General features: G+C 42.4%; 6 protein-coding genes across 10 annotated transcripts; 3 read left to right on the top strand and 3 right to left on the bottom strand.

The window, feature by feature from the left end:
• Positions 1 to 14,071: 14,071 nt before the first annotated feature.
• On the bottom strand, positions 14,072 to 20,497 carry LOC134191045 (ammonium transporter 2-like). Its single transcript, XM_062659602.1, has 15 exons — positions 20,259 to 20,497; positions 16,952 to 17,047; positions 16,801 to 16,872; positions 16,502 to 16,621; positions 16,331 to 16,435; positions 15,993 to 16,268; positions 15,874 to 15,938; positions 15,726 to 15,809; positions 15,624 to 15,661; positions 15,423 to 15,550; positions 15,247 to 15,367; positions 15,091 to 15,184; positions 14,921 to 15,029; positions 14,735 to 14,856; positions 14,072 to 14,664 (listed from the first exon to the last, which is right to left on the bottom strand). The coding sequence occupies exons 1-15, from the start codon at positions 20,310 to 20,312 to the stop codon at positions 14,565 to 14,567; spliced, it is 1,584 nt and encodes a 527-aa protein (XP_062515586.1). The 5' UTR covers positions 20,313 to 20,497; the 3' UTR covers positions 14,072 to 14,564.
• Positions 20,498 to 20,781: 284 nt separating this feature from the next.
• LOC134191100 (zinc finger MYM-type protein 1-like) lies at positions 20,782 to 23,370 on the top strand. Its single transcript, XM_062659666.1, has one exon. It carries the CDS (start codon positions 20,874 to 20,876, stop codon positions 23,256 to 23,258), a length of 2,385 nt encoding a protein of 794 aa, XP_062515650.1. The 5' UTR covers positions 20,782 to 20,873; the 3' UTR covers positions 23,259 to 23,370.
• Positions 23,371 to 23,831: 461 nt separating this feature from the next.
• Positions 23,832 to 38,453, top strand: LOC134190808 (splicing regulator SDE2-like). The gene is made up of 6 exons (XM_062659324.1): positions 23,832 to 23,952; positions 24,027 to 24,144; positions 24,317 to 24,428; positions 33,295 to 33,558; positions 37,239 to 37,548; positions 37,937 to 38,453. The coding sequence occupies exons 1-6, from the start codon at positions 23,842 to 23,844 to the stop codon at positions 38,153 to 38,155; spliced, it is 1,134 nt and encodes a 377-aa protein (XP_062515308.1). The 5' UTR covers positions 23,832 to 23,841; the 3' UTR covers positions 38,156 to 38,453.
• Positions 38,454 to 44,667: 6,214 nt separating this feature from the next.
• Positions 44,668 to 59,844, bottom strand: LOC134190751 (aspartate--tRNA ligase, mitochondrial-like). 4 transcript variants are annotated; one of them, XM_062659257.1, is made up of 13 exons: positions 59,483 to 59,844; positions 59,364 to 59,419; positions 50,811 to 50,957; positions 50,718 to 50,756; positions 50,582 to 50,662; positions 50,418 to 50,510; positions 45,759 to 45,923; positions 45,653 to 45,707; positions 45,493 to 45,570; positions 45,262 to 45,338; positions 45,090 to 45,200; positions 44,955 to 45,030; positions 44,668 to 44,894 (listed from the first exon to the last, which is right to left on the bottom strand). In XM_062659257.1, exons 3-13 carry the CDS (start codon positions 50,943 to 50,945, stop codon positions 44,779 to 44,781), a joined length of 1,026 nt encoding a protein of 341 aa, XP_062515241.1. In that variant the 5' UTR covers positions 50,946 to 50,957; positions 59,364 to 59,419; positions 59,483 to 59,844; the 3' UTR covers positions 44,668 to 44,778. The 4 variants fall into 4 exon arrangements, with proteins under 4 accessions (XP_062515241.1, XP_062515240.1, XP_062515239.1 ...); XM_062659256.1 differs by having other exon boundaries at positions 59,364 to 59,451; positions 59,508 to 59,844; XM_062659255.1 differs by having other exon boundaries at positions 59,364 to 59,844.
• Positions 59,845 to 72,975: 13,131 nt separating this feature from the next.
• On the bottom strand, positions 72,976 to 81,579 carry LOC134191294 (aspartate--tRNA ligase, mitochondrial-like). Of its 2 annotated transcripts, none has more exons than XM_062659895.1 (9): positions 81,477 to 81,579; positions 81,215 to 81,411; positions 75,835 to 75,927; positions 75,674 to 75,772; positions 75,501 to 75,624; positions 75,390 to 75,436; positions 73,500 to 73,576; positions 73,412 to 73,446; positions 72,976 to 73,348 (listed from the first exon to the last, which is right to left on the bottom strand). In XM_062659895.1, exons 1-8 carry the CDS (start codon positions 81,562 to 81,564, stop codon positions 73,431 to 73,433), a joined length of 741 nt encoding a protein of 246 aa, XP_062515879.1. In that variant the 5' UTR covers positions 81,565 to 81,579; the 3' UTR covers positions 72,976 to 73,348; positions 73,412 to 73,430. The 2 variants fall into 2 exon arrangements, with proteins under 2 accessions (XP_062515879.1, XP_062515878.1); XM_062659894.1 differs by having other exon boundaries at positions 73,505 to 73,576.
• Positions 81,580 to 81,590: 11 nt separating this feature from the next.
• On the top strand, positions 81,591 to 83,997 carry LOC134191295 (glutamate--cysteine ligase regulatory subunit-like). Its single transcript, XM_062659896.1, has 9 exons — positions 81,591 to 81,761; positions 81,827 to 81,892; positions 82,010 to 82,085; positions 82,169 to 82,225; positions 82,313 to 82,416; positions 82,502 to 82,597; positions 83,376 to 83,429; positions 83,499 to 83,559; positions 83,629 to 83,997. The coding sequence occupies exons 1-9, from the start codon at positions 81,651 to 81,653 to the stop codon at positions 83,787 to 83,789; spliced, it is 786 nt and encodes a 261-aa protein (XP_062515880.1). The 5' UTR covers positions 81,591 to 81,650; the 3' UTR covers positions 83,790 to 83,997.
• The last annotated feature ends 28,512 nt before the right edge of the window (positions 83,998 to 112,509 follow it).

Below are 112,509 nucleotides of genomic sequence, written 5' to 3'. Positions count from 1 at the left end.
AATACGTATCTTCCTTTCACAATGACTTCGCTGCAACCAGTGTCTCGTAATACTCTCACGGTCTCGCCACCAACCTTGCCTTCTCACGGGCATGCTTCGAGGACTATCGGCACGTTGGTCTCTCCGAAGGTCCATAACTAATGTCGTCTCCACGTTGCTATCTGGAACTGCGTGACCGCTCTCAACTGATGGTTCGAAGCGTTCCCATGCTAGCACACACGCATTCGGCTGCGATGAAGTTGTCTCTCCTGCATCTACTTTTCTTGCAGAACCGTCTTTCTCGTCGGTCACTGCTGGGTCTTCCGATGTCTGGATCGTGGCACTGGACTTTATCACAGTATTACTGGGGCGCACCACACTCCGACACATTCCCTAGCTTCATGACCGATTTTGTCACTTTTGAAGCATCGTCGTTTTGCTCTCTCTTTGCATTCGATGTCTCTATGACCGTACTTCTTGCATACGAAGCATTGTACACCTCCACTTCTGACAGCCTTCGATCTGTCTTCTCTAGTGATGTCTTAACTGGTATCACTATCGACCGGAGCCTTTGCTGCTAGGGGTGGGGTGGTACCACATACAGTGTTGGTTTCTAGTCGTTAAGAACTTCTCTGCTAGTTTGACTACCTCGCCATGGCGTACAGAGCCTTTTCGTGTAGGTGCGCGGCTAGGTCGCGTTAGCAATAGTTAAGAAACTGTTCCTTCACGACGGACTCCCGTAGTGCTTCTGGAGAAGATTTGTTAATGCCTGACAAGGTAATCCACATATCAAAGTAGTTTTGCAATATCACTATAAATTGAAGCGCTGATTCATCCTGTTCTGGCTTAACCCTACGGAACTTATTTTGGTAGCTTTCCTCCGTGAGATTTTATCAGCGCCTCCTTCAGCTGCAAGTAGTCTGCGCAGCCACGCGTCCGAAAGTCTCGAGTAGGTATCCAACGCTCTACCGGTCAACAGTGTGCTCAAGTACGTGGTCAACTCCTCTTCCCAGTTGTTGCTCTTCGCAAAATGTTTGAATCGCTGAAGGCAACTATCTAACTTGTCTGGCCGTCACCAAACGATGGCATGCAGCTTCGGCGCTTTGGGCCTCAAGGACTCCCTCGACGCATCGCGTCTTATCAACAACGCACGGCTAGCTTCAATTTCTAATATTTTTAGCTCCAATTTGTGTCTCATTCTCAATTCCTCACGTTCAGACTCGCACTGTTCTTCTGCAGTGGCTTCTCGCTTTTGCAGCGCCTGCTTTTCGTCTGCCTCACGCTTTCGCATTTCTTCTGCCTCTAACTGGGCCCTCTTCAACTTTCTCTCGTTGCCTCTCTTACCTCTCAACCAGCTGCTGTTCCATTACGAAGTTTTGAGGTCGTCACTCTCCAGACCTAACTTCCGTCTTACTTTTTTTCGATTAAGTGATCCATGTCGGAATTAAGGCTTTCCGGTTACTTAGCAGCGTACTTAACCGTATACGTCGGAACTCATACTCAGAAATAAGTGAACAATGCTGGTGCTCGCTTCTAAGTCTCCTCTAAACTGTTTCCTCACCTCAACACTTTTTTGGTAGACTGCGCTCTACATCAGGCGTGACTCAATTCTTCCAGACAGGCGCCCAGAATGTCACCAACTCGACTAGTAGGAGTTACTTCAGCAGGATATGCGGTGGGCTGACACAGTTTCTTGCGGAATTAAACGACAAGTTTTACCAGATACTCAACTCGATGTACACGCACGCTTCTCTAACCGGCACTCTCTGACGTACGTATTCAGTCAAAGGAAATTATGTCAGTCAAAACTAAACCGCTCCCCACCGTTACTATTAGCTTATGCATGCATTATCTATCACGTGTATTATATATATACGACAAAAGACGTGACAGTCACGTACATGCCTTGTACATTGGATGAACGTTCTTAAACGTAATACAAACTAAGGCTTCTTTGCTTCGTGAAGTCTCTTTAGTGTAAGTCTGTTTCAGTGTGAACACGGTTAATGATTCTGCCAATGTTCATACTTTGATACGTATACAATACAGTTACTTGAGTAGCATCAACTTAAGTACTTGACTCTATTGAGCCTATTTAACATTTCTTAATACCTATCACTCTGCTGTTTAAAAAACAAAGCTTGCATTGCAAGTGTTACATGTATCCATTTAACCAATCAGCAATTATTTATTTAGTAGAGAATTGACTCTGATTGGCTGACAAAGCAATGACAAGTGGCTGAGGTTATGAGAATCCATCCAATAATAAACCCGATTCCAACAAAAAAAGCAAAGTCTGTACAGAGATCGTCAAAGTGTTCTCAGCAGAAAATTACTTTAACGTGGCATTTTACAAGTCAACATGTGACATATTTAGTGACAAGAACAGACATTTTCCCACGTACGGTGAACCTATTTGTTAGTGTATGCACCTGCCAGTGAGCCAAGCATTCTACGAGGCATAAAGGAATTGAGTACACTCGAACCTCACTAGTCCAATCCTCGAATTACCTTTGACGCCCTACCTTGCATACCCAGATGCTTTTAATTATTGGGCAGCTTGAAGCGGGTTGCGGTTATGTAGTTTCCGGCAAATGCGCGTATCCAACTATTTAAAATCCTGACTGTCACATTATTTAGAAGTACAGTAGATGTAGTCGTTGCAGCGCTGTGTTTACCACAAACATTAGATCTCAAGACATACCTGTATGGTGCATAAATGCGATAGTGGTCTGAGTATCCAAGGCAAGGTATGGACCTCTAACTACACTGTATAAGGCTACTCGTTTGGCAATCCAAACAGAGCTTGGCACGGGGCTCTTCAGATTAGCGAGGTTCTACTGTACAAGTGGGGACCCAGCAATATTGTATACAACCTAAGCTCTATTGACCTCTATACGTGCACCAGAACTACCCTGACCGTGTGAAGATGGATTCAATGTAGCATCCCGGAGGTAGAATGAAACAGCTACTAACTGTGCTTTATCACTGACATTAGGTAAAGAAATGAGATGATGTCAATCAAGATCCAGTGGTATTTCCAATTACCAGTGATGTCCACATTCAAGCAAATGCAAATGTACAGGAACCAGTAATTGCAACCACACAAGAGGTGTTGATGGTGATACTGTCACTTATTGTTATGTTGCCAATAATTGCAGCAAGTCCATCAACTATATACTCCAACGTTGTGGTTCTTCAATAGAATAACTACAAACCTGAACTATTCCAGCCAAATTCGTTCACAGGCAATGGATACATGACTCCGAACTTGCCGAGCGACATATGTGTGGCTAACAACAGCGAGATGGCCAGCGTTCCATGATTGGAGGCACAAACAATGCCTATGTTGGCCCATAAGTAATTTTGTTACTGACTCGTAATTCATCATCATAAATAAACACGCATGTGCACTCAAGTGCACATGTGCACACACACACACACCTTGAACCTTGAATCCGCGCATCATTAAAGTGATGAAAACGTTGCCTTGAGCATAGACACCTGGACAATGACTAGAGCGTTTCATTAACTTGTGTCGTTATATGCCCCTTCATGATGGGCAAGTGGGGTCTTTACCCCTATCTGGGCGTCCACCAACCTGGCAGGTGAGCCCAGCAGGGTACAATGTACATGTTTCTGTGTAGTCCACACGGCGATCAATGACTAGCCAATTCGATATTGCAGGCATTACGCTAACCGCAAACTCGAAGAGCATTCCTAGTGGATATCAATTACCACCAGGAAAGTGCTGAACGACTGAAACGAGTCATAAAGGTGTGTTTACACTATGGTTTGCAAACCATGGTGTGTTACGTTTTGATTTGAGGAAATAAATTGGCATAGAGTACAAACCTGTGTTCAGACTGGACTGGGTTTGATTACCTGGTTTGTCAACCTAGCACGCTATTGTTTGAGCAGGAATATCTACATGGCGTCTGACAACAGAGCTAGAATACTCCTCATAAAAACGAGACACAGCAGTTCGGTACTCTGTGATAGCACTGTGATAGCAACGAAAATGACGTCTGTTGCACGAGATTCTTGCTGTTGACGCCCTGTTTCTTGCAGCATCCACCACAGCAGGACGATGATTTCCTTGATAGCTGCTGCTCTCGTAGCTATGCACTAGGCAGTCTCTACTTTCGTTACTAGGTGCTATACAGCTAGGAATGTTTTGATGGCTCCAAACCAGACTCAAGTAACCGCAAACCTACTTTCGCAAGTACGGTTTGCAAACCCAGCGCAAACCAGCATTCCATGGGGCAGGTGCAATGTTGAACACTAACTCAATTATTATAACAAGCTCAAACTAGGCTCGCAAACCATAGTGTGAACACACCTATAGTCTCATGGCCAAAGCTAGAGACACGAGAAAGAAAGACAGACGAGTTTTATAATTACTGTCATTACTAGGACCCCCAAACCATGGAGTGGTAGCCATTGTCGTTAACAACTAAGCCACGGCGGTGACTCATTATTATGTGTCGTCCTCGAACAGATCAGTCTGGCTCGTAAGGTCTCTTGTAAGCACTGGAGGCAAACCTTGCGTAAGAGGTGCTTAGACCATTGCGGTTATCTAGACAGAAGTCATGACTTTACGTAGGATCCGACTGGATCTAAGAAGCACTGCTCTCTGTAAGTGCTGCAGGTTGTGATGACCTGGAATAATGTCCAGCCACCGTGCAATACCTGCGTGCACTGTGCCTAATGCTCCTGATACCACTGGAACAACCAGTGGCCGAGACTGCCATATACGGCTTACCGCCACCCGCAAGTCACTGTGGTTTCGTCAACTCAGCCTGTTTATACTGGCGATGTTGCCATCAGTAGGACAGCTGATATCCATAAAAACACAGGTGCTTGTCTTCTTATTTCTGAAACAGATGTCAGGAAGATTAGCACCGCTCTCCCCGGCAGTAGGGATAGCTGTATCCCACATCACAGTGATGTCATCCATCGCCACAAGCCTATCAGGATAATGCCGGTACCATATGCTCTGGAACCTCAAAATGTCCCTGTGGATTATGGAGGCCACCTGGTTGTGTCGATCAATGTAGTTCATCGGTGACAAGGCACTATAGCCTGTCACGATGTGGTCAACTGTCTCCAGGCCTACACTGCACAAGAGGCAAGTGGGACTGACATCTTGATGCAGAATGTTGTGCTCATAATAGCAAGTTCGAAGAGCTTGGTCTTGAGCAGCAACAACCAGTCCCTCGGTTGCAGCAGGAAGGTTCGATGACTTCAGCCATCTGTAGGTCTCTTTCATGTCCACGTGTGGTTTCAGTGAGACGGCGATACTGACCATGCATAGGTTTTCTGTCTCAGGACTGTACACGAAGAGAACCGCTGCACGTGCGGAATAGTTTTGCATCTGTCTAAGGCGCTTGCTTAAAGACACAATCACACAGGATGGTCCCACTTCCGTTTCAGCTCTGCGACTTGTGGTCCTTAGAGAAGAGAGACTCCCCTGCATCTGTGCAGTAAACTGACGGGCATGCGTCGGATTGAATGAGAGGACCTCCTAGCATCACACTCCTGTACCATTTGCATGGAGAGATCAGAGCTGTTACGAAGGTAACAGTCCGGCCCCACAATACAAGACTGATACGTCGCTCGGTCTGTCGTAACCCTCGACCGCCCTTGATGCACGGAGTGTACAGCCGGTCAACGTCTGCCGCAGGATAGTGGACACCGTGCATAGAGAGAAGTTTCCTGGTCCGTCAATCAAGCTGCTGCAGGTCCGTGGTCGTCCAATGAATGACACCAAAACCGTAAGTGAGAACCAGCACTGCAAACCCGTTGATAGCCAGAACCTTGTTCTGATCGTACAACTCGGTCCGGAGAACCATCTTCACACTACGAAAGTACTCACGACAGATCTCCGGCATAGTGCTGTGCTGGATACTGTTACTCTCGTTCACACCCAAATACTTGTAGACTTCACCTGGTTCCAGACAGTCCATGGTGTCCATTCATCCTGCCGTCAACACAGAATTGTGTCCAGAGACCTTGCTGTTAACAAAATGTGCTACAGCGCACTTGTCTAGACCAACCTTCATTTAGATGTCGTCAGAGAAGGTACGAACCGTGTGCAACAACCCTTTCAGCTGGTCAGTATATCTGCCATACAGCTTCAGATTATTCATGTAAAGTAGGTGACTGACAAGCTGACGTTAAGCAGTCTCACTACGCCCACTGCTCATCCAATAGCCTTAATTAACCAGCTCTGTGTAACTCCGTGCTGAGAGGATTAAGAGCCAGAAGAGAAGAGGAAATAGTGAATCACCGTGGAAAATACCTCGCCCATCCAATGAGCTTCGTCTTGATGGTACCATTCCTGTAGAAAAGCACTATTGATGTCTTCCAACTCTTCATCACACGTGACAGGAACCCGCACAAGACTGGATTAATCTTATGCAGCTGAAGACATCGGAGTAATTAGCTGTGTGCCACGCTGTCCTAGGCTTTCTGGTAGTCCACCCAAGCCATGCTCAAGCTCCTGTGCCTGGTCTTACAGTCCTCGGTAAGCAGTTTGTTAATCAACAGCTGATCCTTTGCACCAAAGGAACCCTGCTCACAACTTTTCTGCTCCGATGCCATGAGGTTTCCTTGAACCAAATGCCCTGCAATCCTCTGTTGAGGTGAGGGTCTTGTAGAAGACAGAGACACGTGATAGGCCGGTAATTTTTGGCTTGGTCAATCTTTCTCAGTTATCAGAGTGGTTGTTCCCTGAGATAACCAATCGGGCACAGAGTCCGGGTCTTGAAACAACAGGTGTAGTTAAGTCATCATGAAGACACGTGATGCGCTTGATCCAGAAACCGTAAACCTGATCTTGTCCGAGAGACTTCGTGTTCCCTAGCCTCTTGAGACACAATGTGACCTCATCTATTATGTGTCCTTATGCCCCTCCATAATGGGCAAGTGAGGTCTTTACCCCCATCTGGGTGCCCACCAACCCAGCAGGTGAGCCCAGCAGGGTACATGTTTCTGTGTAGTCCACACGACGATCAATGACTAGCCAATTCGATATAGATTGCAGGCATTATGTTGACCGCGAACTCGTACAGCACGCCTAGTGGATATCAATGACCACCAGGAAAGCAGTGAATGTCATCGTCAACGGACCGTTCGTCAAACCACAAACTCCCCAACGACTGAAACGAGTCATAGTCTCATGGATAAAGCTAGATAAACATGAGAAAGAAAGACAGACAAGTTTCATAATTGACTGTCGTCACTGGGGTTTGAACCCCCAAATCATGGAGTGCTAGCCATTGTCGCTAACCACTAAGCCACGGCGGTAACTATATTATTGTCGTGCTCAACCAGATCAGTCTGGTTTGTATAGTCTGTTACAAGTACCGGAAGCAAACCCTGTTCAGAGGTACTTCGACCATCACAGCTGTCTAGAAAGAAGACATGACTTTACGATGAATCCGAGTAGATCCCAGAAGCACTGTTTTCTGTAAGTCCTGCAGGTTGTGATGACCTGGAATAATGTCCAGCCACTGTGCAATACCTGCGTGCAATGTGCCCAAAGCTCCCAAGATCACCGGAACCACCAGTGTTCAACAATGCCACTTACGGCTTATCTCCACTCGCAAGTCGCTGTACTTCGCCAACTTCTCAGCATGTTTCTTGCCAATGTTGCCATCAGCAGGACAGCTGATATCAATAAAAAGACAAGTGTTGGTCTTCTTTTTTCTGAGACAGATGTCTGGACGATTGGCTTTGATCTTCCTGGCAGTGGGGATGGTGGTATCCCACATCATAGTAATGTCATCTGTCTCCACAAGCCTATCAGGATGATGCCGGTACCATCTGCCCTCCGCTGGAACCCCAAAATGGCGACAAACATCCCAGTGAATGATGGAGGCCACCTGATTGTGTCGATCAGTGTAGTCCAACGGTGCCAAAGCACTACAGCCTGCCACAATGTGGTCGACTGTTTTCAGGCCTACACTGCACATGCGGCAAGTAGGACTGACTTCTCGATGTAGAATCTTGCACTCATAGTACCGAGTTCGAAGAGCTTGGTCTTGATCAGCAACAACCAGTCCTTCAGTTGCAGCAGGAAGATTCGCTGCCTTTAGCCATCCGTAGGTCCCTTTGATGTCCACCGGCGGTTGCTCAGTGAGACGGCGATACTGCTCTTGCATAGGCTTCCTGCTTCAGGACCCCACACGAAGAGAACTACAACACGTACAGTAATGTCTCGCATCTTTTTCAGGCGCTTGCTCGAAGCCACCTTCAACCGAGATGGATGCATTCCTGTGTAAGCTCTGCGACTTGTCGTCCGAAGCAAGACTCCTCCGCAACTGTGCAGTAAAGCGACAAGCCATGCGCTTGATCGAGTGTGAAGATTTTCCGGAGTCACACTCCCATATCATCTGTATAAAAGGATCAGAACTGTCAGCAAGGTAACAGTTCAGCCTCACAATACAAGATTGATATGTCGACTCAATCTGTTGTGACCCCCTACCCTCATCGCTGCAAGGAGCGTACAGTCGGTCAACGTCTGCAGCAGGATGGTGGACACCGTGCATAGAGAGGAGCTTTCTGGTCCGTCGATTGAGCTGCTGCAGGTCCGGGCACCCCTAAACCGTAAGTGAGAACCGGTAGTGCAAACCCATTGATGGCTAGAATCTTGATCCGACCGTACAACTCAGTCCAGAGAACCACGTTCACTCTGCGGAAGTACTCACGACGGAGTCTCTCCCGCATCATGCTGTGCTGAATACCGTTACTCTCATCTACACCCAAGTACTTGTAGACTTGACCCGGTTCCAGACAGTTGATGGTGTCCGTTTTTCCTGCCATCTCTCCAGAGTTGTGTCCAGATAGTCTGCCGTTGACAAAGTGTGCAACAGCACACTTGTCCAGACCAAACTTCATCTGGCTGTCATCAGTGAAGGTACGAACCGTGTGCAACAACCCATCCAACTGATCAGAGTTTCTGCCATACAGCTTCAGATCATCCATGTAAAGTAGATGACTAATGAGCTGACGTTTGGCAGTCTCACCATGCCCGGTGGTCATCCGGTTAGCCGTAACCGGTTCTGTTCAACTCCTTACTCAGAGGATTGAGAGCCATACAGAAGAGAAGTGGAGAAAGTGAGTCACCTTGGAAAATACCCCTCCTGATCTGCATAAGCCTTGTCTTGATCGTACTGTTCCCGCAAGAAAGCACCATCGATGTTCTCCAACTCTTCATCACACATGACAGGAACCTGCACAAGACTGGACTGATCTTATGCAGCTGAAGGCATTGGAGCAACCAACTGTGTCGCACGCTGTCATAGGCTTTCTGGTGGTCCACCCAAGCCATGCTCAAGCTCTTGTGCCTGGTCTTACAGTCTTTGGTAAGCAGCTTGTTGATCAACAGCTGATCGTTTGCACCGAAAGATCCCTGTCGACAACCCTTCTGCTCCGGAGCCATGAGGTTTCTCTGAACCAAATGCCCTGCAATCCTCTGCCTGATGACTGAGGTGAGGGTCTTGTAGAAGACAGACAGACACGTGATAGGCCGGTAATTTTTGGCCTAGTCAGTCTTGTCATTGTTAAGAATCAGAGTGGTTGTTCCTTGAGACAACCAGTCGGGTACAGAGTCTGGATTCTGAACCAGAGGTTGTAGTTACGAGTCAGATCAGTGTGAAGACGCGTGATATGCTTGACTCAGAAACCATAAACCTTGTCTGGACCAGGAGACTTCCAGTTCCCCATCCGTTTGAGACACGATGTGACCTCATTGTCTGAGATAGGTAACCACTGCTGCTCATCTTTCCAGTGCGTCTCGCCATTGGTTTGACGTCTCAGCCAGAAGGCAGACTCATTGTGATGTACCTCAGTTTCTAGGATACCAACCCAATACTGCTCGATCTCAGACTCGGATGGCGGGGAAGTGACCTAGATAGTCTGCTTACCCAACTGTCTGTAAAACCGTCCAGCGTCTCGTTGAAATAGACCATTCTGGTGAAGTCTCTCACGATTCTTCTCCAGCGTCCTGGTCTGCTCGACCTTGGACTTAAGTTCCATTTTCAATCGATTGATGGAGACCTCACAACTCTCCGAACAGGAAATGCCCAACCAATGCCGGAGAAGTCGGAGTTCATGTAACATACGAATGCCCGATGAACCCTTTGTAACCTCCAGCAACAGTGAGATCGCACGTCGAAGTGTGAGAATCTCCATATCCAGCCTTCGTCTCCATGTCTGTGTTTGAGAATTGGTTGACTTCGTCGTCTTTAAGCCCCGCCTTTTGGACACTAGTGAAGCAGCAGAGTATACCAGATAACTGATTTCACTCATATCTGGTTCATCCTTCAACGAACTGATGATCGTGTTAAGATCACCAATAAGTTTCAGGGTTCCACTGTTCACAAAGATCCTTGGAAGGCGTTGTCTCTCACAGATAGGAATTTACCTGACTTTCTGCAAGTCCTCAAGAAATTCTCGACGAAGTACAGGGTCCACAGCAGCATCACTATCAAGCGAAAGACCATCCTCCGTCTGGCAGCAGTCTGGACGAGTTGAGATGTAGGAGTTTCCATCTTTTCTATCTGAGAAGCTATACTAGGATGTGTAGTCATCAGATCAGAGCTCACAGAGTCACAAGGGATGGTGATTCCCTGATAGCACTGCACTGAACCGAATCCAAAGTGTCATCTACGGATAGGATATCACCACTATCTCTTGCAGATGAGCAGTCATTAGAGAGAACAGTGACTGACTGAACAAGGGAGCCATCTTCCAAGTGATTAGCAGACTCATGATCCTCTTGCATCATTGACACGACAGGTTTCCCACCATGTGCAGCAGGCGCCATCCTGACTGAAGCCATGCAAGGTGACACAGTGTCAAGCAAAGGCGTGACAACTGAACTATCAGCTGATAGAGCAGAAACCACATCCAACGCCGACATCTGTACACCAGGACAAACATCAGTCGTAACAGATAACAAACCTGAGACGGGCTTTCCATCCTGTGCGGCCTCACGTCTAATCTCCTCCAACTCTGATTCAGTCAGACTTCCAGAAGTTAGGAGATATCGCTTCTGGTCTGCCAAACGCTGCTCAGAGACGTCAGTCAGAGAAGGATTTCGCTCACACCACAGCTGATGCATGGGTTTTCTGAAAGCAGATAACTTGCATGACAACAGCACGTGGTATAACAAAACATCACATTCCATTTCATTTGTCGCGTCCATTTCCGTCGTTTTGTTGCATTGCCGTTCCTGTTAGCTGAAACACAAGATTCGCTAGGAACGGTGGGCATCACAGTAGTCTCGTCAGCGGGACTTGAAGCCAAATTCAAATCAGACGCCACACGAGAGATGGTTCCGCCAGTCGCCCTACGCCCAGAACTATTTCTGGTCTTCTGAACAGCTCCAGTGATTCCAGACGCCGCCTTTTCGAGCTCTGTCCTGGTTTCCCGACAAGGAACGCGCTCCTCAGCTAGCTCTGAGACGAGCGATACAGCTAGACGTCCGTCCATCTTCATCAATATCCAGGACATATTATTATTATTAGTGTCGTGCTCAACCAGATCAGTCTGGTTTGTAAAGTCTATTACAAGTACCGGAAGCAAACCCTGCTTCAGGAGTACTTAGACCATCACGGCTGTCTAGAAAGAAGACATGACTTTACGAAGGATCCGAGTAGATCCCAGAAGCACTGTTTTCTGTAAGTGCTGCAGGTTGTGATGACCTGGGATAATGTCCAGCCGCCGTGCACTACCTGCGTGCACTGTGCCCAAAGCTCCCAAGACCACCGGAACCACCAGTGTTCAACAATGCCACATGCGGCTTATCTTCACTCGCAAGTCGCTGTACTTCGCCAACTTCTCAGCATGTTTCTTGCCAATGTTGCCATCAGCAGGACAGCTGATATCAATAAGAAGACAATTGTTTGTCTTCTTATTTCTGAGACAGATGTCTGGACAATTGGCTTTGATCCTCTTGGCAGTGGGGATGGTGGTATCCCACATCATAGTAATGTCATCCGTCTCCACAAGCCTATTAGGATGATGCCGGTACCATCTGCTCTCCATTGGAACCCCAAAATGGTGACAAACATCCCAGTAAATGATGGAGGCCACCTGATTGTGTCGATCAGTGTAGTCCAACGGTGCCAAAGCACTACAGCTTGCCACAATGTGGTCGACTGTTTCCAGGCCTACACTGCACATGCATATTATTATTATTACTAGTACTACCCACTCTATGGGCGGTGGCAATCTATCGTTGTACGCCACTTCTGCAAAGAAGACGCACCTTCCGTGACACACAGACGCATGCAAAAGCGGCCCAGTGAGCCGGCGCATCTTGCACTCTGGGAATTAGAGGATGGCGTACAGTGGCTGGCTTAGTGGAAGAATCTTCGCCTTACAGTGGCAACTTCGTTTCCAGTCATGTGAACCCTACGCATAATCGCGCATGTTAATCCACCACGTAAGGCGAAGATGGCCTAGCGTCAAGGCTAACGATGCAGATGATGGCGCATCCAGACAATCAATGCAGATGAAACGCAGACCAGTTTACGTCACATCCGCATACTCGGTCAATTGAATAAACGAACTCCCGCACATCTCATTTCAGGCCGCCAAAGTCTCATTTCGGGCTGTTGGAGGCAGTCAAGATGAAACCCAACGCTTCCGTTCGTCTCTCAGACTCGGATCTCAACCGGCCCACCACGTTTCGCGACAATCCGAGACCGGCGTCATGTCCATCAGCACATTACAGACATGTGGACAGGTGGACAGACGGAAGTGGGCGTTCCCGAGCGTTCGCGTATTATATATAAGATTTATGTCGTGCTCAACCAGATCAGTCTGGTTTGTAAAGTCTATTACAAATACCAGAAGCAAACCCTGCTTCAGAAGTACTACATCACGGCTGTCTAGAAAGAAGACATGACTTTACGAAGGATCCGAGTAGATCCCTGAGGACATAATTAAGAACCAAAACTACAAGTTTATACAACACTTTTACAATCATCAAATTGTGTTGGTATTTATATATCCTTATGGACCATTCAGTCGACTCTTCCTTCGAGGAATTACAAATATTCACTAGAGAGATATCAAGACAATCTATAGCCACAGCAGTTCAAAATCATTTTGAGGACGTTGCAAACTAATGCAGCTAAAAAAAGCAGTTGACTGGTTGAAGAAACCTTTACGTTGTAGTAAAATAGCTCTTAGAGAAGTGTTTTCTGTTGTCTGAGCCTAATAGTGCATGTTAGTTATGTGTTGCTGATTTTTGTTATTTCTCATATTTCTGTAAGTTATCTGTTGGTTTTTTGTTGTGCGTGTGTGTTGTACATGTAGTAGTTGTTATATGTCATTTGCACCAGATTCCTGTGTGCGATGCAAATGTGCTATTATTATTATGTCATGCTCAATCACATCAGTCTGGTTTGTAAGGTCTCTTGTATCTTGTAAGCACCAGAAGCAAACCCTGCCTCAGGGGTACTTAGACCATCATGGCCAGACAGAAGACATGACTTTACAAAGGATCCAACTGGATCCAAGAAGCACTAATTTTTGTAAGTGCTACGAGTTGTGATGGCCTGGAATAATGTCCAGTCACCGTGAATATACCTGCATGCACTGTGCCCAACGCTCCCAACACCACTGGAACAACCATTGTCCGACATTCCCACATGCGGCTTATCTCCACCACCAAGTTGTACTTTGCCAACTTCTCAGCAAGTTTCATGGCTATGTTGTCATCTGCAGGACAGCTGATATCAATAAGAAGACAACTCTTTGACATTAAGTTAAACAGTACATGTAGACTTTTGAGTCAAATTATGTGTTAGTGCCTATGGAGTTTGGAAACCCTTTGGAGTCCAAGCTAGCTAGCCAGCCACCTAGACACTTTACCATGTTTCAGTTTCTAATAGTAATAATAGTAACAATAATAATAATATGGCAATATTGGCATGAAACATGCTGAGAAGTTGGCAAAGTACAGCGACTTGCGAGTGGAGATAAGCCACATGTGGCATTGTCAAACACTGGTGGTTCCGGTGCTCTTGGGAGATTTGGGCACAGTGCACGCAGGTATTGCACGGTGGCTGGACATTATTCCAGGTCATCACAACCTGCAGCACTCCAAGGGAAGAAAGACTTTTATGTCCCTTATGTGATAACACTATACTTTGATGACCACAGACTATTTACAGACTTTGTGGTCACATGAAACAAAGTCACTTTGTACGATGTTTAAATAGATTTTACACATAGTGTACTTAAAGGAAAATAGAGTAAATTCGTAATTCTAATGACAATACTATCATGGTTTTCAAAAGACTCATAGCTGTGGAAGATGGTGTAACCACAGCTTCAATTATTAGTAGTAGAACCTACAAAGTTCAAAGCCAGCATAGTTATCACTACACTGTTCACCAAAGTTTAATACTCAATTTCACAAATCTACAGATAGACTATACAAACAGTTAAGTCACAGTTAATTCGATTGCAAAATTCAAAACAACCTGTTATCATATACTTACATGGAATTAACTCACTTCACTACAATGTCTCCCACTCATTGTGTACAATTTTCTTGTCCTCTAACCCCCTCTACTAGTAGAAGCAACAGCTAGAAGAGCACCTCCACCTAATAACTTGTACAGCCAGTGATCTTCAGAAAATCTATCCCTGCACAATAACCTGTGGGCAATTTACAAACGAACAGTCTCAAAGTAATGCATCTAGTATGACAACAATTCTATCAACAAACTTGGCCAAAATGCTGCTCCTGGTTAACGATAACAACACAAACAGTGGTCCAATGGTAGCAATACTCCACGCAACAATGAAAAGAGCACCAGTTAGCTGATGGGCTAATTGAAGTCCAGTATTCTATTGCATAAAATGACAATTCTAAAATGCTACATTAGTCAATCCTGAGTGAATCCCAACTTACAATGCCTTCATGTGGCAAAGACAGTTCCTGACATGAACAAACATTCTCATAAAATTCTCGAAGAAACGCGTCTTCAGCAAAAGCACTTGCCAGTAAGCCCAACATGCCACTATGAATTCCAATTAACTCAACAAAGCACAAAGCTGGACCAACTATATAAAGTAGACTACCTCCCCACATGAACTGGAACTACTCTTGCTGTATCCTTCAAGTTCAATTTGTATTCAATAAAGCATCCCAAGTGGTAAAACAAAACAGCAATCACTACACAAGAGAATAAACCACAAATAACTCAAAGATTTAATTATAATAATTATTGCACTCACATCCAATTCCACACGAAACCCATGCAGTTACAAAAGCACAACAACCAGTGACAGCTACCAAGCAAGACAGTATGCCATTTGCTATTTCATTGGTGTTGATGCTTTCAGTCCCCGTTTTCAACTGAACAAACATAATGGTCACCAATATCTCACTACTTCTGTACGCACCAAATCACCTGCACTAAGCTTGCTATAACAATGGCCATTAAACCACCTGAGCCAGCACATACAACCATATTGAGTGCAATTCGACCAGTGATAGCATGATATATCTTAAACGATCCAGGCTTGTCTCCTGGTCCTCCTGCAACATGAACACAATATCACATGTAAATACATTTATTCAGATCCAATACAACATATAATTATATATAGACCTGATATGCTTTCGGTTGATCCACAGTTAAATGCAAACCTACAATTTATGACCACCAAATTAAACTAACTTCAACCCAGACTAGTAAGCATTATACTAATACCAAGTTGTCCACAAAATAAGTACTCCCAATGCCGCATACTCAATATGTTCCGTGCCCAAATTATACATCCAGTTCCAAAAATTCCTACAAACAATATTACAGTCCAATACAATAGTAACCTATGACAGCTGAATAAAAGTATATTCACTCGGGTTCCTGTGGCTGCTCCCCTAAATCTATTTCCAGGTTTTGATCGCCAGCTGTAGACATGGTCTAATAGGCAAAACACTTTGCAATGCTAGCATAAAATTCAAATGCAACAATTACTTTGTTTATCCGTTCATCACTTTTGTAACAATTCTCAAACCACTGCTCTACTTTAAAGAAAATAGTAAGAAGGAGACCACCCATGCCACCCAGGAGGTGTACTGCGCCTGAGCCAGCAAAGTCCAGAACAAACATAGATGATGGACTCTGTTCCAGTTTGTGTTTAATAGCTAATGTTCCATTCACAATTTCAACGGTACCATTACAAAATTTAAGTGGTGAGAACAATCCACTATCACTCCACAACTGATGGGCGACAAACGGATGAACAACACTCTAGATAATTCAAATCAAAATAAATTTGATAAATATTCTCAAGATATTCTCTGTAACCATACACTGATCATAAAAGCATAAATGAAAACAGCTAACAGTTTCATTTTCCTTCTCTCTCCTATCAAAGTTCCTCCTATGATAGTTGCTGTGTTGCTTGAAAACGTAAACTAGAGACAGACTGAGACAGTTGTCCCATATCGTACAAGAAAAACTGAAACACACAACACACTGACCCTAAAAAACCAAAATATATAGTCACGATCTTCTCCAAGAACTGCAGGGCTCAATCCAATTGATATAGCAAAGCCAAAGAGCCAAAATGCTATCGCACTAGAGCAAGTGTCCAAGTATTTCTAGAATGTTTCACATAACAGCAAATCAATGTGTTGCAATTGCTTTACACATGCACACAAGCAAGCACACAAACAAGCAAACAAACAAACAATAGCACAAACTACAGACTTTCAGCGTGTTTACGTCGTAATGCAATTTAGCTATCACACCTCATTTATTAGCAGTCATACACACTTACAGTAATGATGACCATCCGTCTCTGAGATGGTTCAGATACAAATGCATCTTCCACAAACAAAAACCCCGCTTTCTGAATGTGAGATAAGTAAAATTAAAAAGCGTATATTAGTTGCAAATTAAATTCAAATAAAACTACAGCTAATTCTAACCATAAAAAATATGAGAATGGAAGAAGTCATGACCCATCCTGCACTTGCATCTGTATACTTATCACTGTAGAAATGATTGCCAACTTTGCCATTTGGCTATAACACAGAGTCCTTTCATCAACATGAGCAACAGTAATTAAATACTCATTAATTAAGTCAATTAATTAAATGCATTGAGTTAGGAATAGTCCTATTAGGGCTTGTGCTTTGCATGATGGTATCATGTCTATACTCGACAAAGGTAAAATGGGAGAACAAATTTGCATACTTAGAATGTATAGTCGTGATCAGATGGCTTGGTGGTGCCTCTTGAATACTTCCAAGAAAGTGTATGGGTCTTTAAATTTCTAGTCACTAGGGAGTGACTAACGTGAAGAGGAAGTTCTTAGAAGCCTGCTTGCAGTGATTTTTAGTTCAAGCTAAAGTAGTTACCCAGGTTCCAACATATTCTTGTAAGTGTTTACATTGTTTCACCGTTTCAGTTGCCTTGCTATTGTATTTGACCATGGAATTTTCAGATAAAATATATTACCGTTTGTTTGTTGGTATCAATCAAACTTACTGTTTGTTTGTATCAATCAAATTTACCTACATGCACATCTTGTCCAATAGATTTCATGTTAATTAATGTCTGTGATATTAATTATTCTATGTTCATGTGAAAATCTGCATAACGGCATTTATTACCATTCAGTGCTCTCTCTTCCTCCCTCCCTTCTCCCCTCCTAGCCTCTCTTCTCCCCTCCTAGCCTCTCTTCTCCCTCCCTCACTCCTCACCTCCCTCCCTCACTCCTCACCTCCCTCCCTCACTCCTCACCTCCCTCCCTCACTCCTCACCTCCCTCCCTCCACGGATCCCTTCATTGCATTTCTCCTTCCCTCCCTCCATTCCCTCTTCTCCCTCCTCCTCACGCATCCCTCCTCAATCCTCACTCGTCCCTCCCTCCTTGCCTCCCTTCCTCCCTCCCTGTCTCCCTTGCCCTTTGCTGCTCTCACTTCCCTCCCTACAGTACCCTGTCCCCTTTTCATTCTGTACTTCACAACCAACCCCAGGTGACACTGCCATTTGCTGCTTTAATTAACTTAATTAACTTTATGGTCAGGTGTACCATAAGACTGAGGTAAAAAATTTTCAAGTTCTCAGGTGGACTTTTTAGAAAATCGTGTGGGTGGGCAGTATTTATTTCTATTTTTCTGTTTGATATCTGTTGGGGTATTGCATAGCCACGGTCTCAAAGTGTACTAACATGGCCATGAACATACTACAACCTATCCATCATTGTTGATATAAGCTTAATTGCATCCTGCTGTGTCAACCAATGCTTTCTTCCCAACTCCTAGTTGCTTGGATGAAAGCCAGTCTAGTATGTTGTTGTACATTTTGTCCTTCGTAGTTCTCTTCTCCAAACAATATGGAAGTGTAACTTCTTTGACAATTGCAGTTGGACGTCAAATGCTGATCTTCCTGCAACATGCAATGGCAACTTCCTGTAGAACAAAGACAAATAGCAACCAAACGAATATGCCTCCCTGATTGAGGCAGACAGAATAGCAGTCTACAAGCAACTCTTCTGGCTTGGAACCCACATATGCAATGACTGGCATTTCTTCTGAGTAGAACCAAAGAAGTCAGCTGACAGATCCTCATTGGAGCTAGCCATCAAAATAACTGTGGAGGAAGTCTCCTATCAGACAGTTTTCACTGCAAGGGTAAAGCCCAAGTCTTTAAGACTCAAGCACAATTGATTCTCAAGAATACAAGCATGTTGGCCAGTGACATCAACCATGCATTAATATTAAAATATTTAAAAAATTGCCCAACACCCTTGAGCACGTGAGCAAGCCTAAGAACCTGGGATATGTTATCTCAGCCAAATACTCTACCTACTGCGGTATTTACTTATCAGTTTCATAGCTCTAACAAAAATACACCTAAATTTAGTAGAAGCCCAAATGTCTGTGCTTACTTCATTATCTAATACGCTTTATAAAAATGTCACGCATTGTCTCTACAAATTAAGTCACACCAGTCTAATATAATATGGCCATTTGGCTTTGCAAATGATAGAAATACTTGTGACTTTTGTTCAAATGCAACTGGCCATCCTTCTGGATCCAATGGCAGTATATGTATGAATCCTGGTTATGGTGCAGCTTCAACAATTTTTCATGTTCAAATAGAGAGTGGGTACTTGATTTTAGTACATCATCTTATCACAGCAGCTGCATGAATCATGCATTACGCGCGTATTTTAATTGTATTGCATTGTATTGCATTGCATTGTATTGTAAAGAATTGAACACATAACAGCCTATTTAGCTAATAGCTTTCTTTACTTTAGTACAAAAGTACTAAAGGCACTCCTGTACATGCAAGTTTGAAGCAGCAATTTATGTGCAGCTAGAATTACATATGTAATTTCAATAGCTGCACATAAATTATTTTTGAGACAAAACGAAAGAACCAACTCAAAAGAGTTGGTAGGGACAACATGCAAAGTAAAGATTCAGGGAGAGATTGCATTTAAAGTAAACAGGAGAATTACCTCGTATAATTTCATCCTAGCCCTAGATAGATCAATCTAAGATAACTGTCTTAGTTCTTACTAAATGTAGCTAGTTGTGTACACGGCCGGCCGGGGGTTTCTTCTTTTCCAGCAACTGTTAGGTAGATGATTGTTACACTGTATTTTTTACGTTCACTTGCAAGTTTGTTCCCACATTTGTCAAGTCTATATAAACTGCTTGCCAATTAATTGAGTCTAACGTACACTCAGAAGTATAGTACACCCTACAGCTAAGTAGAGAGTCACGACAGAGATCAGAAAGAAATTTTTCACGGTTGCAACACGTTATAAAACGTACACACGAAAGCTCGCGGTGGTCCTAATGAAACTTTACCAAAATAGATTCAATGCATTGCTACACCCGGCCATACGGACAAGTTCGAAAAGAAAAATTGTGACTTTCCGTTTGGCGACAGCTTTTCGCCGTTTTCTAACAATACGCCAATGCATAATTATCTAAAGTGCCGCGTGGAAAGTAATGACGTCATCATGAAGTGAACGGAGTTTGTAAATTCCTTTCATTATTTATTAACTGAACACAACGGCTCTTCATTTAGCGGAAACCGCGAATTTCTTCTGCAGATAGACATGCACTAATATCCCTCATCCATTTCGACTGACCAGATCTGTTCACCTGCAGCTGGTGACGCAGACTGCCAGTGCAACTATTGTGCAACAGCCACTTGTCGATACGCCAGCCTACTACACTAACGGCCATGCAGAGGGTATCCTACACCTCACCGTGAACTGATGTCCGTCAGCACTGCAGAGTGGCAAAAGACCATTTCCGGTCATCTTGAGCACTCTAGGAATTTCTCTTGACTAGCTGATAAATTTGCTAGTATACACGACGGTAAAAGGAAAAGCAACACCGGTCCACCTGATGATAGCGAAGATACCTCGTTTGCCAGACCACTAATTACTAACACTACACTGTACAAAGAAAACGCACCTAGCTCAATCATTGAAACACGGAAACTAGACAGGGAAAAAATTACATTCAAACGCAAACCATAGTGCTCTAAAACGCGATTCGAATAAACTATTAGAATTATTAATCAGAATCATACCTATCGTACCTGTTTTGCAGCAAGGCTATAGCTAGACGCGCGTGGATGTGGCGTGACTTTTCGCGGTCGTCTCTAGCTAGCTACGCAACCCAAATACTCAGTACTTTGGCTCAGACGCTGTGTACTCAAACAGCCTCGGTTCCAATTCGCCAAGAAAACAAGCAACCATGCATAAACCAGGGGCGTGACACAATTCTAAAACTGGGGGGGCTTAACCAAGAGGCCTAATTGTGCTTTTGCGCATGCGCCCAGTGCACGTTCATCACCCGACTGCATCCGTATCACAATGTCTCTGATAGCGTGGCTGCGGAAAGCGCAACAACCGGATGGAAGTGTAACTAACTATCCCACTGGCATTGACCATGAAAGCAATGTCTCAGGTGAAGAAGACGCCCAAGAGCACGCCCAAACTAGCAACGTGGCTGGACCAGCCTCTACAAGTTCTGAAAGCGGCCACCACTCTCACCAGCCCGACGCAACTGATGCCTCCGAGACAAGACCGGTTGCTGGCGCCCAGCCTCAGCCCACCTTGATGCCTTGGAGTCCTCACCAACCCTTGCTGTCCTTCCCATATCGCACATTTGCTAAGCAGCAGCGAGCATTCTGTTCTTCTTGGTATAGAAGATACCCGTGGTTGCATTATCAAGAAGCAGATGACAAAGTCTTCTGCTTCTACTGCCAGGTGGCGGAGAAGAAGGACTTAGGCTCAGTTGCTCTGCGCGCTGGGAACTTGGACGATAAATTCGTGAGAACTGGCTTTACAGACTGGAAGAAAGCACTCACTAAATTTGAAAAACATCAGAAATCAGTCTTTCATCGTGATGCTATGGATATGGTGGTTGGCAAGGAACAGAATGTTGGGCAAATGCTAGGGAAAGGTTATGCAGAAGAAATGGTTGAGAATAGGAATATGTTACAGATAATTATTAGTTGCATTCGATACCTTGCTCGGCAAGGTCTCGCCATGCGTGGTCGGTCTAAACCTGAAGGTAGTGTCGCTCTTGAAAGGGATTCCAACTTAATGCAACTCCTCATTATGCGTGCTGAAGACAATCCGAGGCTCTGGAAATGGTTAGACAAATGCCAGGCCAAGTTCACAAGCCCCTGTATACAAAATGAAATTCTCAGTATCATGGCATTAATGATTCTGAGAGATGTTGTTAGGAAGGTATCGGGAAAGTGGTACACTATCATGGTAGATGAAACTACAGATTTGTCCAATACTGAACAAATGGTCTTCTGTCTTCGATACGTAGATGATGATCTGGAAGTCCATGAGGAAGTAATAGGGCTGTATAGCTTAGACTCAACTTCTGCTGACTCTATACTAGCAACAGTTCAAGATATCCTGTTACGCATGAATCTAAGGATTGACCATTGCCGAGGCCAGTGCTACGACGGCGCTAGTAACATGGCAGGAGCGAAGTCAGGCGTTGCAAAAAGACTAAATGATCTAGAGCCCCGTGCGTTGTACACACACTGCTATGGTCATGCATTAAACCTAGCGACTCAGGATGTGTTGAAAGGTATCAAGGTCATGCGAAGTGCTCTGGAGACCGTACATGAAATTACTAAGTTGATAAAAAAATCACCCAAACGTGAAAGCATCTTCAAGAAGTTTAAAGATGTTGTCACTGCTGGCTCTCCAGGACTACGGATTCTTTGTCCTACACGATGGACGGTCAGGGCTGAGGCATTAACGTCAATATCTGAAAACTACACTACACTTCAGATGACTTGGGATGTGGCAAAAGAAGCCACAAAGGATACTGAGATGAGAGCTAGAATTGGAGGAATCGCTTTGCAGATGGACACATTTGACTTCGTTTATGGTGTTGAACTTGGAAGAAAGCTGCTGAACATAGTGGACAACCTGTCCCGATCCTTACAGAGTTCTACTATTTCAGCATGCGAAGGCCAAAAGCTAGTCAGTACTACAACAACAACTATCCAGTCAATGAGATCTGATGAGTGCTTTGATATATTTTGGAAGTACGTTGAACGCAAAAGATTGTCACTTCAAGTGCCATCCCCTACCCTTCCACGACGTAGGAAAGTTCCAAGACAATTCGAGGTAGGAGAAGGTGCAACAGTACATCCAGTAGAAGTGAAGGAGATCTATCGAAGGGCTTACTTTGAGGCCATTGACTTGATTTTAGCAGCAGTCAAAGATAGATTTCATCAGAAAGGATTCAACATGTTACAGAAATTAGAGACAGTTGTAACTTCTCTTCAGCAACCCCAGCAATCGGAAGCACTGAAAGAGATTGTCAATTTTTATGGTGATGATTTCAGTCACCCAGACCGACTTCAAACACAGCTCACTCTTCTTCATGCAGGTACTGAACAGCCACTGACGGATGTACGGTCTCTGGTCGTATACCTCAAATCCTTAAGCAGTGCAGAAAGACAGTTTTTTTCTGAAGTCATCAAAGTAGTCAAGCTCATTCTGGTAATGCCGGCAACAAACGCCACAAGTGAAAGAAGTTTTAGTGCTCTCCGTAGACTCAAGACATGGCTACGTTCTACAATAAGTGAATGTCGTCTCAACTGGTCTATGATACTCCATATCCATAAGGACAAAACTGATGCATTACCAATAAAAGGTGTTGCGAATGAGTTTGTTACACGTAATGAAAGCAGAAGACGACTATTCGGACACTTTGATTAAACTCTTTTGAATTAGTAAATGTAGTGTTGTGTTGTACGCGTACTGCCTATCCCTTAATGTATCAAAGATTTGAAATACAAGTCTCAAATTCTGGGGGGGCTTGAGCCCCCAAAGCCCCCCCGGTGTCTACGCCCTTGTAAACACAGCTAGCAACTAAAATACGTACTTTAATTAATTAACTTCGTTTCAGAAAGTCTTTCTAGCGCTACACAGCCATCCTACCAAAATAGTGTAACCTACATTCTCGAGCTGAAGTCTCCAACTGTGAAATCTCTATATCTAAATAAATATTCATTTTTGAATCTCAGCACTCCGAGATCATGGCCCGCATCCACACTTGTCAGTTGAGCTCTCTGTATTCCTAGATCTAACTACTTGTTGTATTCTAGATAGCCGATATATAACGCAATTATTTAATTTGTTGCTGTTGTACATGTAAATCTACTTTTCACCGTGTTGTGTTTCTCCGAAATGAGTGTCGTCTACCGTTTCATTTTCACGTTTCAACGGTTTGAGCACACTCTCTTTCCCTAGTAGCAGTCATTAATATTCACGAGATTGGGTTAATTTTAATGTTCCTGACATGGCCGTGACAGTGTTTGTTCGAACGTTTGATGGACGTCGGCTACTACTAACGTTTGATTGTGGTCTTGCGCGTTTTGAAGATATACGAAATGAAGTCTGTAGAAACTCGGTTAGACTCCCGTGTTTCCGTAGAAGAGCAATGTCTAGGGTATATCTTGTCTATCTATTGTTTGTATGTTTCAGGGTATACCTTGTGAAGAGATAATACTTTGTCGCAGAGGAAAGTTATTGCGAGCAAACAGTGTTGTTGATGACATGAGTAGTATTGATGCTTGTCTTAGTCTTCCTGGTGGTAAAGGAGGTGACTCGTATTTGAATTCGACACACGCACGCACGCACGCACACACACACACACACACACACACACACACACACACACCACACACACAAAACAAACACATTACGCCACTCCATGACACAGGTGCTATGACCACAGAACGCAGCATAGAGATTAAGTCGTTAATTTTTGTTAGGATTTGGATCAATGTTAAGAGCACTTGGAGCCCAGATTGAGCGTACAACTAACAGAGAAGCTTGCAGAGATCTAAGCGGTCGAAGAATGAGAGATGTGAATGCACAGAAGCAGTTGAGTTGTTACATAATGTGTTGTTTCGGTATAATGAGCTATCAGAAACAGGACTTTGTAAAGGCATTAAATCACTTTGTGTGGAAGTGTGTGTCTTTAATTAAGACTGCGTCTTTGGGGGAGAGGGGTGGCTGGCTATTTCTTCTTATAATTGAACTTAAAAGAGGCACGGTCATGGTTGCACATGCACACTTGAGCCCTTCTCAAGTGGAGTACCTCTTGCGTTGTAGCTATGGCAAGTGACATGGCAAGAAAATCAATTCTGATTGCCAGTAAGCCCTGCCTCTGTCAGTTGAGCATGCACAAAGGTTCATGAACGAAACTACTGCAAGGCTGTCTATTCAGGTATCGATTGATGGGGACAGCAACAGTGTAAATTGTAAACAATCATTGCTCACCGTGAACTGAGTACGCATTTGATTACATACGGGAACGAAGTGTGTGCTTTCTGGGTCGCGTGCAAGGAACCCAATCTCAAAGTGCCAAAGTGCTTGTCGAATTTTACCAAAACTGTAGTGTAGCCACTTTAATTTTGCAGAATTGAGATTTTAGAGGGGAAATTCCGAGAACTATATAAAAAGGTGTATCTACTAGACTCAGTCTAATGCAAACTCTTACTGCAACATCTTGATCCTTTCAATTCAGGCTATACAACTTTGGTCAGCTTTGCTGTTAGTGCAAATTAGTACACCCTGAGAGAGGAAAATTGTGTGGAAATAAGATTGGGTGAATGAAAGTTTTTTCTTAAAAAAGAACAGTTTCTATTCAAAGTCAGCTTTAAAGGCCATTGACATGCAAAAATTGAAAACAAGTTTAAATTTCTATGATAGTTCTAAAGGTGTACATACCAGGGAAAATAATTTAGATTTTAAAAAGCAAGGTTTCTATAAGAATATTGTACCGTAACGTACTTCTTGTTTATCGCATCCGGCTTTGAGCAGTAGATTCAGGGCGTGTATATATGACATAAACGTGAGAATGGATGTTGTGTTAGTACAAGTAAAATAGGTAACGCACAAGACTCGAGCGTGTGCGGTTAGAATGGTTAGATGATGTGTGGCAGCTGGATGCTATAGTACAGTGAAAGGTGTGAGGCTCTTTCAGTTTCTGAATATCCCCCCCCCCCACAAAAGACGAAAGTGGGCAGAACAAGTCAGACAAACAAGAGATTGCTGGGAAGCCCCAAGTGATTCTTCCGTCTTGTGTAGTCATTATTTTGGAGCAGACTGCTTTGAAGATGAGCCAGGATTGTACAAGCAGTTTTAGTTTAGGCTACTGGGCACCGAAATTGAGACGAATACCGTGCGTACTGATTGAGACAGTGTGAGGGCTGAGCAGTCGAGAAAGATGAGATTGGCATACGAAAAACGTGAAAGAAAGAGAGAGTAGGTTGTATTTAGACTTTACATATAGTAATGAATCAATTAAATTGATTAGAATTATGAGCCACTGATCATGAACAATTTTCTTCGTTGGTACAGCTGCTGACAAGAGTCATGACAGCCAGTTTACAACATCTTGCTAATTGATGGTAAGAAGTATATCTGTATATCTCTTGTGCAGCACAGAAATTCATTGTTGAAGTCAGAATTGTTGGTAGAATTGTTTTTCATGAATTGGAGGAGGATCAGTTTCATGCAATGCCATAGTCCTTCTTTATGCAGTCTGCAGAGTCCACACATCTAGGCAGACGCCAGAGCATCCTGGGTGTTCAGCGATGCAAATTTTTGTCAACTACTATCAAGTATGTCCTAGCAACGCCCACGATGATGACCAGAGGTCAGCAACCACAACCCACAACTACATGACTCAGAGGGGAATATAAGGCCCCACACACACCCCACAATGTCCCGTCAAAACAAGTCCATGTCTGGCATGTATTGTGTTGTCCGGACATTGGCTACTGGAACAGTCACATCCAAATGGCATGATTCTGACACTCATAAGTCAGACTATGTGCACTATCAGAGAGTATGTTTTCTTGGGGTACATCTACTATCCCGGTAAGCCTGAACTGAGAAGTGAGTAATGAGGTAGAGGTCACACCAGGTGTGCTTATTAGAGCATGTTACACCAATTATCTTAAGTGGTTCCAGTTGATGATCCCTTGATCTCACTAGATAATTGGATAATAACCATTTCTACTTGGCTAATATGTCCTTGATATGCAAAAAGTGTTATCTTTTGGTTTCCTTTGTAGGAAGGGCTTAAATAATTTAGTAAACAGATGCCAGACCTTGTGGTTTCTAACCATTCCAGATCATCACAAAGGTTCAAAAACAGCTGATATATTACAGATTTTCAAAGTTCACACTCATGGGGTTATAGACAGTATATAAGCTTTTGTGTGAAGTGGTGAGACGGGTTACTGAGACACCAGTTGCCGTAAAATACAAAGTTTCACCTAGAATGCGTGTAGCACAGCACCAAATATGAGGACATGAATTGGTAGAAACATCGTCCCCAAGACGGTAATCAAACATCCTGATTTGTGAATGTTTTCTTTCTTGTCATTGTCAAATAGCAGTGACTGCTGTTTCTTTGAAAGTTCCAGTCCTTCTGGAAAGATCCTAAACGGTTTCTTTCAAAGAGCCTTTTGGCAGACTATTCTGTCAGCACACTAAGTAACTGCAGAAAAGGTGAGTACCGATTTAGTATGCCTTGATAATAAAATGAAGGAGCGACTAGGTTGGTGAGACACCAAAACTTCTTTGTCATATAATTGCCTTTCTTGACACCCAAACATGGCAAAGAAAACCTAACGTTCAAACTTCTGAGCAAGATAGTGAAGACAAAAACGTTGATGATAATGCAGAGGTTAGAGAAGCTGTAGAAACTCTTGCTGTTCGTTTTGCCAAACCATTAGAAAGCAAAGGGGTTAATATTCTTGCTCTTCATGTTGAGGAGGTAGTCCGTTATGCTAGAAAGTATCTGCACATCAGCAAGGTGTGCTATGAGTGTGTGTGGTACATAGTTCACACCTGACCAGACGTAGTATTAGTCTCCCCTTAACTACCACACATGTTGAAAGGATGTTTTCATCGCTGAAACTGATCAAGAAGGACCGGCACACCAGCATGAGCAACACCACCTTGTCTGACCTTATGGAAGTATACCATGAAGGACCATCACTTCAAGACTTTCACGCTGACGCCGCTATTCAGCTGTGGTGGGAGCGATGCAAGACCAACTGCTGTCCTAATCAAGGTTTCAGAAAGCAATACAGAGCAAGGAAAACTGGAGAGTTGACCCAAGACGATAGCACTAGCAGCTTTAGTTTAGATGACTGGGATGTGTGGCATAATCCTCTAAGACCGCGTCTACAAATAGTTTTCCAGAAGGTCTGACTGAATACAATTTTGCACATTGTTGTGCTAGGTTTCCCTGTTAATGTTCTGCTATTGTCTCACATAATTATAGTGCACTTTCAAGTTTGCCTTTTGAGGTTCCATAATTTTTTCACTTTCTTGTAATGCAATAAAAGATTGCTTTGCAGGTATGTTGTCTCAAAGTTGTTCTGGTTATTGTCATGCTTTGTATATATGTCAAATAATGGAAGTAAAGTGTTGTTTGCGGGGTCAAAATTTGTTAGAATGGACGCGGTCTAAATGGGCATGGCTTTGACAAACCTGTTTGTCCCGACAAAGAAATTTCCTTATATTCCGTTCTGCATGTAGTTGTACACCTAACGAAATTCCACTACATGACTTGTAGATCATAAACTGTTTAATACTACAATAAATCAAGTAGTCGTTTGTTTTGCTTGTCTTTGGGTGCTACCAGTGATGGCGTCTCACTGGTGACAGGTTCAAAGTTAGACAGCTCCACCTATTCTACCGCTTTACTTTCATCGTCTTCCAAGTCATTCTCCACATCACCAGCATTTACTCCATACAATACTGATGGTTCTATGCACAGACCATTTCAAACCGTCATGCAACGACGAATCTCGAGGCTGACATAACCGCAAACAATGGTGTTTTGCCCACTAACGATCCTACTTCATGGTACCAGAATTAGGAGGCATGCACTTAAGTTAATTGACGTTGGCGAAGCCAACTCAGTCATAGCATTTGTGCCATTGCGACACAAGCTCAAATTTGTTGTCTTCCCTCCCTTCCCCGTGTCCTCTACTTTTTCCGTTAGCTCCCCATTTTAGGGGGCTGACGTGACAAGGTGCAGGGTCAGAGTCCGGGTCCAAAGACCCTCCTGCATAGAACCAAATGGCAATTTGGTTATACGCAGTGACTCGGACCCTGCCCCTCATCCATCGGACAGATCCTCATAATAGCAGGTCTGAGCAGTTCTCAAAAGCGGCTGAAAAGTTAGGCATGGTCTTGCTAAATCGAGTTTCGCCGAAGATAAGGAGTTAACTAAAAATTTAAAATAATTCTAGATTTTTGCATGTCAGTGGCCCTTTAATACACAACATTGTGGTATGTCTGCACTTAGCAACAAAAAGGATTTTTAGACAGATAGGATATATACCGTATTTTGCCTAAGAAATTCTTAAAGAATTATGGTTTTTGGGTGTCCACCATTAGAGGAAATTAACCAAGAGCTGAAGTTAACTGAGTTTATATTTCAAGAAATACCAGTAAGAGATTTGTTCATACAGTACCCTAACAGTGTTCGAAACTCCCATTCGCCTATTCACCAATGGCGAGTCCAAATCAAAGTTGGCAAGTAGAAAGTAGCTGTCCACTCGCCAGAGAAGCCCCTAGGCGTGTTTGAAATTGTAGTCAGGAGGTGTTGAGTTAAGTATCCTGTAGGGCTAACTGTGTACCTAGGTATTGAAAGCGCATGTTGGCTGTCAGAATTGTAATTATATCTATCTAACTTATCCGATTATGTTGTGATGGGCGAAAGGATAGTTACATAAAACAGCTGCTGAAACCGCAATCTCATCTACACTTCTCTTGTGTACAACTAAAATTCCACCCCAAATACTAGGGCTGAAGGAATTCATTCCTACTATTATAGGGGTAGGGTATTGGCAATTTGCTGTAATGGAAGAGTAGACAAAGAATGTGACTGCAAACCTGCAAACCTTCCTTGTGAAACCAGACATGCATAGTGATGTTTTCTGACTCCATAATTACAGTACACCACACTCTTGTCATCTAGGCCTAAATGCTATTACCTAACTGTCTGTGTAATGATAAGTTCAAATTCACCTGTTGGTTTCTTCCAAGTCAATAAATATCATGCATGATCATGGGATATAGCCATCTTTCAAAAACCATCTAGTTGCCTACAATATGCAGTGAGTTGTAATCAAATGTTGGTAACAAATTCAATCTAGTCTGAATCTACTCCTAAGGTCAACAGCACACCAGGGCTTGCACACAGCTACATACATGTATATTGCAGGTCCACATGCACATGGATTTTACAGTATTGCTCAAGAATTAAGATGAACATTCACATTGTAGGTGTACATGAATCTATATAAAAAAACAGTAGTATAGAGCTTTTATGCTTGGTTAGGTTAGGGTTAGTCTAATATAATAGATCATGATGGAAATGTGAATACCATGGTCAGTTCTAAATATAGAGAGAGACCTTTGATCCTACATAGGCTATTAAATTTCTATATGGTCAAAATTGGGGAAAGTTAAGAGGTGTCTTTATATTGCACCTTATGGCAAGAAAACTCGTCTGCAGCAAAAGAATCAAATATGGTGACGAGCATGAGGATAAAATGTAATGCACTTGTTTTTTGTTGTAAAACAGAGTCAATCAGTAATACACATAAGTATAGTCAGCAGATTTATACAACCACTACTAGCTTGTAGACATACGTAGCTTGTTAATTAATAAATATAAATAATAATGGGTGCTCATTGCATTTCCACCTGTGCGAGCGAGCATGTAATATACAGCTGCAGGGTGAAATTTCAAAACAATGTCTAGAATACGTTTTAGATGTGTAAACTACTGTTTCTTCAATTCGCTTGTGGGGTGGATAATTAGGAGTTGTGAGCAATGCACAGTAAAACACGCATGCTTAACAGTCAGTGAGCAATGTTACCATGGCGATGTTAGCAGTTGTTAACTTTCATTACATTAGCTAATTATTATTATTAGCTAAGAACAGCATTAACTGTCACAAAAACAGTTATTACAACAATTAACTCAGATGCTACATAAGCTAAAACGTTGCTTACGCCTAATTCAATCTTGTTGCCATAGCAATAATCACAGAGTGACGTCACATAATGTGAAGTGTCAATTGTTTACACCCATCGAGGAAAACAAACAATTATTCAAAATGATCAATTTGTAACAGCTGTCACCTGGGTGTAGGGGTGGTGAAACGCAGTCACATAAGTGAGCAGTTTCCATAGAAACATCTCTAGTGATGACGTCACATGACTTAAACTATTGTGTGTTTACTTTCTTCAAAACTAGAAAGAACGATTCGAATTTATCAATTCCTAAACGATTTCCGGGGAGGGGGGTACGCATGGACGGACGGACACTCAGAGTACACCTTTGACGCATTAGAGAAAACTCGCTCCCTTGCAAATTAATGAAAAGGGGAAGTGCGTAGCTATCATAGTTTTGATGATATTTAAAGTTTCAACACAAATTTACTTACGTATATTGTAATTGTACACACACACACACTTACTAAAATTATTGATATAATATTAATTTATGCACACATTGGGACTCCAAGGCTTTTGCTTTGGCGAGTAGAAAATTTTGCAAATTTCGAACACTGCCTAAGGTAACAAGATGCTCATTATCTTATTGTCATGCGAGCTGGGGCTTCACGTACTTGATCTTCATCCACTTTTGTTGAAGTACATTATTTCTAAAGCTTCCTGACAAGCTCTTCCATTCTGAAGACCATACAGTAGCATCATCTTCTGATCCATCTCTTGCGTTTGTGATGAGCACTTGAACTCAGAAGGACTCTTGTGTAGCCTTGTGGTAGAGCATCTTATTCTGCGGAAATAGTAGGACGAGGACTTATTTGAGGCAAGGAATTGAATCATTAGGTTGCTTCAAATCCTAGGGCATTATAAGTGTGGGGAATATTAATCATGTATAGGGAATTGTTTGGAATGATATGGTAGCTATATGATCAAGGACAAAGCTTTGCAACAAAACGTCATGATGCTCTATGCGAAGTGGTGTATAACGCACTACTTACAGATGATTCTCGTTGTCGTAGGGAGGCAAGATGTAGCAGTAGCAACGAAACAAGACCAGGAGATGTTTACCATCCCAATTTCGAGCGCGGTTTGCCTGCCTACTTTGGCTTATCGGTACGAAGCTCTTTACAACCGTCTTTTCTCATTCAAGCGGCAAGTCATCCAGATGCAGCATCTGAAGCTGGAGAGATGGAGAAGGACGAACGACATCACCTAAATGTGTCCAGCACAGGCAGCATTTTTCATCCGCTCGTGGTTGAGACTCTGGGTCTTTGGACAGCTTCTAGCCTTCAAGTGCTCAAGATCATAGCACGTAGAGCTTCATTTAAACATAATGTTTCAATTAGCCAATCTGTTTGTCATTTCCATCAGCAACTCTCTACTAGACTGTGGTGTAGCAATGCTAAAATGATATTAGCTAGATGTAGTTTAGATGGTACGGCTAGTCCCTTGTAGGACCTATAAAAATATAAAAATATATACTCTAATATATATATGTATATATATATATAAAGCCGTTGTTAAAGCAGGTGCTGCAGCAGAACATGCTGAAGCCAGAAAAGATGATTGTCATGAGGCCAGAGTAATGGCAGTGGGAGGAGAGTTTTACCCGGTTGTTGTTGAGACTAGCAGCATTTGTCCTGATCTTCAACAAAGATGGGCCAATGTAAGTCTGATGTCTGACGTCCTTCGTTGTCGCTGCCTTCAGTGGTTAGGACATGTTGCTTGAATGCCTGCAATCAGATTACCAAAGAAGCTATTATTTGGGTGGCTGTCACATTCTAGACCAGCTCAGATGGAAAGACAGGATCCAGGCTGACTTGAAGTTGTTAAAACTAAAGTGGTAAGACTCCTGCAAGTTGGCAAACGTTAAAGTTAATCTGCTCAAGAGTCCGCTGTAACAAGGTACTCATTTTCACAGAAGAACCTGATACAACAACTCTCAATAAAACGGTGGATGTTTAATGGTAGAATGATTTATCAAAGGTTACTAGTAGATACTGTTGACTTATTTGTGGGATATACCTTCAGATAGCAATAATATGGTTAAGTAATTAGAGGGTTCAGGGTTTCCCCAGGATCTTTGAGCAGGGCGGGTTGCCCCATTTGGGTTTTGAGGGTGTGGTCCTAAAGTATTTACCAACAACATGAGAAAAATTTTGAATCTAAGGACTCTACGCGAGTATGAACATTCTATCTATTTGTATGCATACAGAAGGCACATGAAGAGGTGGAGAGAATGTCAAATAGAAATAGGGTAGGTGGACGTGTGCAGCTGTCGCAATGTGATGTATGAAGTTCCACCTTCAGACTCGCCTTGTTTTGACATCAACAGGCGAACCCGCAATTAATTGCATTATTGGTGAACTGATCTAAATTAGTTGTCATTGTTGTCCTTCCAATTTGTGGTGAAGATCTTTTCACTGTCCCTGCTAGACGTATCGTTTGATCTAACTTTATTACCAATTGTTCTACTGATTGTTCAACTATACTGTCAGTGGCTCTGTCAGTAGTATTAACCACATTACATTAATATTATTAACAACGTATTAATATTAATAATCCCCCTATTTGATTTTAAATTCTGGGGGAAACCCTGGGGTTAGAAGGGGCAAAAATATATCTTATATATATATATATATACTCATGCTTGTAGATATGTTCTCTTATTCATTGTTTTGGGCATGCTTTTACATAGGGTTGCTGAATGGATTTCTCATGAAGCAGAGCGTGAGAAGCAGAAGGCTGATGTCAAACAAAAGAAGTTGGAACGGCTTCTGGCTGAGCCAAGTCATAAATGTGATGATCGTAATTATACAAAGCAGTTGAAAGAGACAGCAGAGAGATTAGAGGCTTCTGTGAAGAAAGGCTTGACTTCTGTTACTGAAGCAGGTCCTAGTGGTGTTAAAAGGAGAATGGCCGAAGGTAAATCTGCATCTATGAACAAGAGAATGAAAGACTGGTAAGTGCTACTCTAGTACAGGCAGTTGCTTTTATTTTTGCTATTTAGGCGCTGGCTTGTTTGCTACCAGTAACCATGAAATTGGTACAACCTGTGGCATATGTTTGGTCGTCGGCAACTAAACCGACAACCCCACCAGATTCTTCTAGTGTGGAGGGTGAGTCTGGGCATCTTTGCAGAACGAAATAAAATATCTGTTGCAAGGTCTGTGAGGGACCGTTCCCAGATAGTGACCTGTGGCATCACCCAAGAGCTGGGATTAATAAACCTATCGTCCAACCAGCCGCTGCAGTATGACACTGATGCCAGCATGTTGTGGCCTGTCCTTGATCGCTGGACAGCATGAGTGTTATACCAAGAGTGAGACTAGCCAATTGCAAAAGCTACTTTTACTTCATGCTTTTGCAAGCAGTTCTGTGGTGAATGACAGCAGCAAGAGTTTCCCATACAGGCTTAGACGTCGCCCAGGTTAACAAGGTCTACTTAAGCGAAAAACTGACTAGTGGAGAAATATTATCAAGCCATGCCAAAGCCATGAACAGTCATAGTCACGTCGACTGACTGCATGGTGATGATGATATATAATAGGCATTTTAAGTACTCAAAAAGTCTCAGAGTGTTTTGTCAGTTATTTTTGCAATACTGATTTTGTGTTTGGAATTAGACATATCTTTATTAAAGGAGCACTTCACCGGTCTGTGCAACTGTGTGACTCCGCGTCACTGCTAATCGTTTCTGGTCACACATCAAGTTGAGAAGTTTGGCGCTATCTCAGAGCAAACTTGATTGCTGAGCATTATGGTTCAAGGTTAGAAACAGGAACATCCAAGATGATTTCCTATCGTCCAGTAAGTGTTAGTTTCATTTCACCGCTTCATGTAGACTTTGATATTTGCTTAGGCCAAAGTAAAACGTGCTTTTGCATCATTGACTCACCTTCAATCCACGGCAAAAAGCACACATACAGCGATGGTTCGGCTGTATAACGAAGGCACTTGGTGTCACGTGATTATGTGCATCGCCGCACATTGACGTGTTTCTCTCATCATGCTGGCAATTTTGTACTGTAGTATGGCCTCCTTTGGTAGAAAGAACGCAGAGGAAAGCACGAAGGACTGAATGATTACAAGTCGGTCAAGACGATCCATGTGGAGTCTACAGCGTATGAACGACTGAGTCGCTTATGAACTGTTACTTTGTTCTCTTTCACCGTCAGGTTGCCTGGAGTGTCTAGATACTTATCTTGTGTACTCTAGTATGTGGCCTTGGAAAGCAAGACCAAAACAATGTGCTCCGCAACACAGCAAGCGTTCTGTGCGTGCGTCAATCAGTGAAGTGCTCCTTTAAGTGCCCTGCCATCTCTATATTTAATTAATTAAGGAGCTTTGTGCAAGCTTCTGGAAAAGTGCAGAACAGTTTGTCTCAAACAGGCAGTGTAATCTGAAAAGTCAGTTTAGAATCATGTAGTTCTGTGCTACATTCTTTCTTCACTGATCTTTTTCGTTTCTAAATTATTTTGTTCCATTTATACTGTATTTAGGAAAAGTTGCTGGAGATAAAGGTGCGTTCTAACTATGAGAAACATATGCTAAGAAGCACGAGCTACATTGTCTTACTATCTACAACAAAACATAGAGGCTTTCCTGCTTGTGTGTAACAAGTGCCACTAATATTTAGCTGTAACCATATTTTGTAGTGAAATGTACATGTAGGTCTGTGGTAAGAATTTCCAACTGCTGTAGGGTATGCTATGAGAACTTGCTCTTGTCATGTCCATGTAATTGTCATTAAGGCTTGTCTGGTCATTTGCAGTCTTTTCTCAAATAATGGTCAGGCTATTTCTGTATTAAGTTATAGGATTTCATGCATGTTGTTCATTGTTAATTGCCTGCTCTGGAAACACTTCTAACTGTGCCTTGAGGGAAAGAGGGGTGTAGAGATTGCAGTTCATGTTTTGTGTTTTATTCGAAATCAGCAAGCAAATAAGAGCTCAGTTGCTGTTTTTGGGTTATGTGTACATTGTCTTTATTTGTCTTGTCTGGCTACATGTAGTTTACCATGTACAGTAATAACAGCAAATTGTTGTGAATGCGTAGTGGAAACACTGATATGAGAAACCTGATATTGACTAGTAGGTGCAGGATGTGGATGTTGTTGAAAGCTCACAGGTGTTGTCTTTGGGTGCGTTCCAATACTAGTTCTAAAACTGGAATTGGGGGGGGGAGCAAAGTTCTACAGCGTTTGATTGGTAGTTCTAGCAGTTCTGCCTAGCGAGCTGGAATTGTTGGAACTGTCACGGCCTAAATGCATAATTCCCGGAGGTTGTCAAAGTGAAATGGCGGGTACAGATGCTGAGGCTGTTGTGGACCTTCTTGTTGGTTATAATGAACACTTGGGGTGACCATCGGCTTGGCAAACACCAGAAGGAACAACATTTGGAACTGATTACAGTGACCTTCTTGGCACAAGCAGCTCCAAAAAACCAAAAGCGAAAGCACTGGAATAGAAACTCCACGCTACTTCGTATTGACGCTTACCGGAAGTATGAGGCTTTGCGCATGCTCAACTTGCTGACAGTTCTAAGCGTTCATTTGCTAGCAAGAGTTCCAACAGTTCTGGCAGTTCCAGTTCTAGAACTGGAACTAGTATTCAAACGCACCCTTTGTCATTGTTTACTTTAACACGTTGCAGGGTATTTCCTACCATAGTGCATTTCTACCAGTTTGTACTTTCCAAGCTTTAGAGTTCACTGGAATTTTGTACGTTTACGTTTAGAGAGCTTTTTGATAAGATTGAACTGTTTGAAGCATCTACATTTTACTGGGTCTACTACCTTTTTAGTACCCAATTATTTATTGCAACTAAACAAAGATTGAGAACTGTCAATCGAACAATATTTGTAATTGTAGGTAGTTAGTTATAAGGATTTCTTTAGTTATCATTTGTCATATGGATGTATGGTGTCCCTGCAAAACAACGAAATTTTACTTTTATTGTCCACATGAAAGACTTTGTACTCTCATTTGTATTGTGCTTATCAAAAGACTATGACTCAAGTATATTGTAGGACTGGGAAAGTGCATTGCACCTACACTGCTCAGAGTCTGTATTGTACTGGTAGTTTTCTGCTTAGATATCGGTAGTACACTGTACACATGCTTGTGCTTACTGCAATGCTTGTCAAAACCTGAATGCATAATTTTTAGAAAGTATCCAGTTTTTCATGAAAAAATCTAAATATACATACTATTTTGGTACAAGGACATGATAACGTTAGAGAAGAAAATGGTTACCTGTATAGTTGTGCTAGAAATGTTAAGTGATTTGAGTCTAAGCAACAGTTGCTGCTTCATGTAGCCCAAGTGCGAAATGGTCTTGCCTGTTCCTCCTTAATTAAACAACTATTCTCTATTTTGTGTCTACATATAATGGACCTGTCTTCTTCTAGACTGAGCTTTGTGTTGCTATCATTTTATTGGAAATTGAGCCATACTGTAGTGAGCAGCCAGCTGATTGTTATGACAATTGTTATTCATGTATTCCATGTATTCCAAATCATATATTCCAAACTGGCACATCTTTGTCCAACGTACCCATCTTTATTAGTTCACCTGAAACGATAGCAAGGTAGGGTACACACAGCATACCCCAGTGTGACTGTATTAAGATCATTTCTGTAGGTTGGGAGTCGATGACTTAGAAGACAGTGATGAAGAGAGCCGTGGTGAGGATAGTGTCACTGCACCAACACTGACTGGACAGGAACTTGCAGCTACCGGTGCCAGTGATATCAGTAGCATCAGTCGTGCATTTGATTGTGAAGTGCTGAATGAGGACTCTTCTGACGAAGATCCTCACAGTCAGCCATGTCCCAACATCTCCAGTAAAGGCAATGAGGAAAATGCTGACCACAACAATGAAAAGTCAGCAGATCTGATCCAGGAGGATGCATCAGATCAAGTCCAAAATGTTGGATCACCTTCAGAAGATGTAAGTTATGGAGAGACTTAATAGTACTGTAACGTATTGGTAAAACGTTCCAGCTGGAACAATAACATGGACGAGGGGGATAAATGGTTTAACTTAGCATTTGAACCATGTAAGTGCTCTCATGCATATCCTGAACACGAGGTTAGGTTTCACTGCAATAATTGACAACAAACATGATGACTGTGCTGTGTTGTGTGGAAAATCAGATTGGAGCTTGTAACTTGGTGTTTGGACATTACACGATGTGCATTTGGGGCACTTACATGCGACTGAATCTGCAGGTCAGTAAAAACAAGGAATGGGTGGATTCCAGGGTAGAGGTGCTTTGGTAGTACTTTAAGTTTGTGGTACTGTTATTCTGTTTTTGATAACTGTTGTCTGTTGACAGGATCTCCCTATTGATCTGATTGAATTCTCCTCTGCTAAAGAATTGGAGAAGGTGGGCCGTCATCGAATGAAGGAAGCTCTGAAGTCTTTAGGACTCAAATGTGGAGGCACTCTGCAGCAACTTGCAGAACGACTATTTCAAACAAAGGGAGTACCCTTGCAATCTCTAGATTCAAGTCTATATGTAAAGCCCAAGAAAAGCAATACTGATTTGATATGATAGTGTTGTGTATGGGAGCTACGGTATGTAATACATCTCTACTGCTATAGTTGGGTAGCATGCTGTCTTCTGTTTGCTTTGATTTGGTGTACAGTATGTGCAAGACAGTAACTATGACAATGTGTAAGCCGTGTACAGAACCTTGAAGCTGGAGTATGCACTATGCATATAATTGCAATCGACTGACTTGCATGTAGAAGTTCTACTGAGATTTTGAAAGCTGTCAATGCTTGGCATGTAGTGAAACCATCTGGATTGTATTACATTCTCTTGTGTGAACTTGTTTCTGATCTGTTGTGTAAGGTGTTAACTAAACAATTGTGTGACAAGAACAAACTGCTCGCCAGTGGTACACTGTACAGTGTAGTAGTTAGGTGGCTTCTTTAGCCATCTAAGTGAACATTTCTAGATGGTTTTTGAGACTCTGAATTTGCTATTTTCATGTGATAGGAAGTCGTGAGATGTTTGTGTCACCTTTTGATCAGCATCTTCAAGTGTATGTTGTTTGTGTAGAGACATTAAAGTAGAAGCTAAAATGACCACACTTCAACATTGAATGACATTTCCGTTTTTAATTAACCTTTGAAAATGTAAGCATAAAGGGGACAATACGTTACGTTAGTCATTGTCAATGACAAGCAAAACTAAATATGGGCAATAGTTGATTATCTTTTTAATAAAGTTGTGTATACGTAGCTAATAATTAAAAATTGTTAATAGGATCAGGCTCTTTGACAGACTTTAAGTTTGTCAAATATGACCTTGGAGGGCTGAACAAGCAGCAAATTGAGTGCTCCAGTAATGAATAGGGAAGAACGTTACAGTGCTAACTCTGGGCTGTAATCACATATCTCGTCACGTGATAATGTTTTGCATACTTAGGGTCGGCGGAGCCTGTAAGGTTGGCCGGACCAATATTTGAAAGTAGGAGTTTCACCAGGAGACAAAAGCAAAGAACTTCCGGTAAACGGTATAGGTAATTAAATATATTTGTATTTAATCGCCCTGCTGGTGGAGGAAAGGAAAGAATTCTATCAGCAGTTAATTACTGGCAGGGCCAAATCGAAGTAACTCACCAAGTCCATGTTAGACTGTCATCGTGCCTGAAGTAGGCGGAAACGTTCCGGAAGTCGCTAGAAAGACGGCTTAACGGAAGTAGTAGGTGTGCCCCAGTCAGGTAAGAGCTCAGCACATGCGTGATCACTGGACAGTATGTCGTCTTCTACAGGATCTGCTCAGTCCAGTCTACCTGTCTACCTGAAGTTCCAAGTCAGCCGTATCAGCCAATGTCCGGTTTCGTCTTTCCAAAGCGTACCTTCGGTAAGAACGTAGTCGCGATCGTCAGACGATCGTGTCAGTCGCATTGGTTTGAGAAGTGGAAATGGCTGCACTATTCCACTAAGGATGATGTCGTCTTCTGCCACGTGTGTGTGGTAGCGTTGCAGTCGAAGAAGATCAAGTGGCAGAAAGGGGACCCTTCCTTTGTATCAAATGGGTTTTCCACCTGGAAGGAAGCCACAGTGGCATTCAAATCTCATGAATCGTCGTCTTGCCACAGGGAGGCAACGCAAATGATCGTTGAATTGCCCAAAACTTGCCCAGATGTAGGTGAGATACTGTCTAGAGAGCACGCAACTGAGAAGGGACAGAACAAGGAGTGATTACTCAAGATCATCTCCAATTTGAAGTTTTTAGCCAGACAGGGATTACTGGTTCGAGGAGATGGGGATGAGACTGACTCTAACTTTATTCAGTTACTGAAGTTACGTGGTCAAGATGATCCTCTACTAAAATGCTGGCTGACTAGAAAGTCAAGCGAATATGTATCTCATGACATGCAAAATGAGTTCATAAAAATCATGGCATTGTCTATTCTTTGAGTAATAGCTGAATGTATCCAGAAGTCTACATTTTTCTCCATCGTGTGTGACGAATGCACAGACTCATCCAACAGAGAGCAGCTGGTATTATGTATTCGCTGGATTGATCATGGCAATTTATAGCCACAAGAAGATGTCATTGGTATGTACCAGATTGATGACATCTCAGCACATACCATTGTCAGTGTCATCAGAGATATGTTGGTGCACATGAACTTCTCACTGTCAAGATGCCGAGGGCAATGCTATGATGGTGCTGCCAACATGAAGGGTGGGAATACCGGTGTTGCAAAGCAGCTATTGGATGAAGAACCCTGAGCTTTATACACCTATTGCTATGGGCACGCTTTGAACTTGGCTGTTGGGGATGCTATAAAACATTGCGAAGTGATGAAGGATGCACTGGACACCACTTAAGAAGTCTCAAAGCTTGTGAAGTACTCTCCAAAAAGGGATACTGCTTTGCAAAAGTTGAAGGAAAGTCTTGCACCAGACACCCCTGGTTTCCGCACATTGTGTCCAACAAGGTGGACGGTCAGGGCAGACTCTTTGAAGTCAGTAATTGATAACTACTGTGTTCTGCAGGAGCTTTGGGAGATGTCCAAAGACTATGTATCTGATCCTGCTATCAAGGTCCGCATCATTGGCGTTCAATTCCAGTTTAAAACATTTCGATATTTGTTTGGGGTTGCTTTGGGACAACTAATTCTGAGGCATAGTGATAACTTGAGCAAGACCCTACAATCACCCAAGTTGTCTGCTGCTTAGGGTCAACGGATAGCTTTGATGACTGTTGCAACTCTGCACGTGCTCAGAGACGACACATAGTTCGATCTTTTCTGGAAGAGTCTTCAAGAGACAAGGACTAAATTAGATGTTGATGACCCTGTCCTGCCCAGAAAGAGGAAAGTTCCAAGGCAATATGAGGAGGGCAGTGCTGAACCTGAGTTTTTCAATGTTTGCAAGCAATTTTATTGCCAGCAATATTACGAAGCAGTCGATTTAATTGTGAATGCTATTCAAGCCAGGTTTGATCAACCCGGATTCAAAATGTATCGTAACTTGCAGGACCTTTGCTAAAGGCTGTCAAGGGTGACGATTATAGGGAATGCCTCAACCATGTCACTTCATTGTATCATGACAATTTAGATGCCCAACAACTGCAGCTTCATGTTGAAATTTTGCAAGCCAACTTTGGTCTCGTAGACAAGACTTCTGTGACAGTGTGTGACATTAGGGACTACATCTTGAGTTTATCTCCTTACAAAAGGGATTTGATGTTGGAAGTAGTCACCATCCTTAAACTCATTATGGTCCTGCCACCTACCAACGCCGTCAGTGAGAGGTAATTTAGTGCCCTCAAGAGATTGAAAACTTACCTTAGGAGTACAATGAAGCAGGATAGATTAAATCACCTACTCTTGCTGCATGTGCACAAGGATCGTACTGATTCGCTGTCGCTGACACATGTAGCTGAACAGTTTGTCAGTAGTTCTGAACATCGATTATCAGTATTTGGACGATTCTCGTAGCTGTATAGTGTTGTTAGCCTTGAGTTAAGAGGATTTTGCATTAGGCTTGTATTGTGTCACGTGACTTGCCCTGCCCTTTAGCGTGCGTTAGGCCTGACCAATCTAAATTTGCTTCCGCCGGCCCTTATACTGAGGCACCACTCGTCTCAGCTAAGGTTTCCTAGCCTCGAATTTCCAGACCAGAGAGCGCGCGAACTCTAGTCTGGACCAAGTCGATACTAAAATGATTTCGGAAGTAGTTATCAATAGCGATGGTAGATGGTGTCTAACAGCGTAGGATCGTTTTACCTAGATCAACATATCGTTTGTAAATGCCATGAGATCTCACGAACAAAGAAGAGACGTCTGCCGGCCGGTTTTGTCAAATAAACTTGCAATTTGTATAAGTTTTGCTTGTGTATTCCAATTTGGTTGTTTAACTAAAGCTTTTGCAGGGTCTAGGACAACCAAGCTCCATTGCACTGGTTGTGACTTTGCTATTTTTAGACGTTACATGGATCATCTTACATGTTCACATGTATACATTGACTCTGTAGCCTCTATGCTAAATTTACTTTGTTGTGTTAGTAGTTGTTGACTATGTTCTGACTACTTAGTAACTATTATTTGGACAAACACGGACAAAAGAAGGGCTCTGTCTCATCCGGCATTTGTCGGAGGTTCGAACACCAATAATGATACCATTTGCAGCATCCAGGAGTGTCACATCCTACCTAGAAGTCACTTGTATTGTCATCTTCATCATAATGGTCTTTGCATTCTTGGTAGGTGTTTTTGTCTACTTGTTCAACCTGTTTGGTATGATCTCTTTGTTTTCGTTTTATTTTCTTTTGTTCTCTCTCTTCTTGCTCTTGCTTAATTCTTTCAAATATATCATCTTCTGTGAGACCTTCTCCATAATGCTTTGGTCTGATTCTTGTTTTTGCCTTCGCTTTTTTCTCTTCTGCTTTCTGCTCAAAATATTTGGTGAAATATGATTCAACCCTCTGTCTGGTTGTGGTAACAGTTGGAGCCATTGGAGTTGCTGGAATAGTACTTACCGACCTAATTGATGTACAAAGGGAACTGCTGTTTTTTGCCTTTCAATCTTTATTGCTAAAGATAATAGTAGATGAATTCCAGCTCCTCGAAAACCACTCACGAGGTGTTCAGGCAAGAATGATCCAGCAAAGAGTTGATGAGAGAGCACAGACGGAAATACATTTCTAGAAATTTGTTTCGTACTGGTGGCTAGTTTGTGCTCTCTCACTACTTTCCTCCACACAGACTTCAATGGGCCAAAAACAGCTACATCGTGTGCTTGCAGTTGGTCAGGCCTGAATTCACAGCTCTATTCAACTTGCATTAGCAATCTTCACTGCAAGTTAGTAGTCCTACTAGGCTGCTGTAGCCAAGAGCAATAAACTACTGATGTTTCGTACGTAATATTAGGTATTAGCATTATTTATTCCAATATCAATCAGAACAGCTAGCTTTCATTACCAGCAAACACTACAGTTTAAAATAACTACATTTTCTATTTTTTACATGTTAACATTTAAAGGTAGAAAGGTAGTAGGTAGAGTATCACTGATACCGATTAGGTAATTCTTCTCTGTAGAAACTTTGCGATTGTCCTCGATTGCCTTTGTGCATTTACATAATAATCAGAACCCTTCTGCTTTGAAATTCACTAGACATGACTGACATTGAAAAGCACTCTAGACGTAGGTCTGCCATCGCAGACACTTTGAGAAACGAACTGGTTGTACTGACAGTTAACAAGGACCGACTGCTGTACTTGTGCAAAAAGTATGAACAAAGAACAACTTTCCAGAAAAGAAAATCGACTGTCTCACATCAGGTGCATCCGGGCTTTGGAAGGCGTTTCCGTTTCCGTGTTCTTGATGAAGAATGTCCGGTTTCTCGCCAGCGACAGCAGGTGATGAGGAGATAAACTATGTACCACAGCACTGGTCATAGAGGTGCTACCTAACGTACAGCCTAGTACCGCTAGACTCTTTTTACTGACAGAGATTGCAAAGAATTCCTACGCCTCCGCAACTGTCTCACATTAGGGACATCTCCCCTACTGCATGGCGCCTGAATCCATGCAGCATCTTGATTCTTCGCTCTCTAGATGCCTGGTTGTTGTTGGGAAAACATGCACGTGCAAATGTAGACTGGACGTCGTTTCTATGTGCTAAACCCTTATGTAAAGCAAAGGACTAAACACCATGTAGGGACGCCCGATGAAGCAAAGAGAGGTGGAGCCTTATGATGACATCACGTTCGTTTTGGTTGGTGATGACACCACTTCTCGTTTATTGGTAGGAATAGCTTCATTTGCATCTGCGCTAATCGACCATAAATAGGTCGTACGTACGGTCGCACGTCGGACGACTGTAATACCCTTAGCCCAGATTTCCGGGCCTTGGGTAATGAATGGATTAAATTTGTGTTCCTCATGGCCGCTGGTGTAGTCAATTGAAGTACCCACGTGTACACTAAGTTGGAAGATCACTAAGAAAATATCATGAATTGAAGTCCCAAGCAAGCAAAGATAATTTTAATTAGGATGCTAAAGTGTTCTACTACTGCACAGGAGTCTTGTTTCTGCAAATCCTATGACAACTACTGCAACTCTACAAGAGATAACAGTAAAACCAATCTTGTTCATATGCATAATAAATGAATGGTTAGGGTAACCAGCATTACGATAAAAGTTGCAAGACTGCCCCAGAAAAATAATAACCGTCCAACGTACTACATGTGGAATTCGCAGACAACTATACTTACAGACCTACAGGTTTGCTTTCCGTCTTACAAAAAGTTAATGCTACATTGAAATATGATAGGGAATTGTTCAACTGAAACAGTGAAAAGGTCAAGGTGATCTGACACAACCTATAATTGTCTATTCATTGCTCATCAGACCATACTGCGCAACACATTCATTACAATGACAAATGTCTCCATCATCTATTCTACCATCATCTATTCATAAGGGTGCAAATAGTCTTTAGTGTACATGCCTTTCTTATCGAAAGTTTGGAAAACTAACAAGCATACAGTAACTAGTGGCCATCGTACATATAACAACGTTTCTGACTCTCACCCGCATATGCATTTAATCTATGTAAATATTTAGCAGCTAAGAACTGTCTGCAGTGAAATCAAACAAGTTCAATTGGCAGTATATATCATTACATCACAATGACATCAAGAGGTATCACAGTTCTGAAGGTGCCCTGGTCAGTAAATCTCTCCCCAATGACACCTTAGGGAATGCAATAACATCGCGAATGCTTGATGCCTTGGTCATGAGAGCAATCAAACGATCTAAACCTACACACAAAATCTGTAAACAAAGTATCTGTTACTCAAATACGGTCAAGAAAATCCAACCAAGTGCTATTCCACCATGTGGAGGACATCCACAATGCAGCGCTCGTAGCAAATGGTCAAATGGATGAATATCAACCTAGTAATCAATTAGTCTTATATGTCAATTCATTAATTTGGTTTCACTGCAGTCTTTACCTTGAGAACTTTATGGAGAATATACTCTTGCAATGAAGAATCGTGTACTCTCATTGACCCTCCCCCAATCTCTACACCATTTAATACTAAATCAAAATGCTGACCATGAGCCTACATAATCATAATAAACAAATTACAACAATATACTCTTAATTCACAACAGCTTTTGTACCTTGAGAGGATCAGAATATACCATATCAATGTGTTGTGGCAAAGGAGCAGTGAAAGGATGGTGATGGCAATCATAGCCTGCAAAAGCATGCTATATATAGATAGGTTCTCATTGCGTTGAAGACGGGGCAAAATAACTCAAATGAAAAGAAGACAAGTTGACAGTAGCAGAAAAAGGAACGTGTGTAAAACATGTAAATATATAAAATACTAGTATCACAACTAAACACACCTCCTTCTGACTCGATGAACAATGGAAAGTCAGTGACCCACATGAAGTTATAACAATGATTCCTTTCCAATGGATAGTCTGGACAAACCAGTGCATTTAGCATTAGAAATTACTGCATGGTGTAAATCTTTAGTGAATTTAAACTGAGAAGACAACTTACTGTTACGTTCTGCTACATCAGCAAATAGCAATCGCAGCTGACCCAAAACATAAGCCTACACGAAACACTACAAGTAATTGGACTGGAAAAATAACAAGTGACAGACAGCTGAGTTTCTCAATCCTTGAGCCAGGAATACAACATCTCCCTGTTGAAGTTGCAATGAAACGTTGACAATTTGACATACATTGTCATCCATGTCACACCATGCTCTTTGTTTTGTTAAGCAATTCCACTTGTCATTGGCAGCAACTTCCATTACAGAGAAGCCCTAAACAATCAAAATCACTATTACTTAGATAGCATGTTTCATAACTTTACAACCATAACATCTAGAGAATCTTTAAATCACAACATTTGGTAAATTCCTTGCAGCCTGTGCTTATCAGCATTTCATAGATGTGCTGCTCTTAGGTTAAGACACAAGGAATATCCAACTCCACAAAATGAATAGTATATTCCATCTATAATGAATCTATAAACACTTCAACTGCATTTTCCTATCATTTAAGTCTAAATATATAGTTACTGCCATAAGCACAACAACTAGCCTCGACGCTAGGCCTTCCTTCACTTTCGTTGGTCCTTCCACGCGAGGATAGCAACGGGGCGGTATCACGTGATGTTGTCTCCGTAAAGCAATGGAGACAACATCACGTGATACTGCCCCGTTACTATCCTCACGTGGAAGGACCACCAAAAGCAAAGGAAGGCCTAGTGTCAAGACTACACAACAACCATTACATAGATGAGAATCACAATTCCTTAAGTATGCGAAGATCCAATTGCACAGCACTGAAATACTTCTCTAATATATAGGCACTCTTACAGCAATCACACTGATTCTGCATAACAAGAGCATTCCTCTGCCTATGTCTGTCAGATGGTCTCACTTCCTCAACAGTCAAGATACAGTAACCTTCATAATAACGCACCCCGGCCACAATAACACAAATTCGGAAGTACTATAATACATGTAATATGACTATCCCTTACGTTCCATTTTCATCTTTCTATCTTCCACACAAAAAGAGTTGCACTAACACTGCAGCCATAATGTACATTCATAATGACAACCAATTATTTTTCAACAACAGTAAAGTCATCACTGCTAGTGTAGATCTGTGGGTTAAATTGCATCATTGTGTTTTGTATTTACCTGTGTAAAAACTTTCAAAATCTAATACTCTATGCTGTATAGATATACACAAATAAGTATGTGTAAATTAAAGATTACAGCCATTTCCAGTATTTAAAAGTTGCATACAATAAAGAAAGTACTCGTCTGCACATTTTGTTCAATAAACCGTGCAACAACTAATAGCGCAAGTTCTCTTCTATCTTCACATGGTACATGTAACTACAAAATTGACTAACAAGTTCTACTTTCATTGGCCTCAGCCAAAACAGAACACACTACAGAATAGCAAAAGAAAGTGTACAAATCCCTGCACACTACAACACAGCACAGCACATCACATACCATGGAAGTGCAAATCTACACAAAATTCTATCAGTACTTGACTGAGACAAATTCTTTTCCAGTGTCTATATATATATATATATATATATATATATATATATATATATATATATATATATATATATATATATATATATATATCTTACAACGTTTGCATTTAGAAAGTGTAGATTTATCTAGTTGGGACACCTACTCTTGCTAGCATTTCCATGTTATGTGATGTGCTGTGCTGTGTTGTAACACTTTCTTTTGCTATTCTGTAGTGTTACATATATATATATATATATATATATATATATATATATATATATATATATATATATATATATATATATATATATACCGTATTACCTCGCTTAGAAGAGCGTGCTCTTATAGCGCAAGGTAGAGCAGACTGCCCTTATACCTCGAGGTATAAGGGCATGCCCTTTCAGGCGAGGGAAGAAGCTGTTGTGGTATCCTGGTAACAAGCATGCACACAAAGCAAATACTGATTCACGTCTACTAACTAAAAAAGCTAAGCAAGCATGCAAATATTATCTAATGACTGTCTTCATATTATAAAGCATCTTCATCCTAATTTTCATCCCTGTCTTCATCACTGCATTCTTCCTCACTGCCATCTTTCTCATCTTTCGTCCTCACTGCCATCTTATTCGTCCCTTTGCTTGACCCATCGCTGAAGATTACTTTGCGGTACGCCACTGTCTCTTGCTGCTCTTGATACGTTCCCTCCGTACTCATCTTACTTTTCTGTCGCAGAAAGCTTCCTCTTCACCGTATACGAAATTCTAGCCTTTCTCTCTGTACTTTCAGTTTCTGTTTCAGTAACCTCCAACTCCTCTGCAAACTCCTCCGACGCCATCTGGTAAATTGCTAAACTGCACAAGCGCTGACATTTTGAGGTCCGGGTGTTCGAGGCTACCTCACTTATACGGGCATGCCCTTACAGTTGCAGAGTGTCGTGAACACAATTTCTGCTCAACCTCACCTATAAGAGCATGCCCTTCTAAGCGAGGTAATACGGTATATATATATATATATATATATATTAGCATTACCTATCTTTTGTATTGTTCTACATCCAAACTACGAGCTAGTGTACTGTCCACGTACAAGACAAAAAGAAAACACTAAAAAAGAGCACTATATAGCAGATAAGTGTTATAGAATAGTACAGCAGATAAACAAAGAGGCCTGAAGAGCGCTGAAATAAGGTTGAAGTGCGGCATGCTCCAGAATCCAGTCTGAGTTCATCTACTAGAAACGACATGAGGATGAAGAAGTATATACCAGAGAACAAACAGCAAGTGAATGAAGAAGAGGAAGAAGACCCGAAGAGCACGGGAAGAAGGGTGATTGTGCGACAAACTTCAGGATCTTGCCCAACTGCACCATTTGCCACAAAGACAGAAAGAAGTCTCCACATCAAAAGAAAAGAAGAAAGGTTGAACATGAACAATGCAGAAGATGAAAAATTGAAGAGCGCTGACAAAGGGGTGACAGTGCGGCAACATCCAATATTCCATACGACTGCAATGACCAGAGACAAAAAGAAAAGAATCCAAGAAAGAAAAATCAGAAAAAGCAAACCAGGTGAGCAAAAAGACTTGAAGAGTGCTGGGTATGTGTTAAAGACGTGGCAGGCTTCAGAAACTCAACCAACTGTCCCGCTCGATAACAAATGAGGCAGCAAGAAATAAGTAGAGTCGTCACGAACAGCCAAAGCCGTTGAAACAATACAATGTAAACCGAAACATGCAGAGTGCTGAAAGTAGGGTGATGATGCGGCAAACTCCATGTTCCCGTTGACCTGTATACTCCAATGAAAAAATACGGACAATAGGAAGACAACGAATTGACAGTTGGCCACACAACAAAAAAGCCAATAAAAAAGCGTTCATTCCTCAAATGGGGTCCCATCACCAGAATAAGGACTAACGCAGACATCCAGAGTGGCAAAAGCCACAATGGCACAGTCTGAAAAGATGACGACATCCTCTTCTCTTATTCCTTCAGCAATTGACGGCTACAACAATTCTCGCGGCAATGTCAGCCGTTAATCCAAGATATATATATATATATATATACTAGCTACATTGCCCAGGTGCATTCAATTGTGAGAAATTACCATGACAGTATCTTGTTTAAAATTTTTAGTTACACGTTAGTTCTAAGTAATTAGCAGCAAGTACTCCATTTACAATTAGATTCCGTATGCTGCTCGTTAGCTTTGGATAGTGACAGCTGGCTCAAGTTGACATCAATTTAATTCTAATTTACAAACGTGCAAGAAAGACTGAAACGCTCCTAGACTGATATGCTCCTAGACTGAACCGAAATGCACTTATAATTATATTAAACGTACGTCGTCTCTTGAACTATAAAAAAACCATTAAGTAATCCATTGTGGCATCACGGTTTGTGACCTTGCATTTAATTGTGACGTCACGTATTCTGTGACATCGCCTACATGTCCTATTAAAAGCTCTTCGACTACGCAAAAGCAAAAAACTGTTTATTCCCTTGTGTGCTATGCTCTTTAAAGTTCGAATGCCGTGCTTAGCAAACTATCCAATCAATGTCGAACAGAATAGAGAGCTTTATTGCTCGAGGGTCGACCAACGAAAGGGGACTCACCTACCAAAAGTGAAATCGTTACGTCCTTCTTCAATCGGTAAGCATGTCTGGAGAATTTGACTGACAATAAGCAAAGCGTAAAAAGTAATAAGCGCACAACAATTAGGATCTTGTCTTATATATATATATATATATATATATATATATATATATATATATATATATATATATATATATATATCACTCACTTTTCTACTTCAATTAATGTAAGTTTCTTTTTCAAGAGTGTGACTATAAGGTACTTGATAGGATTTGTTTTAGAGTCCTGATGGTACAGTAAGTCAAAGATTTCATCAAATCAAATTCTGAAAAACATGTTAGACTGATAACTGAGTTTTAGTTATCCGTCTGAACAGCAAAACACACTGTACATGACTGCACATCACTGAGTTACTGCAATCCATCAAATGTTACTGCCATAAATCTCCTGCTTCTTCTCTAAGTCAATCATTTTGCATAGATGCATTTTTTGTAAATGTAGAATCACAGCACAGCACAGCTAGCACAGCACAGTAGAGCACAGTCTAGCGCCCAGTAAAGTACAGTATCAATGACCAAAGCACAAAAAAGCCACACAATAGAATAGAAGTTGACGATCCATTACAAGCAAAGACATCAAATTACAGCACTGACTCAGCTTACCAGTGTCTCATCTTTGAGATCTTCAATTCCTATTTCGTGCTCTTTGAGAAAATCAGTAATTTCTTTCTGGGCAATAAAGTCGGTTATAAATACCTACATAAACAATGGTCAACAAACAGCTGGCCTTGCACATGCAACCTTATAATACTACAAACAATGCTCACATTTCCAAAGGGGATAACAAATGCACGAACCACAGAATCACAATTTTGCTTGTTAAACAGCAGAGAAGTCAGATCAACTATCTATAAGTTCATCAAATCATTTAAATTTAGTATATTGTGCTATATATCAATGTACCTTCCATTCAAATGTGGTGTTAGGTTTATCACTTCCATACTGCAACAAACAATAAACAATATCAAAAGAAACTAAGCAGTAGACCCTGTAAACCTTGTCTATAGCTTCAGCGTATGACAATCGCTTGAAGGGCAAAGTCAGGTGAACATTTGGCAAAGTTTCCATCCACAAGTGAGCCAGTATTTCCTCCATTAATGATTGAATATGATGCTGATCAACAAATGACATCTCAAGGTCAAGCTAAACAAGATGGTGAAGCTTACTTATGGCTACAGTGACTAGCATAAAAAGACAAAGTAAAATTAACGTCATTATATAAAATAGCTAACAAACAATTTTGTGTTTGTGTTACAACAGTTAAACTCAAGAAGTAAATCTTTAAACTGTCATAATCGTTATCTCATAAATAATGAAAACATTAGTTCGTTAACATGAGGCAAACATGCACTAGGGGGTTACAGTATAATACCTGGCTGGCCAGACAATTGGAATGCCGTGCATGCCGTCATTGTCATTAGCATGCCAGATGATGTAAAGATGTCTTTGCATGCTTTCAAGAGATATCAAATAGCTATCGGATGTCAACAAGAACAAGCCCACGCGCCAGTCAATGTGTCTAGCCTCTTCTCACACCCTTCATTGGCTCTGACTAATTAGATTCAAGGCAGATAAATGCTTTGTAGCCTAAAGGCCTGTCCACACTAGATCAGAATGGATCACGATCTGATCGGGATAGCGAGCGTCCACACTGCACTTTGAAAACGATGCCTCCGCCTCATTTTGCTATCACGTGACTGATGACCGATGTGTATGTGTGGTTTCTTTGCTTGTAGAAAGCGTTGATACAGCAAAGTAAGGTGAACGAGAACAAAGACGAGTGAGGAGTGCTAGATGTTCCGACTACACGCGTGGCATACATGAAGGTAACGCCCACTATTTCTAATTGGATTCAACTGATCGCGATCGAATCCACCTCACGATGTGGATCGAACAGATCGCGATCGAGTTGCAAGTGTGGACAGCATTGCGGTTGAATCGCGATCCAGTTGCCAGTGTGAACAGGCCTTAAGTTAGCAGCTGAGACTTCAGCACTTTAGTGTTTCTTGACTACACAAGCATAATTATCTTTTTTCGAAAGACATACAATGCAGCATTGACTAGACAGCACTCCAAGAGCACAACCTCCAACAAGGCAGCTCAGTTACCTCATAATGCCATTAATAATTGTTTCCATGGCAATTATTTGAAAATCTTTTTTGTGTTCACCTTAGCATGTACTCACCATTTCAATGACATCGGGAAAAATCCCAAAACTAATCGATTGTTCCTCTATCAATGTTCTACCATCCTGCCAAAATCCATTCACACATTTTGACTAATCTTGCTCACAAACAAACAAACAAATGAGCTGGCCCTAGGCAATTTGCTGAGACCAACTGACCAACTCGCCAATTAAGTCACCATAAGTTACCACGAGTCATTCAAATTAACTCATGCTGGCTCACTAGCAAATTGATCATGATTCACTGTGAGGCAAAACAACTCGCCTCGATGCCCCGCAAGTCGCAATCATTCACAATACATCACAGCGATCGTATTCAAAAGTAGCTCTGCGACGAAAGACAACACAACACACTGACTCTTCATGAAGATGGTAAGGGTGTGCAGGAGTGAAATCAAAAAGCTATCTCACTTTCTCGTAAAAAGTTCTACCAAGATTGACCCCTCAAAGGGGACCCTACTTCGGATTAATCCCTAAAACAAGTCCATTGTTCCTCTACTAAGTTCTATCATCATGTAAGATTTCATCAAAATCCATGTACACATATTTGGGCAATCATGTTCGCAAATAAGCAAACAAATAGACTAATGCCGATAAACATACCCTCCTAGCTGACAAAGGTAACTAAAGCATGTTATGAAGTGGGTGCCTACAGCCATGCACTAACTAGTTGATACTCAAACCAAGACTTGATTCAATGGGGTGCTTTCAAACACTGGAGTAGTTTCCATCTTACAAACTTTGATATTACAATAGCTGAAGAGATAATACAGCACACGTACTCTCTAAACAGCTGTAAGGTGGCGCGTGTAGCAACACACAGCCGAGTGAGCGTAACACAAGAGTGTCTGATTTATTGTGTGTGACTACTTTTATAGAACCCAATGAATAGTGTGCTTTATCTAAGTAACTTGCACTATGCAATACAAAGTATCAATACACTACATCTCTATCCTCCCCATTGTTTGGTTCTAGAACGTAATCATGCAGTCGTCTGGGTAGTCTGCGAATCCGTTTAGATCTTCTTAATGTAACTGGTGGTTCAGGTGCAGCATGTTGGCTTTCTTGTTCTAGGGGCGTTCCAGGATGCTCTTCCGCACCTCCTTTTGCTTCGGATGGTGACTCTTCTCCTGAGTCAGTGCTCTCGCAACCGACAGTATTATCAGGATCTTCTGTCAATGTGGGCACTTTACCGATCGCTTTTTTCTGGGATGTGGACTCCTCAATGCATTTTCGGGCACAAATCTTTCCTCACATTGTACGTATGGCTTCAGAGCATCATGGTGTGGCATTACCTCTTTACTGCCATGAGGCAATTTTAAGATGTAGACAACATCGGATATTGGTCTAACAACAACATACGATCCTATCCAGCATGGTGAAAGAGATCTTGATACTTTCCGTCTTCCCATTTTATTCCTAACCTACACCAACTCACCACATTGACACTGATGAAAAACGAGCTTCGACTTGTTGTAAGCTTTTCTTCCCTGTACTGCCATTTGTTTCAAGTTTGTCTTGACTCTGCTATAGAACCTAGATATTCCAGAATCTCTATCCGTCGCAACTTCTAATGGCGTTTCGTTGATTCCGGCAGATTATGGCCTATGAATCACTTCTGCGGCTGCATGAATTATTGTTCTACGATCTTCCTTGAAGACGACCTTGTAAGGTGTGTTGACGATAGGCTCATGAAATGTTGCATTGTGGGCGAATTGTATTTCTGGAAGGCGTTTCTGCCAATCTAATTGATTTGAGGCGACTAATTTAGACAAGGTTTCACCCAAAGAGTGATTTAAGCAGTCAAAAGAGCCATTCCCTTGTGGGTAGTATGCAGTTGACATTGTATGTTTAATGGCATACCGCGATCCGAATGTATACATGTGAGGATCCCGTATCTACATATCCATTCAAGCAATTTCCCACATACTCCTTCTGTCGTTTGTCTTGAGATCGCGTGCATCTCTGCAAGTCGAGAGAACGTGTCTTGGATGACGAATACATATTGAGCGCCATTATCATTTTCGGCAATGAACCCTTGACGTCTATTTCAATACTTTCCGATGGTTGTGTAGCTTGCTGTCGCTCTTTTAACGGTGCTCGTGCCTTTGGACATGCTGACATTCTTCTAGCACAAACATCGCGTGATTGCGTGCACTGTGCAACATCATCCTTGATTGTAGGCCACCAAATCCACTGTAAAATTCTTTGAAGCGTTTTCTTCACTCCCTGGTGTCCTGAAAAGGGTTCATCATGAGCAAGACGTAATACTTCCCCAAATAGCGTCGACAGTACAACATTTTGCATCAGTCCTGACGGGGCGATCTTCTGGAGCACACCTTCAGGAGACCAAGTCAGATTTTCCTTCAGTACCGCCTTACCACCTTTGACTGATTTCCCATATCACCATGTGGGCTAACTTGGTCCATACCAACAATATCGCTGATTTCCGTTAACAGTGGATCTCTCTGTTGTGCCTTCATAAATTCTTCCATAGACCAGTCGTCTCTTACATTGGCTACTAACAGTGCAGCTTCCAAAGGTCAAAACACGGCGATCGGGTTGGCACAGTTATTATTCTGACCGATTTCCTCAGATTCGTCTAATTTCAAGGTTTTCTCGTGTTCTAGTCGACTTAGAGCATCAGCCACAACATTTTCTTGACTAGTTATATATTCTACAGTAAATGAATATTCTTCCAATTCCATACTTCATCTAGCACGTTTGCCCCAGGGATCTTTGGTATTTGCCAAAAACTGTGATGGACGATGATCAGTTCTCAAACAAAACTTAGTTCCTATGAGATATGGCGAAAATGACAAACAGCCATCACAATGGCGAGAAATTCTTTGTCATATACAGAATACTTCCTTTCTGATTTGGAAAGTGTCTTGCTGAAATAGACAACTGGTCTTATTCCTTCTGGTGTTTGCTGAGCTAATTCTGCTCCTATCCCAACCATGGCAGCATCTGTTGTGAGAACATACGTTCTATCTGTCTGTGGATGACTCAGAACTGTATTAGAAATCAACATCTCTTTCAAAGTGCTGAAGGCGATTTCACATTTGTGTGACCATCGAAAGGCTTTGTCACCCTCCAAAAGGTTATACATTGGTCTAGCGATGGATGCAAACCGTGGAATAAACCTTTGATACCAGCCCACTATACCCAAAAACATTCTAACCTCTTTGACGTTTGCATGTTTGGAAATCTTCGCAATTGCAGCTGTTTTTTCTGAATCTGGGCCCAGTCCATCTTTGCTCACTCGTAGACCACAGAAGGTGGTTTCAGTCATTGTAGGTTGGCGCTTTTTAGTTTAAATCGCAGGCCATACTTTAACAGGGTCTTAGAAGTGTCTTCTAACCGTTTAAGATGATCATCAAACAAAGCCGACAATACACAAAGATCGTCCATACACAGTACGAGTTGTAGGGGGTCATGTGACCGACGGCAGAAGCCATCATCCTACAGAACATCGCTGGAGCGCCCTTCAATCCGAATGGCATTCGATTAAAGTCGTAAAGGCCCGATGGGGCTCGAAAGGCCGTCTTCTCTTCGTTGTTCTCAGCAATCGGCACTTGGCAGTATCTGTGCGCTAGATCAATGTGGCTGAAAAATTGGGCTACAGCCATCAATTCCACAGCTTCTATTAAATTTCCAGTTGTAATCGCGGTATCCTTTGTCTTGGAGTTGAGGGCGCGGTAATCTACACAGAGACGTATTGAACCGTCTTTTTTCTTAATTGGGCACACAGGTGCTGTGTAGCCCAATTCAGATGGTCGTATCACACCTCGTCTTTGCAGTTCCCGTGTTTCTTCTTCAACTCCAGGTCTCCATTGCGTTGGCAGGCGACGAGGTCTACATGCAATCAGAGTGTCCATTGTTAGCGGAATGGTGTGCTCAATGTGAGTTACATGCACCTCGTTGCCTGGGTAAGCAAACACTTTGTTATACCTTCGTAGTAACTTCCCAAGGCGATTTTTCTGTTCCGTGGACAATGACTCCTAGGGTCGTTTCTGCAATAGGGTCGGACATTATCTTACCAGTTTTTGTTGCATCCTCACGTGTTCTTCCTTCATCCATCATAGCTCCAGTAAACTCGACTAACGATTGGCCTTTATAAACGATCACTGGGTCTTCCATGACATTCAAGACGTGAACAGGGACATTCTTCTCTTTACCTCCTTCCGCTACAGTTGCACATCTCAGTATACCAGACCGTTCGGTTAATTTATCCAGTACCTCTACTACACCCGTCCACGTGGCTGGAGTGCTCAAATGAATTCTTCCCCATATTGTCCGTTCTTCTACTGGTGAAATTGCCACTCTGTCTGGTGAGTAGACTTGACCGAATTTTATCAGACAAACCGAACTAGTAGCCACCCTGACAGTTTCGAATGTGGAGACCTTTTGACCTTGCAGATAGAGACTTTCACAGCAACGTCAATTTGCACATTTAGATGTGCCAGTATGTCCGTCCCCAAGATACCGTATTCAAGTCCTCTGACTACACAGAATGACTTTGAAACCTTACTCGAACCAATCGTTAGTGTCAACTCATCCGTCATGCCCTCACATCGGAGAGCACATCCATCGACCATTACTGGTTGTCGGACCATACGATGTCTTACCGGTAAATTATTGGCCTCCACGACGCTGTATGGTAGCAGGCTAGTATTGCGTAGTGCACGTTACTTAGATAAGCACGCTATTCGTTGGGTTCTATAACAGTAGACACACACACAATAAATCAGACACTCTTGTGTTACGCTCACTCGACTGTCGTGTTGCTACACGCGACACCTTACATAGCGCTCAGCCATGTTTCCACTAACTCCACAGTAAAGTTAGCTTACACAAGTTCTGTTCATAAACTAAACAAATTCAAAAAGGCAATTGTTTCCACTAACTTGCCCTCCGGGAGATGCAAGGTATCTGGACACATCTGTTTTGCAATAGCACAGAATTCTTTGAACAACACTTGCTACAATATACTGGGCTGCGCTGTCGCCAAGTCAGAGCAACAGTTGGTTGTCACTGAGACTCCAAATGCAGTATCTAGGTACACGCAGTGGCTGCTGATTTCTCTCCTCTATTTGATGACATTCTTTCAAGGCAATTCCATCCCAACAAAATAATCTTAGATAGCATTTGTCAGCGACCATTTTCAAGCACACACACTACTGTTATGCCATAGTTAAACCTGAACGCTTGCTAAACTAGTAGCTGAAGCATGATTGCAGTAAAAGATTCTAACACAGCAGTTGGAATTTAGTTTATGACTGACTACCAGATGTTTGGGGCCATGTCACACTAACACTTTGAACAAGTTAACAACTGGTTTAATTAAGCACAACTGGTTTAAGGATTGACCTGTTTCCACCTGCACTAAACCAATTATATTCTAAACTTAACCCCTTTCCTAAACCTACTCATTAAACTTTTCAGACTGCTTTATATGTCTTGTGTGAGTTCTATTCGTTCTTGACCCAACCTCCATACTAGCTAGCCTCGGTATTCCAGACTGCTTTCTGCACGTGATGGGAGGAGAGAGTGGGAGAGAAGAAAGCAGTCTGGGGACATCTCTATTGTAAATGACTTCGGAAATAGGCGATGTTCATCTTAATCAATAAATTACCCGTGTTCATTAGAAACAGTAACAAGCACCAGATGGCTCGTGACAACTACAAAAAAAAAGGGGAGAACGTAGAAAATGAGTGACTTTACTGAATCCGGTAGAGAAAGAAAAAAAGACATCGTGACCCTGTACCAAAATTGCTTAGCAAGCAGTTGAAGGGTCTTCAAGGCTTCAACACCAAAAGTAGACAAAGTATTCGGAACAGCCGCTGCAATGGCTTTATCGTCAAGTAACGTCTGACAAGCATTCGCTGAGTTATCATGTCATCAGGAACAAAACAAGGAGGGTATCGCATTTGTGTTAGCTGCACTCCACTGTGCTATTAAAGTCGTCTGATGATTGCTGAGAGGTAATTACAAAGTACTCATTGACATCAGCAATTGTCTACAGCACTGATTGGCTGTTTTTAATGGTGGTTTTGATTGGAGCAGATGTTTCTGAACTTGAGCGTCGGGTTTCTTCCGAAGTCACTTGCAATAGAGATGTCTCAACACTACTTTCTTCTCTTCTCTCACTCTCTCCTCCCAACACGTGCAAAAAGCAGTCTGGAATACCGAGGCTACCATACTACCATGCTTTTGATGTTAACCATAGTCTGCTTATCAGCTATGCATGTCTTTGTTCCACACAATCCTGGTATGATAAACAACATGCCTCTTTGCTTCTGGTGTCTTCCTCGCCCAATTCAACAGTTTCACTCCTTTCTCAGTCAAAGCATTTTGTGCATTTCATAAACTATTCCAAATACTATTTAACATTATAGAGATTTTAGAAAACTGTCCCCATTATGCTGCAGTTCAAACATAGCAAAGAAGTTTGTGAAATGATCATAAACACTTGACTGCATTCCCTAACCACATCACTAGTTGTGGTGCCAGCCAATTACAAGTACACTATTCACATTGTGATAAGGTGTGTTCACACTATGGTTTGCAAACCATGGTGTTCTATGTTTTGATTTGCGTGATACGAGGAAATAGATTAGCATACAGTACAAACCTGTGTTCAGACTGGACTGGGTTTGATTACCTGGTTTGTCAACCTAGCACGCTATTGTAATCCATTGTTTGAGCAGGAATCTCTAGACATGGCGTCTGACAACAGAGTTAGAATACTCTGCATGACAAACAACACAACAGTTCGGTACTCTGTGCTAGCATTGCGATAGCGGCGAAAACGACGTCATCTGTCATCTTGCACGTGCGAGATTCTTGCTGTTGACACCCTGTTTCTAGCAGCATCCACAACAGTAAGACGATGATTTCCACTGCTACTCTCGTAGCTACGCGCTAGGCAGACTGCTACTCTGGTTACTAGGCGCTAAACAGCTAGGAATGTTTTGATAGCTCCAAACCAGACTCAAGTAACCGCAAACCTACCTTTGCAAGTACAGTTTGCAAACCCAGTGCAAACCAGCATTCCATGGGGCAGATGCAAGGTTTAACACTAACTCAATTATAATGACAAGCTCAAACCAGGCTCGCAAACCATAGTGTGAACACACCTATAATAGTGTAAGACTAGTCACTTTTAATCAACAATTCCAGACGCCATAGTTAGCAATATTATACACGAGATGAGATCCCGTTCTTTGCCCAGGCTGATTAAATTATTGATTGTTAGTTAATACCCCGTGGAAGACAAATAAAAATGTAACAGAGCGTCAAATTCCAAAATTAGCAGGTGTGATGCACTATGCCTTGACGAACAAACTCTTTAGTCTGACCTGTTTTACTTGAGAAGAAAATAGAGACTATGCTGTAGTCTGCAACATTACGCAATCTGTGAGCAATGCATTCCAATGTCTACAAGAGCTGAAGCAAATTAATTAACATAAATTCCCACATAAACAATCCGGTTGTTGGGTTACTCCTGAATAATTGTTCCCGTATATCTGACAATGTCACATCTTATCTTCCAGCCATTTCGACAGTCCTGTTGGACATCATCGCTTCGAAAGACGTTGCTGTCATTGCAGGGAACAGGTGTATCACGAACGTGACAGCTATTCAACACGCATATACAGGCAAACAATGGTAAGCGTATTTTAAAGACTCGGATATACTCAAAACTATCTTGCTCTTAACGACATCTCCGGTAATAAACGACATGCTCCATGCATACCGTCTGAGGTCAGGAATAGGCAATTTATATTTAGTGGAAATCTGAAATGCCATTCTACAGAAATTTGAGCACAAGTAGAGGCATGTTCAATTAGTAAGAAATTGCGTCGTCCCAAGAGAACTCTAGACGACAACACGACACCCTCACTGTTGGCCTCTGTCGATTTGACATGCACAGCCAAATTCGGCTGAGATCAGACTCGAGGTGGCGGAGATACATGTGGCTACATACTCACTCACTCACACACTCACACACACACATACACACGCACATGCACATGCACACACACACACACACACACACACACACACACACACATGCACACAAGCATACATGCACGCATGCACGCATGCACACACGCAAGCACGCAAGCACACACGCAAGCACGCAGGCAGGCAGGCAGGCAGGCAGGTTATTTTATTAGGATACAGCAACTCTACACACTAGAATACATGACTTTTTAATAATTAAAAGAAAGTGCTTCATAAACAAGTTCAACTAATTTCAATGTGTGAAGCACTGAACGTATCTATCTCTGCTAACTACATTATCCTCCATTAGTCTGTTTGTTGACAACTTCAACATTTTTCTCAAGACGACTTTACTATTTCATTTTGGAGAGTCACAGAAAAACCTCGTTGCCAATATTACAGACAGGCATGCAGGCACGCACGCACGCATGCACGCACGCACGTGTGTGCACGGATGCAGGCACACACACACACACACACACACACACACACACACACACACACACACACACACACACACCTCTCCTTTATGTATATACTGTACTACCTCATACTATCCCCTCTCAAATAATTCCCCTCTCGAATAATTCCCCTCTCCAATAAATCCCTCCCTCCTATGGGGTGCAGTTGAAACATAATCACACTCTCTTAAAATCCCCCAGAGAAAATAGTAAGTGGAACACAATGCAAGGCATTGTGCATGCATCAGAAACGTCGTAATGATTTGTTCTTGCCTCTGCGTGGGAGAGTAATGAATGAGACAATTGAAACAAAATTACCACTCCAATAATTCCCCTCTATAATAATCCCTCGTAGAATTAACGCCTGGAGAATAATTCAAGGTATTATGGTAGATATGTAAGACAACTTCCAGGTCAGAAGACCTTATCACCTTGATTTCACCTCATCCATCTCAACATACTTAGTTAATGCCACTGCCATTCACCTTCTAGAGAACTGAATGAAACAGTAAATATCTAAACAGCACAAGGAATCTCTTCTTCCCTTAGCTATTGAAACTTGATATCCAAGTAAGCCTATGACAATAATGCTATTGCCAAACAACAAAACACTCTCTAAAAGTACATCAACCAGTGCAGCAAAGCTTTTACAAACTTCTCTAAACATGCTAAACTATGGGGTCATTCAAACTTATTGTCAATTTCACAAGCATATTTAAAGCACACGCTAGGGGAGGGGTTGTGGTCGCTGTACAGTTTATAAAAATGTTGATCAATAGCAAAGGGTCGTGCTAATTTCTCTGTTTTTCGTGATGAGAATTGCATCAGGCATTGTTCCTGTGCTAGTCACCTGTATGTATGAGATTTGCAAACATGTACAACCGTGGCAGCCTATTCCAGTTTTGTTCTAGAATAACTTCAGCCGCCCATAAAGAGCCCCGCTGTCTCTACCACAACCTTCTCACTGTTTTCGTCTTTGTCCACTTGAATGAACAAAACATCGAGCTGATATCATTCGAAGAAGTCAACTGGAATAAAAGAACTGTAACAATGCAGAAGTATTGAACATCACACATCAACATTCTACCAGATGAAACCATGCTCAAGCTAGGAATTATGCATCAACAATATTGCGTACGCTTTGGGAAGGGGAGGGGCTTCATAAAACGTGTGCTTTGTACGCATGTGACATTGTCAATAATTTCAAACGACCCCTAGCTAGTAATAATTTTGCAGTTTAAAAAAGGTGCACGATCACGCTAGCGCATACACATTTCTCACTTTGAAAGGGTGCACTTTTGAAACACTCAGTCACTGCGATGAATAAGACGCTAATTCGCACTGAAGGCAAGCTGACTGAAGTCTCTCTATAGCCCTAATTAGAAGGATTAAGATATTACAGTAAGAGGTTGCATTATAACTAGGCCTTTTAGATATTATTGAAAATGTTTTGTCTACAATCCCAATTCTGCTAAACTGACGTTGCTACACTGCAGTTTTGATAAAATTTGACCTTTTGCACTTTGAGCCAAATCGGAGTTCCTTAAGCTATGCACGTGACTAGGAAAGCGCACGTCTCATTCCTGTACGTAGCATCTGCTCTAGTCACGTTTCCCTCTAAGTAAGCAAGTGCAGTTTACAGTGAGCACACTAATTTTGCGTTATTTAAGTCTTACACTGTTGCCGTGCCTGTCAATCAACACCTAAATAGCCAGCTTTATAGTTTTATTTATTGACCTTTTGCGCATGCACAACCTATAAACACACTAGAAAGGGCCTAGTGGCAACTGAAATGTATTTCTTGCCAGGGCACTTGAATATATGCCACTTGCCATAGCTACAACACAAAAGCTACCCTACTTGAGATTGGCTTAAGTGCGCATGTTCTACCGTGAGCATGCCCCTATAAAATTGCTGATACTGTCAAACTATATATAAGCAACCTTGTAAACAAAGCTCAGATCAGCAATCTTTCAGTGCCAGACTGCTTTTTTGTAGCCTCAACACTAGGGCTTCCTTCGCTTTTGGTGGTCCTTCCACGCGAGGATAGCAACGGGGCGGTATCATGTGATGTTGTCTCCATAAAGCAAAGGGAGGCCTAGTAACTCTTGATGTCATTAGACACCTTAACTAATTATGTCATTAGGAAAGCCCACCCTTTGTTGGTTTGTTTCATATTGCTAATAGTTTGCAAAAAGAGATCAGGTGTGTTTTCGTTTACAGCAGGGTATGCCGTCATACCAAAGCCCAATAAGGCTGCACAAAGGTATTGGAACGGAAAGGCGTAAAATGCAGTCAGTAAGTATGCATGCTGGCCTTTGCAATGCTGACTACTGTTTAGTTAGCGTAGAAAAACGAGCGCAAAGACTGTACGGCCATGTCGCGCGCAAACAACACAGCGCGCAGACTCTGTCCTCTCTTGTCGTTGACTAGAAGACGACGCAATAGCGACTAGGCTACCGTATATGCATGCTTTGTCATAAACTATCATCGTGCTCCAGGAATCGAGTAACAGAGATACCTTCATTCACTGCGATGTAGGGAGAATACTGGAACTGTTTGCAACCTACAAACGTGACTAAATGGTATCCTTCGGTCGGTACACGTCTGGCACACCAGCTGTTGTAGAACACTAAATGACACCTGTAATGTGGGCGATCGTTACTGATCTCCGCATGTCTCAGAGGAAATAATCAGGAAGTAACTCAGTATCATTTACCAATCATCATTTCAAAATAGATCAGGTGACTAACTAGTTTGTCACGTAACATAAAGAGTTAATAGGCCTCCCTTTGCTTTACAGAGACAACGTCACGTGATACAGCCCCGTTGCTATTCTCGTGTGGAAAGACCACCGAAAGCAAGGGAAGGCCTAGTGCCGAGGCTAGCTTTTTTGCACGTGAGGCAGCGGAGAGGACGTGTGAAAGAATGGAGAAGGAACAAAGCTTTTTCACCCTCTCACGTGTCCTCGCTGCCACCTCACGTGCAACTAAAATGGTCTGGCACCAAGGCTAAAGATACCAAGTCAACCATGCTTATATTAATAAAATGTCCAGCTAGCCACATAGTATATTATTATGAAATGCAATGCACATCATAAAGCAACCACTTTCAAATGGCGAGAGAAAGACTAGGTTAGGCACAATGAATGGATTCAGACAATCCTAACCCTAACCCTAACCCTAACTCTAACCCTAACCTAACCCAAGACTGTCCTTGCTGTCCACCTGTCGCGTCAATATACCTAACTCTAACCCTAACCTAACCCAAGACTGTCCTTGCTGTCCACCTGTCGCGTCAATATATCTCACCTCACAATCCGTGAGTTGTCCACATAAACCACGGATCCATGCTTGAGCAGCAAAAGCCTCTCAGTCAACCATGGCTAGGGACTCCACTGGAAGTATCCTCACTCTTGGACTGTCGTGTTGATATATATGTATACACACACACACACACACACACACACGCATGCACGCACGCACGCACGCACGCACGCACGCACGCACGCACGCACGCACGCACGCACGCACGCACGCACGCACGCACGCACGCACGCACGCACGCACGCACGCACGCACGCACGCACGCACGCACGCACGCACGCACGCACGCACGCACGCACGCACGCACGCACGCACGCACGCACGCACGCACGCACGCACGCACGCACGCACGCACGCACGCACGCACGCACGCACGCACGCACGCACGCACGCACGCACGCACGCACGCACGCACGCACGCACGCACGCACGCACGCACGCACGCACGCACGCACGCACGCACGCACGCACGCACGCACGCACGCACGCACGCACGCACGCACGCACGCACGCACGCACGCACGCACGCACGCACGCACGCACGCACGCACGCACGCACGCACGCACGCACGCACGCACGCACGCACGCACGCACGCACGCACGCACGCACGCACGCACGCACGCACGCACGCACGCACGCACGCACGCACGCACGCACGCACGCACGCACGCACGCACGCACGCACGCACGCACGCACGCACGCACGCACGCACGCACGCACGCACGCACGCACGCACGCACGCACGCACGCACGCACGCACGCACGCACGCACGCACGCACGCACGCACGCACGCACGCACGCACGCACGCACGCACGCACGCACGCACGCACGCACGCACGCACGCACGCACGCACGCACGCACGCACGCACGCACGCACGCACGCACGCACGCACGCACGCACGCACGCACGCACGCACGCACGCACGCACGCACGCACGCACGCACGCACGCACGCACGCACGCACGCACGCACGCACGCACGCACGCACGCACGCACGCACGCACGCACGCACGCACGCACGCACGCACGCACGCACGCACGCACGCACGCACGCACGCACGCACGCACGCACGCACGCACGCACGCACGCACGCACGCACGCACGCACGCACGCACGCACGCACGCACGCACGCACGCACGCACGCACGCACGCACGCACGCACGCACGCACGCACGCACGCACGCACGCACGCACGCACGCACGCACGCACGCACGCACGCACGCACGCACGCACGCACACACCACACACACACACACACACACACACACACACACACACACACACACACACACACACACACACACACACACACACACACACACACACACACACACACACACACACACACACACACACACACACACACACACACACACACACACACACACACACACACACACACACACACACACACACACACACACACACACACACACACACACACACACACACACACACACACACACACACACACACACACACACACACACACACACACACACACACACACACACACACACACACACACACACACACACACACACACACACACACACACACACACACACACACACACACACACACCACACACACACACACACACACACCACACACACACACACACACACACACACACACACACACACACACACACACACACACACACACACACACACACACACACACACACCACACACACACACACACACACACACACACACACACACACACCACACACACACACACACACACACCACACACCACACACACACACACACACACACACACACACACACACACACACACACACACACACACACACACACACACACACACACACACACACACACACACACACACACACACACACACACACACACACACACACACACACACACACACACACACACACACACACACACACACACACACACACACACACACACACACACCACACACACACACACACACACACACACACACACACACACACACACACACACACACACACACACACACACACACACACACACACACACACCCACACACACACACACACACACACACACACACACACACACACACACCACACACACACACACACACACACACACACACACACACACACACACACACACACACACACACACACACACACCACACACACACACACACACACACACACACACACACACACACACACACACACACACACACACACACACACACACCACACACACACACACACACACCACACACACACACACACACACACACACACACACACACCACACCACACACACACACACACACACACACACACACACACACACACACACACACACACACACACACACACACACACACACACACACACACACACACACACACACACACACACACACACACACACACAACACACACACACACACACACACACACACACACACACACACACACACACACACACACACACACACACACACACACACACACACACACACACACACACACACAACACACACACACACACACACACACACACACACACACACACACACACACACACACACACACACACACACACACACACACACACACACACACACACACACACACACACACACACACACACACACACACACACACACACACACACACACACACACACACACACACACACACACACACACACACACACACACACACACACACACACACACACACACACACACACACACACACACACACACACACACACACACACACACACACACACACACACACACACACACACACACACACACACACACACACACACACACACACACACACACACACACACACACACACACACACACACACACACACACACACACACACACACACACACACACACACACACACACACACACACACACACACACACACACACACACACACACACACACACACACACACACACACACACACACACACACACACACACACACACACACACACACACACACACACACACACACACACACACACACACACACACACACACACACACACACACACACACACACACACACACACACACACACACACACACACACACACACACACACACACACACACACACACACACACACACACACACACACACACACACACACACACACACACACACACACACACACACACACACACACACACACACACACACACACACACACACACACACACACACACACACACACACACACACACACACACACACACACACACACACACACACACACACACACACACACACACACACACACACACACACACACACACACACACACACACACACACACACACACACACACACACACACACACACACACACACACACACACACACACACACACACACACACACACACACACACACACACACACACACACACACACACACACACACACACACACACACACACACACACACACACACACACACACACACACACACACACACACACACACACACACACACACACACACACACACACACACACACACACACACACACACACACACACACACACACACACACACACACACACACACACACACACACACACACACACACACACACACACACACACACACACACACACACACACACACACACACACACACACACACACACACACACACACACACATATATATATATATCGCCTCACTTCATGTTCAACTGCGATGTGGGCCTGCGCATGTGTAATAATTGTGCATTCAATGGATTATGCAATTGCAGAATGATTCATGAATTGTCTGCACAAAGCATGGATCCATGCTTTGAGCAGGGGAAATCCATAGATAACCCAGACCCATGCTTTGCATCCAACAATAATTGTTCAATGGCCAGCACCATGTTCATGAAATACAAGAAATGAAAAGCAGTCTGCAGTACACATTCAGGACAAGTGCATATAGCAGCCTCCCCAATCTGGCCCGTAAAAACCTAAGCTATATGAATATTCTAATAGCTAGAAATACAACTCCATCCTTATGGTTTGTTGTCTCTCTTTCAAAGGACAGCAAAGTTCATGCAACAATGACAGCAATGACTACAAGTACAATATATTAGAAATTCTACCAATATATAATTGTGTTACTGTATGTTTCATTGTTCCATCAGAATACTGTCAGGAGTACTTGTTGTGTTTCATGGAAGTGTTTCATGGATGTATATATAAGTTGGGTTTCCTAAGTATAGAGTCAGTCTTGTTGTGTTACCGATCGAAGCAAGTCATCACAGTGGTGACTGGAGTTAGTTTGTTTTCTCTGTTGTGTGGATATGGCTGAAAGACCGACACACTAAAAAGTCGTGAGGTGTGTCCCACACGTACATTCGGTGAAAGCTTGTCTCCGACGCATTAGTTGGCATTCAAGAGTCACTTCTTAATGGTACAACGAATCAATCAAGCAAATAACATCCAACAGTGGAAAGATGCAGAGTACTGTGTCATGATGTTTCGTTTGCAGTTGTCGGAAGAGATTGAAATGTGATTAAACCAAGAAGAAACTGCCAGAGAAGCGTGGGTAAGCAATATTAAAGAAATAATTATATGTTTGGAAACAAGGTTTGAGACCGCAGATGGGAGAGAACAGGATATCCGGGGGTTTGAAGAAGCCCGGCAGCAACCACATGAAGCTCTCGCCACTTATTTGTTTCGGTTGAGACAGATGGCAGACTATGCATTTGCAAATGAAGTGCTGGGAAACGAAGCGGTCTCGAGCGTTGTGGCGCTTCATTGCGGGAATGACTAATGACTTTGTCAGACAGGAAGTTTTGCATCATAAATGGTTGACAGCTAAAGGAAAGCTGAAAGAATATGATGAAATCGTCAATGTGGCAAAAAAGCCAGATCAATTCAAATGGGAATGAGAGCAGTCGTACCAATGACATTAACAGGTGAAAATGATCGTGTGGCTTTTGCCTGTCAAGGGATGGAACAATCTTGCGCATGTCAAAGGATCTATAAACGCCGGCAAGTGGTGTCTAGCGGGCAGCTAGCACAAAAGAGAACTACAACAAGAAAACCAACAATAAAATGTTGGTATTGCCACAAAATACATTCAGGCGGTTATAGAAATTGTTGGCAGAGAGCTAAAGAGAATCCTCAATAGGAACTCCAGCAACGTCAAACAAGCGATAACGATGGACCAACAATGACAACAGCAGTACTACAAGTTTCTGGTGATACCTCGGATTGATATAGACAGTTTGGTGGGAAGAGACTACTAAGAGCCCATTCATTTCTGTCACTGGAGTACTGCATCATCAGAATTTAGCTGCAATGCTAGACACGAGAGCAGAATTCAGCCTACTATCTGCAAATCGATTATCAGAAGACAGTTTGAACTGCCTGAAAGGATCACCAGTCATGACGTGCAAGGGTGTTGGAGAAGAGTCGGTTCAGATAAATGGACAAATATGCAGAGAAGTGCAGTTGACTGGAACGCATTTGGAAGTTTTCCAGCTACCATTATTGGTGATAAAAGAATTACTTATTCTGGGCATTGACTTCTGGCTAGGCTTAGAAAGGTGAAATTTGATTTTCAAGATATGAAGTTGCTGGTTTCTCTCGAAGTGGAGAAACAGATAAAGAAGACTATAATGATGTTGGACAGAAATTGGAAACTATACATGCACAAGCACAGGAATTCATGTCAGCTCCAGCTGGAAGTGAGATGTCTATTTCGTGTACAGCACAAGGAATGAGGCAAGGACAGGAATATTTAGTAGAACCATTGAGAAACCACGAGTCAATGATCAAACCAGCACATTCAATCTAGTTGCTCAGTCAGACAAAATGCTGTGGATTCATGTAGCAAATGTTAATAGCCAGTCAAAAATCCTTCAAAAGGGAGAATTTAAATATGAAACTGTCATGTGGAGACCAGGACAGCCATTGCCTGAGGTAGAGGTAGGGCTTGAACACAAGCTGGAGTTGAAGCAGGGCCAAAGCCTAAGATGAGTACGCCACATCGGTTATCACAAGCAGAAATGGTGGAGGTTCAGAAGGAGATAGAAGATCTACTGCTGCAAGGCCTTATAGAGACTTCTAGTAGCCTCTGTTCAGCCCCAATTGTGTGTGCTAGGAGGAAGAATGGTCAGTTGCAACTAGCGATGGATTACAGAGCTGTAAATCCGCAGACAATTTTGATTCAGCTCAACCAATACCATTGATCGAAGATTTGTTGGATAAATTGGGCAATGCACATTTCTTCTCTACCCTAGATTTGAAATCAGGATATCATCAGATGCCTATTAGAGACAAAGATAATTAACTGACAGCATTTGTGGTTCCATGGGGACAGTACAGTGTGTATTTTGGGTGATAGCCAATACAAGGAAGCATCATGTTATCTGTATGATATCTTAATATGGGGTCGAGACTGGGAGAAGTACATAAATCGTTTGCGAGTTGTTCAAACTAGATTAATTAAGACAGCAGGAGTGGTACTGTCTCCAAGCAAGCGTATTTTGGAGCTAGACAAATTGAATACTTGGGTTATGTAATAGAAGCAGGACAGGTAAACATTAAAGAGAACAGGTAAAACAAATTCGAAAGCTGAAACAACCAACAACAGTAATGGAGTTGACAAAAGCTCTTGGAGCATTTGCTTATGTGCAGAGATGGATTCCGGGAATGGAAGAAATAGCAAAACCTTTGTCTAGAGCTTTAGAGAAGAATGGATGACAAAAGCTGATATGGACAGAAGAAATGAATGAAGCATTCACAGTATTGAAAGACAGAGCAGCAAACTCTATAGCTTTGAATATTCCACACTTTTCAAAGAAGTTTGTTTTGGTCACAGATGCTAGTAATGAAGCCATTGGAGCAATGTTGGCAAACAGAGAAGGTAATCAACTGACGGATCAACTAAAATCAATAGCTTTCTTTCATAATACACTTGCTTCAGCAGAGAGACGGATAAAGAACTCTTGGCAGTTGTTTTGGCAATTAAGAAGTTTAGAGTGTATCTGAACAAGCCATTTGATTTTATTACAGATCATGAGGCATTACTGTGGTTACAGACACTGGACATGGCAGACGAACAAGGACAACGTGGACGATGGTTAATTATTACAATAATATGATTTCAAGGTCACAAGGCAAGTTGAAGCCAAGAAATGACTATGGCCAATTATTTAGCCCGAGTGGGAGTCGATGGTCGTTTAGTTGCAGTTGTACAACAAGGGTCTGGTGTCAGTATGAAAAAGGAGATACAGAGTTGTTTGAGTTAGATACTATCCGACAAGAGCAGTCTCATGAGCCTAAAATAGATCAAGTTATCAAAGCAATCCAGAAGAATAGCACAATGAATAACGAATGGCACAATAGTGATCTGGGGAGAGCTTATTCTAAGGGACGATTACAGTTGACTGCCAATGGAATATTGAAATTTGTGAATTACCGTGGTAAAGCAACATGAAATCACCCACTGGGTGTTAAACAGTGTTTGTTGGTGGTACTAAAAAACCTTTGAGAAGACGCTTATGGTTCCTAGTGCATGATTCACCCTTGTCAGGTCATATGGAACAAGCGAGAGAACATGGAAAAGAGCTCATAAAGCAGCTTGGTGGCCTGGTATGAAGAAGAATGTGATGACACATGTACAAGGATGTCATAAGTGTCAGTTGCATAAGCGAACAAAATTTCCTGGTAGAGCTCCATCACGGAATACTAACATTCCAAGACACCTTTTGGACTAAGTTCAAATAGACTTCTGCAGCCCTTTTCACAAGTCAATTTCAGATGGAATGGAGAACATATTGGCTATCTAAGACGTATTCAGTAGATATTGTATTTTCATACCAACAAGAGACTGTAAAGCAGAGACTACTGCACAAGTATTTCGAGAGAGGTAGGTGTGCCAGTTTGGAATTCCTCTCATCATACAGTCAGATAGAGGTACAGTCGCGTGTCACTTATTCGACCCCTTTGGGACCAGACCCCTGTTGGATAAGTGAAAATGTTGGATAAATGAAGCTGTTACGTACTCAACTATTGTTCATATTATACGGCATGTCGTCTTGATCTAGAGATAAAACTTATACTTTTCATGATTGAGTGTGAATTTATATAACATGCAGGATGCGTAATCTGTCATATCGTATGTCTGTCATATATCTGTCATATCATCACCCACGTAGCAAGCTTGACTTGTCGAATATCCAATGTGTCAGTTAAGTAAACCTTGGATAAGTGACACGCGACTGTACTCATTTCACAGCAGTGGTTCCAAGAGACTTGTATGACTTTAGGGATTAAATACAAATTGAGTTCAGCAAACCACCCACAATCTCAAGGCCAGGTTGCGTGACAGAATCAGCTGCTGGATACTATTCGTTGTGTGATAGATAAAGAGCCGTATTCCTGGCCTACAGCAGTAGAGGTTGTGCAGCTCGCACATAATATCGCAGTGAATGCTACCACTGGATATACTTCTCATGAGCTATTGTTTGGCCAGGCATCACGACGTCAAGAGACAGTGTTAGCTAGACAGCTATAACCTTCAGGAAGATTGTCAGACAAGGATTGGAAAAATAACAAGACACACAAGGAAATGGTTAAAAGGTGAGTGATAAATACGATTCAGAAAATGGACAGAATATTTAGAAGTGTAAAAAGGCGAATTGCTCAGTGTCAAGAAAAACGAGCCTGTCCAATGAGACAAAGACATTACATGAGACATCTCACACCAGACCCATAAGCTAACAGATATGAAAAGGTCGAATATCAGTGCATGGATGATGATGATGATTTTCAATTGGACGGTGTACCTAACTTTGTAAGGGGAGGAGTGTCGTGAGTTGTTGTGTTTCCTGGACAGTGTTGCGCATGCATGTAGGATGTATACATAAGTTGGGTTTCCTCAATATAGAGTCAGTCTAGTATTGTGTTACTGAAGCAAGTCATCACAATCAGCATAAGTTGAAACAAAAACAGTTCAAGTCTATACGGCTCAAACCTAACCAGATGTTAGATTTACCAATTTAAACTTCTTTCATTGTGTTAAGACATCTAGATGTCCTACTGGAGTACATTAGTGTAAAAAACAATTTGACAGCCATTTCAAGAATGCATGAACATAACACAGCCCCTAAGCTCTTCTCATTAACTACTTCATTTTGATACTGCAATAGCTGCGTCCATAAAATGAAACCTACTGTATGTGCTTCTGAAACACATTAAATGATTTGCACAAAAATAACAATACTTGCTGTCCTGCTAATAAAAAGTAGATATTTGCCAACAATTACATTGTCGTTACAAAAAGATGCCTGCTGCATTCTGTTCAACAGAGCTAGCAAAGAAAATTCGTAAAGAAAGCCCACCAACTAGTCATCGTAATATTGTTCATTAAGTTACTTACAACTGCTCTAAATGAAAAAATTACACAAGACATCTAGACCAGTCAAACCTGAGTAAATTCTGGTTGCCGATCAGACCTTAAATCCTCATCTCTGTAGCAATGTGCAAACTGAAAGTATCTAGTTTAAGCAAACAAAAACTATAATTAACTACTACAAATCAAGTGAAAACTGTAGTAGTACCGATCTACACCTCCAACCATTAACAGCTGCTTAAACTGACAGAAAACAAGTCTCATTAAGTAACACCACAACACTAGATCAAGTGTACCTTGCCTGCTGTGGACTCTGTGGTAAAGCATAATACTTTCCTGGCAGCCTAGTCTGCACAATAAATTCCCTAGATCCCTGCAACATAATTCAAATAGGTATTATTATGATTATTATATTGCATCTTGATAATAATGTGCTACTAGTACATAACAAATGTATGATGAATGAAACTACTGAAGAATATGTTTCATGTAATGCTCGGCCCTATAAAAATTAATCTAATTGTACACAAAACTATTTCAATTACACATTTACATCTATTGCTGGCATTGTTTGTATAGTTTGGAGCGTGCTCACACTGCCACTAAGAGCAATTGTGATTAGCATAGGTTTAGGGCAAAGGTGTTCACACCGGTAACTGTGATTTATGAGTCACGTTCAGCACACGATAGTGTACATATTTAATTAAACATCATGGCAAGCGCAACATTAAATACTATCCATATCCAGAACCTATGTACTAAAGATGGAGTCTCTGGTGGATGCAGAGACATCTCAAATGGTGGATACCGGAAGCCGATTTAGCAACAATGGGGATGACGATCCTGCCTCTGGAGGTAGCAAACACAAAGCACGTGCACCAGATTGAAGTAAACAGGAGATGACAACAGTCCTCAATTGACGCCGCTTTCCACAAGTGTCACATGCTTCAACTAATGCCAATAATGGAGATGTACAGCTACTACCCACAAGCTTTAGAATGGCATTAGACTAATCATGATTAGGAATAATGTAAACAACCGAATTTTAGTGTACTAACAGAGAAGTACCATGATTAGACCTGATGTGAACAAGCTCATGCACAACCAGTTTCTGTTTATGTATATATGAAATCATGTGACGCACAGCAAAATTGTGACTATGGGCATACCATGACCAACATGAACCTGAAGTAGTCCACTATATCAATTTCAACTTGAAACAGTCCAATGACAACCTGCAAATACTTTATCAGTGCTGTTCTCCTCTAATTCACTACAGAAAAATTTAGAATCTAACTAGCTTGCCTTGCCTGCCGATAAACAACACATTCCATAGAAGTCACACTACTATGAGGCCATATCTTCATTACCTATCACCTCCCTCCCCAAAAATATACACGTAAAATTGCTAACAACAATTACTTGTAGATAACACCCATAATATATGTATTCAATGTTTACTGATGTGTTCAAGCTGTCATACATGCGGTATGGGAGCATCGAATGCCTTGTTTCTAATGCAGATATGTCTATATCTTCCTTCTGCTTTGTCAGACCGCCTCATTTGAGCCTATGGCCATTAATAACAGACTGTTGTCTACAAACCATGTACATGTACTGAATTCATACTTGCTACCATCCCACCCAATTTCTTCCAGTCAGCCAGCCCGTCACTAACACCATCAGCATGGTTCTGCCAATCATAAACAAACATGAACTTTGATCTGATATAAGACGTAATAGATTTTGTGTATGTCAGATTTCATCAGTGCAAAAACGGAAAACTATAAAAATGTTCTATGTGATTCATAGGCCAATGGTCCATATATCTGTTCCTCATGTGAGTAATAAAACCAATGACTCAAACAGAAAGTGCAATTAATAGAAGAGACAGCATCAAAAGCACATCCATTTGCACTATTAAAAGTGCACGCTGAATGAAACCAGTGAGACCTTCGACAAACTACTAGTACACAACAAAATACTATAGGACTAACACAAAAACATGCACCAGCCTCTCACCCCCTCCCCAAGCATACTTTGTACGTTCACAAACAAAATGTCAAAACTTTTGAATGGCCCCTATAAACCTATAATATTTTTGGCACAAAAATACATAAACCAGAATACCTCCTAAAGTTGTCTCATGGTAAACACTTCATTAATTGATTACAGTATCTCATCACCTGAGGAGTAGGCCTAAATAGCGTTGGAGTCTCAACTTCAATAAACCCTGCAGCAAAATACCAGCAAACACTCCTATGCAATTCAATGACTACTTGGTAAACCAACATTACCAAATCTCTGTGTCAGAAAGTTACGAATAGCCATGGTAGCATGAGATCTGAATCTAAGATTGGCCTGTAGTTTGTCCCGTCTTAAGTCTAAGTGGCGATGCTCTAGCCTCAACATTTCTGTAGCCTGCAACAATAAAATTACAAGTATGAAAAATATTTAAGCTCATACACACTTGGGGAGATCCACGAGAAATCTCAAAAGGAAGTTTCGCTGCTTTGTTAATAAAGAAGTATGAATGAATGTTGACCTCAACATCTCCAGTCTCCATGTCCTAAAGACAACAACATAAGCAATTAACAGTAAAAACAAACACAAGCTCAAATAACAACTAACCTCATTCCTCATCTTCTCTGGTCTCGTCTGTACTTCCCCGTCAATGCAAATAACAGATTCCAAAGGCAAGTCAGCAAGCCGCCTAACAGTCTCCTACAAATGTCATACAATTTAGCATGTGGAGATGCATGTTTTCAGTCTTTACATGTAATAATGTAAGGTAATAAAATCAAACGGCATCTGTAACGTTACATAAATACGTCCAAACTCCAAACTTTGACAAATTAATAATGCCCTGCAATATGTAAACTCACTCCCTGTTATAAAAATACCCATTAGCCCAAATATAACATACAGACAAACATTGAAACTGCTAATCATAGCTGTAGTACAATTTACGAATACACTCAGATATGCATTAGCCCGTCAAGAACATAAGTACTAGACACAAAACTAGAGAAATAAATTGATGTGCATACAACAAACACAAGTTGGAAAAACACACACTTCCAGTCCAAAGCCCAATTTCCAAAAGCCATGATATTTCACCATGTTTCTGGCTATGTCCTATCCATTGAAATTGGCTTCAATAAAGATTTACCAAACTACCTATCAATACAAACAGGTACTCTTTGTGATAGTTCTATTCAGTGCTTGAAAATACAAGCAGCAAATCTAAGTAATGTCCTCCGTAACCACCATTGAGCACAGCGATTCACTGTAAAACATTTCCAAGACACAGCAGCCCCATGGTACAATCTTCAAAACCACAAATGCACACATGCACGCAAGCATGCACACTCTCACACGTTATACGTGCATCTCTAAAAAGGCTGATCTGTCTGTCTATCTGTCTGTCTATCTGTCTGTCTATCTGTCTGTCTGTAATGTCAATCATGCCAAAATTGCCAGGCCAATCACCACAAAACCATGCATAATGACTGCATTCTGCACCACAATGCAAATCCACATTTCGGTTGTAAGTCTACACCTAGCAGGGATGAAACCTGTTTTTCTAATGGTGCACAAAGTATGGCACCTTACCTAATGGTGCCACTTACTTAGTCTCACGTAGCCAGACCATCCCCGCCTACATCCTTCCAGCGAGAGATAGTCTGGGGATATGCCTAATCCATTCTTGTTCTGCGCTCCCCAAGAATCGTGGGGATAAAGACCTCTTTATAGATAGCAGGAGGTCTACGTAGGTGTTGCTTAATCGCATTCCGCTCGTCTTGCATGTACTAATTACTGGTTAGTTACAATTGTAATTAATTAACAAAGATGTATGCCTGTGAACTGACGTCCTAATAGTAATCAAAGAGAAGACATTCGTTCGTCAATCTTGTGGACTTTGAATAGCATGTTGAACACAGTAGCGCAATAACGAGACAGAATAAAGCGTGAATTCCCACAGCCACGGTAATCATGCTGCTTGATCGAGAGGCGTTTTAGTCCCTCAACACGTCAAACAAATACATGTAAGAACACAAGGCGCTATAGCGGCACTCTGCATTCAAACAACGCACTAAAACAAGCAGCAACTGAATAAGACTAAACGGATGGCGAAAGAGAGTCATGACTAAACAAAAGCACGTCCCATGCTTACATCAGACGCACAAGATCACGACAATAGATTTAAAAATCAGACGTCGATCAGTGAAAAAGAACAGCCTCACGGACAATTTGGCCACAAAACGTACGTCCCTCATGTAACAAGACAGTAGTTCAAGGTCTACAGGTCGAAGAAAGAATATCTAATTAGTGTATGTTCACAGGCATGACCGTAAATCAACACAAGCAAAATGAGCGGAATGCGATTGCGTGACACCTACTTAGACCTCCTGCTATCTATAAAGAGGTCTTTATCCCCACAATTCGTGGGGAGTGCAGAACAAGAAGTGTATAGGCATATCCCCAGACTATCTCTCGCCGGAAGGATGTAGGCGGGGATGGTATGGCTACACGAGACTACCACTTACTAATATTGATTATGTCAACAAATTAGTGCAACATCATAAGAACAACATAAAGCAAGTCGTTTACTGCACCTTGCAAAATATTTACTAGAGCATACCACACAGAGTGGAATTTACCGTTTTCAACTCAGTCAGACATCATGGCTTTAGCTTTGCCCACAAGCCACAGTTGTCTAACCCCACGAAACGTGCCTCATTGCATTGACTGCTACAAATCACACCACACGTGGACTTACAAAAAATTATTATATTGGACTATTTTGCTTGTGTTTTATAAGATTTTGCAAGCTCACAACTTGTTCATATTGCTTGATATACTAGCCTACAAAGGCACACTCATACTTTCAAAAGAATGCAGGGTTTCCCCCAGGATCTTTTAGCAGGGCGGGCCGACGGTTTGGATTTTGAGGGTGTGGTCCTAAAGTATTTACCAACATGAGAAAATTTCTGGATCTCAGGACTCTCTACATGAGTATAAGCATTCTATCTATTTGTACGTGTATACATACAGAAGACACATGAAGAGGTGGCTAGGTAAATGGTGTACGTGTGTACCGCTTTGTGTACAACTTTCTGGCAATGTGATCCGTGAAGTTCCGCCTTCAGACCTGCTTTGTTTTGACATCAACAGGAAAACACTCATTTAATTGCATTCTTTAAGCGTCATGGTGAAATTGACCTAAACTAGTTGTCATTGTTTGTTGTCCTCCCACTTTGTGGTGAAGATCTCTTCACTGTCTCTGCTAGACGTATCGTTTAATCTAACTATTATTACCAACTGTTCTACTGATTGTTCAACTATATCGTCAGTAGCTCCGTCAGTAATATTAACCACATTACATTAATATTAATATTAATAGCAATATATTAATATTAATAATCCACCCTGTTCGATCTTAATTCTGGGGAAACCCTGGAATGGCATGTCCTGTCAATAAAGTATACCAAGCATGAAGCATAGAAACACTTGTAAGACCCTAAAGTAGCGATCAATTAAGTAAGACAGGTGATCAGTGTGTAAGGCAGTCTCAAATATTCACACCCTATCCTCACATTACCTAAAGCACAGAAATCATCATTTCCTGTCTTCTTTCTAGCCTGATTTAATTACTAGCATCTCACTGACATACTTGGCTTCTTCCTTCAATCTTCATTAAATCCAGCTGTATGTGTCTACACCCACATTTAAAGGTATCTCTTGTGCTGATCTATTTACTAACTGCAGAAAGAGAGGACAATATCACGTTTATGACCGCAAGACTATGCTGACCATTGCCCGAGCCGCTGACCATTGCCCGAGCCGCTGAACAATGTGGACTTACGAGGACATGCGCTCATCTGCAAAATTGCTGAATCACAACATCACAAACTCAATAGTTTAATGTGTGAGCAGTGCATATCAAAAAGAGTTACTAAAGTATTAAACCGACAGCCTGACGAAATGGTACACCTAGCAGTAAAGGTCACAGCAGATGACTTCTTTTTGGACCGCACACGGCATTGGACAAAAAAGCGAGACAGCAGCTGTGTCATCAACTGAAGCGTAGTGTTGGGGTGCGCATTAGGACTAACTCAAAAGAACAAACTGTCACTGCTGCAAGAACATCAATAGTCTGGTTCATCTTCTGTTGATGTCCTTGCTATTAAAATGTCTGTCAGAGTACTTTCAGAAAGAGTTCAAGTTGAATGACATAATAACGTTGCAAACTGGACATGTTGTACGTAGAGAGTTTAATTTTGGTTTTTGTTGTTGTAAAACCAACGTATTGTTCGGTTGGGTCTTGTGTTGTGGTGAATCATCAACATCACTAGTGGCAATTTCTAATACCAGTTGTCATCCAAGAAAAATTTAGTATACATTTTAATTTAGTACATCTAGGAGTTATACAAACAATACAAAAATAAAATGCATATAAAAATGTGTGTATTTACAGTAGTACAATGGCTGCTGACAGCAAATAAAATACGAGTATGCACCACTGCACTTACATAAAGTGCATGCATGCCTATGAAGCGTAGGCATAGGAACCGGAGGAAGGGGCACTAAAGCATGTGCGCCTCAACGTTTCCAGCTGTCAAGTGACCTGCTAATATATAAGAATGACAGACGTAGAAACTAGTCACACTGACATGACACACTGAACTAACACTATAATTAATGTTGGTTTCCTGTTTTTGCTGTGTAGAATGCACATATATGATTAATTAATAACACATTTAGCCTTGCTGTGCAGAGCAGGGAAAATGTGTGCCTTCAACCAAATCTAGGTTCCTACGCTATTGTGAGTTATGACAGCCACTACACAAGCAACTGTAAGCCATTCATAAACCCCTTAATTCCGTGGCGGCAGAGCAACTTGCAAGTTAGGGCGGGGTGGGGTATAAACAAACGTCAGAGTACATGAAGTTCCCCATGCCTCACCAAGAGTGTGTTGTCAACATTTTCTGTCGGGAAGAGCTTTCTGATGTTAAACTTTATTTATTAATATAGAAGCACTACAATGCTCAACCTTCGGCCAGCGTCTGTAATCACATATCTGGTCACGTGATAATGTTTTGCCTACTGAGGTTTTAGACCAACCCACTTGTCTCAGCTAAGATTTCCAAAGCATTCGTCTAGCTAAACAAAGGTGCAAACCCTGTAACTCGTCGTCCAGACTTGTGTACTTACAGGTCAGTCGCTTCATCCGACAAACCATTGCGCTGTCATGGACAATGCACGTTTCCCTTTGCAAATTCCCACAGAGCACCAAATTTCTGCAGCCACTCAGCCACGCACACCGAAATTCAAGCTGTCAGACTGCAGAACCACTATGCAGAAACACTGTGGATAAGGCAAAATATTACGAGTCAGGTGTACCGCATGGCGCCTGAATCCAGCACCTTTGCTCTCTAGATGCCTGGTTGTTGTTGGGAAAACATGCACGTGCAAATGTAGACTAGGCGTTGTTTCTATGTGCTAAACCCTTGTGTAAAGCAAAGGACTAAACACCATGTACAGGATGGACGCCCAATACCAAACAAAGATAGGTGGAGCCTTATGATGACATTCATCTATTGGTTGGTAATGACACCACTTTTCGTCTATTGGTCAGAATACCTTCATTTGCATCTTCACTAATCAAGTATAAATACGGTCGTACATACGATCGTCGGCCAGACAACTCCTATACCCTTAGCCTGGATATCTGGGCCTCTGGTAAATACTCTACAGAAAGCGCTTAGACACATCTGTATTTCTGGTGAACACTGACATACTGGAATACAAAAATTCAAAATTTTTCTTCCAAAATTCTTCACAGTTGTTGATCGTCAAGTTAGAGAGAACAATTGCCCAACTACCCCCAGCTGTGCCGCCACTGCCTTTCCATTCCTCTAATTTATCATCAACCCTTTAACCACATTAAGTCAACGTAATTAATGCATTCCATTCAAGCAATGACTACAATGTGTTCAAATCGAACTTTGTCTGTTGCAATAAGTTGTGTCGTCCCGTATGCATCCCTCAACGGAATGAAGAGCGGTCCCTGAGAGCCCATTTTTCTCAGTCCAGACACCCAACCGCAAAGCTTCACTCTCTCACCGTTGTCGTTCATTCTCAGGCCTCCACAAGTGTGCGTGCGCCATGTTAATCTATTTACTTCTTCTTGAGAGTAAACAACTTGAAACGAACAGTAAACAACAAGTTTGCAAATAATTCATTAATCTTAAAGCCCTAAATCTTACCGAAGTTTTTTATCAAGACCCGAAATGCGTTAGGAATTCTTGTCATTGCTGCAAATCGTTTAGTAGCACATACTAAAGTAACCACCATGACTCACAAGTTGATATCAATTTTTTCTTAGTGGTATAAATTAACGTGAGGAGGTTCACCTCATCTCTCACATTTATCATCCGGTGATGGCTAGTACTAGTACGTTGGACGATGTAAGGTCACTGCTCATAAACTCTGGTAACATCGCCAAACTGAACAGATTTGGTTCAACAAGCGTGCTCACTCCTGTAGACGAAGTGAGGGCATTTGTTGAGTGTTGCAAGCGGTGATAGCCCTAACTATTAGTTGTGTCTCGGGTCAGGTAATAAGTGGATTGAGCTCAGCATTTCAGTTGTGGTACTCGTCTGAAGTTTCGACATGTAACAAGGTAGTGCAAGCATGTCTTTGTGTCGCTTGCCCTTTTCGGTGGTTGAGTATTGTGGGAGTGGCTAATGAGTCATCAGTCGTGAGTCATATGCTTGCAGTGAGTCATCTGGTTTTGCAGGATCATGCTGACTGCAGACATCCATCCTTTGCTGATACAATTGAGGCTTCTGAGCGAGACGAATTGGTTGTAACGGGTAAGCTGCGCCTTTAACTACTAAAATAAAATTAATTAAAATTAACACACGGCGGTTGTAACGTTGTTTACTTTGCTCGCCAGTCAAACTATTTCCGTCAGATTTCGACCCCGAGAAATTGGAAGAAGCCGTCACAACAGGTGCTTTACTAAACTGTACCTGAGGGTCTCTCAAATGTGCAATGTCTGATTACTCTGCGTGTATTCTGTTTGCGGTCGATCTAAAAGCTCTTAAAGAACTCAATGTAGGTCACGTTGACAACATCATTCTCTCTTTTCCTTTTCACTCAAAGGCGGGGTCATCTCAGGAGTCAATGAAAGCACTGTGGAAGGTATAATCGGAACGACCCATGATGCATACATTTAAAGCAATATTATTGTCCTTTATTTATGCTCAACCTCACCATGTTGTGTTAGAGACTGGAAAACTTGCAAAAACGAAGCCTTGTCACTAACCTTGGTGTGTCTGATCTTGACAAACCAGAACTGGAAGTACTATACCAAGCAGCAGAGGTAGGAATGTATTTGTGTTTTATACTGTATAATTGTTTATTGTAGCAAGTCAAATAGCCTAGATTTAAGACACACTCACGCAAACTTGAAATTGTGCCGTTATTGACACATTTATCATTACCAGTTTGAGATAGCTTGCTGTTGAACGACAAAGCAATTTCTTGATCTTTTTCTTGTTGCAAGTGACTTGAAACTGGGTCTGGAACTTCGAAGCCAGTAGCTATCATGCACGATAGATGTGCGATCTGCGTTGTTGGCAGCATCTGGCACTTCTCCATAGCCACTTTCACACTCCAAGTTTTGGATGCCATCATGATAGAGCACGATAATGCTCTGGTTTCCACCCATTCCGAGTCACATGCAACAAGAAAACAGTTGAGAAAGCGTTTTGTCGTTCAACAGCAAGCTATAAATGTTAAATGTGTGGATAAAGAACCTAACACACTTGTCGTTAGCTTTCTCGAAATGTCAAGTATGAGGAATGTAACTGCCGTGGCAGACAAGAAAGCGATTCGCATTTCTCTTTGTACTAGGAATAGAGACTGTATGTCATATAACGTAGTGCACGCTAAGATGTTTGCTTTCTCTGCTTCATTATGATACAACTTGAAATTGTGGCACGTTTTCAAGTTGCGTGTGTGTGTGTGTGTCTGCACGTGTGCGGTGAATCATGAGTGGGCACCTTTAATATGTAGTCATAAGTATAATGTAGCCTGCCTACAAACTGGCTTCAGAATGACTAATAGTAGGTATGGTATGCTGTTGCTTAATTCAATAGGTGAAACCGTATCTCAATCAGATCAACATGGCATCATGCTGTGTTCTTCCAAAGGTACTGTACACACTGTTTTTGTTAGGTGTAATTTAACTTTAACATACTATTTATTATAACATGATTTAGGATCTCGTATCTTACGCCAAGGATAAGGACATCAAGCTTGTTATTACGGGTGATCCAAGAGGTAGTGTAGTATATAGTATTCACACTTCATATGTTACAGTGTTCTGAATTCATTCATGCTCTTGTGCAGCTTTGGTGACACAACAAACACTTGGTGAAATTCTATCAATTGAAAGTGTGGATTCAGGATGTTGGAATCCACTTTGGACTATTAGATACAGAAGTGTAACAAAGTACACAGGAGTCATCAGACACCATGGATACCTTGTGAAATGTGCCAGGGAATGCTGAGCAGGAATGTTGCCATGGTAGGGGTTTGCTGCTGTTGCACATCGTCTTGGCTGATTTGCATCTAGATGTACATTAACTGATTTTTCAACTAGTGATGAGCACAGAAATTGGATATACATAGGAACTGGGTGTTCATTTTATTATCACATCCACCCCTGTATACTAGCCATGAGAAGCCAGTAACAATACATCTTACGCGTGTCGCTTAGATTTAGCATTTCACAGATGACACAAAGCCTTAGATAAGCACCAGTAAGGTACCAGTAAAGAATAAATATAGAAGCACTAGAGTGCTAAACCCTTAACCGGTGTATGTAATCACATATGTCGTCACGTGATAATGTTTTGCTTACTGAGGTTTTAGCCCAACCCACTCGTCTCAGCTAAGGTTTCCAATGCTTTCGTCTTGCTAAACAAAGGTGCAACGCGTGTAACTTTATTAACTCGTCTCTAGACTTGCGTACTTACAGGTCAGTTGCTTCTTCCCACAAACAGACGCGCTGTCATGGACAATGTATGTTCCCCTTCGCAAATTCCCGTGGAGTGCTAACTGATCGTTTGGCCATGGTGTAAGGTAGGAAACTTGCTACACGGAAGAAAGAAGGCGAATGCCTTGGTGGTGTGTGGAAGTCCTCCCGGGTGAGGTATACAAGGCCTGTAGTGACCTAAAAAGTAGGTAAATCGTCAGGTCCTGACAACATTGAAGCTGAGCATTTGCAGCTTGTTGGTTCTGTACTTGCCATCCATTTGAGTGTGGCCTTAATTCACAGGTATTCTCAGGCACTCTTTTGTCCCTGATCAGTTTAATTAAGAAATCCTATGTTGTTCCCATTCTCAAGGATAGAAAGGGAAATGCAACTGATCCAGACAACTAGAGAGGAATTGCAATCTCTTCAACTATGTCAAAGGTCTTAGAATTGATTCTTCTGAATAAACTCAGGAATGTTTTTGCGATCTTGTGATCAGCAATTTGGGTTTACAAGAGGTCATATGTTGCTCTGACTGTTCGCATGTTCTAAGAAGAACTGTGGACTTTTATCTGTCAAAAGGAAATGTTGCTGTGTATGCATGTTCGTTAGACTTATCAAAATCTTTTGACAAGGTTTCATTCTATAAGCTGTTCTGCAAACTTCTGGATATGGATGTCCCTGTGTATTTTATACAATTTTTTAGGCTTGGTACTCATCACAGCTAGTACAGATAAAGTGGCAGAATGAACTATCAGAACCTTTTGGTGTGCGTAACAGGATACGTCAAGGGAGTGTGTTATCATTACTGCTGTTCAATATATATTTAGACGATTTGTTAAAAAGTTTATATATACAGCCCAGCGGCGGATCCAGGAATTTTTGAAAGAGGGGGTTCACCGTTAGCAGTTATTTATAGCATTACTAATTCTCTTTTCTAATGAAATTATATGAAATTATTGAACCACGTCTATTGGAAAAGAGGGGATTGCAACCCCGTTAACCCTCTCTGGATCCAGCCCTGTAGCCATTCCCAACCCCAATCTCGGGCTTGCCATGAGTCGTCATGAGTTCACGATTGCTGTTCACCTTTGGCTCGGGCTTCCACTGTTTTCTTCACCTCCAAATGCTGTCCGTTGCATTTGTGGCCAAGTATTGGATAAGTTTGGTGATCATCTTCTTGTTGCCGGAAGATTTCTTTACGTTCTAGACGTCATGATGCTTTGAGAGATGTCATTTTTCAAGCTTTGCTAGTACACGATAAAGGAACCCGACGCGAACAAAGATCTTCTTCAGAAGACTATAGTCGACCTGGCTGATGTCTGTCATCCAAACTTTTTGTTTGGCCGCCCGGCTTATTTTGATGTAACCGTGTGTAGTTCGTTCCAGCAAAGATTTGTGTCGCATTCAGCAAGCAACGCCGGTTTTGCGGCTTTAAAGGAGAAATTGCAAAGTGTATGAAGTACGACACCCAAGTGTTTTCATCTGGTGCTCTCTTCTTTTCACTTGTAGTTGAATCATTTGGGTCATGGTCGGATGTCAGCTTGGATACATTGAAGACTATGGCATCTAAAACTGTTTCTGTTAATACTATTCCTTTTGGTCAGTCTTTAAATAATTTGTTGCAGTAATTGTCAGTCAAGTTGTGGTCGTATAATGCACCCATGATTCTCAGTAGATTGTTGTTAGACAATAATGACAGTAATTTTAGTTCATGGGATTTGCCTGTATCGTAGATTGGTTGTAATTGAAATATATATACATAATAAAAATATATATATATATATATGCCTGTCTGGGACGTGTTCATGGGGATTTCATTGGATGCTTATCGTTATCGGATTGGGTGCTTCGCTTCTGTGGTTGGGCATCGTCACGCTGTTGAGCCTGTTGCCAATTCAACTAGCAGGATATGTCATCAAAAGACGAGTGGTAAAGTTTCTTGTTTCCTTCGGTTTTGGAGATCTGTCTTTGACGACTTCCGGTCCCACAAAGCAGTTGCTTGCTGGTTTTTGATTCTAGCGACCACCATCTTGACTTTACGTTCTGGTGACGTCGACCCGCATCCGGGTCCCGTTACTGGAAGGGAGTCAAAATCACAGGACGCTACACCTTCAGCTAGCCTCCTGCAGCCTGTTAGATAATTTCTGTTCAGGGTGCGGGAAAGGCTCTTTCAGACGTATGGATATCCACCAACGCTCATGCAAATTTGCTTTATCTATGCATTGTCATTTACCTGAAGTGGATACTGACGGGTTTACGACATCCGGTTGCTCCGGACACGTGATGACGAATCAGGTTCATCACTTGACGGAAGTGCTGTTTCCAATAACGTTCGGTGTCCTGTATGCCAATCTTCCTTCTCTAGTAACAATTTGATGTGGCAGCATGTGAACCTGCAACACATCTCTAGACATACAGTTTTTCCCACCTGTTTCAGTTTTGAAGGAGCATTATGTGCATCTTGTGGGTTCTCATATACTCCTCTCATTGGCAACAATGTCGAAGATCTCTTGGCCCTGGTCATCCACGATGTGGAGGTCAGATGACAGAACCAGAACCTTCTCTTTGGTTGCAGGATATGCCGTCTACTGGAAATGGTTGTTTAGTCCCAGAAGGTATGACTGAAGATACACAAGGGGCGAATCCTCCTCTGATGAACGACTCAGGACTCTTTAACCAGTCTATACGGAGCACTAGCAGTTTCATGTCGGATGATATCATTTTGAAAGCCATTCGATCGGCTGAGAGAATTTGTTGTCACCTTCGACAAGAATTCATCCTGTTTCAGGCCTTGATGAATGAGATTGTGACCCTTCCAATTACCACTATTTGTCACATTCCTCGCCCTGTTCGCGCCTTGTTTGCTGAGGTATTAGCTAAAGAATTAAGGCATGCTACATAATATGATGGCGTGTGGGGATTTGCTCGCCTTTTCTTACTGCCGAAAGCTGTCCTTCGATGTCCTTCAAAAGGAGGAAAGAAGAAACGTCATGTGGTAAAAGCAGAACTGCTTTCACGACTTCAGAAATGGCAGACAGGGGATCTTGTTGGTCTCTGGGAAGATGCTAGAATTGATGTCAAGCGCCATAACCAGAAATCCAAGCATTTCACAGTCGCTGGAACAAATGCCAAGCGAGCTCTGCGTTTGGCTAAGGAGGGTCGGTACAGCAATGCCATGAAAGCACTTGGTTCATTGGATTGTGCTCCTCTAGATGACACTTCAGCACTTGATGAGTTACGTCAGCGACACCCAGAATATCTACTTTCTGAATGGAATGAGGATAGTCCACCCCTACTGACTGTTTCCTCTGCTTCAGTTTTGGCTGCTCTTCGTGCTTTCCCTTCAGCTACTAGCCCTGGTGGCTCAAAATTGCGCTGTCAGCATCTTCTAGATGCTATTGATGGAACGACCACCCCTTCTGCAGGAGATTGTCTAGACCGGCTAACACATTTCATGTGTTTTGTTCATTCTGGTCAAGCAGACACTTGATTAGCTTCTTGGCTTACAGGTGCACCACTAACTTCTCTATACAAGAAACAAGGCGGAATCAGGCCAATTGCACTAGGAGAAGTTTTAAGATGCCTTGCCAGCCGCCTCTGCTGCATGACAGTTTGATCAAAGTTGTCAGATGTTTTCATTAATTCCCACTGGCCAAGTTGGTGTTGGCATTAAAGGAGGGTTAGAAGCTGCTATTCACTGTTTTTCCAGCTTCATAGAATCACATGCGGACGATCAAGACCTCTGTTGTCTGAAAATTGATTTCTCAAATGCATTCAATGAGTGTAAGCGAGGTTCTTTCTCCGACGTATTTCCGGAGTTATTTGCATGGTCTCATTGTCATATCACTGGTGTGGAGAACTTCGCTTTGGGAATGACGTTATTAGATCATCAGGGGGAGTTCAGCAAGGAGACCCTCTGGGTCCTCTCCTTTTTTCGTCAGTTATCCTGGAGCCCCTTGATGATATTGATGACATACCGGATCTGCACCTCCAGCTTTGGTATACTTAGACGATGGCATCTTCGTAGGAAAACGCAGTTCTGTTGCTGCTTTCCTGGAATTACTGTCATCAAAGGGTCCATCGCATGGCCTTTACATTAATTAATAAGAAGAAATGTGAGGAATTCTGGCCATCAGGTGACATTTCATTTCCCGAGTTCCCTGGAGAGGTCATACGAATCAATTAGAGTTCAGAAGGTGCAGAGTTTTTAGGGGCACCAGTTGTCGGGTCTGATTCATTCCTTCATCAATCATTTGCCAAACGAGTGGACAATGTTCTCTCCTGTCAGGATTATCTCTCTGATCTCGAAGACCCCAAGTAGAGATGCACCTCCTACGCAGCTGTCTTAGCCTGTGCAAAATAAATCATCTAATCATTATAAAAACTGTCACACCAGGGAGAGTGAGAGAACAACTTAGCCGGTTTGATCGTGGTGTGCGTCGTTGCTTAGAGAAGATGCTCAATTCGTATGTCTGACGCCTGTTGGAAACAGGCAACCCTACCAGTCCGTCTTGGTGGCTTTGGTTTAAGAGAAGCCAGCAGAACAGCTCCGCAGCCTTCATTGGAAGCTGTAATTCAACTCGCAAATTATTAAGTCAATTGCTTGGGCACACTGTTACTACGTCATTTGTGGATAGCAGTGAGCACGTCAACCTCGCCTCATTTGACCATAAGTTGATAGTTCCTGGTAAACTACCAACTTGAGAGAATTTAAGGAGTGTACTGTCACACTCTGAGGATAATGATTTTAAGGCTTCTAAACAACGCGAATTCCAAGTCGTTCTTGATTCATTACTTCTACGGAAAATCAAGGCTGAAAGTAACTTACGAGATAAAGCACGTCTCAACTCAGTCTTCGCCAGACATTCCGGGGCATGGATTGTAGTAATACCTAACTAAAAATTAGGCCTGGTTATGTCTACTCAGAAATTTATGGTTGCTCTTCGTATGTGGCTTGGCATTCCTGTGTTTCCATCTCCTCCTTCGTCCGTTAGATGTCCTTGTAGTACTGTCATCGATTCACATGGACATCATATCTTGGGTTGTGGTCATGGCTCACTAAGAAATAAAAGGCATGACACACTTTGTGACGTCATTTTCAACACAGTTCTTGTAGACGACCGCGACTGCAAGAAGGAGCAACTGTGCAACAGCCACAACAATGCCATGCCAAGGGATGTGTTTCATCCTGACTTCCTGCAGGGCCGAGCTGCGTATTTTGATGTGACCGTTAGGAATTCCCTACAGGCATCATATCTCCTAGAATGAGCCACCCAACCAGGAGCAGCAGCTGCTGGAGGAGACTCCGAGAAGACTGCACGGTATGAAGATGAAGTTAACGCAGCTGGATGTGACTTCTATCCTCTAGTTGTACAGACACTGGGAGTTTGGTCTCCTAGTTTTTTAGAGATTTTAAAAATTATAGCAAGAAGAACTGTTTTAATTACAGGGACAACGGTCTCTAAAGCTATCCAGCATTTACTGCAACAACTTTCTTTTAGTCTTTGGCGGTATAATGCTAAACTGATTTTGCACAGACTAGCCATCTGTAATGTTTACAATGTTATGTGGGAGTATGTGTGATTTGTTTGCCCACTGTTCGTGGGTAATATATATATATATATATATATATATATATATATATATATATATATATATATATGCGGATGACATCGTACTGCTATCTCCCATTGTGGACGGTTTGTAGAAAATGACTGACATGAGTTCATCATTTGCATGATCACAATCTGACTCATAACAATAAGTAATGCTTGACAATCAAGTTCACGGCAAAGAGACAGTCACCCCTGCGTTTACAGAGTTCTCTATTGGTGGTGATGATTTAGTGTGTAGTCAAACGTTTTCTCATCTCGGGGTAATAATATGGAACGCAAAAGTCTGATGTCCCGCCGCAGAGGAAAGTAGAAACGGAAATTTTTGGGCCTGTCAACTCATTAGTTGCTCTTATGGACGGAACGTGTGTGAATGATAATGTGTGGAAGAACCTAGTGGACATACAACTTTTCCCAATTTATCGAGCCATGCACTTATATGGAATATAGAGAAAATTAATGTCTGTCTCTAAGCTAGTAGATGGAACGTATCGGAAGGGTATCAGGAGAGGTATCGGACTGAGACAAAAGATTCGGTAAGAGATCGACTGGGAGATCGGTTTGTGTTAGGGTTAGAGTTAGGGTTTGTGTAAGCATCAGTACAGGTCAAGAGGTCTCAGGTCTTGGATATGAAAAGGGCTTTAGAATCGTCAAATTCTCATGTTTATAGAGGGCTCGCACTCATGACATAGAGACAATTTAGGACATACGTTGAGGTACCCTGTTGGAAATCTGTTTCATTTGCTGTATAGCAAATTGAAGTTTCTAGCTGTGTTGACTTTAAGTTTTATTTGTGTTTTTTTCTTGTCTTGTTTATGTAAAGTCTTTGTTGGTGTATGTTGTGTTGCCCTTGCGAGGGAACGTACTGCAATTGTAATTGTTGCGATAAGAAATATTTTATTATTATGTCGTGCCCAACCAGATCAGTCTGGTTTGTAAAGTCTATTACAAGCACTGGAAGCAAACCCTGCTTTAGAAGTACTTAGTCCAACACGGCTGTCTAGAAAGAAGACATGACTTTATGAAGGATCCGAGTAGATCCCAGAAGCACTGTTTTCTGTAAGTGCTGCAGGTTGTGATGACCTGGAATAATGTCCAGCCACCGTGCAATACCTGCGTGCACTGTGCCCAAAGCTCCCAAGACCACCGGAACCACCAGTGTTCGACAATGCCACATGCGGCTTATCTCTACTCGCAAGTCGCTGTACTTTTCCAACTTCTCAGCATGTTTCTTGCCAATGTTGCCATCAGCAAAAGAGCTGATATCAATAAGAAAGAGACAAGTGTTTGTCTTCTTATTTCTGAGACAGATGTCTGGACGATTGGCTTTGATCCTCTTGGCAGTGGGGGATGGTGGTATCCCACATCATATATAGTAATGTCATCCGTCTCCACAAGCCTATCAGGATGATGCCGGTATCATTTGCTCTCCACTGGAACTCCAAAATGGCGACAAACATCCCAGTGAATGGTGGAAGCCACCTGATTGTGTCGATCAGTGTAGTCCATCGGTGCCAAGGCACTACAGCCTGCCACAATGTGGTCGACTGTTTCAAGGTCTACACTGCGCATGCGGCAAGTAGGACTGACATCACAATGTAGAATCCTGCGCTCATAGTACCGAGTCCGAAGAGCTTGGTCTTGATGAGCAACAACCAGTTCCTCAGTTGAAGCAGAAAGATTCGCTGCCTTAGCCATTCGTAGATCTCTTTCATGTCGACAGGCGGTTGCTCAGTGAGACGGCGATACTGCCCGTGCATAGGCTTCCCGCTCCAGGACCGCACACGAAGAGAACTGCAACACGTACGGTAATGTCTCGCATCTGATTCAGGCGCTTGCTCAAAGCCACCTTCAACCGAGATGGATGCATTCCTGTGTAAGCTCTGCGACTTGTCGTCCGAAGCAAGACTCCTCTGCAGCTGTGCATAAAGCGACAAGCCATGCGCTTGATCGAGTACATGTGAAGATTTTCCGGAGTCACACTCCCGTATAATCTGTATGAAAGGATCAGAACTGTCAGCAAGGCAATAGTTCAGCCTCACAATATAAGATTGATATGTCGACTTAATCTGTTGTAACTCCCTACCCCATCACTGCAAGGAGCGTACAATCGGTTAACGTCTGCAGAAGGATGGTGGACACGGGGCATAGAGAGGAGCTTTCTGGTCCGTCGATCGAGCCGCTGCTGGACCGTGCCCCCCCCCCCCCAATGAATGACGCCAAAACTGTAAGTGAGAACCGGTAGAGCAAACCCATTGATTTATTATTATTTAATATTATTATTATTACTAATGATGTTTGCAACACCGCGGCCGTGCTCAACCACGCACGTCGAAAATTCAAGTTGTCAGACTGCAGAACCACTATGCAGAATTAACACTGGAACAAGAATAATATTACAAGTCAGGTACATCTACAAGTACCGCATGGCTCCAGAACCCAGCTCACCTTCGCTCTCTAGACGCCTGGTTGTTGGTGGGAAAACATGCACGTGCAAATGCATGCACGTGCAAATGTAGTCTAAGCGTTGTTTCTATGTGCTAAACTCTTATGTAAAGCAAAGGACCAAACACCATGTACAGGATGGACACCCGATGGCCGAATTCCCGTAGCACAGCTACCAAACAAAGAGAGGTGGAGCCCTAGGATGACATCACGTTCGTCTGTTGGTCGGTAATGACACCACTTCTTGTCTATTGGTCGGAATAGCTTCGTTTGCATCTGCGCTAATCGATTATAAATACGGTCATCGGCCAGACGACTATTATACCCTTAGCCCGGATATCCGGACCTCGGATAAGGAAAGAGCACTAAAGTGCTCAATCCTCGGCTACTAGCTTGCTTTTTAAGTTACGCACGGTCAGATCGCACACTGGACCTGCTGGCTATATATATATATATATATATATATATATATATATATATATATATATATATATATATATGGAGGTGTTGAGATCAATTGTCAAGAAGTCTCTTCTATCATCTGGCTTGTCTCTGGGCCAAGCTTCCAGGCAATTTCACGAACAGTTATCTGTTCGTTTATGGCAGTATAATTCAAGACTGATTAGTGACTATCTACCTAATTATTATGACTTAGACTCTTTGTGCTTCCGTCCTTAGGGCGGATATGTGTTGTCTGTGTTATCTGTATTATATACAAATATATATATAAAATATAAAAAAACATATATATATATATATACTGTATAAAATATATATATATATATACTTCTTACAGATCCCAACTGGGATCAACTCTACCATCTAAAGCTATTCTACAAAGCACCATCTTAGCATTGTATAACCATAGCTTTAGAGACAGTTGCTGACGCAAGTTACAAACCGATCTACTGATACCAGCATTGTTCAGAAAAGAAGCCCTTCGCGCTATAATTTTAAGTACTTGTAAACTGTTCGGTGTCCATAATCCTAAAGACTCCACCACGAGGGGATGAAAAATACCTCCAGTGTTCGAACCATCGCATCATGCCTCTGATCTTTCTCAATCTCTCCAGCTGCAGCCGCTGCCCCTGGACAAGTGGCTGCTTGAACAAGGTAGGATGGCTGTAAGGAGTTTCGAACGGTCAAGTCAAAATATATCGGAAGACCATGTTCGAAATTCGGGTGAAAATATCACCTTGTCTTGAATTGCTTGTGCTACTGCATCGCATTTCTCGACGACAACGAGAATCATCCACTAGGAGTGCATTGAAGACTACTTCACAAAGTGCATTGTGACGCTTTATTCTCAGATTCTGCTCTTGGTTGCAACCCAATAAATGATCACCGAATTTGTCAATAATTGCACCACATGTACAGGGCTTGGCATCAGAAGGCAAGTTGAAGATTGGAATGCCCAACCAGACTCTCAAAGCAACACTAAATTTTTTGCTTGGCATGGCGAGGCCGAGGCTTAGTTTTGGCAATGCCCGTAACCATGCACCAGCACGTTGGCCAGAAATGGTGTTCAGTCTAGCGCAATGTCGAATATTAGCAGAATCTTTGAGGGAAGAACTTAAATCAGAATCCAGCCTACTCTGCAAACTTCGTTGACTGGTCATTTCAGTCTTAAGAGCTGTGTCTGGAATACTTTGACATAGGCGTTCATGAGCAACCTGCTCTCCTGGAAAAGTGTGCTCGTTTTCGATGGAAAATGACACTTTCAACTGAGAAAGCAGAGAATGGAACCGACATATCAGTTGACGAGTGGAGTTACAACTGGCAAGGTAAGATGCAGGGCACTTTATATATACACACACACATATATATATATATATATATATATATATATATATATATATATATATATATATATATATATATATATATATGCGACTAATTGTGAGGGAAGCTCACAGGAACGGCTGTCGGATGGATATGATTCCATGCATGTTCTGCAAATACGCCATATCAGCATTCCACACAAACATGGGGGCAACCGTTACCATCCATGGATACCACCATCCATGTATACCACTATTCATGTATACCACTTTCCATGTATACCACCATCCATGCACCTTCCATGTATACCACCATCCATGTACCACTATCCATGTATACCACCATCCATGTATACCGCCACCCATGTATACCACCATCCATGTATACCACTTTCCTACTGCCGACGTGTACGTAGAGCATGGGTTGAGAGCATTGCTCTAAAGGAGACCATTCGTCGTTAGAATGTGCGCTGTCTACATACCCTCCTCCGCTGTTTTCTAACGCGTCTCCAATCGGGTCGCCACTAGTACAGTCACCGCAGCGGTTCACCCCACATTCAGGACAGTCGCACGTCGACTTCAACGCTCGTCCTATTTGCCGTCTATGGAACTTTTGCAAAAGGGGCTCCCTATTGCATGTGCATTTAAACATGCCTGCGGAGAGTGCGAAAGACGGGTCCACCGGGCACGCGACTGTGTCGCCCCAAAATCCGGAGCAGGCGGCGGGTATGCTCCCCTCACATGAGAATGAATGTTGTACAGCTCCTATTTTGTTCACGGGTACTATTTTGTTCACGGCGTTATTTTGTTCATATTTGCTCCTATTGTTCACCGGGTACTATTTGTTTACGCGTTCTGAACCCGTCGTAGCAGCTCCTATTTTGTTCACGCACATTTCTTCCTCTCTACTCGCGTTTTCGTGTCACAAATTTCTTTTCTTCTAGCAAATGTACTCTAGACACGGCAAACTGCATAGAAATTAGCCTCGGCCTCCCAGATCCGTGTAGCGCCAATTCAAAGTCGTCCTCTACGGGTCTGGGGTGGTACCGCCTCTTCTCAATATATTGCGGTTGGTCCTAGGACCAGTATTAGTGTTCAGTTTCATAATGCATGCCTTTACAATTACAGCTGTAATCAACGAAGACATCTCATGCATATCTGCTGTCTCCCAAAGACTACACTGTACACATACGACGACTTGTAGTGCGCTCTTCACGCAAACTCACGTCCCTACGCCTCGTGGTTTGTATTCTGCGCCTGTCAACGGCAGTAACGACGCCTAGTAGAGCCGTTTGTTCGAACCGATGCTTCGACATCTACACTAGCCAGACAGCTGCATCCTCAACGACTTCATGATCACGTCTTCTACACAGAGTCTTGCGGAGAATTTCACGGCGAAGTTTTGTCGCGATTTCGCGGCATGTCACATCGAATCCGGACGATCGAGTCACAACGGATGCGCCCATTGCGAATTTTCATCTCGAATTCGCGGCTCCACGCGCGACTAACAGCTACTCGCAGCGGATTCACGGCGATCAGGCACATGCCGATCGCGTCCGCGGCACCTCTAGTAAAAGAAAGTGCTTCCCAGCGTCCCGTTCGCGTTTCCAACTAACACACAAATGATAAAACCGTAGCTACTGTAAACACAAAAGTACCCGTGCAGAGGGATGCGACACGATGTTCTAGCGCGACATGTCTTCGCCGTTCTTGTATTATGGCCGTAATTGGAAATGTATGCATTTATGAAACTGAACATTAATGCTAGTCCTAGGACCAACTGCAATATATTGAGAAGAGGTGGTGGCATCCCAGACCCGTGGAGGACGATGTGAATCGGCGCTACACGGGTCTGGGAGGCCGAGGCTACATAGAAATAGAGAAAAGTAACCTTGTTCTGGGCAGCAAGTTGCCTATTTTGTCGACTTTCACGCAAACAAAATAGTACCCGGTGAACAAAATAGGAGCAAATATGAACAAAATAGGGGCAAATATGAACAAAATAGGGGCAAATATGAACAAAATAGGGGCCGTGAACAAAATAGTACCCGTGAACAAAATAGGAGCTGTACAAATGTCAGGCAAAGAGTGTCTGCGAGACCTGACGATCTCGATTGTACGTGATGTTAGACCAGGGATGGTCTGATGTTGAGTTTATGTGATGTTAAAACATGTACAGTGCATGGTTGCTGGAGAAACATAAAATTGGTTAGAGTTTACACTGTCGGGTGCTATGTATGGCAAGCGAAACATGACAAAATTATGGCAAGCGAACACAAAAATACACTGGAATCGCGAACGTCCACAAAAAATACACTGGAATTGCAAAAAATACACTGGAATTGCAAAAATACAGGAATCGCAAAAAACAATACACTGGAATCGCATGAAAATACACTGAAATCGCATGAAAATTTACTGAAATCGCATAAAACTACACTGGATTTGCAAAAATACACTGGAATTGCAAAAATACACTGAAATCGCATAAAACTACACTGGATTCGCAAAAAATACACTGGAATCGCAAAAAGTACACTGGAATTGCAAAAATACACTGGAATCGCATAAAAATACACTGGAATTGCATAAAAATACACTGAAATCGCAAAATACACTGGAATTGCAAAAAATACACTAGAATCGCATAAAAATACACTGGAATCGCAAAAAAATACACCGGAATCGCATAAAATACACTGGAATTGCATAAAAATACACTGCAATTTCAAAAAATACACTGGAATTGCAAAAAATACACTGGAATCGCATAAAAATACACTGGAATCACAAAAACAATACACTGAAATCGCATGAAAATACACTGAAATTGCATAAAACTACACTGGATTCGCAAAAAATACACTGGAATTGCAAAAATACACTGGAATTGCATAAAAATACACTGGAATCGCATAAAAATACACTGGAATCGCATAAAAATACACTGGAATTGCATAAAAATACACTGGAAATGCATAAAAATACACTGGAATCGCATAAAAATACACTGGAATTGCATAAAAATACACTGGAATTGCATAAAAATACACGCGTATATCTACAAAAAGAGGATACACTGAAATCGCTTGTAGTCACCGCCTATAAAGAGGAGCTGAGCTGAAATGATGCAGCTGCGTACACATCGGTGGCATTCCACACCACAGCGTTCGATGTTCTTTCCCATCTGGTAGAGTGATCTTGCCTCCCGATCGTGATATGGCGGATAGAGTCAACCCACACGACGTGGATGTTGCTGAATTAGCCAGAAACATCGTCAACCACGCACAGTTTCGCTCGGCCTTGGACGAATCCGTCGCTCGACAGCATGACAGAAATCGAGATGCATCGGTCACTACCTCTGACTCCAGTGGTTCGGCTGCCAGTTACACATCACGAGCTCGTCGAAGGTCGCTCTTCAACACACCCGAACAAGAAGTCTCGTTCGTCTTTGGGCGAGGGCGAGGGCTACAGGTATCATGCAGCTCTGCGATCGCCATTGGACGCAGTCGCTCCTGTTCTTGGCAATGTAGTAGAAGAAGAGGAGCAGCTCGACGCTCACAGTCGTCGGGTGCTAGCAAGGCTGTCTCGTCTGTTTGTAAGCAAGTAATATTGCTATCCGATCCTTGCTGCGACAGTGTGCCACGACAGTCAGTCAAAGCGAAACTAATTGAGGAGGGGTTCGTTTTGAACGCTTTTCTCTTGGATAAGCAATGGTCTGCCCCACAGCTATACAACGCGCTAAAAGAAGCTTTCTTTGCAAAACTCGAACAGGGTATTAACTGTTGCAGGTGAGCAGAAAGCAGATGTGCTGTGCATAGCTGGTCTTAATTAGCTGTTTTTTCGAAGATGCATAGATGATGCATGAATTGGAGTTTTTGTCCATGCTGCACACAAGGGCGGGGGTGGGGTGGGTATCAGAATTTGTGTATGCACTCACGAGGATTTTGATATTTATGTACAGCTTCGAATTCATGATGCCCTGTGGCAATAAGCTAGTGCGTCCAAACTTGATGGCTGGACAACAGATGGATGGGAAGACTAGCCATCAGATATATGGCCACAAGACCATGTATTTCAGGCCATCAGTGAATTTGGACACAAAGGCAGCCTCTGATGGTGTAGGTTCAGATCCTCCTTTCTCGACATTTCAACTATCATGTAGCTCAATGGTTCGTTTTAAGGAGGCCTTCGAGGATGTTGTTATCGTAGATGAGGAAGAGCAAGCAAATCAGAGCTCTCCCGAAAGGAAGCGGCCCAAAACAGGTCCGTCGAAATCATCACCCGCATTTGAAACTAATGAGCCTTCGGATCTGTACAGGTACGCTGCATTATAGATATGTAGCTTTCTCTGCATGCGTGTGCACATCGTACATCACACATCGCAGTCATTCCAGGACTGTGATGAATTTTTGCCATTCAGTGTTTACACGACAATGCTGCAAGGGGATAGCGATGACGACATACATTTGAAGCAGTACCTTTATCACAGTGAAGCTGAACGTGATGAGTATGATGACCAATCGACGAATGTACAAGCTGCGTTAGCTGCAAGCCTTCAGAAACAAGAGTAAGTAATTACTAGGAACTGAAGAAGACTGACTTGCTCGTCTTACCGGTTGAGCACAGCATTAGTATTGTAATGAGTCTCTTTCCTGCAGGCAGTGTGTTGAGCCAGATAACCTGCAGAGCATCGTTCAGGGTCATCAGAAGCAGGTCTTGCCCGAGCTGGCATTCCTAGAAGATTTGAAAGAAAATATTTAATGTATTGACGTGAGACGATCTCATATATGGGCCGATACTATCCGTGCCCTGACTCGATCCAGTGTTTTCCGAAAATAAATGGTTACGTGTCCACTTCGTGTTCGAAAAGGCAGTCGATGATGGAGGTCCTAGAAAAGAATTTTTTCGTTTTGCCCTTCTGGCATGCAGCCAGTCAGACTTTTTTGTTGGACCGCCGACATGCAAGGTAGTTGCGCAGAATGTGGCGTCTATTCAGCAGAGTAAGTATTTGGTAGCAGGTACGTGCACGCGTGATTGTTTCTTGTCCGCTGTAGTACTAGTTGGGTGATATTTTGTAAAGAACGTCTTATGGCAATGTCTATTATGCAAGAAGGGCCGTCACCCACTTTTCTTGCGCCCTCTATAGCGCAGTATTTGGCAACCGGCACTGTAAGCAGACAGCCAGCAGTGGAAGAACTCCCCAATGAGCATCAGAGGAAAATCTGGAGTGAGGTGGGCCACGTAATTAACATAATTATCTAAGTGTTCTCAAATTGTTTGTTGTCGGATTGAACAGTGATTGACGGAACTTGGTCCCGTGTTTGCAGTATGTAGAACCAAGTCTTCCCGTTTCATGATCAGTGGCCTTGCAACTGTTTGCGTCTCCGACATTATAATGAATGTGCGCGCGCAGATATTTAGCTTTGCTTTCGGTTATCACTAATAGGGGTGTTTCTGTGTTGTCTCAGCTGCGGAATGCTTAGCGTCTTGATGACGCACGACGTCTGTTAGCTAGTAATGAGTATGATGCTCGATTTGACCTGGGATTTGCAAAACCAGCACATTCGTTCACACAGCAGAACGTCGACGAACTTGTTCAAGGAATGTGTGCCAACATCATTATATACCAAACAAAATTGCCCTTGATCAAGTTCTCCAAGGCATGCAGTGTCATGGTCTGCAGACCCTTATCAACGAAAACGTTTCCCTGGCACTGGCTGCTCTCGTGCTCTGAGTCAAAACCTCTAGACTCCCAGGTGATACGTAATCTGTTCAAGACCAACCCTTCTCCACTTGGGAGTAACCAAAGATCAAAGGAGGAAGAGCTAATCATGAAATGGTGTCAGTTCTTGTCAGACGTGGAGGATGGTCAGGTGGTCATTGGTATGGGCAATATTTTATTTATTGTACTCTCTCTGTAAGTTATGGCTTTCTATTTAGAACAAGATGACTGTTCTTACAAGTTGGATCTGCCGTCTATCCTCGTGTTTGTGACAGGTTGCGACTGTATCCCACCTTTCGGGGTTTGACCAATCACCTTCTGTAGTTGTTGATCAGGAGGACTTTGCTGGGATTTACCCACGCTCGTCAACCTGTGAGTTGAAATTGATTATACCCGTGGGACTGTGCGGAGACTATGAACGTTTCAAGTATAACATGGCGTTTGGAATGCTCAAATGCTACGGCTGCGAACGCGTTTAGTTGGTTAGTGACATGGTGCTTGTATGCGGCTTTTAAGAAGACGTACCGTTGTCAGTAGTTTACAATTTACGTTTAAGATTACAGTTGTCCTTTTTCGTTGCAATTGGTGTCATTGTCTACAAGTTAAGTTTTATCCCGTCTTTGTCTTCTCTAGTTCTTTCTTAGTTGTGGCAGTTGAAGCGGTGGTGAGGTCGATGACATCAACGCCATACTGTGATACTCATGTGACATACGTGTGCGCTTGTTGTTTTTCTTTAGATGCCTATTTGACATCTTTGCTAAGTTACCATTCCATCTGACAAATTGGATTATTCCATCCAGCGTTTCAATGTTTGACTGATTGAATGCATTTCGTCTTGCCCTAATTGCAGGATTGGTTTGCTATAGATAATGGACGTTCCAGCGCTCAGTCTGCTACGCAAATTGTCAACTCTGCACTGACAGTGCATGAAAATGTCTTTCAGCAACGGCGGAAGCGGTTTCAGATCGGGAAATAGTTTTTGCTGACAGTCACGTGATCCCAATGTGTGTTTCCCGTGCGTGCGTGCGTGCGTGCGTGTGTGTAGTGTGTGTGTTAACGGCCGTGGGTTCTCTTTGTCGTAGTATTCTTTTCTTGCAATACTGTAGATGTCTCTTCAGATTGTGAAAAAAAGTTGCACAAGTTTCAGGCCAAAAAACTCTAGAGAGCATGAATAGATAAGAAACTTTATCATAGCTTCAACTTTGGAGGGGCAGCGTCCAAGCCAAATATTGAAGGGGTAGTGCCCCTCTTCCCCCCCGCCTCTGTTGAGCTCACGAAAAGACTCTTAATACCCCATATGCATGGCTGTTAGTGATCGGCGTATGGACTGTACAGAAGCATGTACCTCATGATCAGTGAAACCTCCCACCGGGTTGGTGTGAAAGCCCTTAAGGAATTGAGACCCCACCGCACCCCCTAAGCTGAGGCCTAGATACATTCTAGGTGACTCACGCATGGCTCTTTCATTAGTAATCATTGTGATGATATATATATATATATATATATATATATATATATATATATATATATATATATATATATATATATATATCTTTTCTCCCTGACCGCACGTGCTGGAGTGGGTGTAGCCGCGTCCCCAGACTCTCTCGCGCTAGTTTGTCAGGTGCCCGTATAACAATTCCAGGCGCCGGACAAGACTAGCGCGAGAGAGACTGGGGACAAGGCCAGAGTGTGTGTGGGGTACTTGCGGTTACAGTACTGATGGAATTTCCACAATAGCTCTGCAACGCCAGATCGTACAGCCATGCCCATACATCAAACTGGAGCTCTGTGCGCTGCAACTTGTTGATATACTTCTAGGCAACAATTTTTCGTTCACCGGAAGTCTCGCGTCGGTGCTATTACGGGGAGCTGTGATCAGGTCAGGAATACGCCCTCCGTTGGAGCCATCAACCAGCAAAATTACTCATAAATAATTAAAACTTTGAACAAAATCCATCCCATGTTCTTCATGGCCGTTTAGCTCCATCATACAGACAGACAGACAGACAGACAGACAGACAGACAGACAGACAGAAATGTAGTTTTTAGTTCTCAGTTGGTTCAGTAGTTGATATCTGTAGTCTCTAGGTGATTCTGTACAATTTGACTCGTAGTTACATATTGTATGTTGCTAGCTTCATGTTTCAAATATATGCATTGGACAGACAGACAGACAGACAGACAGACAGACAGACAGACAGACAGACAGGCAGACAGACAGACAGACAGACAGACGGTTATCATCTATTGACCTGTAAGACAGGAGGAGGACCAGTTTGGTGTCATAATTCTATTGTTTCCTGCTGGTCTGGATTGCCTAAGTAGCCTGCAGTGTCCACATCTGAAGGATCCAAAGGATGGCTACACCAATTCTGAACGTCATAAATGTGCTGTTCTTTATGAGGTCTGTAGAAATAGCCCACTTAAGCTGAAACAGCACATGCGCTATTGGCGGCTTCAAACACGGGTGTTGAATTAGCACGTCTTAGTTTAGAGTGTAGAACCCATTAGTTGACTCTGAGTTCTTGTCCATCTCTATACGAGACTGTGCTGCTCCCCAGCATATTTCGCCAAGTTTGTGCGCACATACACCCTAGGTATCACTACCACATAGACATATATTGTATTTTGCTGCAATTTATTACAAGTACCCCTGTCAGTGTTAGTGTAATAAACTATGTTAGTAGAGGGACCGTTTCTCCAAGTTCCTATAGGGTTCGTAGAGATACGTATACTAACCAATCAACGTGCTAATTAGTCTCACTGCCTGTAAGGACAAATTACAGCCGTGTTCTCCGTCATCAGAGAGAGGATCTACAGTAACTCTCAGCTGCCTGAGCTGGTCTTCCGTCAAATTAATGAGTGATTCTGGCACGATAATTTCTTCGTCATCATCGTTGCCCCCAGGATCCTCGTCATCTATTCCATATAGGGTCCAGTCTGTACTAGAAAACGATCGTTCGGCAAGGTCCTCGTCGAAAGACAGTGGAAACTCAAACAACTGCCTTGGACTCCTACCATGCTCTGCATGTGCTCATTGGATGACTATTCCACCGTTCAAGAAAGTCACGTAGAGATGTAGAAATTCTAGGCATGAAAACATAGTGCAGGCAGTACAAATGAACCTCATTGATTGGCTGCAACATCTGGCTTTCTTCCAGTGACCGGAACAAGGTTTCGTAGTAGCGTAGCACAACTCGTCGCAACTCTCTCCAGAGACGCTCGATCCGTTGGTTATGGACACTGGACCCACAAATGAAGCTACCTCTGTTGAGGCCACGATCTGGATGTGAGAGCATTAATCTGGCCATCTCAACATTCTCTACTCCCCGATCCGCTCGAACTCTTGAAGGGACTCCACAACGTCGGACACCATCCTTAAAAAGAGATAGAGCAGTACTGGAGCAGTTGTTGTTGGATGTGGCAAGGTAAATAAGGTACCGACTGAATCCATCAATACAGCCATGAATAACGAAGCGCCATCGAATTAGTTTGTGATTACCATCTATGTGCCTAATGCCACAAAGAAACACTTGTTTGTAACTTTTATACACCTTGCGTTTGTGTTTGTGATGTAGATGATACACGCACGCACGCACGCACACATACGCGCGCACGCACACACACACACACACACACACACACACACACACACACACACACACCACAAGGAGTTTGGGCCTGGGACAGTGTATTGCCTGCGCATGATGGTACGGGTACGCCTCAGAGATCGACTGACGGGGTCAACCCGACGAAGTGACTCTCGTATCCGTTCTCTCTGAATGCGAAGTCCAAGATAACTAATGGATCCCCGGATGTACGATTCTCCTGCATTAGGGGTTGTAGCCAAGCAATTCTTAACAATCTGGTCGAGCTCACTGTCTGAGAGTTCATCAAATCTAGCCACCCCCACAGCCATACCATACTCGTGTTTCCTTCGAAGCAACGTTCGAGTAGAAACACCAGAATTCCTGGCAACTTCTGACCATGGTAAGGCAATGCTCTGACAAACGTCGAGAGTTTCACTAGGAAGATGAAGAGATGGTCTTCCAGGCATTCCTTGAAAGTCAATTGTGATTATCGACGTCCCAGAGACAAAACTACGTCTGACGTTGCTGTTCCTGTATAAGGCAGTGTTGTAGGCATCCAGCGAACTGTTTAGAATGAGTCGAAGACAACGAATAATACCGACTAGTTCAGGACTGGTAGGAAAGGAAGTCACACGTGAGTCGACGACTCGTAACAAGTCTAGGCTATCTTCTAGTCGTCTGCTGAGAGCTTCTAGTACAGCTATGTTGGGGTTGTTAACGTGTCGCTCCACTTCCCTCACCAGTGCAGGGAGAGATAGAACAATCTCCTGGACCTCAAAAGCAACTTCCATCTGCTGTCAGTCGAATTCTCGGATAGAACCAAAATGATATTGTGGTATATGTAACAGGAGTAGTGTGATTAGTGGGTGTGCACTTGCTATATAAACGTTTGTAATCATAAATATTGAGAGTCGGTACTTGACCGTCAAGGAGTGTCGTTGTCTCGGTGTCCAAGCGATCCTCGCCCGTGTTGTCTACTCGTATAGTAGCATTACAGTATGTTTCAGGACTGGCTGTTTGTGGAAATTCCACTGTACTTCGTGAATGTGATTCCATTGTATTTTTTTGCGATTCCAGTGTATTTTTATGCGGTTCCAGTGTATTTTCATGCGATTCCAGTGTATTTTTTGCAATTCCAGTGTATTTTCATGCGATTCCATTGTATTTTTTGCAATTCCAGTGTATTCTTATGCAATTCCATTGTATTTTTATGCGATTCCAGTGTCTTTTTACGCGATTCCAGTGTATTTTTTATGCGATTCCAGTGTATTTTTGCGATTCCAGTGTATTTTTTGCGATTCCAGTATATTGTTTGCAATTGCAGTGTATTTTTTGCAATTGCAGTGTATTTTTATGCGATTCCAGTGTATTTTTATGCGATTCCAGTGTCTTTTTACGCGATTCCAGTGTATTTTTATGCGATTCCAGTGTATTTTTTGCGATTTCAGTGTATTTTTATGCGATTCCAGTGTATTTTTTGCGATTCCAGTGTATTTTTTGCAATTCCAGTGTATTGTTTGCGATTGCTGTGTATTTTTTGCAATTCCAGTGTATTTTTGCGATTGCAGTGTATTTTTATGCGATTCCAGTGTATTTTTTGCGATTTCAGTGTATTTTTATGCGATTCCAGTGTATTTTTTGCGATTCCAGTGTATTTTTTGCAATTCCAGTGTATTGTTTGCGATTGCTGTGTATTTTTTGCAATTCCAGTGTATTTTTGCGATTGCAGTGTATTTTTATGCGATTCCAGTGTCTTTTTACGCGATTCCAGTGTCTTTTTACGCGATTCCACTGTCTTTTTATGCGATTCCAGTGTCTTTTTACGCGATTCCAGTGTATTTTTTGCGATTCCAGTATATTGTTTGCAATTGCAGTGTATTTTTTGCAATTGCAGTGTATTTTTATGCGATTCCAGTGTATTTTTATGCGATTCCAGTGTCTTTTTACGCGATTCCAGTGTATTTTTATGCGATTCCAGTGTATTTTTTGCGATTTCAGTGTATTTTTATGCGATTCCAGTGTATTTTTTGCGATTCCAGTGTATTTTTTGCAATTCCAGTGTATTGTTTGCGATTGCTGTGTATTTTTTGCAATTCCAGTGTATTTTTGCGATTGCAGTGTATTTTTATGCGATTCCAGTGTATTTTTTGCGATTTCAGTGTATTTTTATGCGATTCCAGTGTATTTTTTGCGATTCCAGTGTATTTTTTGCAATTCCAGTGTATTGTTTGCGATTGCTGTGTATTTTTTGCAATTCCAGTGTATTTTTGCGATTGCAGTGTATTTTTATGCGATTCCAGTGTCTTTTTACGCGATTCCAGTGTCTTTTTACGCGATTCCACTGTCTTTTTATGCGATTCCAGTGTCTTTTTACGCGATTCCAGTGTATTTTTATGCGATTCTAGTGTCTTTTTCTTTTGCGATTCCAGTGTATTGTTTTGCGATTCCAGTGTATTTTTTGCGATTCTAGTGTCTTTTATGCGATTCCAGTGTCTTTTTTGCGATTTCAGTGTATTTTTGCGATTCCAGTGTATGTTTTGCAATTCCAGTGTATTTTTTGTGTTTCGCTTGCCATAATTTTGTCATGTTCCGCTTGCCATAGCTATGTCCTTTTATGATAGAGCGAGTAGTTACTGTCTCGATCTTCTGTGATCTGCGTTGGGCTAGGTAAGATCTGGTTGTTATCGGTTTAATCGAAACGCGCCGTGTTACATAACATAACAGCGAGCTATATCTCCACCTAGAGACGGTCGGGTGCATGCTGTATAGTGTTTAGACATTTCCTCAACAAAGATTCAGGAGTGCAACATTGATGGCTTGTTAGCAGACTTGTTAGCTCTGGATCAGTGTCGATCGACACAGCCAGGACCGGGCGATTTTTTGGGACAAGGTTTGGGAACGTAGCCGCTGCAGCGAATGCGCTTTGCTGTACGAGGCTACCGGCGCGCCAATTGATTCTTGGTAGTGAATGGACATGTTACAACCGCGATTTTGACATAAACGAACTGCTGCCTTTTGCGCATCTTTCGAGCAGTAACCTGCACCGTTTATTGAAAGGGGGCCTCAGTTTTGAGTGTCGTCCGCTGAACGTTGCTCTCTCGGCACAAATCGACTTCAAATAAATTGGACGGCAGGTAAAGTAATTTTTAATTACTATGTTTTGCGGTTAAATAAAAATTTGCAGTTTTCTTGAAATATTTTTTGGAAGCGCGCATCTGCTGCGCACATTATTAATTAACTGGATTGAATTGTGTGTCAATATTTACATTGTGGCGTGCCCTGCATACATCAAATTGTGTACTATTTATTGCAAATTTATTTCCTGTGTCCAATTAAATAATATGCAATTAATTAATTAATTACCAATACAATTAGAACAGTGCAAAGTACTCAGGCAATTTAATTCTATTTCACAACTACTCCTACAAAAGATTTATTAACAGATAAACACTATACAATTAAAATGACAGCATACAATATGTGTGTGTACACAATATTTATTAATTAAGCATTATCTAGTTGGTATAAACACGTACATGAAATAATCTATAGACACTTCAATACTCATTACAAATCAGATCATTTAATGCAAACCACATAATAATTACTAATGCATAGAATCATTGTAGATGGATGACGACTACGTATTCATAACTCTGCTGGTTGTCACACAGCTACAGTATTATTGAGGTAATGCATGTTTAGAGCTAGCATTGGTTTTAATTAAATTAAGTTAATTAATTTAAGTTCAGTTGCTTAATTTGATGGTATCAGTCATTGCGTTGTTGGCACTTATAGGTATACATTGTATATGCCTTTTGCCAACTGGTATTGTATTGCAAACTATAGTATACTGGTGTGTGTGTGTGTGTGTGTGTGTGTGTGTGTGTGTGTGTGTGTGTGTGTGTGTGTGTGTGTGTGTGTGTGTGTGTGTGTGTGTGTGTGTGTGTGTGTGTGTGTGTGTATTTGAACAGCAAATATTTGTGTGTATATATATATATGTTAGAGGTGATAAGAAATAATTGTATTATGGCTCTTTGTGAAGTGATGATGTAACACATGTACAATCCAAGAGAGATGACATCTGTCTTTATTGATGATTTAACTATGTGTCCTTATGATTTTTGTTTTTGCTTGTTTTGGTTTTTGTTTGTTGGGGTGAAAAGTTTAAACCACTGTATCTGTACATTGCTTCTGCACTCTCATAAAGAACATTATCTTTTTACGAGTTTCCAAATCATTCAAAATTTAGTACACTTTTGAGCTAGTTAGTAACTTGATTCCGTATTCCAAAACTTAATTGTCTGTACTGGCAAAGGCAACAAGTAGACAACTCAAGGGAGTCACTTGGACAAGGCAAATAGTAGCATGGGGCAGCACGTGCAGTATGATCGAGTCAACTTTCTCATTACTATCAATGGAACTAGAAATGGTTGCCAATTCTTGAGCAACATTTCTGCTATATGTTGCTGAGAAAAGTCACCGAGATTTCTATTATACTGCAAATAATAATTCAATTGTTCATAAAACCAAGATAATTCAGTCTGAGAATCAACAAAATCATTCTCTCAACTGCATGGCCAGCACAAAACCCTACTTTAAATTATGTTTGTCCGTCCTATTGTCTACGGTTTGTTTGCCTGTCTGTTTGTTAATACATATGTTTTTATAAATCATCACTATAACTTACACCAGTGCTAATTACATGTCTGTGTCTGTCTGTCTGTCTGTCTGTCTATCTGATTCAGATAGATTATTTGATTTTGACATTCAAGGCCAAGTACATTAGTCAATCTATGACTTTGTTATTTGCAACGACTGGTTTGCTTTCACAAATTCCTAGCAAATGTGCAAGTAGAGTCTATATGAGAATACAGTATCTGTCTGTCTGTCTGTCTGTCTGTCTGTCTGTCTGTCTGTCCGTCTGTTTGTTTGTCTGTATTGCTAATTAAGTATGATACAAGATCTACTAAATCATATGGGAATAAACGTGATCAAAGTATCTACTCAATCATGTTGTACTAAAGTGTTGACAGTACCTACCCAGCTTATGCATCTGCTGTACTCAACAACTGAACAAAGTACCCACCGGTAAATGTATATACATTCATATTGCATCTAACACTTTCATTACAACATGATTGAGTAAATACTTCGATGACATTTATTCCTATATGATTTGGTAGATATTTTACCATACTTAGCAGTACATGTACAGACAGGCAAACAAACAGACAGACAGACAGACAGACGGACGGACGGACGGACGTGGGTGAGATGAGAAAAACTTCCTGTAAAGGCTAGTCAATAAGTCACGTGATGAACTTGGTCAACCTAATGCTGCTGATTTTCTAGACATCTGGAGAAAGAGGTTCTCAACTCAACTTCAAAAGTGCAATGCCAAGGTGTTAATGAGAAAAATCTCAGCTCTCAAAAGTGACATTGACTGTACCGTAGATTGCTCTACTCAGTTTTTCAGCCGCTAAGTTGGCTCCGGATAGTCTGCATTGTTCTATTTTAAGTGTTACAATATGTTTGTTTGTTTTCTAAACGTAGTCCTAGTGAACTCTTGTAGTTGCAGAACTCTACATAGTTACCTTGCTAGCATTGCATTATAGCTGTACATGTTTGAAATAAATGTTATTTGACAGACAGACAGACAGACAGACAGACGGACAGACAGACAGACAGACAGACAGACAGACAGACAGACAGACAGACAGATACTGTATTCTCATATAGACTCTACTTTCACATTTGCTAGGAATTTGTGAAAGCAAACCAGTCGTTGCAAACAACAAAGTCATAGATTGACTAATGTACTTTGGCCTTGAATGTCAAAATCAAATAATCTATCTGAATCAGACAGACAGACAGACAGACAGACAGACAGACAGACAGACAGACACAGACATGTAATTAGCACTGGTGTAAGTTATAGTGATGATTTATAAAAACATATGTATGGACAAACAGACAGGCAAACAGACCGTAGACAATAGCATGGACAAACATAATTTAAAGTAGGGTTTTGTGCTGGCCATGCAGTCGAGAGAATGATTTTGTTGATTCTCAGACTGAATTATCTTGGTTTTATGAACAATTGAATTATTATTTGCAGCATAATAGAAATCTCGGTGACTTTCTCAGCAACATATAGCAGAAATGTTGCTCAAGAATTGGCAACCATTTCTAGTTCCATTGATAGTAATGAGAAAGTTGACTCGATCATACTGCACGTGCTGCCCCATGCTACTATTTGCCTTGTCCAAGTGACTCCCTTGAGTTGTCTACTTGTTGCCTTTGCCAGTACAGACAATTAAGTTTTGGAATACGGAATCAAGTTACTAACTAGCTCAAAAGTGTACTAAATTTTGAATGATTTGGAAATTCGTAAAAAGATAATGTTCTTTATGAGAGTGCAGAAGCAATGTACAGATACAGTGGTTTAAACTTTTCACCCCAACAAACAAAAACCAAAACAAGCAAAAACAAAAATCATAAGGACACATAGTTAAATCATCAATAAAGACAGATGTCATCTCTCTTGGATTGTACATGTGTTAGTGAATGTCAAAATATTTCATCACTTCACAAAGAGCCATAATACAATTATTTCTTATCACCTCTAACATATATATATATATATATATATATATATATATATATATATATATATATACACACACACACACACAAATATTTGCTGTTCAAATACACACACACACACACACACACACACACACACACACACACACACACACACACACACACACACACACACACACACACACACACACACACACACAGTATACTAATTATATAACTGTCATTCACGTCACCAAACCATATCACAATGCCATAGTAATTATATAGTTTGCAATACAATACCAGTTGGCAAAAGGCATATACAATGTATACCTATAAGTGCCAACAACGCAATGACTGATACCATCAAATTAAGCAACTGAACTTAAATTAATTAATTTAATTTAATTAAAACCAATGCTAGCTCTAAACATACATTACCTCAATAATACTGTAGCTGTGTGACAACCAGCAGAGTTATGAATACGTAGTCGTCATCCATCTACAATGATTCTATGCATTAGTAATTATTATGTGGTTTGCATTAAATGATCTGATTTGTAATGAGTATTGAAGTGTCTATAGATTATTTCATGTACGTGTTTATACCAACTAGATAATGCTTAATTAATAAATATTGTGTACACACACATATTGTATGCTGTCATTTTAATTGTATAGTGTTTATCTGTTAATAAATCTTTTGTAGGAGTAGTTGTGAAATAGAATTAAATTGCCTGAGTACTTTGCACTGTTCTAATTGTATTGGTAATTAATTAATTGCATATTATTTAATTGGACACAGGAAATAAATTTGCAATAAATAGTACACAATTTGATGTATGCAGGGCACGCCACAATGTAAATATTGACACACAATTCAATCCAGTTAATTAATAATGTGCGCAGCAGATGCCCGCTTCCAAAAAATATTTCAAGAAAACTGCAAATTTTTATTTAACCGCAAAACATAGTAATTAAAAATTACTTTACCTGCCGTCCAATTTATTTGAAGTCGATTTGTGCCGAGAGAGCAACGTTCAGCGAACGACACTCAAAACTGAGGGCCCCCTTTCAATAAACGGTGCAGGTTACTGCTCGAAAGATGCGCAAAAGGCAGCAGTTCGTTTATGTCAAAATCGCGGTTGTAACATGTCCATTCACTACCAAGAATCAATTGGCGCGCCGGTAGCCTCGTACAGCAAAGCGCATTCGCTGCAGCGGCTAGGTTCCCAAACCTTGTCCCAAAAAAAATCGCCCGGTTCTGGCGATCTTTTTTGAACTGAGTTAGGGTGAGCGTGGGTGTGGGCAGGTAGGCGTTCCGCGCGACAACTAAACTCACCAAGGCGACGTTTAGAACGCATCGCTTACAGTTACAACAGTTTCTTACAGATACACACTCAATTCGGCACCGATTGATGGCTACATTGAGACGGGACCCCATATCGGAACCACACGACAGTGATCGCTGTAAAATGAGCCTCGACCAACATTAGTGACGATCACAGACATTATCAAGACTACGGTGTAGCGATTTGAAAGTTTTTCAAAAGGGCTTGTACAGGGACTATTCTGTTCACGGGGACTATCCTGTTCACGTGGACTATTCTGTTCATATTTGCTCCTATTCTGTTCATATTTGCTCCTATTCTGTTCACCGGGGACTATCTTGTTCACGCAATTTGAACCCACCATAGCGGGGACTATTCTGTTCACCGGGGACTATCTTGTTCACAGGCGACTATCCTGTTCACGACGACTATTCTGCATGTTCATACTAGCCATATGCATAGTGTTCATGGTGACTATCCTGTTTACAGGCGACTTATAATCCTGTTCACAGATGACAATGTTGTTCACGTTCACCGGGGACTATTCTGTTCACGGCGACTATCGGCTACTATGTATTCTGTTTACGGCGACTATAGATCTGCGTGTTCACTAGAGCTTCTGTTCACTAGCTAGACACTCTTGTTCATTGTCAACAGTCCCAACACTTACCGTACTAGCTCTTGCTCAATTTAGCTATCTAGCTACCTGCCTGTACGGTACGTGGCTGACAACACTACCATATCGTAGACTCTTCCAACATTGGGCACAATGCGCCAATTCAGCCCATGGAAGAACGTGCTGAACGGCTTCACATCGTCAGTTGACATCTTTGTTTGGCTGCCCTAGCTAGAAAGTCGTCGCTTGAAAGAAGCTAGCCTTTTCAGACTTCAAGTTGCCAAGACATTCAAAAAACGTTGCGAAGGCTTCTTTCTGTAAAATAGAGGCATTTCAGGCTTGCAGTCAGGAAAAAGGTGTGGCGGATGCGGCTCTGTGTGAGCCGCGCCCCCACTTCTTCCGGGACTTGAAGACTAAAGTGCTAGTTGAAATCAAACCGTGACTTTTTAATTGGCCCAGCTCGAACATCACCATTTCGTTACTTCCTTGCAATGATAATGTTTCAAAGTAGTTATTTTCCATCTCATGAAAATATATTTGATGGTCACAACATCACAAT

This window comes from Corticium candelabrum, chromosome 15, assembly GCF_963422355.1.
Source record: "Corticium candelabrum chromosome 15, ooCorCand1.1, whole genome shotgun sequence".
Lineage (NCBI taxonomy): Eukaryota > Metazoa > Porifera > Homoscleromorpha > Homosclerophorida > Plakinidae > Corticium > Corticium candelabrum.
Note: the sequence above shows the minus strand (reverse complement) of the source record. Positions and strands in the feature narration are given on the sequence as shown.

Excerpts from the sequence above, each read along its gene's own strand:
- LOC134190751 (XM_062659255.1), bottom strand. The coding sequence starts at position 50,945 with ATGTCATTTGTTGATCAGCATCATATTCAATCATTAATGGAGGAAATA. Across the intron at positions 50,757-50,810 it reads ACGCTGAAGCTATAGACAAG|TATGGAAGTGATAAACCTAA; the intron begins GTTTACAGGGTC and ends TGTTTGTTGCAG. Across the intron at positions 45,924-50,417 it reads ATCTCAAAGATGAGACACTG|GGCTTCTCTGTAATGGAAGT; the intron begins GTAAGCTGAGTC and ends TTGATTGTTTAG.
- LOC134191045 (XM_062659602.1), bottom strand. The coding sequence starts at position 20,312 with ATGACCGGAAATGGTCTTTTGCCACTCTGCAGTGCTGACGGACATCAG. Across the intron at positions 15,939-15,992 it reads GTGATGAACGGATAAACAAA|ACCATGTCTACAGCTGGCGA; the intron begins GTAATTGTTGCA and ends TTTGCCTATTAG. Across the intron at positions 15,030-15,090 it reads GTTCCAGTTCATGTGGGGAG|TGGCATGTTGGGCTTACTGG; the intron begins GTAGTCTACTTT and ends TGGAATTCATAG.
- LOC134191100 (XM_062659666.1), top strand. The coding sequence starts at position 20,874 with ATGTCTCTGATAGCGTGGCTGCGGAAAGCGCAACAACCGGATGGAAGT.
- LOC134191295 (XM_062659896.1), top strand. The coding sequence starts at position 81,651 with ATGGCTAGTACTAGTACGTTGGACGATGTAAGGTCACTGCTCATAAAC. Across the intron at positions 82,226-82,312 it reads GGAAGAAGCCGTCACAACAG|CTCTTAAAGAACTCAATGTA; the intron begins GTGCTTTACTAA and ends TCGATCTAAAAG. Across the intron at positions 82,598-83,375 it reads TACTATACCAAGCAGCAGAG|GTGAAACCGTATCTCAATCA; the intron begins GTAGGAATGTAT and ends TTAATTCAATAG.
- LOC134191294 (XM_062659894.1), bottom strand. The coding sequence starts at position 81,564 with ATGGTGGTTACTTTAGTATGTGCTACTAAACGATTTGCAGCAATGACA. Across the intron at positions 75,928-81,214 it reads AACTTATTGCAACAGACAAA|GAGACTGTTAGGCGGCTTGC; the intron begins GTTCGATTTGAA and ends TGACATTTGTAG. Across the intron at positions 75,773-75,834 it reads CAGAGAAGATGAGGAATGAG|GACATGGAGACTGGAGATGT; the intron begins GTTAGTTGTTAT and ends TGTTGTCTTTAG.
- LOC134190808 (XM_062659324.1), top strand. The coding sequence starts at position 23,842 with ATGGCCGTGACAGTGTTTGTTCGAACGTTTGATGGACGTCGGCTACTA. Across the intron at positions 24,429-33,294 it reads GATGTGAATGCACAGAAGCA|GGTTGCTGAATGGATTTCTC; the intron begins GTTGAGTTGTTA and ends GCTTTTACATAG. Across the intron at positions 33,559-37,238 it reads AACAAGAGAATGAAAGACTG|GTTGGGAGTCGATGACTTAG; the intron begins GTAAGTGCTACT and ends TCATTTCTGTAG.